This window comes from Haliotis cracherodii, unplaced genomic scaffold (genome assembly GCF_022045235.1).
Source record: "Haliotis cracherodii isolate W230 unplaced genomic scaffold, xgHalCrac1.p SCAF_1, whole genome shotgun sequence".
Classification (NCBI taxonomy): domain Eukaryota; kingdom Metazoa; phylum Mollusca; class Gastropoda; order Lepetellida; family Haliotidae; genus Haliotis; species Haliotis cracherodii.
The window spans coordinates 75,518,962-75,627,105 of NW_027266264.1; the positions used below are offsets into that span (position 1 = coordinate 75,518,962).

At 39.1% G+C, this 108,144-nt stretch overlaps 3 protein-coding genes across 9 annotated transcripts; 1 reads left to right on the forward strand and 2 right to left on the reverse strand.

The window, feature by feature from the left end:
- Nucleotides 1-1,280: 1,280 nt before the first annotated feature.
- Nucleotides 1,281-22,140, reverse strand: LOC139474281 (signal transducing adapter molecule 2-like). The gene is made up of 16 exons (XM_071257269.1): nucleotides 22,055-22,140; nucleotides 19,811-19,895; nucleotides 19,039-19,114; nucleotides 18,345-18,443; nucleotides 16,979-17,064; nucleotides 16,718-16,784; nucleotides 15,990-16,050; nucleotides 14,722-14,852; nucleotides 13,954-14,039; nucleotides 13,040-13,134; nucleotides 12,066-12,154; nucleotides 11,446-11,536; nucleotides 10,395-10,449; nucleotides 9,723-9,894; nucleotides 8,713-8,894; nucleotides 1,281-6,313 (listed from the first exon to the last, which is right to left on the reverse strand). Exons 1-16 carry the CDS (start codon nucleotides 22,095-22,097, stop codon nucleotides 6,103-6,105), a joined length of 1,629 nt encoding a protein of 542 aa, XP_071113370.1. The 5' UTR covers nucleotides 22,098-22,140; the 3' UTR covers nucleotides 1,281-6,102.
- A 2,642-nt stretch (nucleotides 22,141-24,782) lies between these two features.
- LOC139474364 (TPR and ankyrin repeat-containing protein 1-like) lies at nucleotides 24,783-83,630 on the forward strand. Of its 4 annotated transcripts, none has more exons than XM_071257628.1 (26): nucleotides 24,783-24,798; nucleotides 28,908-29,014; nucleotides 32,884-33,140; nucleotides 36,337-36,490; nucleotides 37,043-37,390; nucleotides 38,839-39,108; nucleotides 41,012-41,262; nucleotides 45,784-45,943; nucleotides 46,670-47,059; nucleotides 49,493-49,759; nucleotides 51,364-51,647; nucleotides 55,767-55,929; nucleotides 57,188-57,508; nucleotides 58,653-58,919; nucleotides 60,426-60,755; nucleotides 62,112-62,519; nucleotides 64,340-66,004; nucleotides 66,625-67,964; nucleotides 68,894-69,076; nucleotides 69,535-69,631; nucleotides 70,033-70,254; nucleotides 71,230-71,558; nucleotides 72,698-72,862; nucleotides 73,432-73,663; nucleotides 74,041-76,973; nucleotides 78,337-83,630. In XM_071257628.1, exons 2-26 carry the CDS (start codon nucleotides 28,933-28,935, stop codon nucleotides 78,733-78,735), a joined length of 11,517 nt encoding a protein of 3,838 aa, XP_071113729.1. In that variant the 5' UTR covers nucleotides 24,783-24,798; nucleotides 28,908-28,932; the 3' UTR covers nucleotides 78,736-83,630. The 4 variants fall into 4 exon arrangements, with proteins under 4 accessions (XP_071113729.1, XP_071113489.1, XP_071113651.1 ...); XM_071257388.1 differs by having other exon boundaries at nucleotides 24,790-24,877; XM_071257550.1 differs by having other exon boundaries at nucleotides 24,790-24,877; nucleotides 71,230-71,555; nucleotides 72,695-72,862.
- LOC139474625 (TPR and ankyrin repeat-containing protein 1-like) lies at nucleotides 83,356-103,899 on the reverse strand. Of its 4 annotated transcripts, none has more exons than XM_071257821.1 (18): nucleotides 103,759-103,899; nucleotides 101,318-101,419; nucleotides 100,842-100,958; nucleotides 99,790-99,937; nucleotides 98,782-99,102; nucleotides 97,165-97,431; nucleotides 96,566-96,781; nucleotides 95,677-96,087; nucleotides 94,048-94,416; nucleotides 93,442-93,639; nucleotides 91,442-91,849; nucleotides 89,931-91,247; nucleotides 88,594-89,759; nucleotides 88,167-88,355; nucleotides 87,965-88,037; nucleotides 87,023-87,262; nucleotides 86,528-86,865; nucleotides 83,356-85,977 (listed from the first exon to the last, which is right to left on the reverse strand). In XM_071257821.1, the coding sequence occupies exons 3-18, from the start codon at nucleotides 100,851-100,853 to the stop codon at nucleotides 85,879-85,881; spliced, it is 5,772 nt and encodes a 1,923-aa protein (XP_071113922.1). In that variant the 5' UTR covers nucleotides 100,854-100,958; nucleotides 101,318-101,419; nucleotides 103,759-103,899; the 3' UTR covers nucleotides 83,356-85,878. The 4 variants fall into 4 exon arrangements, with proteins under 4 accessions (XP_071113922.1, XP_071113851.1, XP_071114000.1 ...); XM_071257750.1 differs by having other exon boundaries at nucleotides 100,669-100,958; XM_071257899.1 differs by lacking the exon at nucleotides 100,842-100,958.
- Between the last annotated feature and the right edge of the window lie 4,245 nt (nucleotides 103,900-108,144).

Genomic DNA, 108,144 nt, shown 5'->3' on the forward strand with positions numbered 1-108,144 from the left:
GGGAAACGTGCATCATCGTCCACTCAAAGTTGTCACACAGTCATTAAACTCTTTAACATTTTGTCCTTGTGGTCCCTCGTTCATGACATCTAACTAGTCATCTTGAACCAGCTCTCGAAGTAGGAGAGGCAGTGCACCAGGTCTTCAAAAGTGGCTTTGTACTTGAGGATTGTCCTTGTATTGTAGGGAAAGTCCTCTCTCTCACATGTTGACCCAAACCCAGGGTGTAGTAAAAAACACCAACGTATCTAAGCATCAGGGAAAACTTCTTCAATAACACGAGTGGCAGCAAGTTCAAAGTCTGCATGTACAGTATCAGGTTCTAGTGGGACACCTACTGCTGTCAGGGTCGCATCTCTAAGCATGTTGTCTCTTTGGTTTTGTTAGGCAACCATCTACCATGCAGTGAATAGTGTGCACCTGCAGCCACGTCTGTGGCAATGCTGGTTTAATGTGTTTGACCTATGCTGATAGAGGCTGCACTTGACACTTGAAAAGGAAGGTGCTGTTGCAACATACATTTCATCAAGACTTCAGACCACTTCTTCATAAATCACTTGGACTGGAGCTATTTCCTCTTGTACTTGATGTTGTAGTCAGCTACTTAGACGGATCTGTTTCTCGGGCCCTATAGGCTGATGGAAGTGGTCTGAAACTGATGTGATGTGTTAATGCTACATTTAACGTTTCTACTCCACCCCCCACCCCCTCAAATATATAAGAATGTAGGCACTTTGGGGTATAGTATAGTATACTGTGCAGTCAGTATCGTGTGCCCCTCCCCCCATGTGAGTGAAGGAGTGCCTGGTTCTTTATGAATGTGAATGTACAAGTATCTCTTATGGTGCTGGAATACTGCGTCAGATTTCTGCATGATTCCTGTTTCACCATGTGTAAACTTCTGACATGAATTATTCATTCATTTGAAGTTATTTGGTTTTTAAATGGTATATCCTGTATGCTAATGAGTTTGGTTATGGTGCAAACTTACATAAACTGTCACAAGAAAACTTTAATTATTGTACCAGTGGTTTGAAACGTTCCAGAGTTTCATGATAAATAATCGTAAAATGATACTTTATCACATTTCCGAATTTTTATGTACGAATGTCATGTATTACAGCTGACAGTGGAAAGAAATTGTCGTCAACTTTGCAGAAAATATCCCAATGTTTACAAACAAATAAACTCTTAAATGAACCCTGCAATGTTATAAAACTTCAGTGAATAGTTTCCTTTTGAATCACTAAGCCTGTTTATAGTAATCACCAACATAGCACTGAGTAGACCTAGGTTTTATTCCAAATATGACAATAGTATTTACACAATAGACAACAATATGCAACAGATAAATATAATGTTCATGTACATCTATGTTCAGCAATTAGATTGTGCAGGTATAAAGCATACTGAATCTCACTGGAATAACAAGATGATGTATCACATTTAATGCAACATCCAAATAGCCCATCCATCCCAGGAACACAAAAAACACTCATTGGGTGACACTAAACGCATATCTAAGCTACGTCTTTACATACACACACATATCACCCACAACTTAAATATGTCCATAGCATTGCCAGCACCATACTGCAACAAGAACCTTTCCAACAATTCTTTACTTGAAAAAAATCTTTTAGATATGTGTTTAGGCTGGATACATGGCAAAATTTGTGGGATGACACAGGGCAGTGACACATGTCAAGGCAATGGGTCTTCATGTAACACAATCTGCAAGGAATATCTCTGTCTGTGGAGATAAACGTCTTATTTTTCCAGTGAGCATAATACTAAATCCAAAGGGATACATCTTGCCGGAAATCTCTGGCTCCTTAGCCAATCCGAAAGTCCATTATTTGCACCTCAGTGAATACACTTTACAAATGGTCATTATCATGGTATATCTGTACACAAGAAAGACATAAGAAATGTACAATAAAATCAATGGCAAATATATTAATATTCCTCATCATTTGCTAATGAAAGCATCAAGCTATGTACATTTCCTGCAACATACACACACGTATCACATACATTTCATGTAACAGTGCAACACCAGTTCGGAATATTCAAGATGTTCAACTTTTACATGCACAGGGTTTAATTCCAAATGCAGAAATTTCCATCTGTGCTGTCAATATGGCAGATGCCAACAAAAACAAGGATACAGACATCTCTCTGAGAATTTAAAATAATGTAGCTTTCACAGCAATAGTAAAACCTCAAGAATGGAAAATATACTAAATTTGGTACTGATTCTCCATTTCATCTATCAAGAAATTTGTTCAGTTTTGCAACGAAAAGCCCCCTAGTCAGCACATTCTTATAATAACAATTTGCCTCAACAAATTCAAAAGACATTGCCTGAGAACAATTTTTTTTGTATAGAAACCCTAAAAAAATGAAAAATAATATTAACATATGCAAACTCTTTTCATTCATCTGAAAGCTGGTGTATTCACCACGAAATGATTTGTGAATAGGTTAAACTGCAATAAAATATGTTAAGTGACAAGACAAGCTTTAGCTTACCATTTCTCACATGGCAACATTTAGATACCATTTCTGAAGAGGACAAAATCGGAAATTCTTTTTTTCCCAACCTATCAATCTTGATGTAAAAATAAACATATCTTTAAACTGAGAAATTTAGAAAGTCTGGACTAAGGGGATCTAGCATACTGTTAAATGTCATGAGGTGTCATACTGTCAAATGAAAATCAACTTTCCTGTTATTACTATTCATCCAAGTGTGTACTTTCAGTCTATAAACTCTAGTGGCCTAGTGTACTAATAAATATACAGTGCTACAGTCTGTATGTGAACAAAAACTAATTTTCAGGCATGGGTAACCATAATTGCACATATGAAGAGATGTTTTGCTGTAATGAAACTGCCCCTGCACTTTATTTACTAACAACTGGCAGTAACACTACTCAAATACCAACATGTGTTCTCCACTGTACTATGCATGCATCACATCATTGGGATCACTGAAAGGGATTTCCTCTACATTCAGTGTTAGTGAGTTTGTTTTTACACCACTTGGAACACTATTTCAGTATATATATCACGGCTTATGTTGAAGGAAAACCTGAAGTAATGCAGGTTTGACGTGTTTAAAACCAAATGGGTATGGTGCTAATAAACCTAGCTACATAATCAGGGCAAACTGGTATTTGAACTAACGATCATTTGGTATTTGAACTAACGATCATAGGTTTCAGGCAGGCTTAAGGGACATAACTCTGCACAGCCAATTGCAGGCTTTAGACGACTGGACCACCAGTGCCCCCATTCAGTATTATCTGAGCCATTGGTTTTGCTGACTTCACCTCAGTGAGTGAGTTGGATTTAATGACGCTCTTAACAGTATTCCAGTTATATCACGGCATGTCAGCTTAATGTGGGAGGAAACCCAAAGTGATGCAGGTCTCAGACATTTACCACTTCGGTGAAACCCACGAGCATGGGTATGGTGCGGACAAACCTAAAAACATAATCGGGTCAGACCGGGATTCAAACCCACAATCATAGGTTTCTGGCATGCCCAAGGGATGCAACTCTGCACAGTGAATCGCAGTGCCTTAAACTTCACCTCAGAGTTTCACAGTAACTATTAGGCTCATCATTAGCCTCGATACTGGGTCATGGACACTACTTGCTCATGAAACTAACTTGTTTCAATTGGAGTGTTGACATCTCAGATTATTTCTTAAACCATTAATTTTTAGACAGTAAATATTCAAAGAACACATCATCTTGTTGAGATCATTGGCATGTTCTTTCTTGCCATGATGACTAATCAAACACAAAGTATATTAATCTAAAAAGCTTCCACTGTAATTTCCAAATATAACATAGCTGCAATAGAGGCATGTTTTTGCATTGATTTTGTACATTTATTTGAAATCAAAGTAGCAATAGGAGAAAAACTAACTGGCTCATATCTTATGATGTCTGACCTCAAGTGAAGATCAATATTCACTTTACCTTATACATATACATGTCATAAGTAATATTTTTTACATACAGAAAATTCAAATGAAGACTTTGACAAATTCAGATTTTGACTAGCTGGCCTGTCTGTAATCTGGCTGGGTAAAGGTGGGTTATGTTGTGTTTCCTCCAAAATCTTTCCCATGTTACACATTTTAAACACAATCAAACATGGGCCAATCTGATTAAGACATGGTATTGCTTTATGATTTTATCAATTTACGATCAGCGGGCAGCACTGAAAATGGCAGTTGTTGATGTTAAGACATATATATTTAATTAAGACATATATTTAATTAAGACTTCTATATCTAATTTAAATCAATTAGGATCAAACAAAGACCAACTTGTTCCACAAGGACTTCAACAAATGTGGTGACTCCTTGTATATCAAAATTAGGACTTGATGCTCTTGCTGGTAGATATATTGTAGTTCAACATTTATTTTATAAAACAAAATCCATTTGAACTAGGATAAACTTCACAAACTAAAATTTGAAATAATACTCCTTATCATAATTACGTGAATTTAATGTTCTTAGTCAACCTCAAAATCTAGATCAGGATTGAAAAGAAAAACTGGCCATTTAACTGTCAAAACGTAAAGTCACCAAAGTTGAACCTACAAAGATAACTTTGAAAATTCCCACAGTGGAATCTCACTCTCAGCATTACCCTCCTTTCAAGAACTGATCAGTTGGTCCGATGGCCCCCTTAGATACACACTGGACATGATGTACTACTCCAAAAAGTTATGGACCCCCCAATTCTCTCATGTCTCAGGGACATGAAAGAACCGCGTGGTCCTCAACCTTTTTTTTTGAGTATCATAGAAAAGAAATTTCATGTTCATTCTGTAAATAATCCGACATTTATACGTCTGTCAAAACAGTATGCACACAGTATGTCAACCCGTATAGAAATGAATTCTTAATGAACTCATACTTTCCCTTCTTATGCTATGCTTTGCTGGGAAATCTGCCAAACTACTGATGGGATTAAAAAAACATTCATTCAATCTTTTTGCAGTTCGACATGAATATTATAACTAAAATGTTTTGGACAAATCAAGAGTTATATGGAATCTTTTGGGTGGATGATATCATTAACAGTATTAAGTATTGAAAACAAAATGAACAAGCTGCACATGCATCAGTGAAAATATTGTCAGATAATGCCACACATACAATGGAACAATGTGCATTTCGATATAAATTATTTGACATATTAAGAATAATGGACTGAGGAGCATGCTAACAGTGTGCATTACAAAATGGAGGATCAAACTGACATACTATGTATACTTCATAGTTAAATTAGAACCAAAACAAGACTATTTGTTCACAAAAAGATTCACAGATACATTTTCCAATCACTTCGAAATGTATCACAACAAGTCATTATAAACCGTGTATTGTCTCATTCATGCGGCCACTTGTAATCAGTCTACAGTACCATAAGCACAATAAGAAGAAAGATATTTTCTTGCATATTGGGATTAATTTAATTACAGTTAAAGGGGCAACCCCCCCTGTCCACACATCAGAGCTATGGAATCGGTAAGGGGCTATCTGACACACTTAATGCATAAGGAGGGCTTTTTTTTTGTACATGAGATTACTTCTGAAGCCATTCTGCAACCGTGCACTTTTCACAACACTACAGCAACAAAATTTGCTTCGGTTCTGTTCCAAATCGAAAACTATGTATGGTATGAGAAATAGCATCTTCATTAAATATCATTGGTACCTGAAAAGAAGGTAGTTTTGTTATGCTTCTCTTGTTGGCCATTCAACAATAGGAACATCAACATTATGAAAATTATTCAGCAAGGAGAAGAATATAAAATTAGACTTTCATAAATATCTTTTGAATCCTTACAGGAAGGATGTTACTTGCCAAAGCCCATGTTACGTATGTTACACATGCAAGTTTACATTCATGCTTTCCTTGTGACAAATTGTGTAGTGACAAGGCGGCACACACTGTCACACAATCAAATCTCTGTCACTTCTTCACCGATTGCGTCCGATTGGATTGATGAAATGACGAGCACAAAGTCATCCTCATTCAGCACATACAAGCTTGTCCCCTCTTGCCTCACAGTAATGGCTGCTGCTGGAGAGGGGGCTGGTACACTGTCTGTGGGGGCATGCTCTGATAGCTTCCTGTCTGCCCTGCTAACTGTGTGGGCACAGCACCGCCATTTTGCACAGGCTGTTGGGGCAAATTCGTGGGACCAGAGGCCATAGGCATATTGTTAGCTGTGGGCAGGCTGGTATATGTCGTCTGTGGCATTTGATTGGGGAGGCTGTAAAGAAAGTGCACGTTCTTATCAAAGATTTGTGTTCATATTTTTTTTTAAAAAGCATTGAGCTGGGACAACATTGGTAAAGTGATTGTTTACAGTAGTTTCAATTGCATTTGATAAAGACGACAGTAAACAACAAGTACACACGTCAGCTCCTTCCCATTATGTGAGCAATACATTCTGATTAGGTCTGGCACATTTATCATCAGAATACTCACACTGTTCAGATTTAAAATCAGGAAACGCTGTAAAATAATTGAGCTAGAACTCCTAAACAGTTCTTGTCATGAGTGAGTGAGAGTGTTGGGTTGATCACAACTGAACAGTATTTCAGTTATACAGTCGTGCCCCCGCTTATACGGACTTCAGATATCCGGAAACCTCGGTTCCCGGACGATTTTCATTCAAAACGAAATAATGACTATATAAATTTACCCCTATATACGGAAATTCAGTTTCCGGAACCGGACGGGTATTTTTATACACAAAACATTGAAATGCACACAAAATTGTCTCACTTATCCAGACAATACACTTCCGCTGGTGGTAATCCTTCCGCTGGTGGTAATCCTTTGACTCGTGAGAAGTCAATTAACCAAGTGACACTGAGTTACGTTTGAGAGGAGCTTGTTTATTGTACATGTAATCCCCAAGCACAAGTTCGTGGCTTGTATAGAGACCTTGATTACCTATTACGAGAACACAGGCGATCTGGACAATTTGGATTTATTGTTTAAAATTCAAACCTCAAAATGTGGTAAAGTTCAAACTTCCATGACAGACTTCCAGTAAGAAGCTGGTTTCAGTTATACGGAAATTTGTTTATACGGACGAATTGTGAAGTGACGCAAGTGTCCGTATAAACGAGGCACGACTGTATACCAGTGTGTGAAGATATGTGCCTATAGACCTATATCACTGAAGACCCAAGGATCATAACAAGCATCAATCTGGATTTGGAACTCAAGATCAGTGGATTGTGTAACAAATGTGACACAAACACTGACATCACTGGGATACGATGACATGCATCAACCAAGATAGCGAGCCTGACCACCCGATCCTGTTAGTCGCCTCTTACGATAAGCAGTTGCCTCTTACCGCAAGCATCTTACATCTTAAGAGAATATCTGTCCATTGGCTACCGGGAACGTTGTTGACTAGAGAGGGAGAATGTAACTGGCTAAAGTGTTCAATGTTACCTGGAATATTGTTGTTGTTGACTAGAGAGGCAGAATGTAACCGGCTAAAGTGTTCAATGTTACCTGGAATATTGTTGTTGTTGACTAGAGAGGGAGAATGTAACCGGCTAAAGTGTTCAATGTTACCTGGAATATTGTTGTTGTTGACTAGAGGGGGAGAATGTAACCGGCTAAAGTGTTCAATGTTACCTGGAATATTGTTGTTGTTGACTAGAGAGGGAGAATGTAACCGGCTAAAGTGTTCAATGTTACCTGGAATATTGTTGTTGTTGACTAGAGGGGGAGAATGTAACCGGCTAAAGTGTTCAATGTTACCTGGAATATTGTTGTTGTTGACTGGAGAGGGAGAATGTAACCGGCTAAAGTGTTCAATGTTACCTGGAATATTGTTGTTGTTGACTAGAGAGGGAGAATGTAACCAGCTAAAGTGTTCAATGTTACCTGGAATATTGTTGTTGTTGACTAGAGGGGGAGAATGTAACCGGCTAAAGTGTTCAATGTTACCTGGAATATTGTTGTTGTTGACTAGAGGGGGAGAATGTAACCGGCTAAAGTGTTCAATGTTACCTGGAATATTGTTGTTGTTGACTAGAGGGGGAGAATGTAACCGGCTAAAGTGTTCAATGTTACCTGGAATATTGTTGTTGTTGACTAGAGGGGGAGAATGTAACTGGCTAAAGTGTTCAATGTTACCTGGAATATTGTTGTTGTTGACTAGAGGGGGAGAATGTAACCGGCTAAAGTGTTCAATGTTACCAGGAATATTGTTGTTGTTGACTAGAGGGGGAGAATGTAACCGGCTAAAGTGTTCAATGTTACCTGGAATATTGTTGTTGTTGACTAGAGGGGGAGAATGTAACCAGCTAAAGTGTTCAATGTTACCTGGAATATTGTTGTTGTTGACTAGAGGGGGAGAATGTAACCGGCTAAAGTGTTCAATGTTACCTGGAATATTGTTGTTGTTGACTAGAGAGGGAGAATGTAACCGGCTAAAGTGTTCAATGTTACCTGGAATATTGTTGTTGTTGACTAGAGAGGGAGAATATAACTGGCTAAAGTGTTCAATGTTACCTGGAATATTGTTGTTGTTGACTGGAGAGGGAGAATGTAAACGGCTAAAGTGTTCAATGTTACCTGGAATATTGTTGTTGTTGACTGGAGAGGGAGAATGTAACTGGCTAAAGTGTTCAATGTTACCTGGAATATTGTTGTTGTTGACTAGAGAGTGGTGGAGAGAAACTCTGAGGTGGTGGCATCACTGACCCTGGAGGCATTTGTCCTTGACCCTGTGGCATCTGACCTTGGGCTGGTGGCACCTGACCTGGACCAGCTGGCATTTGCCCTTGAGGAGCATATTGAGGTTGTCCATTGTACATTGGCTGAAATATTTCAACAAAACATACAAACATAATGAATAGTGTTGCTTAAGTAAGTTTGTTTTTTTAATCCATGGACAGGAAAATGTTGAAACAAGTCCACAATGGTAAGATGTGCAAGAAATGGTTCCTAATGAAATCTCTCCCATCAAATGAAATCATTTATCACAATTTCCTGAAAACAAAGAATTGGAATATGTTTCCAGAAACCATGGCAGAAATGTTTTACCTGACTGCTTCCTTAAACAACATACATACAAAAATTATGATAACACATGTATATGGACATTAATCTGTTAGCCAAATTTTCAATATAACGGACGGTTAACAGATTAAAGCAAATTTGAATGGAGGGGGGTACCATCATTTCTGTATGTTTGTTGTTTCAGGAAGCTGCAATATTATGGTGTGGTGTGGTGTGGTGTGGTGTGTGTGTGTGTGTGTGTGTATGTGGTTTAATGCTGCACTCAACAAACACTAGCTATATGACAGCAATCTGCAAAAATGGAGCCTGGACAAGAAACTCCAGCGATTGATATCATGGGCACCAATCTATGTATCTTGGATATGATGACATGCATCAATCTTGTCAGCGAGCCTGCCCACCTGATCCCTAAGTCTCCTCTTACAACAAGCATGGGTTGCTGAAGACCAATTCTAACATGGATCTGACTGATGTTATGAGTGACGGCCAGTGACATCAGGGAATGACGACACATAGTTAATCACATCACTAAGTCTGAATACCTGATCCACTTAGTCACCTCTTACAACAAGGAGGTTAATAGCAACCCATTTTAACCCAGAATCCATGAATGTTGAATGCTCTACCTGTGTCATCTGAGCTGCAGCTGGGGCCGGGGGTGGGGGCATCATCCCCGGGGTGAAGCCCTGTGGCGCCTTCATGGTGTAGTTGAAGGCCGGGTTTTCCCTCATCAGGGAGTGGTACATCTGCAGTGCGTCCATCACCTTCTTATTCAGGTCTACCAGCTGAGCATGTTTCCTGAACACACATGAGAAACATGTCAGACGCACACTTCATCTTTAAATCACTTCTAAATAACCTACGAGTGTGTATGGTATCCTGAATCATACGAGTGAGTGAGTGAGTTGGATTTAACAGTATACCAGTTACATCACGGCATGTCAGCTTAATGTGGGAGGAAAGCCTGAAGTCATGCAGGTCTCAGACTTTTACCACTTCGGTGAAACCCACGAGCATGGGTATGGTGCTGACAAACCTAGAAACATAATCGGGGCGAACTGGGATTTGAACCCACAATCATAGGTTTCTGGCGTGCCCAAGAGACGCAACTCTGCACAGCGAATCACGGCGCCACCCGTGCCCCCCTGAATAATACGAACACTGTATTGTTGTTCTCAATGTCTTTGAAACAAAAAGTTAACACTGTGATCTATTGATGACATTGCCAGCTACTAATGCATGCATACAGTCAGTATGTCTAACATAGTGTTACAAACACTACCAGATTACATACTTACTTATCTATCTTCTCTAGTTCTGTATCTATCAATGGACCCATCACTTTACATTGCTCTGGAATAAAATTGAAAACATTGATTCATATCAAGAGTGAGTGAGTTGGTTCCAATGCCACTTTGAACAGTATTTCTGATATACAGTAAACTATGGTTATGACAAATTCAGGGGACACTAATTTTAGTTCGCAATAACCGTAGTTTGTTGTAAACATATATACAGCAAAGATACAACAAATGGCCGGAACTAAAACATAAGTTTGTTATATCGGTCAGTTCGTTATGAGCGTCTTCATCATAAATGTAGTTTACTGTATACAAAACATCATGTGAGATTAATGTGAAAGGGGAAATCCACAAGCATTCGTACAGTTCTGACACACCAAAGTTCAGAAAATGAGAAAATCAAAGATTCAACTGACCATCCGATGGCATGACTAAGGGTTCTTAGGCCACTGGGTTACTCATGCTAACCCTGAATCATGGTTAAAAAATAACATTTAATTTGAAAAATTGAAGTGGGTAACCACTGGTAACACAATGAAAGTTTAAGTTGTGTGCAATTTTGAACATCTGAGGTGAAACTGTCTAAGCATCGTAGCCAAAAGTATCGAATGGCATTAAATACTCATTCATCATAATACTCAATAGATCAGAACAAATATTCTTTTAAAATTGTAAATACAATGGTTACAAGGAACATATACTTCATGTATATATACGAAAAAGTGATGTCACTTTTGAATGCTGTAACAAAAAGCATGGATGAAGACATACACTTCCATGACTACAGATCCACCTTGTGAGTTCAATTACCAAGTTTGGAAATGTATGACAATGATTTTAACATACCAAAACCTTTCAATCAACTAGCCACAAGCTATCTCTCAGCATTCGTTTCAGAAGATTTTAGTCTAAACTATGAAGTTATTAACTAAGCCTACTTGACCCAAATAATTAATGCAAGATCCAGGCTTTATAATTATGGCTAAATTCACATAAGAAATTCAAAACTGCATCAACTGAATAATGTCTGGGGTTAAATGTGGAATACCTTCAAGGTTCAGCAGTTCCTGGGAATCTGGCTGTGTCTCCCCTGTGGGATCTGCATTCTGTATCAGCTGTAATGTCTCATCTATCTTATTCTGAAACAAAACATTCATGAGATTGCCATCTTTGACAGATCAAAATGACATAACTTTCCCTCACTACGGAGCCTGTGATTATTACCATGTTTACATCAAATATCAAGACGGACTATATGACTACTTCTGTGATTAAAAAAGGCATCTAAAACATATTGGGATTTGAACAAATGGACAGAATAAATATTACCATGACTACCATAATGTTTTGCTGGTATCACGCCACACACAGCAATATTCCAGCTATAGGACGACGGTCTGTAAATAATCAAGTCTGGACCAGACATGGCAGTGATGATACCATGACCATCGATCTGCACAATTGGGATACAATGACATGCATCAACCAAGTCAGTGAGCCTGACCATCCGATCCTGTTAGTCGCCTCTTTCGACAAGCCTAGTCACCATGTACAGGGAGCATGGGTTGCTGAAGACCTATTCTACCCCGGATCTTCACGGGTAGGTTGCTTTATGAATATCTGCCTTGTAAGTAAGCAGGCCATCAAACTGCTGCTGAATCTACTCACTTCATCTATCTCCACCTCATCTGGCAGAGGTTCAACTGTTTTCACTTCTACTTGTTCATTAAACTGTACAGTTTTCTTTTCAGGCTTGCCTAGACAAAAAAAAAAACATGGTTAGAGAGAACTTGTCTCAACAATTCGACTCAGACAGCAAATTATACTAATTTGTTTCAAAGCTCTTCACCCCAAACAAACATCACAGGCTGGTATTACAAATATGTAATTTAACCAAAGTTATCAACCTGAAGAAAATATTAGAATTCTATTTTGATCCATAACAATCCACCATATCTATATTTTCATCTATATTTCAGAGAGCACAACAGGCAGTGTTGCCATGAGACATATAAGCATAGTTAGCATCTGTTGAGGAGGGTCCAATCAAAACAGGAGAATTTGTATTTGTATGTTAACATCCATAAGGGTTGTCACTCGTCAATAGAAGTTCAAAACACCTCGGCAAGCTTGAGGGTTTGATATTTAGTGAAACAATAATGAGATACTATTTATCATCCAAAATCATTCTTCCAACTGGTTCAGTTTGTAAACAACAATAAGGGACGTATCTAGGATGCTTAACTAAGTGCTGTTGGCAGGCAAATTGGGAAAAATCATTACTTTGCTCAAAACTGGGATATTTTTAAAGTTTCAATTTTCCTAAATTCTTATGTATTTTAACATTGCATTCAGTGAAATAATGTAAACTAAGCATTATACTATATTAACTATATTACTATGAATTGGAAAACGGTTAATTCCAATATGCAAATATTGATTGGGGCCAAGTAACAGTCTCTGATCATGGTCATCTTAGATAAACACCTGACATAATACCCCAGGTTCTAACCACCAAATCTATGCTAGTACGTGGCACTTAGGAAATGTCTGGGGTACTGGGCACCTAGTCTGTCTCCGACTACACACAACCAGGTTGTTCACATCAATGGTGTACCGGCTTCATGGAACTAACTACTTACTTTCTTCTGGTTCTACTGACAAGTCTGCAGTGACAAAGTTGGCTGGAAACAGTCCCTCACCACGATGGTTGAAACCTTTCCACCAGTTAGGATCACTGTGGAAGCAAAGGGGAGACATAGTAACCTTTGACCTACAATACCCCTCTACAGAAAAGTAGGTAATACTGTATTTTATCTCTAATATATCATGTATATAGTGACATACAATCTGATAGTATGATACCCAGGTGCTGATGTATCAATTAAACAAGGGCTGTATCACACTACAAATAAAACAACATCTGTCCACATTGTGCAATCAATGTTAACGTCAAGCTGTGTTTCTCAGCCTAAATCAGCATGATAAGTGATCTCTGGTGTGCATTCACATGGTATAAGGCCATGATCCTTTATCACATACACATGGTAAAGGCCACGATCCTTTATCACATACACATGGTAAAGGCCATGATCCTTGTATCACATACATATGGTACAAGGCCATGATCCTTGTATCACATACACATGGTATAAGGCCATGATCCTTGTATCACATACACATGGTATAAGGCCATGATCCTTGTATCACATACACATGGCATAAGGCCATGATCCTTATATCACATACACATGGCATAAGGCCATGATCCTTGTGTCACATACACATGGTATAAGGCCATGATCCTTGTATCACATACACAAGGTATAAGGCCATGATCCTTGTATCACATACACATGGTATAAGGCAATGATCCTTGTATCACATACACATGGTATAAGGCCATGATCCTTGTATTAAATACACATGGTATAAGGCCATGATCCTTGTATCCCTGGACTTCTCAGTCTGAATAGTTCAACTTCAGATTCTTTTTCAGAAAATATAAAAGGGACAGTGATACCCTCTCTTTACGGAGGTGGAAACAAAGACTTACCTGTCATCTAATACACTAATTAATTCTCCACCCTTAAATGTCAGCTCATTATCTTCTGCTGCTTCAAAGTCATACAATGCCCGGACCTGTCAAAACAAGGATTTTGTAAATACACATATCATCATGATTATCTGACTTCATTTGTATGAATCTTATCCAACTTAGTGTGACCTCTGAATATTGACATACCTTAGTGTGTGAGAGAGAGAGAGAGAGAGAGAGAGAGAGAGAGAGAGAGAGAGAGAGAGAGAGAGAGAGAGAGAGAGAGAGAGAGAGAGAGAGAGAGAGAGAGAGAGAGAGAGAGAGAGAGAGAGACACAATGCACAGCAATCTTTGTCTTGGTAAACACATCACATCTTTATAAACAGTACATTTTCATAAATAAAGACTGCACTGTCATATGGTAAGAAGACACAGCTATGTAAAATAATACCAATTTACTACTAGTGCTAACATCGGGTGTAAATTTACAGCTGATAGCTTTATTCATTTATCAGTGAATGTCCTGACCTCTTTCTGAGTTATTACATAAGGCCATATGCAATAAATGCTCCCACAACGGCCAACTCAATCACTAATCTCTCAGAACAAACACACATATTAATCTGGTCATGTAATCTAACATGACAATGACAGTGGGGAGAAACAAAACCCTGTAACATGTCCAATGGTCTTTGAGGAACAAATTGACCTCTATCCTAGTTCAAAGCAAGCATTTGAACCTGGCCACTTAATTTAGAAAGGAAACTCATCATGCTGATAACAAACCTTCCGGGGTTCTCTGGGTCTAGGTGATGCGTAAATGGCTGAAGCTCCTCCTGCAGATGTGTTAAAGCTAGTTGGGTACAGACTGGTGGTCTTGGCCGATTTATCTGCCTCTTGCAGGGACAGTGCAATAGCTGAAAAGTGTTTAAAGGTAACAAATTGCAAGGGCTTCCATGGCATTTCATTAGCTTACCAAGGAATCTGTTTTGCATTTATGTTTCCATAATCCTAAAACAACATAGGACACGTCCACCAACGGATTACTGTTTCCTGATTGGCTACTAATAGAATGTGCAGGGCTTTTGTTGCATGATTGTGCTCAACGATGTCATTGATTTTATATTGTCTACAAATATGTTTGAGTTAATGACTAAACAAGCAGTCTTTGAAGTTATTTCATTATCTAACACAATATAGTGCCAAACACCCACACAAGGTGCTAACTGAGCATAACCTGAAAAGTGTACTTATTGACCTAAGATTAGTGCTGTTATGAAACAATAAGCATCCAAATTAGCAACTTCACCGTTAAACATGGCGCTTTCCAGGTGAACCAGCTGTCAAAGATTTTTATGACAAGCATGAAACTTGGTGGGTATATTCCTTGAGTAATCTCCATGACTTTGTGTAGCTTAATGTATCCCTTAACATGCCTAACCAAGAAGTTTGATATTTCAACATAAAAATATATTTTCAATTTGATATTCTTCTAAGATGACACAATGGTGTTAATTTATTGGACAGGATGTCATCATGATGATCAAATCACATGGCAAGTGAATCAGGTTATATCTAATAATCAGCAATCTCACAGCCTTTTAATTGTGACCTGCACAGTTATTATGGCGATCAAGGATGAACAAGAAAATATGTGATCAGTAGTATTTATCCATGATTATGATGATGTGGGATGCAAACAATCAACCTCAGTTGAGTTTTCAATGGTGGTCTATATCCTCCAAGATGTATAAATTGTAAAACTACAGTGAACATTGTTTATAACGAACAACACTTATAACAAAGTGACTGATATAACAAACTTATGTTTGGGTCCCGGCCATTTGGTGTATATATGCTGTACATATGCTTATAACAAACTACAGGTATAACAAACTGATACTAGCTGTGACTTTGAGTTCATCATAACCTTAGTTTCTGAGTTGCTGTTGTAGTTGTGACTTTAGAGAAGCATGGAAATCTGGGGACCTACTCTGCAATAGAATACCACCATGTCATTTCTACTCCAATCGGCAGCTATTCACAAGCCTCACCTTTGGCAATATCATCCTCTTCCTGTTGCCCTTCCCGGGCTGTAGTCTCAACTTTCTTCGGCTGAAAGATCAAGGGTATGTTTGTTTGTTTGTTGTTTAACACTGCACTCAACAACATACCAGCTATATGATGGCAGTCAGTAAATAATAGAGTCTGGACCAGACAATCCTATGATTGACATCATGAGCATCATTCCACGCAATTAGGACACGATTACATGCATCAACCCAATCACCGAGTCTGACCGCCCAATCCTGTTATTCACCTTTAACCGCAAGCATAGGTTGCTGAAGACTTATTCTAAACCGGATCTTCATCATGTTCATGGGTCGAAAGATCAAGGAATGATACACTGATACAGCAATTCATGTCTGTCAATTCCCCTTCCATCTTCAAGATCATAATTTAGTAACTATATCAAAATGTACCATGTTTATTCATAGCAATTTACGCACTTAAAAATCTTAAAACAGTTAACTGGATAGCCTTTAGATATGTTCATTCTACAAAGTTACACTGTGAAAAAAATCTCAAAAGAAATTAAAAAAACAACAACCATACTAAACATCAAAAGTAACCAAATGAAAATTAGAAGTAAAGATACCCCTTTCAAATTTGATTCACAAGTTGCCGCTTAGGCTCTTTCTGTGTACAAAAATTCATTTATATCGATCATGTACCAAAAAACAGCAAACTCTCAAGATCAAATGACAATAATAATACAAACCCCAGCATCAGGATCAGAAAAATCAGTTCCTTCCTTCTTCAGACTGTCGAAGAATGATGGAACTAAACTGAAACAGTCATTAAACACTTCCATCACATATCGGCATACTTCCTCAAAAATATACATCATCAATATCATACACTCTACAATCATCAGTGAGTGTTCTTGGGACATTTGTAAGGGACGAGAGCTACAGGGCACTCTGCCTAGTCTACACAAACACAACATGTTAAGCTGATGCTGAAAACAAATCTGGCTTACTTGAGTGCAGGGTCATCCTTGAACTCAGACATATCTGCCCATTTCTTAATCATAAATCGTAACCTTTGTGCCACTTTAGGATGAGCCTGGAAATAAACATCATATCCATTAGAACAGGAAACAAAGTGAGTGAGTGAGTGCGTATGGTTTTACGCCGCTTTTAGCAATATTCCAGCAATATCACGGCAGGGGACACCAGAAATGGGCTTCAGACATTGTACCCATGTCGGGAATCGAACCCGGGTCTTTGGTTGACGAGCTAACGCTTTCACCACTACCTGACCGCCCGGAAACAAAGTGAACAGCAAAGTAGTGAGTTAGTGAGTTGGGTTTAACGCTGCATACAACAGTATTCCAGTTATATCACGGCGTGTCACCTTGATGTGGAAGGAAATCCCAAAGAGATGCAGGTCTTAGACATTTGAACTTTGGTGAAACCCACAGGCACGTGTATGGTGTGACAAACCTAGAAACATAATCAGGGCGAACCGGGATTAAAACCCACAATCATAGGTTGCTGGGATTCCCAAGGAATGCCACTCTGCATAGCAAATTGCGGCGGAACAGCAAAGTAACACATTCAACATGTTACCCTTCATGATTTGAGATTCTTGTTGTTCAATATTTCAATATTTACAAATAATACACAAATTGAAAAAAGCATAAGCAAGGACCTTTTGAAAACAAACTAATTCAGCATTCTGTTAGTTAGGTGGAGAAATGTAGACATTTTTTGGGATGATCCTGCTGACAGTTCTAACCACAAGATTTAAACCTTTGTACTTTCCCCTAATTCCAATGTTGTTACCATGGTTACTGTTCTGGGTGTACTAGTTACTAAAAGTTAGATACACAATATCTTTCAAATGTGCACTAGATCTATGTCATGGACAATGATTGTGATCAACATAACGAGTCTGCAACTTTAGCACAAACTAATCCAAAGTCCAGTGCAAAGGTCTGACACTTAACACCAAACACTATTAAAATGTTCCAAATAAACACTTTCAGGCAAGTGGATTTAAGGGTGTTTGACATAGTTTGCTTGTTTATATGTTGTCTAAAGCCGAACTCAGCAATATTCCAGCTATATGACGGCGGTCTGTAAATAATCGAGTCTGGTCCAGACAATCCACTGATTGACTTCATGAGCATCGATAAACACATTTGGGATACAATGATGTGCGTCAACCAAGTCAGTAAGCCCGACCACCCGATCCTGTTAGTCGCCTCTTACGACAAGCATGGTCGCCTTTTACGACAAGCATGGGTTGCTGAAGACCTATTCTACCCCGGATCTTCACGGGTACATAGAGTGAACCTGAGACTGTCATACCCAGACATAAATAAACTCCCGTTTGATTACCTTCTGGTTGATGAGAGTTCGACATTCGGACACAAAGTCTCTGGAGCAGATTTCCAGGTGGAAAGGACGTCCACAGTTGTTTATACATGCATCTAACAGCTGAAAGTGACCATAATACAGACAGTGTTACACAAAGTGGAAACAACTCATAGGTATACGACATACTGTTTCAATCTATATACATGTACCTGCAACCAGGTCAAACCTACAATGTCTCCCTTTCTAACAATTTGGTCAGACATCATAATTATTTCAAATGGATCTATTCTATACAGTCCATGGGCTTCACACATTGTAACCATGTCGGGAATCAAACCCGGGTCTTCGGCGTGACGAGCGAACGCTTTAACCAGTTAACCACTAGACTAGCCGACCGCCCCCCAAAAGCTTAGTTCATGAGCTGCATAATCCTGATAAGTAAACAATAACATGTTGTTTTTATCATTGGAACAAATTTTCTACACATAAGGCTGAAGTGTTCATAAACAGACACCAAAAATTCCTGAATTATCATATGACTGAAAAACAATCGCATGAATTACCACAAAACTCAGACGAGGAAATTATTACACTTCAGTGATTACGGCTTGTGCCCACGTATATTGAGTATCATAATGAAGACCAGGCATCATAGTATGGGTGTATCATTTCACCTGTATTCAATACTCAGTTTGTCCTCAAGACATGTACTCACAGTCAATGCTTGCATGGATACAAAAGGAACTCTATGATTTAATCTCTTCACAATAGACTTAAGGCAATCTCTAGATCTGAAACAAACAAAATATTTTTCAATAAGATTGTTTTGTTTATTTGAAAAGTTGTGACATTTTGGTGTATATTCCGACAAGCCAGTGATATCCCATATCACAAATTAAAATGATGTTAGAAACTACACCGAAACGTCTCTATCATTGGAAATTATCATTATTATGTGATAAAGATGTTGATCATCCATTATTCTGTCACCAGCTACACACCCAACTTCTAAATGCCACTAAAATATATTATTTGCGGTTGGCAAATCCATATACATGATATTCTAACAAAATCACCCCACATGGTGCTAGGATTGACTAAAACTTATTGATTAATGTGAATTTGTAGCAAGATACAAACAGCAATTCAGGTGCAAACAGTGCCCATGCTGCTGAGACAGTGTTAACAAATGGCTGCTTTGTCATATTTATATCTATCAACATGTTCACATTTAACAACATTGCTTATATTCACAATAAGAGCAGCCATCATTAACATGATTTAGCAGTATTTTAATATAAGTCTGAAAGTTAACATGGTAGAGGGGTCCTTCCCATAACCATTGATATCTGTAATTTTAAAAGTCAAGGTTTATGGGTACCCTACATCTCAACAACCCTCAATTATGAACACTGAATAAGATCATTTCTGTAACTTTTTTGCAACAGAAAATTTTATTAGTGCATGAAAATTACATAATTACATACCCATTCTGTGTCCTTGACACCTTTTCACAAATGTCAAGAATGAGGCTCCAGTCCTCAGTGGTATTCATTTCACTGGTTGCCTTTTCTGTGAAGTAAACAAGACACAATATTTGCATCAGTGGTAAATAATAACTGTATACACCACACCTAAGAACAGTGAACATGATATTCATGATGAAACAGTCAAGGGGTTGTGTGACATCTTCACAACTGAAAATTGGATCATACACTACATGGGGTTCAGATTTGTTCATTTTCTAGGACATTGACTGATTGTCATTCCAAATGTCCTGAAGATATTGTTTCGAATTTAGTAGTTATATAAGAATATCCTATCAAAGAGTGATACAATTATGAAAATGTCCTGATGCCATTTGTTTTTTGTTTGTTGTTTATGCCACACTCAGCAATATTCCATGCTATATGATGGCGGTCTGTAAATAATCAAGCCTGGACCAGACAATCCAGTGATTGACATCATTAGCATCGACCCATGCAATTGGGATATGAAGACATACATCAACCAAGTCAGCAAGCCTGACCACCGGATCACGTCAGTCGCTTTTTACGCCACGCATGGGTTGTTGAAGACCTATAAGTCACCGACAATAGCATTTGTATTGTAGAAATATCATAAGAAAAAGGCTGACCGTAATTATTATTATCGTTTATCACATATTTTATTGTTCATCCTGGAAAATAACATGCATCCTCCACCAGTCCACAGGACGTTAGGAGGTGAATTGTGTTATTTAGGTCTACTGATTTAAAAAGTTTAAGAAATACTTTTGTTGGGTCAGGCATAAAAGAAACATGTTGCCACTGATATTTGTTTGACATTGTACTGACTTCGTGCTGGAGGAAACTTCAAAGGACACAAGTGACAAACATAACATTTTGTGGCAAAGACCACATGACTATTTTGATAGTGCCAAATAGGACATTGTGTGTGTGAGTGTGCGGGTTTCCAAAAATAAAATGATGCTAGAATCAACTGATTTCTGCATTAAAAAATTATACCCTATTCAACAAACAACAAAGCGGTTTGATTAGTGTTGATAGTAATATTACCAATATATTCATAAATTCCAAGAATAAAAACCTAATGTGTTAATGTTGGATATGTTTAATCTGAAATTTGTAGAACATTTGAACGTGTTGAATCTACTTGGCCGAGAGATTGTCAACACACTTGCAGTACTTGGAAGAAAGTTTTCACCATTTTGTTCACTGATGTAACAAGATTTGGTCTATTTCAGAAATGGGGGTTGAGGATATACTTCCTCGTCAGTCAACACATGCACTTTTTTTTCATATTGGTTGTAAAACATCATAAAATGCAAGACATATGTGGTTACAACTTACATAACTTCAATACTTTCCGCCAATGCTTCAACTTCATATGTGATCATTTGAAATCATAAAAACATTTAAAATCCATTACCATGAAAATAGATATCCAGTGGAAACAGTGGAGTCTGAATAGCCAGTACTTAACATAAGTCATAACAATTGATGTGGTTAAACTGTTTATATGTGTCATACACCTGTAAATCATAACCTCAGACAGTGATATACACATTTCATTTCAGACATGTTGTTTGTCATGTTCATGTGACAAATTAAGTTTGACAGAAAATTACTAGCCCTTTCAATTTTTCACTAGTTATATACTGGTGGATAAGTGACTATGTTGAACTCTGGTCAATGTCAAATGAGAATCAGCTGATGTGATCACAAAGGCTTTTGTTACATAACGGACACAATAACCCTGCTCACACTGGCAACAATTGGCTATGTTGATACCTGTCTGGTACATCGCATTCACCATACCATCTATGTAGTTGTGTTATTTGGATGTCAAGTGTATGGATACAGATACACCACGACTAACATGATGTCTCTCAGTAAAGTTTAGTCACTTTAGCTTTTTCGGACTTCTGACTTCTGTTTCCCATTCAATGAGTGAGGTGTAGAGTTACCTTAGTTTGGATTATAGAGATTTCATTTCATATTTTACAATGAACAGAATAACGTAGTCGATGTAAAGACAGGTAATTGTCACAGCAGATCGCATCTTTAGGACACATATAACATCTATTAAGATCATATATCTGACAGGAATTGTCCACATATTATGATATGACTACCCGGAACAGACTGAATTTACATCGAAACTAGCGTCAATCACAAAGTAATAGACCATCACATACTCGAAAATGATTTGTTCAATCAAAATCTTACCGACATCTTGGTCGAAAGGTGTATTCTGCGAGAAAAGAGGCATTTTAATGACAGATTTTTAATCAAAATACTGCATCACTTTTCATTCAGACCCTCTATGATACGCATGCGCAAGTAATGACGTCATATCCATCATTGTTTACTTCCGGCAAGGTGCCCTTCTCGATTAACCAGCATTAGAAACTCTCATACAGTATACACATGGCTGTTCAAACGAGGTTATTTAACCTGTGATGAAAATCCCTGTGACAATGACTGTGACCAGTCCTACCTTTATATATACTCATGAGTCAAATTACATTACTCAAATAAGAGCTCTCGTGAAGTGAAATATGTTAATTTAAAATAAAGTATGGCCTAGTGATAGGATGTATTTGAAAAGAATTAAACTGAAAGAAAATGAATACACGTGGAATTTTACGAATGCTTCTTTCCGTTTGTGCCCTTCCTTGAAATGTTCAGATCCCACCAGCTCATCCAAGACATATTTCGTCTTCAAGACATTTTATTTGTATCTTCTGTTCTCCCTATTTAATAAGGTTGATTATCAAAAATATAAGTCGTTTGTTGAATATTGGATAATCTGTTTTTTCTATGAATACACAATGTCATTTAGAAAGTGGTCAAATGTAACAAATGTTATATTTGGGATAACACTTTTTTAGTAAAGTACAGATTCTCGTACTTTTTGGGGTTGAGTCCCGTCCGGGATTCGAACCCACGCTGCCAGAGTGAGGCATCTAATCGCCAGCACACACTTGTCAGAGGGGAACACAAAACAAACACTGAATATTCTTCGCTTCACATTATCAAGCAATGAGTGATGCAATGGGACGATACTCATCATTCGTATAATGTTGGGTGGTCGTTTATAACAACATATTCGTTTTACCGTGTACAGATCTACTCTAATTTATTTCAATGTCGCAAACGATAACATTTACTAGCACAAGTGCTTATACTTTGATTTTTCTTACAAATGTGCAATAAAATTACAAAAATATATATATAATTTATTTATAATTATTAATAGGTTGATCGGCTACCAGTGTGAAAATTGTCGTTGATGTATATGTGTTGGTTCGATATAGTTTGTTGTAGATTTTGGGGATATCCTGGTTGGTTCACAATGATCAAACTTTAGTTCAGTGTGTTATATCCAGATCGTGGTAGGGCTACATTTGTGATATGTCTGCTTCATATACATTGTACGTGCCTGCTTACATTTGTTCTATGTTTGATACGGTATATATATACCGTATCAAACATAGAACAAATGTTAGCAGGCACGTACAATGTATATGAAGCATCCTCTTACAATAAGCAGGTTAATAACACACACACACACACACACACACACACACACACACACACATGTATATGTGTGTGTGTGTGGTATTGTTTCCATATCCAAATTAATCTAAAAATATCTTCAAGAAATACACCTTTTAGGACTTTGCAAGTACCATCCAAATCGAAGTTATTTTAATTGTGAGCTTAGAAGCTGAAACTGATCTTCTATCTCCCGACACGTTCACGATGATGGTATCCCATTATGAATCACTATGTTGTCTCGGGCTTTACCAAAAGTAATGTCAAATATCAAATGTAATTAAAAGTAATGTTATAAAAATTAAATTTGGATTCGATTCTCACCTTCGTGATTTGGAGTCTGCAGCTTCTGGGGCGGTCGGGTTAAAGCGTTCTCTCGTCACACCGAAGACCCGGGTTCGATTCCCGGCATGGGTACAATGTGTGAAGCCCATTTCTGGTGTCCCCCGCCGTGGCAATGATGGAATATTCCTAAAAGCGGCGTAAAACCACAATCATTCACTCACTCTGCCGCACGTCTTAAAAACCGTACCATTAAATGAGGATAGGATGGTGTATCATAACACCCTGAGAGCGAATTGTTGCTGACGCTGTCAACCATGCACTCTGGATGGCCGGGCCCAGGTTTGATCATTTACAGTCGTGTTATAGTAACATTATTTCTGACAGCGGTAATATATGTAACATGTAATTGTAACATTCACACACGTGTGTGTGTGTGTCGTTTTGGTTTTGGTTTGGTTTGGTTTGTTGTTTAACGCCGCACTCAGCAATATTCCAGCTATATGACGGCGGTCTGTAAATAATCGAGTCTGGACCAGACAATCCAGTGATTAATATCGTGAGCATCAATCCACGCAATTGGGATCGATGACATGCATCAACCAAGTCAGCGAGCCTGACCACCCGATCCCGTTAGTCGCCTTTTACGACAAGCATAGTCACCTTTTACGGCAAGCATGGGTTGCTGAAGACCTATTCTGCGTCGTAAGAGGCGACTAACGGGATCGGGTGGTCAGGCTCGCTGACTTGGTTGATGCATATCATCGTATCCCAATTGTGTGGATCGATGTTGATGATGTCAATTACTGGATTGTCTAGTCTAGACTCGATTATTTATTGTATCACTCTTTTATGGGATATTCTTATATAACTATTAAATTTGAAAAACATCGTCAGGACTATTTTTTAAAATAAAGAAAACACACAACAAGAGTTGTGAGGGACATGTTAGATATTCAAATCAGTTTAACATATAGCTAGAATATTGCTGAGTGTCGCGTTAAACAACAAACAAAACAAACAAACAAAACAGCGAATTGCTGAAGTGACACACTCCGGAGTTATCCGATTGTACCCGATCGCCAGATCACCTTGACCTTACAATTTAAGATGGCGGGAAGACTCGTCACGTATGAGCTTCATGTCATATGTTTATTGCCGTTGGAATTTCACTTTACAGATGTTGTCACGGCATGACACTTTCACCAAGTATACATTTTATGTTATTTTACAATATTTGCTAATAATTCATTAACAGTTGAAAGGCAATAGTGTGTTATTGTTTGTTTGCTTGGTGTCATGTCCTGTTGGCTAGCTTGCTTCCTCTCGCGGTCTCGGTTCTTCAAAAACTGTTATGGCTGTGACCAGCATGCATTGCATATTGTTGACGATGTATGTCTTTTGAAACAAAACGGAAGAATTTCTATCATTACAGTAACCATTCTGGTTTACAACCTTTACAATGCTATTTCGGAAGACATGTTCAATCCTAATTTGGTTTATGGTCTGTTTTGATTTTGAACTTATAGGCCCTAGTCCAGCAATGTCGGCACGACATTACGCAATATTAATTAATATTGTGGATTTGATAAGTGTGTCTTTACATATGTTTTCAATGCCACCTTGTTTTATGGGTAATTTATTTTAGGGATTGATGCCATTGTTTGGAAAGTTAGAATAGAATAAGTGTTTGTTTACTGTGTAGGAGTAGCCTAGAGCAGTTGCTTGAAAATATATTTGATATCACTATTTTAACAGAAAAATCTCCTCATCGTCATACTTCCACTCAACCAACCATCCTCAAAACACACACACACACACACACACACACACAAAAGCTACTTGAACTCAACTTTCAATATGCAAACATCAGTGATTGTGTCTAGGCCATGTACATGTGCTGCTTTAGGCTAGGAAATGTGTAGCACAATGTGCAGATGTTTGAATAAATTTGACATTTTTTACCCTTATGAAAAGACATGTGACAAATCGTTTGAAAGAATTAAAGATATTTGAATTTCTCATTCATTATTGCTTTCATTTTGAGTAAGGATAATATTTATGGATGAACAACTTCTTTATTACAATTAGGAGCGACGTTTCGGTGTAGGTTCTAACACCGTGATCAATTCATAAATCTTGTCCTTACTCTTAGTACTCCAACTACTAAATACTTCTCAAAGAAGTTATCCTTCTGAGCACTTTTAAAGTGGTTGGGAAGGATATTTGCTCTGAAAGACCAACGGTTTGTTGAAAATTATATTTGGGGCCATTTTTTAAAGGTATGGGCCATTTGGACAAACATCTTCCCGAGGCAAGGGATTTAACTGACTATAAAAGTCTAGTTTCCACCCTTGCCGAACTAGGCAGGAATTCCAGAGTTACATTTTGACTGGACTAATGAGCCTATGCATAGTCCAATCAAAATTGTGTAACGAACTAGAGTCCGGTTTGTAAACGACATATATTTCAACATGCAGATTTTGGTCGACTGCAGGATTTGCAATGCATGTGTACTGTCAACTGGGCATTGACAGATATTTTGCAAATCTTTTCATGTTTTTGATCAAGGTGCTCAAGTGATTTCATGCACTTCTTGTAGTAAGACCTGGTTTATTACCATATAGATCTTGATTATTTGATCAGATCGTCTTGACTGGGTGCCGCCATTTTGTTTGAATCAAATGCAAGTGATATGAGAATTGAAAACTGATAGGTAAATAGGGACATAGAAGGGACGTAACTTGTAATAGCCTCTAGTGGCACTACGATCAAGCCTGGAAATTCCAGCCCAGTTTGGCAAGGGTGGAAACTGAATTTTTATAGTCAGATAACACCCTTGCCTTGGGAAGATGTTGGTCAAAAGAAGTGAGCTTAAATTACTTTCTTCAGTTTGTGTAAAAATATTCTGAATCATAGATAAAAAGAGATACCAAACATAAGTTTTGAAATTTGTGTATCCTTTGAAAATGCATTATTCCTTGCAGTTTTCACACAAAGTTTACAAAAATATTTTTTCGTTTCCATGAAACGATGAGTCCTCCATTTTCCTCCAGTATGTGATATTTTCGTTCGTCGGGTATAATACTCGCACTGCTGTCACCCGATTGTTACTGTCATTTTGTGATATTGCTTTCAGAAACAGATGAATAGATTGTTTTGTGTTAGAATTGTTGGTCAACTGATTGATGTATTCACCACTGCAGTCGCGATATATTCAAATAAAATATCCTGCCATGGAGGACAATTATTTTATTCCATGCTCCTAATAATGGGTTAACATGCTTGAGATCAAATCAGTTTCACTAAATATCTACTGATGATGGTGTGTATTTTTTCAGACCATTATGAAAACTTGGGACTTACTATCTGAGATGGCAAGCTTACTATTTTCTGGTCCAGAAACATTGTTTCCATTTGATGGGCTTAAAGCTGTTTTCCCAAACTTTTTACTGTCCTGTAATTATCTATTGACTGTTGAAATATTTTGAAATATACCGATACAACAAAATGCAAAAATATATTGAATAAACACGTTAACCAGAAGGATGGATAGTCAGAATAAGCAAAAAAATGAAAATGTATACACATGTTTTTGTTAATTGGTTTCTGAAAAGAATTGGTGGAATGAAATTAAGGAAAAGTACTGGTCTAAAAGCATTTCTTTGCTTCCTATTTTGACCTATTTTGTATTTTTTGAAATTACTTGGCAGGGGAAAGCATTGGTCTCAAAATTGTGATTTGTTCACCATTTGTGAAATTTTGGTTAGTGATCCAAATACTACTACTAATATAAACGTTTTTAAATGGCATTTAGCTTTTTTTTTTATGTTTTGTTACACATATTGCCTTGTTCAGGTAGGGCATTAAAGGTGTGTGGGTTATTAATTGGATCTCTCCTTGCATGTCAATGACCCTTATATATGAAAGTGAACACACTGAAAGCAAGAATAGTATGAGCAGTCACACTCAAGTGGTACACAGAATCTAGTAAATTAAATTCTTTGATTATTATTTTGACTCTAACAAGAAATGGTTGGATCAGTTGAAAGATAGTAAATGATTTGTTGTGGTTGAAATAATTTTAGAATGAGTACATTGTCAGCTTGAAGTCATGAATTGTTTGTGGTAAGCAGATATCAGATCAGCTTGAGTTATTTCCCTTTGATATGATATGGGGATTTCCCTTTCAAACATGGCTTACTTCTCTCTTTGAAGCTGATATCAGCACGTTTTGAGAGTCTATATTTACACATGATCATTGTTGGTAATAGATAAATAACATCCTTCTGTGTGGTTTCTTTATTTTTCTTCCTAATATTGGAAACCTATAATTGTAAGTATTATTGTTTAGCTATGTTTACCTCTGAGTTTGCCACAGGACATACGGTTACAATGGTATGTTTGAGATCCAGAAAAATGGCTAAAAAATAGCATCAACTTGTTAAAAAGTGTGATTTTCTATTGGGCACTTAAACTGAATATGAGTCAAGATATGAAAATGAAATTATTAATTTTGATGGTTGATAAAAAAGTTACTAACAAAAATTAGTGATCAACATTTATATATAATGTGAAGTATAAATGGGCATTTTGCTAATCAACAATTTTTGTTAGTTCTCAGGATAGGGATAATATTAATCAACATGACTTCCAGCCTAGATAAGTGCTATCAAATCAACTGAAACTAGAGGGGTGGTTGGGTCGCCCTGTTAAGTAATTGACCTGTCACACTGGCAATGTGTTTGGAAACACTTTTGATCCACCGTTGAGCTAGTTTCGCAGTTGTAATCTAGAAAGTTTGCCCCTATCCATGTCATTGAGATTGATTTTCATCAATTTTCATGTTTTACAATTAGTTGTTCAAAAGTACATTATCTCATGTTTCAGATATAGTAAGCAATGCCTTCAAGTATCCTTGTTGGAAACAACATGATTTTGTCCATGCCTTGACATTCTGATTCAAGGTATTTTTTACCCTGCAGCTAGGTAGAGACATTGTTCTGCTGCACTGTAATTGTAATTGTTTAACATTTTCATTCTGAGACTGTCATCATATCTCAATTGCGTGGGTCGATGCTCATGTTATTAATCACTGGATTGTCTGGTCCAGACTTGATTATTTACAGACTGCTGTCATATAGCTGGAATATTGCTGAGTGCGGCATTAAACAACAAACCAACCAATCATTCTGAGACATCAACTGCATCATGCTAAAGTATTTCTCATTACTTTCAGAATGTAGCTGTAACCTTCTAGAACAATGTCACGACGAGGGGCCCCAAAATATGGGGGCCGGAAGAAACGGGCAAATTACTTTGCCCTCCAAGCATACGAGGTTGAAAGTGAGTAAACTTTTTATGCTGGCAATTAGTATTTATTATTAATTTTGAAAAATGTTAATGTTATGGCTGACAAGATATATGAATAACAAATTAGAGATGTGAATACAACAGTTTGATGTATAAGTTGGGATCATCATGGTTAGACATGGCCACAACACAGATAGTGAGAGACTAGTGAAATTCAGGAGGGACAGTTGTTTTATCCCCATTTTTAGTTATTTTACACAAGTCACAAGTCCAAATGATTTAGTTCAATATGACCAATTGTGTTGCCCCCAAGTTAAATGTTCCAGTCTTGATTTGTCTGCTACTTAGTACTTACATAAGGAAAGATAGTATTCTATTATGCACTGATGTTACAAGGAATGACTGATGTTAATAATATAAGGGTAACACTATTTTTCAGGGCGTTATCATTTGCAGAAGCCCGAGGTCTTCCATTAACTGCCCAACGAAGGAGGGCAGTTGAAAAGACCAAGGGCTTCTGCAAATGATAATGCCCTGAAAAATAGTGTCACCATTTTTATAGCTAAAGTGGATGGAAGTTGTTATCAAATAAAAAGAAACAACAATATCGGTTTTGAAATATTCACTGCAATCAACATGAATGTCACTGACCCACTTTTACAAAAACACCATAGAATAAACCAGATGACGTCACTATTGAACGTGACGTCACCTATCCCTATCCTTTGACGTCACCTATCCCTATCCTTTGATGTCACCTAACAACGGGCGTGATAATGGCAATATGAGCAATATAAGGGCATTATCAAGTTACAGTGGGCCGCTCATTTCTGATAACATGCAGGCGGTTTTATGATAATTCTATCCACTTTAGCTGTAATACTTCTTGGAGACGTCTTCAAGATGTTTTGTCTACCAGTGGTTTGAATTCCGAAGCTTAGTATATTTTATGATTTCTTGAATAAACACCTGCCTTGAGTAAACACAAAATCAATTGACACCGCAAATAAATAAATGCTTTATAGATGAACTATTATTAAGTAAGTTTTTCCAGAGAAGGGGCCTTTTGTGCAAATTAAGTTCACATTTAGTCATTTTTATACCCCGGCATGTAATGCGGGGGGAAATACCTATGGGCATGTCCGTCTGTCTGTTCGTCTGTCAGAATCGTCTCCGGAGCAGAACTCGAAAACCGTTAGATATTTCTTCATCAAACTTTGCATTTATATCACTTAAGTGGTGAAGTTGTGCCTTTTGTGATTTTGGAATTTTTCCAATTTTGTTTATTTTCCAATTTTCATGAAAGCATGCTGGACAAAGGCTAACTTTGTGAGTGATGTTTGTTTCCGGAACAGAACTCCGAAACTGTAAAATGTTTCTTCATCAAACTTTGCATTTATATCACTCAAGTGGTGAAGTTGTGACTTTTGCTATTTTGCAATTTTAGAAATTTTTCTTTTTTCTGTTTCCATGGCAACAAGTTGGACTTATAAGGGTGGTGTTAAGGGTGGTGTTAAGGGTGGTGTTAATTTCCAGGGCTGTTAAATACTTTCTTACAAAACTTTGCATGTCTACCAGGCACATACTGAACTGGTGCCTTTTGCTATTTAGGAATTTTATAAATTTTTATTTTTCATGTTTCCATGGCAACAAGTTGGACTAAGGTTCGATAGGGTAGAGTTCGTTTCCGGAGCATAACTCAAAACCCATTCAGTACTTTCAAACAAAACTTTGCATATCTATCAGACTCATGCTGAACTGGTGCCATTTGATGTAAAGAATTGCACATTTACTTGTGTTTACTTTAAAGACAGCTGCCGGGGGGATATGTCATCTTTCTGATGACTCTTGTTTCTGATGACATAAAGCAGCCATAATCACTATATCCTCCTAAGGCTTTATAGGACATTGTTTTATAGTTTATATTCACTACTATATGAACCAACAGAATTTTAATGTGAGCCATGGTGGGGGATAGTGATAGCACTATTTTTTGGTTATCATTATTATTATCCCCCGTCACGAAGTGGAAGGGGGATATAGGAATGGGTGCCGTCCGGCCGTCACATTTCGTTTCTGGAGCAGATCTTGAAAACCATGCCATATTTCTTCACCAAACTGGGCACATAGATAGATCTAGTGGTGAACTGGTGCCTTTTGATAGTTTGGGATTTTAAAAAGAGTTATTTTTCGAGTTTCAATGCAACGACTTTGATTTAGACTGAAAATGGCAGTAGTCCTAGTTTCCGGAGCAGATCTTGAAAACCGTACCATATTTCTACACCACATTTTGCACATTGATAGGTCTAGTGGTGAACTGGTGCCTATTGATAGTTTGGGATTTTTAAAAAAAAATCTTTTTCGAGTTTCCATGGCAATGACTTTGATTTAGACTGAAAATTGTGGTAGTCCTCGTTTCCGGAGCAGATCTTGAAAACCGTACAGTATTTCTTCACCAAACTTGACACATAGATAGATCTAGTGGTGAACTGGTGCCTATTGATAGTTTGGGATTTTTAAAAAAAAATCTTTTTCGAGTTTCCATGGCAATGACTTTGATTTAGACTGAAAATTGTGGTAGTCCTCGTTTCCGGAGCAGATCTTGAAAACCGTACAGTATTTCCTCACCAAACTTGACACATAGATAGATCTAGTGGTGAACTGGTGCCTATTGATAGTTTGGGATTTTTAAAAAAAAATCTTTTTCGAGTTTCCATGGCCATGATGGCAACGGCTTTGATTTAGACTGAAAATTGTGGTAGTCCTCGTTTCCGGAGCAGATCTTGAAAACCGTACCATTTTTCTTCACCACATTTTGCACATTGATAGGTCTAGTGGTGAACTGGTGCCTATTGATAGTTAAGGATTTAAAAAAAAAAAAAATCTTTTTCGAGTTTCCATGGCAGCGACTTTGATTTAGACTGAAAATAGTGGTAGTCCTCGTTTCCGGAGCAGATCTTGAAAACCGTACAGTATTTCCTCACCAAACTTGACACATAGATAGATCTAGTGGTGAACTGGTGCCTATTGATAGTTTGGGATTTTTAAAAAAAAATCTTTTTCGAGTTTCCATGGCCATGATGGCAACGGCTTTGATTTAGACTGAAAATTGTGGTAGTCCTCGTTTCCGGAGCAGATCTTGAAAACCGTACCATTTTTCTTCACCACATTTTGCACATTGATAGGTCTAGTGGTGAACTGGTGCCTATTGATAGTTAAGGATTTAAAAAAAAAAAAATCTTTTTCGAGTTTCCATGGCAGCGACTTTGATTTAGACTGAAAATAGTGGTAGTCCTCATTTCCGGAGCAGATCTTGAAAAACGTACTATATTTCTTTACAAAAAGGCCCAGTGAACTTAGTTCACATATGGCTATAGCATTGCACACACCCGACATGTCATATTGGCGGGGGATGTGAGTATTTCATGCTTGTTATTATTGTTGTTGTTATGAAAAAAAATACATGACGATATGAACTTCACATGATCAGTGTTTGACACGGAGCCATTTGAACAAATGTAGCCGAACAATATGAATATGTCTTTTTTTCATATTTTTTTTATAACATGTTTTGTATCGTTTTCAATCGTGTAGTTGTCTGACTTTTTATCATGCACGTTGATACTACTTAATTTCGTATATCCGACATTGTTGTTAATCCGACATAATCATATGCAACCAACCATGTCGGATTAACGGTACTTGACTCTATTTGCATAAAATACACAATAATCACCATTACCAAATTCATATTGTGGCCAGTTATGTTGACTTTCTGGTAGCAAAATGGCGAGCAGTAGATAAATGATTTAAGTTGCATTTGGCCACCAAAATGGCCGTTAAATCAGAGGGCTGCCCAATATTGATCAATAATTAACACTTTGTTTTAACACTTTTTTCAGTGTCAGGCAAAAAGAACCGTGTCAGAGAGATGATTGACTTTGCCAGGGCATATTTTGAGAAAGGACAATATGGCCATGCCTTCAATCTTTGTAACGAAGCTGAACATAAGGCATATGAGTATTTTGAGTACCCAGAAAGCGACCTCTTAATGGATATCTACGACCTTCGTACCCAGCTGTACATCAAACAAAATGATCCAGATGGAGCACTTGAGGAAGCCTCACAAATGATGGAAATGATGAATTCAAATCCACTAGTAAGTTACCATTTTCTGGCTTGCATTGTCCAGTCAGTAACTTTTTGACCCGTGAACATCCGGGGTAGAATAGGTCTTCAGCAACCAATGCTTGCTGTAAAAGGGGATTATGCTTGTCATGAGAGGCGACTAATGGGATCGGGTGGTCAGGCTCGCTGACTTGGTTGATGCATGTCATCGATCACAATTGCGAGGATCGATGGTCATGATGTCAATCACTGGATTGTCTGGTCCAGACTCGATTACTTACAGACCACCGTCATATAGCTGGAATATTGCTGAGTGCGGCGTTAAACAACAAACCAACCAACAAACGACAGTGACTTTCTACTTGCGTAAACCTGGGGTCATGGTGGGCCTATTTGTCTAAGGCCCAGCTGTTTGCTGTGCAGAATTGCTTCCCTTGGGCATACCAGAAACCTATGATCATGGGTTCCAGTCCCAGTTCGCACTGATTCTAGGTTTGTCAGCACCATACCACTTATGATACCAGTGCTCGTAGGTTTCACTTTGGACTTTCATCCCACATTAAGCTGACTCACTGTGATAGTTGAATACTGTTCAAAGCAGCGCTAAACCCCACTCTCTCACTTGCCCGCCCAACCGCCCACTCTAAACCATTGTTTTCAGCATGTTCAGTGGATTTTCTTTGAATGTACTGCATAATAGATTGAGAACAATTTCATATCACCATAGGCAGCAAATGTATGAACACTCATTTTCGATCAGTCGTAACTCAAGTGTCATGTGATACAAGCATCTCTTTGCTGCACAACCAGGCTTGCCACTTGTTTATACTTGTTGGTGTTGCGTGAAATAATTGGACATATACTAAACAAGAAGTGTTGTGAAGACTAATGTCAGATATTATATTTATTATCGTATGATTCCTGTAAATGTATGTCAAGATGAAGTGACATAGAAACTTATGAAAATATGAATTACTTGGATTTTTTAAAAGTATTCTTCAATGTATATCTTCATGTGCTCAACAATCTGAACAAGTCGTTTCACTTCGACTACAAGAAAACCACACATTCCTGTCTGACCTTGTGGTTTTGCGTTGACTGCCTTGGACCTATGCTAAATAGATATTGTTATGCCCAGTTCATGAAATAAAAGATCTTTCATATTTTCTCTTTATAAATGCAAGCGACGTCTCAATTATATAATTTTGATCAAAACAAAATAATGTATTATTCAATGTGTAAACTAAAGCATTAGCAAATTCTCCGTGGTCTAGTGGTAGAGCGTCCGCCCGGAGAGCGGAAGGTCTGGGGTTCGATCACCAGCCGCGTCATACCAAAAGACGTTAAAAGATGGTACTTGATGTTACCCTCTCTGGCGCTCAGCATTAAGGGGCTAAAACAAGGACTGGTTGGCTCGGAGTCAGTATACTGTGTCTGAGTGGGATATTCATGTAAAATTGCGGCATGGTATCTCAGTGAGCACTATTAATCGGCATCAGTCCAGACTAGTACAAGCAGCCACACAAACACACACACGTACATGCACGTCGCTATATAAGTGCAATAATCTTGGACGCGACGTTAAACCCCATTTCACCACCTCACCAATATATTTTGGTGTTAGTCAAGTGATCAACAGTTTCATTTCCCTTTCCTGATGTACTACATCCTGGTTCATTTAGATATTATTGTTTCAGAAACTAAAACCATGTGTATCCATGACAACCACAAAATAGATCAGCAGTTTGATATGACACAGGGATTTATCTAGGATTCGGAACTAGTTGCCCTCGGAGGGCAAATTGGGAAAAATCATTATTTTTTTTAAGTTGGGGTCTGTTTTAAACTTAATTTTCCTAAATTCAGAGGTAATTTAAGTTTGAATGACAGAAGGCTGTCATATAGCTGGAATATTGCTGAGTGCAGCATTAAACAACAAACAAAACAAGCAAGATAAAACCACACGCATTTGTCCAAACAACTTAAGTCACAGTGGCAAGAAATCACCAACTGTCTGTTAGCGTCCGCAAATAGAATTGCATACATTTTAATGTCATTGAATGAAAAAACAAGTTGGAAAACAAAAGTATATTAGTATTTTCCTAAATTTATAAGTATTTTAACATTTCACTAAATACAATAACGTAAAGCTAAACATGAAGACCTTTTACTTTGTAGTGGACCTGTTATCATTATGTCTCTTCCCCTCAATGCTTTACTGGTGTCATTTGCTATTTTATTATTTTTCCAATTTTGTTTGTTTGTTTCCATGGAAACAATTTAGAATTAGTCTCAAACGAGGGTAGGGTTTGTTTCCAGGCTAAACTTGAAAATCGTTCAACATATTTCAATGAAACTTGACATATCCATTGCTCATCAGCTTAACTGATGTGTTTTGCTAGTTTGAAATTTTTCTAAATTACATTTTCGAATGTTTCCAAGGAAACAAGTTTGATTTAGTCTTATACAAGGGTAGAGTTTGTTTCTGGGCCATAACTTCAAAACGTTTCAACATTTTTCTGTGAAACTTGGCTTGTGAAGTTACTCATCAGCTGAAGTGCCGCCTTTTGCTGTTTTGAAATCTGTTTCCATGGAAACAATTTGGACTTAGTCTCAAACAACTTGATGTTTCATTTCAAAGCCGTAACTTTCAAACTAATGAATATTTATGCATGAAACTATACATGTGTAATGACCACATGCTCAACTATTGCCTTTTCATATTTTTTAATTTCTACTTTTTTTACAATTTCTTGTGTTTCCATGCTAACCAAGCCATAAATGGTGGGTGGCATCAGCTGTTATGCTGCTTCAGTGATGCATTAATCAGAATCTGTACAAGTATTGTTTTGATAGTATTGTTTTTCAGATTTGCAAACACATTTATGGTAACAACTTGAACTAATGTATCAACAAAAAGATGGGGAAGACATCATTTATGATTGAAAACACTCTCTAGTTGTAATACAAGTCAGCTTTGAAGAACGGTAACATAAGGTTTTAATAGCATGGACTGGGACATTTTGTATTCCAATTTGGAAATGTTGACTACATTTTCTGTAGAATGGAAGTTTTGGATCAGAATATCAGTCTCTAAGCAGGTCTACATAAATCCCTGTCTATCAGTATCAACGTATATTATAGTGATATATATAGGCTAATAGTGTTTTTAGTGGTTAGCTGGCCTGACATCTCCTTGCATGATACAAGGATTCTCCTGTTTGCAGAGTAACCTGCGCTATGCCCAGGCCATGAGGGCAGGTGGCAAGCTAGCAGACTGTTTTGGCTTCCTGGTGGAGGGCTTGAAGCACCTCTGTGCAACCGAGGAAGACAGAATCACTTACTTTGCTGAACTGGCTTCGGTTATCCCAGATATCACTGGTAATGTTTCTGATGGAGCTTTGAACACTTTCCTATCATGCATATCCTCAACAAATCGTAACGTTACCAGGGTTTTACATGACGTACAAATGTGTATCCATTACGCCCAAATGATGAGAGTGGACGCAGAAAAGAATATGCTGTGGCTCAGGGGATGCACAATTTTTTATATTCATTTTTTTATATTCATTGTACCTACAGCGTATGAAGAGCAGTTATGGTGTCTGTTATTTCATCCATTAATTATTACCACTGTTCACATGATCATTGATTCATTCCAGGCTCTAAAGAAATGATCTAAATGTACAGACACTCCACCATTTCATTACTTTACAGGACCCCCATTTCGCCTGCATGGATCCTCAAAATTAATCATTGGGGTCCCCTGGATTCTCACTTTTGTAGGTCAAGGTAAAACCCTGTGTTACAAATGAAGCCTTTTTCATATATTTTTCATAGAATTATCTGAGGTTTAACGTTACCTCATCCATTGCAAGTGTATTATTAAAAGAAACAGACGCTTTATCGGTTGATTCTGGTGAACTTTTCCAGTGGAGGATGACAGTGTTTATAATGAGATAGACCTCCCCAGCTCATCCCAGTTCTGGTCTAGTGTCCTGAAGAACCTAGCCAAGAGTGACAGATGGCAGGCTGTATCGCTGCTCATCCTCGGCCTCACCAACGGGCAGGACTGTCCACTGGATTGTGTTGCCTCAGATGCTTCAACAGCAGGCATCAGTGTCTCGGGGCTGCTCAAGCACCTGCCTGATGTTGAGCTGAAGAAATGGGGCATTAAGCTTGCTATCTGTCTCCTGAAGAAGGGAGCAGCCATGGAGAGTATTTCAGCTGATGTGGTAGAGCCTGTGCCTATTACTGCTGTGGTATCGGCCATTAGAACAGGTACTGGTATTAATATTGTTCCTGGAAATAAGAAAATTCCATTTTGTAACTATGTAATTTGGTAGATTCTTTGTAGGGCTGGGACGAGTCAAAATGTACGACCCGGGTACTTGACCCCCTATACCTGACCCTACCTGGGTACGTTCAGTTATCTTGGTTTGTACTTTAGCAATAGATTACTGTGGTCGAAATCTTTAAGTAATATTACAATTCAGGCAAGAAAGGTGTTCATAGTCCTTTTAAGTAGAATACATTCCTTGAAACCATACTCGCCCCACTTTTACTTCAAATTATTTGATGCAAAGTTAACACCAATACTTTTATACGGGGCCAACATTTGGGGGTTCGGTGACATAGAACCACTAGAAAAAGTTCAGTTGTATGTCTGTAAGCATCTTTTAAATGTAAAGTTATCAACTTCAAATAATGGGGTGTTAGGCAAGTGTGGTAGAAACTCTATCCAGTTGCTTGCTGTTTTGAAATGTGTCAAATATTGGCTGTCTCTTTAAATATGCAGGAATCCCGCTTACCCAAAAAATGTCACAATATGTTGCGCTTGTACAATGAACAAGGCCACGTAAATTGGGTAACGAAACTTAAAACTGTTATTTTTAGATTAGGATTTGGTGATGTCTGGTTCTTTCAAACATGTAATAAAACCATATTTTTAAATATGTTGCGTCAACGGTTAAAAGACTAGTTAAAACTTTTTTCAGGTTTGGCATACTGATTTATTTGAAAGCCCCAAAATGGCTCATCATGCACAGTTTAAAACATACATTTTGTGTGAGAACTATTTGAGTGGTATTACAGTAAATAAAATCAGAACCACATTGACACGTTTTCGGCTTAGTTCTCACAATTTAGAATTTGAACATTGACGACATTATAATATTCCTCGTGAATTTAGAAAATGTAAAGTTTGTAACTTAAACCATTTCAAAAATGAATATCACTTTTTGTTAATTTGTCCACCTTATAGCCATTTTAGGCAAAGTAACATAAAATCTAAATTTTACATCATTCCAAATATTCTGAAGTTTAATACACTACTGTCATCGCAAGACCCTATTTTCAGTATGAATACAGAAAAGTACTTGTTTTATGCCAATGCTGTATGAACACAAATACTCCAACATGTATAATGTGCAATTATGTTAAGACTGATTTTGTTAAAAAGCAAAGAAATGTATTTCATCTTCTACTGTTTGCACCTTAATTGTATTTCGTCTGTACAAAAAGACCCGTGGCCTACAAGTACTGAAATAAAGTGAAGTAAGGATTATACATTAATAATAGTCCACTAGTCTTAGACTAGTCAAATTCAGAGAGGACTGTTGACATTTCCGTGTGTGCCACTACCACTTGGATAGATGGCAACTTTATAGCAGATCCGGTAATAATTTCTGACCCACGGAAACACTAATGATTGAATGTGACACTATCAGGCAACAACGAGCTGTTCCGATATGTGATGGAGACCAGCTCCAAGTTCCGGCTGCAGATTGACAACAAGGACAAGAATGGGGACACACCGCTCCACATCCTGGTGAAATCTGGGAAGACGAACTCATTCAGCGGAGAAGCTCTTCTCAAATTGTTGCTCAATTACGGAGCAACTGTCAGTGTTCAAGACTCAAGTGGAAAAGAGCCTATTGACTATCTGGACGCAAAAACACAAGTGTATGCTCACCTGAGTCAGGCAGCTAGCAATTCAGGTAACTTATATGTCATACTGAGCATCTCTACCAATATTATCCTTTGAGGGGACCTTTTCACCTGTTGGTCGTACAGACCGTAAGAAACAAAAAATACTGATACACAGATTGCACAACAGTCGTAGTTGCAAGTGACTCACTCCACAATTGAGAATGGTGAAAATATTTGTAAAAATACTTTGTATGTTTTGAATATTTTCAGTGATTTTATTATTTCACTTGACTGCCAACAGGTAAAAAGAAACTTTGATCCCGGCAGCCAACTGGCGACAGTGTATATTGGCAGTGACATTACTGATAGTTTGTTCTTAATACTAGGGCTGCAACGAATACTCTATGAGGCGAATATGATACATATCACGAATACTGGGTAACGAATATGAATATTTATTCACGAATACAAAAAATCAGCAGTGAAACAATAAAATATTTTTTTTGACATGGTTTAATATTATTATATTATACATTGATATACTGCAGTTATCCAGGTACTAGCATCTGCTCAAATGTGACAATGACCAGGGACCACATCACTGTACAATTTAATATGTAAGAGAGCTGTCTTTGAAGAAATCTACGTATGCATAGAATAAGTTCTTATGGAGGTGGAGTTGTAGATAACCAACACAACACACAACTGCATGGCTTGTATAGGTTCCATTGTGCATATCTTGCTTTGATAAACAACAGAGAGCTTCAAGTGAAAAACACTCTTATTTTTTATGTGTAAATATTCGATTCTTGTGACCACGAATAACGAATTCAATTCGAGAAGGGAAACGGTTGTATTCACCGAATATGCGAGTGAATCATAACAGCCCTCGTTCTTACACCCAGGATGGTGGCTTGGATTAGTGTTGACAGTGTTTGAAATCAAGCATTGTGCACAATATCAATCACTGGATTGTGTGGTCTTGAGATAACATCTTGTGGGGGAACGTGTGGCTCAGTCGTCTAAGGCACCGTAATTCGATGTTCAGAGTTGCGCCCATTGGGAACGCCTATGATAGTGGGTTTGAATCCCTGTTCTATAAAATTTTATGTTTCTAGGTTTGTCAGCTCAGTTCCCGTGCTGGTGGGTTTCACCAAAGATGTAAACCTCTGAAACCTGCATCACTTCAGGCTTTCCTCCCTGCTGACACGCTCTGATATAACTGGAATACTGTTCAAATCGGCTTTTTCCAACTCACTCTCTCACTGCTACAGTTTGATGTGAAATAAATTAACACCCCTGATTGAGAACTGCAGCCCATGACAGAGACAGGTTGTATCTTTGAGTTGCACTGAAGAGCTGTAGAGTCCAGACCCTTGAAGATCCAGGGTAGAAAAGGTCTTCAGCAACCCATGCTTGCCGTAAAAGGCAACTATGCTTGTCGTAAAAGGCGACTAACAGGATCGGGTGGTCAGGCTCGCTGACTTGGTTGATGCATGTCTTCGATCCCAATTGCGTGGAACGATGCTCATGATATCAATCACTGGATTGTCTGGTCCAGACTCGATTATTTACAGACCGCCATCATATAGCTGGAATATTGCTGAGTGCGACGTTAAACAACAAACCAACTAACCAACCAACCAACCATGAAGACTCGGGGACTTGATTAGGTACGACCATCTGTAACAAAATGATGCACTGAAAGAAGAAAGTAGTTCAAATCCATGAAAGCTCTGTCTTCAAGGAACAGGTTGTGGAAACAATACTAGCAAGTACTGGTGTTCTATAATGGACATAACTGATCAAGCCACCTGTTCTGTGATGATTGGAGTACTGTTTAAAGCAGTGTTAAACTCACTCTCTCGCTAGCCCATCCAACTCACTCACTCACTCACTCGCCCATCCAACTCACCCATACACCCACTTACCATCCAACTCACTCACTCACCCACTCACTCCATATTGCAGATGGTGCTCTAAGGAAGAGGATAGCTGGTATGAAAGAACAAGGAAACAAGGCCCGGCAAGACAAGGACCCGTTCAGTGCTATCAGGTGGTACAAGGACGCAATTGCTTTAGCCTTAACAGTCCCCAACATGAAGCAAGACTTGGCGGTCCTTCACAGTAACTGTTCTGCTGTCTACTCCAGCTTAGAAATGTATAATGATGCTCTGAGATCTGCGGATGCAACTCTTGCCAGTGATCCTAAATTTCACAAGGTAGGTACAAACAGTTTTGGCAGTGAAAATCCTTTTAAAAAAGTAAAGCAGGCACTATTATGTTGAATAATAATGAGTAGGAATTACTTTAACTGGTTCTATTTGGACAAGTAAAACACTAGTTCGTTTGTATGAGTAGTGTAAAAGTCTATACGTCCAATTGGAGTGGGGGAGTTAGTGTGACTCGTAGTCTGTATGTGTGTCTGTAGGGTCCCACATTTGTTGTTACCCAGATAGGGTCATTTATGGGAGTCTACAGACACCTCTTTAATTATGTGAAAATGTATAATTATGCTCCTATTATTTTGTTGGTCAATGGACCAAGCCAACACAGTAGTTATACCCCCGACAAAATGTATATAGTTATACCAAGGTTCCGTCCGTCCGTCCGTCCGAAAACTTTGTCCGCACAATTTCTCTTAAACTATTCAGGGGATTCATCTCAAACTTAGTACATATAATCTGTGTCATATGGAGGGGTGCAGTCAAAAGAAAAAATTGTTTTAATTAATTTTCCATTTTTTTAATGAATTTTTCAAACCCTAACGTCCGTCCGAAAACTTTGTCTGCACGATTTCTCTTAAACTATTCAGGGGATTCATCTCAAACTTAGTACATATAATCTGTGTCATATGGAGGGGTGCAGTCAAAAGAAACAATTGTTTTTATTAATTTTCCATTTTTTTATGAATTTTTCAAACCCTAACCCTATCCTAGCTATTTAATTTGTAACTACTGACACACTAGGCGGGTCGGGGGTATTAGTGAGCCACGCTCACTTTTGCACTTGTTATGACTGTATTAATGTGAAGTGGGCATTTCTGCTTTCATGTGCTGAAGACTTGGGGCCAAATATATATGTCGGTCTCGGAGCAGGGTTAGACAAAGCCAGGGTAGGGTATAATTACTCCATAGGTATTCATTGCAAATCAGTGTAGATCAAACTATGGTCTCACCAAAACGGCTAGTGGAATGCATCCATCCTCACAACTATTCTGTCCTGTTTGCAGTGGGGTCTTAGCCACCTTAGTGGGCAGGGCCCTGTTCCACAAAGCGATCATAGCTGTCGTAAGCCTATGATAAAGTATGGGAGTTACGATCATCTTAGCACTACGATCACTCTTTGGAACAAGGCCCTGTACTTGTTTCATGTTATAGTTAAGTTAAAATCAGATCACAGATTTACCTTTAAAACTAGCTTGAGAGCAGTGCACTGAACCATAAGACTGCAATGCACGTAAAATTTGGGCCATAGATCACCCGAAATCCGCCATACATGGACCAAGATATTCTCACTGCAGTAAAACTGTGACATGCTTACTTTGAATGTTGTGGACTTATAATCCCTGTTGCTTGATTGGAAAACATATTGTTGCATCAGAGTTGCCGAAATGCCATGCCATACTCACCAAACTCTGTATGTGAGACGGTTGAACATCTTGGCATCTTTGTTGTTGGACAGTCCAGGAAATAATTGTGTTATCAGGGATTAATTTAGACCTGCTTGGAGGCTGATATTCAGTCACAAGCCTGCAGCAAGTGGGGTCACATGTGGTCCAGTCATCTAAGGCGCCGTGATTCGCTGTGCAGAGTTGCGTCCCTTTGGCATGCCAGAATCCTATGATTGTGGGTTCGAATCCCAGTTCTCCCCGATTATGTTTCTAGGTTGTGTTGTGGGTTTCACCGAAGTGGTAAATGTCTGAGACCTGCATCACCTCAGGCTTTCCTCTCACATTATGCTGACACGCCGTGATATAACTAGAATAATGTAAACAGCGGCGTTAAACACAATTCACTCACTCACTCACTCACTGCAACAAATGTTTGTAATAATTCCCAATTTAAAAAAAATAAATTATTTATTAACTTTTTAACACCGCACTCAGCTATATGACGGCAGTCTGTAAGTTATTGAGTCTGAACCAGACAATCCAGTGATTGACATTATGAGCATCGATCCATGCAATTGGAATACAATGACATGCATCAACTCAGCTGGTGAACCTGACAACCCATCCTGTTAGTCGCAATCTCATTAAATTCAGATCTTAGTTCTCGCTACCACTAAACAAAGATCTGAGGACATCCCATTACAGGTCACGTCAGACCAACCTCGCGCGAACTTTGACCGACCAATGGAATGACTGACAAGAAGTCGACATTAGCCAATCAGAAGGCAGCTTTCTTGTGCTTTACTGCATTAATTTCAAATTGGCGACTACGCTTCGAAAAACATATTTTGACAAGTTCTCGATAAAAAAATTTAAACCTGAACAAATGAACATTCTGGAATTAATAATTGATGGTCTAGATTGTATTGATTCATCGTTAAGCCCGTAACTATCGTTCGGAATACCCTGTGTTAAAGTTTCAAGGTTGCATGATTAGAAATCACATTCTGACTGTCACTTTCATGATCTGATAAGTGACGCTCTTATTGGTTGGATGAAAGGTCGTTCTGACAACCCCTAATGGAATGTCCTCAGATCTTTGTTTAGTGGAAGTGAGAACTAAGATCTTATTTTAATGAGATTGTGTTAGACGCCTCTTACGACAAGCATTGTCACCTTTTACATCTAGAATAGGTTACTGAAGACCTATTCTACCTCGAAATTATATATTACCAAAGTAATATTCATGTAGTTTTGACTTTGTAGATGTTATTTGTACTTCTCTGATAAAAAAGATCAATAAGAAGGCTTAGCCCTTGGCTTTGCATAAATGCATTGAATGCAATGTTAAAATACCTTTAAATTTAAGAAAATAAGGCTGAAAAAGAAAATTGATTCTGAGGCAATAGCTTTTGAAAATATCGTGTTGGCGGGCGGCTTTTTTTTGGTGGGGGAGGTTGTGTACAAACTAGTAAGAATCCAAATCCGTATATCGCTGTGTATAAGTAAGGCAAGTTTTCATAACTAGAATTAGGAGGCTTTCAAGGGGTGGAGGGAGGTGGGTGGGTCGTCTTATACACAGGGTTGAAGAGGTTTTTTTATGTTTTTTTCCCCAACACAAACACATTACTGTGAGCACATAGCACCAGAAATACCATGTCAGCAATCCCTGTATTGATTAATAATGTAATGACACTGTCTGGTTGTAAACAGAGTTCATAATATTTCTTTGTTTGTAATCTATTTTATTAATTTTATTCAACATTTCATTCAATAGTGTTTCAATTATATTCGTCGAAATTGTGTGTGAAGTGATCCGAAGATTGCACAACTCACCGTTACTTAGAGCAACCACGGTCATATTGACACCTTGAAACAAACTTTAGTGGATAGAGAATGGATATATTTATCATAAATGCCATACACTGAATGTAATCGTGGCCGAGGGAGCATCGTTGGTGATTGGTCAGATATATTTCCGAGAAATGTGTGTACTGCTGATTGCTACTTCCAACTTAGTTTACGAGACAATACAGACAGTAATCTTATTCTCTGCATATAAAACAATGCCAATCAGAACAGGAAATACAATTTAATCAGTAAATCATCATTTCTAGTGATGTTTTATCTCAAATTTCAAATTTGTATTGGCCAAAGTGTAATTGTTATAATCTGTTCGTTTCCCTGAATTCGCTGAAAGGATAGGATGTAATTTTTTTCTTCGGAAGACAAACCGGTTTTTATTGCATATGTAGGGATTGGGTATGTGTTGGTGATGTGCTTCATTCAGATTCGCTCTGAAGACGGGGTATCGGCATCATTTTCACGCTTATTTAATGAGACAAATAAATATGTAAATCTTAACCTCGGCATATGAAACATTGTCCCGCATACAGTACATACCATAGAAATTTGTAAATCATCATGTCTAGTGATGTTTTATCGCAAAATTCATGTTTTCATTGATCAAATTTGCAAACGGCAAAACAAGCACACTCCTATATCCACACCACCATAACCAAAACACACGAGATGCGCAGTAAAGCACTGCACATGAGAAGGGAAGTAACTGCACACTATATTGGATTGCATTGTTTTTAAGTCTTGCAGCATTTCACTGTTGGGGTCATGTGTTCGAGATGCGGAATATTTAAGGATTTTTTATTTTTTAAATGGAAATAAAAACGAAACATGCTGCAGACTTTGTAATGATGCGGCGGTGCCTGAGAACCAAGAATTTTATTTTTTTTAGCCTACGAATTACAATTTTGGACAAAGTAACCTTTTTCCTTTGCCCACCTGAAGATCCGGGGTAGAATAGGTCTTCAGCAACCCATGCTTGCCAAAAAGGTGACTATGCTTGTCGTAAAAGGCGACTAACGGATCGGGTGGTCAGGCTCACTGACTTGGTTGATGCATGTCATCGATCCCAATTGCGTGGATCGATGCTCATGATATTAATCACTGGATTGTCTGGTCCAGACTCGATTATTTACAGACCGCCATCATATAGCTGGAATATTGCTGAGTGCGGCGTTAAACAACACACCAACTAACCAACCAACCTTTGCCCACCTGAATTACTTAGCATTAACATTGTAGATACATTCCTGGTGATGTTGTGTTCCAGGGTTACTGGAGGAAAGGCCAAGCCCTGAAGCAGCTGGGCCGGATACAGGAAGCACTGGCAGCATTCATCCATGCTATGCAGAGAACAGCTACCACAGATGAAGAGAAAGTCCTATTTCTCACTGAAGTTGTCGATCTGCTTCCCTTAATGGTCCAAAAAAGTAATTAATTAATTGATTAACAAAACAATGATGACATTTTGTCACCGACTGTATCAATGAGATGTTTCTTCCATTCAGTTTGACTGAACGGTCGTGCGGTGGATAAGGCGTTTCCTAGAGGGCAGAATGTCGGTTTGGTCGAACTGGCGTTTGCCCGTGTTATACCAAAAGACCTTAAGAGATTGGTTGTTACTCTGCTTGGTTGGTTTGTTTGTTTAACGCCACGCTCAGCAATATTCCATCTATATGATGGCGTCTGTAAAAAATGGAGACCAGACAATCCAGTGATTGACTTCATGAGCATCAACCCACGTATTTGGGATGAGATGACATGCATCAACCAAGTCAGCAAGCCTGACCACTCGATCCCGTTAGTCACCTCTTACGGCAAGCAAGGGTTGCTGAAGACCTATTCTACCCTGGAACCCTGCTTGGTGCTTGGCATAAATTGGATAAAAGAAGGATCAGCTGGATTGAAGTCTCTATGTGTCTGAATCGGGTATCCCATCGGGTAATTCTGGCATTGTATCTCAGTGGTCAGCACTTAAAACTGGCAGATGTCTGGTCTTGAACAAGCAGCTAAACATGCACGTGCGCATCAATATATAAGAGAAATAATCTTGAATGTTTAAGCCAATTTTTCCTCTCCAACCTTTGGTGTGAGGGAGTATGATGTTAATTGAATTAATATGTGAAGTTTATCACTGACAACTATTCCTGTTACAGACTTTGTTTTCAAGCCACAAATGGGGGCCACTTTGGACTGGCTGGGGCCACTGATGCCCAAAGTTCTGGAAAATCTAGTCAAGTCATCATCTTTTGAAGCAATCAGAATCCTTATCTTGGGTCAAGACTATGTCCCTCTCAAAAACCGATTACAACGGCCTGCAATTTTGACTCTGAATCACCTTCCTAATCCAGTAGCTCAAGGTGTAGCCACCAGATTCAATGCCAGAGATGTGGTACTCAGCCAGTTTGTGCTGATGGCTCCTGAAACTGACTGGATCGATGAGCTGGTGATTGTCCTCTTGCTGCAGGGTGCTCTGTATAACTCCCTGAAGACATATGATGGTGACACACCCCTTCATGCTGCCGTCAGACTCTGCATCAAGTCAGGTAGGAGCTATTACCACTCAGCAGATTTGTTTCTTTCTTTGTTGTTTAACACTGCTCAAACTCTAATTCCCTAATTCTTTCTACGATACTCTTCCCATGCTTATTCTAAAAGAATTGAGCCATTCTATGCAACGACTAGATGAATGGATCTATCAAAATAGGAGAAAATGCTCCACAGTGTAAAGTCTGAATTTTGCTTTGCTTACATTTCAAACAAGTGCTGGTTTTTTTAGCACAGTATTCATTTTCACACCCTATTTACTTTGCTTGAGTTCTTTTAGACAGTTTATAGGCCTGTTGGTGACCATGACCATTTATCATTTGATTCTAAGATGTATGAGATTTGATAAAAAACAGGCACCCGTGATCAGGATACTGACAACTGATATGCTATATTTGAAATGCAATTCTCTGAGTAAATTTCCGATATTTTGATTTCCAAACATAACTCTGTAATGGTGATTTAGTAATGTGTCAAAAATGGCAAGATTTATGAAATTCCAAATTTTCAGAGGTTATTTTCAGTAATTCTGCTTTGCCTAAAATGACAGTTGATGATATCACAGAACAGGGAATTTCCCACAGAATTGAAAACTTGCAGTGTATTTGTTTGCGTGATGTATTTTGAATTTTATTTGACTTCAATGTGAGGGTTGAAGAGGAGGGTCATATATGTCCCTCTGGCATCCATTAGTTTATGTGAATATGTAAGTAGGTGTTTTAATGAAACATTGCGTAAAAAAAAGAATGTTAATATACATGTATTATCCAATTTCCCCAAGATCGCGGTAAGCAGGGGATCGAGACCACAGAAACATGTTCATCTTGGGGATTCCCAGTGAAAAGCAGTTCCGGTTTAAAATTGTGTAAATGTCAAAAGGTGAAGTTTGATTAATATTATGAGCATCTATCCACACACCTGGGATACGATGACATGTACCTGTAACAAGCGTGGAAACATAATTACCCCTTCTTGGTGCACATGACACACACTGGTAACACGCATCCTTTTCCATAACCGTGCAAGCTACATATGCAGGTCTTTGGGCAGTGTCATGACTGAAATTTCTGCAAAATAAAATAACATTCACAATTGAAACATTCTGGGGTAAAGAAGCAAAATCTAACACTTAACTGACCACTGTTTCCTCACCCGCTAGGTCTGACCAGAAAGAGATGGGCACTAGCTGTAATACACATGGTTTATGCTGTCACCTGTTCAAGAATAAAAAAAAAGAAGTGATATATATATCTTGAATGCTTGGAGTCTATGAAGTATATTGTTGACATTTATTAAATATTAATATTTTTTTTTGACATCGTGTAACAAGAAGACATTTTGCTTCTTTCATGTGGATCATTCAAGTCATGGCTCCAGGTTTACAGGATATCTTCAGAAATATTTGATGTTGGCTAATGGGACATTCAGGCATGTATATGGAAGAGAATTTATGGATGTCAAGTTCTTTGTTATGAGGAACACAATGTTTCAGAGTGTATGCTTACTACCTGATGAAGGACTAAGCATGTACTCCGAAACGTTGTGTTCATCATAATAAAGAAGTTGACATCCATAAATTATCTTCCTTATGGGTCTGTGAAGACGCCGGGATAGAATAGGTCTGCAGCAACCCATGCTTGCCGTAAAAGGTGACTATGCTTGTCGTAAAAGGTGACTATGCTTGTCGTAAGAGGCGACTAACGGGATCGGGTGGTCAGGCTCGGTGACTTGGTTGATGCATGTCATCGATCCCAAATGCGTGGATCTATGCTCATGATATCAATCACTGGATTGTCTGGTCCAGACTTGATTATTTACAGACAGCCGTCATATAGCTCGAATATTGCTGAGTGCGGCGAACCAACCAAACCAACTCCTCTTTATGTGTATCACTTCTAAATGCCTTTCAAAGACTTCAGGCATATAGTCGGGTGTTTTCTTTCTCATATTGCAATTATATTTTTTAAGCTGTAAGTGCATTTAGATTTCTTATATCGCTAGCTAGATGCAGAGTACTCAATTGTGGTATGTGGTTGTATCATGGCCTGCTAATCTGAATTTTGTCATCAGACTGGAAACAAAAGGTATATATAATGTATTAATATTTAGAGCATTCTTGAATCGTTGAAAGGGTGGCTTCTGTTTTTGCAAGTATTTGCAGACCCTTTTGTTGTAATCCCCACTGTTGACTTATGACCTAAAGATTCTAGGATAGGACTTGCCCACAGTTGTAAGAGGTGGCTAAAATGGAACGGGTGTCAGGGTTTTTGATTGTGGAGATTGTCAACTGGTTTCATTAGAAGTTGCGTGTACCAACCTCTGGGTTTGCGTGGCTCAGACTTCATTATTTATGTAAGCAGTGCTATATATGGAATATTGCTGTCAGTTGCATTAACCAATATTCACTCTGAAATCTGACTCTTCTGTTGCAGGAGGTACCTTGATGTTTGAGCATGTCATGCAGCTCAACCCTGCCTTCATAGACAAGAGGTACATCCAGGATAGTGAAGGCCGTAGTCTGTTCCACACCGTCTGTGAGTGCTGCCCATCAGGGGATTCACCTGTCAGTCTCCAGATGACAGAGGTCCTCCTGTTCTTCAGGTTTGATGTCACTCTGCGGGATCGACTTCAACGAAAGGCGACAGATCTTGTGCCACCACACAGTAAACTTCACAAGGAACTCCAAAAGAAGACTTACGGTATTTGCCACTATTTGGACTCCTTTTTAGCTCTCCTGACTGAATGTATCCAGAAAATACTTGAATATCATGATCAACTTTTAATAAGCAGCTGCCTTTGTTGACATTTCAAGCTGTTGGGGTGGTGAACGACAGTGCCTGTGTGCTATTTATATTCCAATAAAGAAATTATGTTTGTGTTGTGATCATGCTAATGGTAGTTTTGTCTGTTTCAATTTTGAATCCTTCTGACATGTTTGAATTAACTCTTAACAAAACATATGAACCCGAGAGAGCAGAGATGTGTCACTCGCTTACATCATGTGGTATTTTCATTTATTATCCACCCATGAAAGATCCCAGTGTTTGATACTTGATCCCTTGCTGCGCCATATTGAAAGATGTTAAAAATGGTACTTGGTGTTACCCTCTCTGGCACTTGGATAAAGCAAGAACAGGTAGGCTCGGCATCAGTATACTGTGTCTGAGTGGGGTATTCATGTTGAGCTGCTGCATGGTTTCTCAGTGGGCTGGTGCTATAAAACCAGCAGTAGTCCGAGCAAGTACAAGTAGCTGCCCAGGGTTAGAAAATGGTTGGTTGGTTGGTTGGTTGGTTGGTTGGTTGGTTTGTTATTTAACGCCGCACTTAGCAATATTCGAGCTATATGACGGCGGTCTGTAAATGATCGAGTCTGGACCAGACAATCCAGTAATTGATGTCATGAGCATCCACGCAATTGGGATCGATGATATGCATCAACCAAGTCAGCGAGCCTTACCACCCGATCCCGTTAGTCGCCTTTTACGAGAAGCATGGGTTGGTGAAGACCTATTCTACCCCGGAAGATGCACTAGTCCTATAGTCCAATGGTCCAATGGTAAAGGTATCATAAGGACTAGTAGAAAATTGCCATTTTTAAGGGGTTTGCTATATGTTATCATTATAAGGACTAGTGGACGAAAACTGTAAGTTTCTAACGCTGCTGAGTACCATGCTCACCTACACTCATCTCAAGTCAATTCAGTTTCTTCATTGTTATACTTGGAATACTTGGGTGGGTGTTCTTAAGCAACTAATTCTCTTGTTCCATGTTGAGAGAAAACCATGTCAGCCGTCATTTTACAAACCACAAATTTGTGTTTACATGCTTTTGATCCTTATAACAGTAATGTCTTCTTCAAAGTTGAATTTATGAATGTGAAAAAAATTGTGAGTTGCAGATAAATTCTGTTAGTATTTTAACCGATGACTTGCTTTTGGTCATTACATTCTTTCTGAAATTCACTTAAATATAACAACCCGTAAAGATACAGGGTAGAATAGGTCTTCAGCAACTCATGTTTGCAGTAAAAGGCGACTATGCTTGTCTTAAGGGGTGACTAAGGGGATCGGGTGGTCAGGCTCGCTGACCTGGTTGATGCTTGTCATTGTATCCCAATTGCGTGGATCTATGATCATGATATCAATCCCTGGACCTGGACTCGATTATTTACAGACCACTGTCATATAGCTGAAATATTGCTGAGTGCGTGTAAAACAACAAACCAGCCAACCAACTTAAATATCACACGCACAATGGGTCTTCTCATATTACTTAAGAGCTATCAAATGCCTGTGTTTTCAGCTCCCATACTGGAAGATGCAAAGACCCTAAAAGAAAAAGGTAATCGTGAGTTCCAGTCTCAGAAATACCAAGATGCCATAGCTATCTATTCTAAGGCTATAGATGTAATGATGAACAAGGCCCAGAAGTCGACCAGCTTGGCGGATATGTTCAGCAAAGAGGATGACCATGACCTAGCGGTGCTGTATGGGAACAGGGCTGAGTGCTATCTGAAGAAGAACATGGCACAAGAGGCACTGGATGACAGCATGGAGAGTGTAGCTCATGATGGCCATTGGCATAAGGTAAGATGGGGTTCACAGAAGTAAGGTGTGTTAACACAGGTATGACAAGGGTCACAGCGGTATGACAAGCTTCATAGAAGTAGTGTGTTAACACAGGTATGACAAGGGTCACAGCGGTATGACAAGCTTCACAGAAGTAGGGTGTGTTAACACAGGTATGACAAGGGTCACAGCGGTATGACAACCTTCACAGAAGTAGTGTGTGTTAACACAGGTATGACAAGGGTCACAGCGGTATGACAAGGGTCACCGAGTTATGACAAGGGTCACAGAAGTAAGGTGTGTTAACACAGGTATGACAAGGGTCACAGAAGTAAGGTGTGTTAACACAGGTATGACAAGGGTCACAGCGGTATGACAAGGGTCACCGAGTTATGACAAGGGTCACAGAAGTAAGGTGTGTTAACACAGGTATGACAAGGGTCACAGCAGTATGACAAGCTTCACAGAAGTAAGGTGTGTTAACACAGGTGTGACAAGGGTCACAGCGGTATGACGAGGGTCACTGAGTTATGACAAGGGTCACAGAAGTAAGGTGTGTTAACATGTATGACAAGGGTCACAGAAGTAAGGTGTGTTAACACAGGTATGACAAGGTTCACAGAGGTATGACAAGGTTCACACAGGTATGACAAGGTTGGCAGAGGTATGACAAGGGTCACAGAGGTATGACAAGAGTCACGGGTATGACAAGATTCTAAGAGGTATGACAAGGTTCACAGAGGTATGACAAGAGTCACAGAGGTATGACGAGGGTCACTGAGTTATGACAAGGGTCACAGAAGTAAGGTGTGTTAACATGTATGACAAGGGTCACAGAAGTAAGGTGTGTTAACACAGGTATGACAAGGTTCACAGAGGTATGACAAGGTTCACACAGGTATGACAAGGTTGGCAGAGGTATGACAAGGGTCACAGAGGTATGACAAGAGTCACGGGTATGACAAGATTCTAAGAGGTATGACAAGGTTCACAGAGGTATGACAAGAGTCACAGAGGTATGACAAGGGTCACAGAGGTATGACAAAGTTGGCAGAGGTATGACAAGGTTGGCAGAGGTATGACAAGATTCTAAGAGGTATGACAAGGGTCACAGACTGACAGAGGTAGGACAAAGGTCACAGAGGTATGACAAGGGTCACAGAGGTATGACAAGGTTGACAGAGGTATGACAAGGTTGACAGAGGTATGAAAAGGTTGACAAAGATATGTCAAGGGTCACCGAGGTATGACAAGGGTCACAGAAGTATGACAAGGGTCACAGAGGTATGACAAGGATCACAGAGGTATGACAAGGGTCACAGAAGTATGACAAGAGTCACAGAGGTATGACAAGGATCACAGAGATATGACAAGGTTGACAGAGGTATGAAAAGGTTGACAGAGGTATGACAAGGGTCACAGAGGTATGACAAGATTCTAAGAGGTATGGCAAGGTTGGCAGAGGTATGACAAGGGTCACAGAGGTATGACAAGGGTCACAGGTATGACAAGATTCACAGAGGTATGACAAGGGTCACAGGTATGACAAGGTTCACAGAGGTATGACAAGGATCACAGGTATGACAAGGGTCACAGGTATGACAAGATTCTAGGAGGTATGACAAGGTTGGCAGAGGTATGACAAGGATCACAGAGGTATGACAATGGTCACAGGTTTGACAAGATTCACAGAGGTATGACAAGGGTCACAGGTATGACAAGGGTCACAGAGGTATGACAAGGGTCACAGAGGTATGTCAAGGGTCACAGAGGTATGAAAAGGTTGACAGAAGTATGACAAGATTCACAGAGGTATGAAGGGCATTTGCAAATTTTTTATTCAAGGGGCACTGATCTAACGCAATTCCCCGGACTGGTTGTTGCCTTTGTTATTGTTTTTTTTCCCCGTGAGTATCCGGATGATACGCAACGCAACTGAGCGTGATCAGAGACTGGGCTACCGTCTGCAAGGACAGCTAAATAAACTTGGAGGCTGGAGGCAATATTTGTTTTACGCATTTGTGCATAAACACTGATTGGTTAACTGTGATCTATAAAGATTTTGACAAAGGGCGCATGTTAATCAATTTCAACAGACAAAAAGAACGGCGGAGCTCATCGGATGTCGTCATTTGGAAATACCCCAGATGGTTATAGTTTAATACTAAGAAAATATTCATGCAGTGAAAGCATTTTTGGATTTCGGATTGCGTCGATAATACGATTTCTACTCCCTTGTTGTCAATCCACGTTTTCTCGTATAACCCTACACTTGTGTATTTGTCGTCATTCACTTGATGCTCAGTTAATGAATTTATTACAGGTACAATTAATGGTAGCACCACATAGATTACCTGACAAAGGTTCCCATTTGGCATTTATTGTGTCTGGGGTAATTATGCAATCTAAATCCAGGTTTGAAGTGAGGTGAAATGTGTGTTATGTAATATGCACATGGCAGCCCAGCAAGAGATGAATGATCAGTTGATTTACTTTTTCTGTAAATCAACGGATCGTTCCTAGTCATCAAAGGATTAACAGAAAATACGTTGATTGATTAATCACTGTTATCTTGCACAGTGGATATGTCAAAAGTGAGTGTTTACATGTCTAGGTTTACTAAAACAAAGGGAATACACTCATATCATGGCGTGAAGTGCCGATGTAAAAACAACATACTTTGTTCAAAGGGTTAACTGATAATACGTTGATTGATTGATCATTGTTATCTATCACTCAATGGATTTTTTAGGTACCGTTGACGTTATGAAAATAGTTGTCACGTGGGCTTTCTCAGCCGACCCTTGAGGCTTGACACCCACGTTAAACACCTGAAACAATCTAAGTGATCATTTGAGAAACGAACACGGGTTATAATATCCCGAAACGATATATATCTTTTAGAATATTTGATTGTTACAGAGACATGTGACATCGAATACGTTTCTTTGTATAGCTTCAGATGAGTTGGATATTGTTCCTTTATGTGGATATTCACGGATACATTCCTCGAACAAGGAAGCTGCCTAAAATTTATACACTTAAATTTGGTAGGTTGTAATTATGGTATTTGCATTTTGTTTTCCTTCATTTGAACCGATTCATTCTTGTTTCTCTACGTCTTGGTTGGAAATTCTTCAATGCGCGATAGACGTTGTTTTCACAGGTCTTTTCCTTTGTAAGCGTGTATATATTACTGTCAATTTGTAAAATGTGATTCTTTCAGGCAAGTTATAAAATGTGTAAATATTTCAGTCATTTTGACTAAAAAATCTGTCCAGATTGATTTAGACGATCAAAAAGGCCTACAAACATCACAACAGATTATTATGTAGGATTAGAAGCCAAACAACATAGAAATGTACTTTTCAACGCAATATTTTCAGTCTCTTGGTGATGACATTAAACATCAAAATGTTTGGAATTCGTTATCATAATAATACAGATGGAAATGTTTTTCAGTCACTTTGTAAAATAACTGAATATTTATACGTTTAATAAATATGTTACACATTTTGACAGTAAAAAAAATATACACACTGTAAAAAAAAGCAATGCTCAGGTGAAATATTTACTTTGTGTTGCAAGTCAAAATAGTGTAAACGAAAATCGCAAAATTACCAAGCAAGTGACTTATCAAAAGTTCGTCACAATTACCGATGCTGCCCACAAAGATACCTACATTTCCTTATTATCTCGAAAACTGTATTTCATTTTGTTGATCAATGTGACCATACGCCCTTATTACTACCGGTATCCATAAAAGTGACTAATGCGCTTACGAATGGCGCAGCAGAGGTCGCGAACTAGTCTTGATTTCTGCTATACATCCGGGTACTCACTGGGAAAAAAACAATAACAAAGGCAACAACCAATCCCGGGGAATTGCGTTAGATCAGTGCCCCTTTAAGGGCATTGATGTAACAAAATGAGCATTTCTATATGGTATGATGCAAATGACTCAAGGTCACCATACTGAGAAAATGGATGGCGAGCACAAGATAGATTGATTGTGACACTAAAATATTTCACTTCATTCATATGATCAGAACCTCCCAGCTAGTGACATGTTAGTCATAGTCACTTTTGTGTATTTATGCTGGAGGAACAACTAACATTCTTGCTGCTTTTCTGTAGGCTCACATGCGAGTTGGACGATCCCTGCAGGCACTGAAGAGAACAGACCATGCTATCAGTGCCTTTGTGAATGCCTACAACAGCCTGAGTCAAGATGGTGCTGAGAAGATTCAGAAAGAGATCCTTGGCGAGCTGCTGATGACTGTTACCCAAAGTTCCAAGAGTAAGTGATCAGGTTTATTACTGCAGGAAATCTTTAGGCTAGTAGAACAAACAATGGTGCTACATCTATTGTCTGTTTGCCAAAACTCCATGCAACTTAGTGAATCGGGTGGTCAGCATGGTGACATTGTGATAGCTCATCATCGTGCGCCAACAGCATGGATGGGTACTCATTATGTCAATCACTGGAATGTCTGGTCTGTATTGTACTTACAGACTGCCTTCACATTGCTGAAATATTGAATAAAATATGTTTGAAAAATAGTGGTACTGTATAGCATTTTTCAAAATAATGTATATTTTCATCATGTTACATACATACTTGATATATAAATAGTCTAGTGGTGAACTAGTACCTTTTGATAGTTGGTATATTTGGGGATAAACATTTTGAGTTTCCATGGCAACAACTTTGATTTTGGCTGGAAATGGCGCTAATGCTAGTTACCAGAGCAGATCTTGAAAACTGTATTTCTTAATGAAACTTGGCAGATAGATAGCTCTAGTGGTGACCTGGTACCTTTTGATTGTTTGGTATTTTTTTTTGACAAAAATATTTTTTGAGTTTCCATGGCAACAAAAAATAGATATATAGATAAGATATATAAAGGATATATATATTTTAACTAGTTGACATTTTCACGACAATTATTTACTTTTGTGGGGGATATCGATGACTTTGTCTTCTTGTTTGATTTGGGGCACGGGTGGCCCAGTCATCTAAGGCGCTGCGATTCGCTGTGCAGAGTTGCGTCCCTTGGGCATGCCAGAAACCTATGATTGTAGGTTCGAATTCCGGTTCTCCCCAATTATGTTTCTAGGTTTGTCAGCACCATACCCGTGCTCGTGGGTTTCACCGAAGTGTTAAACGTCCAAGATCTGCATCACTTCGGGCTTTCCTCCCACATTAAGCTGACACACCGTGATATAACTGGACTACTGTTAAAAGCAGCGTTAAACCCAACTCACTCACTTACTCACTCTTGTTTGATTTTGATCGAAGTCAAATTCAATTCAATGCAATTCAAGTTTGTATTTCTGTACTTGAGGCTAGTGGCCCATATGTATAAGGGTAATATAGCCTAACAGTAATGAGAAATCAGGTTGGTACATGTATAGGATGTTAATAATCTTTATATATTGCTTTCACTGAGGAAAGCATGTTGTATTTTATGACATTATTTATTCAAATCAATCAAGTTGTGTTCATCCAGCATAATGTCAAGAACATATTCTTAATCCCATACTTTCAATTCCAGTTTTGCCAGGTCAACCAATCCCCAATCTGAACACAGTGCGCCGTGAGTTATGGGCCAAGGTGGCGTACGACATCATCCTGAGGACAGCTCAGTGGGGTGCTGCTCACTATGCGTACAAATTGTTTGCCGTTGCCAAGACCAACAGTGTGAAGATAAACATCGACCTGAAACCTTTGTGTGACCCCAACAATCTGCAGAGACATCGATGGGGATCTCAGCTTGTCCTCTACTTCCTCAAGTGTGAGGCCAATCACCATACGCTCCGCTTCGAAAAAGGGGACACATATCTGCATGCTACTGTCTTCATTGTCTTTCTTACAGGTGAGCCGCATGGGAACTATAGGAATGTATTATCTCCCCTTGTTTTCTGTGTTTCTTTGTTTGTTTGTTGTTTAACGCCGCACTCTGCAATATTTCAGCTATGTGACGGTGGTTTGTAAACAATCGAGTCTGGACAAGACAATCCATTGACTGACATCATGAGCATCGATCCACGCAATTGGGATACGATGACATGCACTAAGCAAATCACCGAGCCTGACCACCCGATCCCGTTAGTCACCTCTTACGACAAATGTAGTCACCTTTTATGGCAAGCATGGGTTACTGAAGACCTATCCTGACCCGGATCTTCCCGGGTGACCTTATGGTGGAGAAAAGAACTGGTTTTGATTGTGAACTGTGGATTCTGGGTTGGAATAGCTCCCCAGCAACCTATGGCCGAATCTTGGATTGGGTGGTCATGATCCTTGGCTTGGTGGATATCATGTCATCGTATCTCCAAAAGCGTGAATCATTCCTCATATGGTTTGTCTGGTTGACTATTTCAGGCTGCCGTCATATAGCTGGAACAATGCTGAGTACGTTGCCCAAAACCAAACTAAAAATAATCAAACCATAAATCACCCGAAGAACTGGCTGAGATGGTTATTGGATAGTTGCAGTGGCTGCTTATAATGATTATGCTTGCAGATATATCTGATTGAATGAATGACTGGTACAACTGGGTTGTGACATAGGGATTCTCTGTAGATATTTGCTTATCCCTTCTTCAGGTGAATGAACATTGGCAGGTTAGATAGATGTAACAGACAGCTTTCCAGAAAAGGAGGTGTGCATTTTGTGTTTACAAATGCGAGATGAATACAAATAATCTGGAAAACAATTTGCTTTATGTGTTCTTTGTTGACACTTGGTGTCTTGGTTCGTTGACGGTGTGGATCGCTGCTCATTATATCAATCACTGGATTGTCATCTCGCTGGAATATTGAACAACAAACATAAATGCACACACATACACACACACAGATTTTGTTGATAAAATTTCACCAAGTTATGGTTACATTTGTTTAACCCAAACACCTATGACTCTTCCAAATGTGTGAATGTTTGGTACACATCAATAAGGTTGGAGATGTGCAGTATACCTTTGTAAAAGTAAAATATCACAATATATCATTCGCAGCTGACATGGAGTTGCTGAAATGGCTGTTCGAAAATATTGTGCTGAAGAAAGACGAGATGAACATCGAGGATGAGACGGGAAACACAGCTCTACATATGGTCTGCTCTGCCAAACTTCACCCTGATATCAAAGTTCAATTGTTAATTTTCCTTGTTGATCAAAACGTGAGTCCACTTATACAGAACAGAAACAGTCAGACAGCCCTCGATTGTGTTCCGTCCGGGGAACATGAAGCGAGGCACATCATGATGCGGGCCATGGAAAGAGGTAAGATATCACTTGACAGTTAAGTTGTTCCCCACAAAAATTATCTAGGTCAGAAGGTGCACTACTGTTATTTTTCTAACTAAGACAGTGTTACCGCTGGCTTTAGGAACTTCCAGTCCTAGTGGACTGGCAACTCTAAAAATTACCAGTCCCTTCCAATGTCAGTCCCAACTTTCAACAAATCACTGCAATGCAATGATGTCATCTCCAAAGTAACTTAGTTCAATCTCTAGTCATTTCTCTTTTAATTTTGAATATTTCGCGACAAAGTCGCTACAAATATATAATTAATCTCGAAGTTATGCGAAATGTTATTTCCTTGCACTAAAAATAGACAAGGCAAAACCCTGATGGTAACAGACCGCCTCTGTGGCCTAGTGGTAGAGCGTCCGCCCAGAGAGTGGAAGGTCAGGGGTTCGATCCCCGACCGCGTCATACTAAAAGACGTTTAAAGATGATACATGTTGTTACCCTGTCTGGCGCTCGTCATTTAGGGGCTAAAACTAGGACTGGTTGGCTTGGAGTCAGTATGCTGTGTCTGAGTGGGGTATTCATGTTAAACAGCGGCATGATATCTCAGTGAGCTAGCACTATAAATCGGTATCAGTCCGGACTAGTACAAGCAGCCACACAAACACACGTGCATGGACATCGCTATATAAGTGCAAAAATCTTGGACGCGACGTTAAACCCCATTTCACCTCACCTCACCCGACCTCACCTGATGGTAACAGACAAGCTGGCTTCGTTAAAAAAATGTATGTATATGAATATTGCCAATGTTTTGTTCCAACAACAAAGATTATGAGATAATTTATTTGCCGGTCCTCAGGGACTGGCAATCACATGAATTACTGGTCCATGCCTTATTTTAAAGGTAAAAAACTGGTAATTACCGGTAAACATGAACCCAGTTAAAGCATGGGTGCCCAGTCCTGAAATGAGCAAATTTGGGCAGCTTTAAAAATCGGCCGTAGTCCTATAGTCCTTGCCAAACTGCCCAATAGATAAGGTATGATAAGGACTGGTAACAATTTGCCCTTTTAAAGGGTTTTGGTATATGTTACTGGGCTAAGGAGTGGTGGGGTAGCTCGTCACACTGAAGATCTAGTTTCAATTCCCCACATGAGCACAATGTGTGCAGGCCATTTCTTGTGTTCCCTGCTGTGATATTGCTGGAATATTGCTAAAAGCAGCTGAACCATACTCACTCACTAGTGGGCTAAAACTGTTAATTTCTATTGCTGTTTAGGTGTTCCAGGATAAAATTAATATTGGTTTCAATCCCATATTTGACATTCTCATTTGGTGAACATCTAATATGTCATTAGTTCGGGCTCTCTTCCAGCATCACGCTGACGTTTGGTTATGATCAAAATATTGTACAAATGTGGCATTACTTCAAAATTACTTGGAAGGCTCATTTGTGCTATGCATGACCACTATATTTATGGAATGTTGCTTATAGAAGTGTAAGAGCATTCTCATTCGATAACTTTTTTTCAGATGTGAATGGAAAGTCTGTATTTAGGAAACAAAAAGCGGTTATAAGGGAACCATCACCTCCTGTCCAGAAATCTCGCATTCAGGAACCAAAACAGACTTTCCCTAAAAGCAACAAGAAACAGCCTCAGAGGAAACAATACTCCTCACAGTGTGACCGTTGTGACGAAACGTTCGAAACTGGCATGAGGCTGTTGGACGAAGACCCAGAGAGGGCTGTTGACAAGTTTGTGGGAATCTTGCTGTGGGAACACAAAGGAGGGAGACATCAGGAAATTGTAGACAAGTGCTTGAACAAGATAGTGGCCGAACTTGGGCGGACTCTCACTCCAGGTCTGTGACATGCTTTATTACTGTTCCCCACCACTGAGTGGGAAGGGGATGTAGGAGTGGGTGCCTGTCCTTCCGTCCATCACGTTTTGTTTCTGGAGCACAACTGAAAGATTCTGCAATATGTCTTGATCACACTCTGCATAGAAATCTGTCTAGCCGTGAACCGGTGCCTTTTTACCCCCATTTTGAAAAATGGGATGTTGAGATCAAAATGTCTGTCTGTCTGTGTGACCGTTTTCCATTTTCGGGGCAGAACTCCTTAATGTTGAATATTTTTTGTTGAAACTTGCTATACAGATCAGTCTAGTGGTGAACTGGTGCCTTTTGATGGTAGGCTGTATTTATTATTTTGTTTATGTTTGTTTGATAACAAGTTGGACTTGTACTGAAAATATTAAAGGCTATTGCTCGTTCCTGGAGTAGAACTCCAAAATTGTTGAAATATTTCTTGATGAAACTTGCTATACATATCAGTCTTGTGGGAAACTGGTGTCTTTTAATGATTTGGGGTGTTGAATAATACTGAACCGCATTATTAAAGCCCATTTCTGGTGTCCCCTGCCGTGATATTGCTGGAATATTGCTAAAAGCAGCGTAAAACCATACTCACTCACTCATTATATCAATACTAACTATCAATACTCCATTCCTTCTATTTCTAGATCAACATTACAAGACTCTTCATTCCTCATACAACACCTTAAATTCATTGGTCAATCAGTGTCTCTTTACACTTAATGGTGGCTTTTCCAAGCTGCATGTATTTGCACATTTAGGAGTCTGTCCTTTCTAGTAGTGGGACGATACACCGAGACATCGGTGGATCGCGATTTTTTACTTCTTGATACAAGTATCTATCACAATCGCACACTAAGTAAAAAGTATTGATTCTCACCTTAAATGTACTCTTTAATAAATGTTACACCAAACACTAATTATTAGTGTAAAGGTAATCATTTCTTCCGTTGTGCCATACTTGACACTACCAACTGTAAATCGTTAATATGCCAGGTATTTGACCATCCTGTCTATGAAAGAGATGGCTTACACACCACAGATCAGAGCACATGCAACTTTAATAAACTTTTATGGATATTTTTAGGTACAGGATATGTAAATGCACATGATTGCATATTCATAAATATTTGATACTTGTGGCTACGAATAAAAAATTCAGTTCATGAATGAATACGGTTCGATTCACCGAATACACGAGTGAATCGTAACGGCCCTACTAGTCAGTTCATTCACTGTTCAAGGATTAGGACATTATTTTTTATGTCAGAACTCGATACAGTGTGCTCGGAGGTACCGATGACTGTGACTTCTTGTTTATCAAAAGTTGTTACATTTCAGATCTCCCCGATTCCCTGAAGAAAATCTCACCACACATAATGAAAATCATCATGGAACGGTTTGCTGAAAAGGATCGTTGGAGGCATATTGAGGCAGCAATCAAACTCTATGGTGCTGACCGACTGCCAAAGTCTTTTGCAAAAGGCATCTCTACCAAGGGTCTCATTGTAGGAAAAACTGTGGGCTCTGAAGCCCTGAAACTGAAGATCCTGTCTCTCCTGCAGAGCCATGGCGCGTGTCTGGTACGGGAGAAGGAAGCAGAAGCTATGAAGGGTGCTATTGCCAACAATGAAGTACGTGTTGTCCTGCGTCTTCTTGATGATGGCATAAGCCCTTTGACTATCACTGTGACATTTGGTGACACCCCAGTGCATGCTGCTCTCAACATAGCCTTGGACAAGGACAAAGGTTTGTAGGGATGCACATTATCACTATTCTGCTAGCCTGAGTCAATTTGTCTCGTGTCCCAAAGACTCGTAGCATTTTAGGCAATTTTTTTGGTTTGGCTTATATGTAGTATTTATTCCGTCAAGGTGCGGTGAGGTAGCCTAGAGGTATAAGAATGTAAGCTCGTTAAGCCAAAGACCTGGGCCCACTTGCGCAAAGCGATCTTAGCGCTAAGATGATTGTAACTCCCACACTTTAACAGAGGCTTACAATAGTCGTAGCACTAAGATCGCCATGTGTAAGTGCCCTGGGTCTGGTGCCCTTCATGGTAATAATGAAGTGCTTATTTCTGGTGTCGTCTGCCATCATATTGATATTGATTCTTGTTAATTTGTAATGCATATGTTAAACTTAGCCAGCAGTGTGTTCCAGAAACGTTTCTGTCCATGCCGCGTTATCTAAGTTTAATATTCTTATGACAAACTGAGAAAAGTCTGTTATTAGAAATACAGCCATGTTTGTACATTACGCAATGAATCGCCGTTTGGTCATACTGTCTTCTGTCGACATTCAGTTACACCATGGGCCGTAGTGCTACACAAGAACTGAATATAAAATTAGATATTGATAGAATATTGCTGAAAGCAGTGTAAAAACGTACTCACTCACTCAAGTTATCATTTAAGGAGAAAAAGCGGTGTTAAACCCAACTCACTCACTCACTCACTAACATTTAAGGGTCAGTTGCATCCTGGGTATTTCATTTTGTGAAGCATTATATGAGTGGAGATATGTATGCAAAGAAGTTAATGAAAATGTGTTTAATCTAATGTTTGCAATAAATTGATTTAAGGTGGATTTTAAATGATCTTGTGTACAGAAACTGAGTGAACCAATAACACATTCACATTGAGTTTGCAGAGTACTAAAACTGATCCTTCTATGATTAGTTTGTCCCATGTAGTCCACACCACCCTTACTGAATTTGTGTGTGTGGATGTTAGGCCAACCTAATATTTGCTGTTGACATATAAAACATACCCATGGAAGACAGTTGGTTTAAGAGGTGTGTGATATACTGTGGTATACTATGGTATACTATGGTATGAGATACTAATAAATGTGTATCAAAATATGATTGGAAAATATGGTATATTCCTTTTTTCAAAATCATGCATATTTTCATCTTGTTGGCAAAGTTGACAAACATGACTGACAAGTCGAATTGAAATTAGGAAATTCAGAAATTAACAACTGGTTTCTGTGACTTCTGAAAACTATTTCCAACCAGCTTCCTGAATATAATGTGCAGGGTTTTACCTTGACCTTCAGAACTAGGGGTCCCGGGGGCCCCCAATTCCTAATTTCAAGGGTCCTTAATGAAATGGTGTATTGTACTGTACTGTGCCGTAAGATTTATTAATTACTTAATTTACAGGAACTTTGTTTCTTGTCAAAATTTGGTATAATGAATATTATTGTGCATCCCTTAAGACTATATGTATTTGGTTCTGCATCCATTCTGTACATTTGTGCGTACTGGACACACATTTCTGCATCGTGTAAAACCCTGAATGTGTCTAATACACATGCATTTGGACCATAGCAGCATCCCACAAAGCTGTCAGAAATGTGTCCGGACTTTATAACACATGAAAGATAGTATGCAATATATTGTGTTACGTATCACAATACATGAATCATTTTTTCAAAAAATTTCAAAATACAAAATAGCCATTACTTGTTTATTACACTTTGTTCATGGTTAATCAAGACCGAAAGAAAAGTCCACAGAAATTAGTTTTTGTTCATCACATGAGTGTACTGTGTTCTGTTTTCAGGTAACTTCACACTCCTTGAGAGGCTTCTCGAGCTGCACAAATCTGATCCAGCAAAGTACAGCTACCTGAACTCACGAGTTGTGAACAGAGAGGGAGACACGCTGCTTCACATGGCTTGCAAGTGCAAGTACAACAAGCATTCTCAGAAAGCTGTGGAGTTTCTGTGTAACCAGCAGGTCCCAGCAGATGTCTGCAACAAGGAAGGCAAGATGGCAATACAGTACCTTACAACCAAAAATGACAGACGAGCCCAGTTTCTTCGAGTTGTTGGAGGGACTGTGCCAGCCACAAAGTCAAAAACTAATGATACCTCTCAGAAAAAGGCCAATGCCGTTGGTAAAGAAAAAACACAGAAAAAGACAGAGAAAACTGATTCTCAAGAATCCTCCCCTGAAAGGACAGAAGAAGAAGCTGACATTGGAGTGACAGCTGAGGAGGATATCAGAGTAAAGGCTGTGAATCTGGTAGGGGTTGCTCAGAGTAGGGAGAGGATCAAGGAGATCGTCAGTGAAAGACAAGATCCGGAGATTTCCATTTTCAAGGAGAGTAAATCCGAAAGAGACAAGACTGATGTTTCTGCAGCAATGGCAGCTTCAAATGATGCAGGGACTGGTGGAGCATCAGCAGACAGAAGAACAGGATCACCAAGAAAAGAAACAAGGACAGTAGCTGAGAGGATTTTGGAGGAAGATGCTGCTGATGTCCAGGCACAGGTTGATGAAGAGGACTTGGATGAGGATGAAGAAGTAGAAGAGGAGTCTGAGGTGAATCTCAGCACATTTGACAACTTGGCCTGGGAGGTGGAATGTACTGCTGATGTATGGAAGTGTCTTCGGGACAAGCATGTTCTCCCGGAATTAAAACAGCGAGCCATACGAAGAATCCTTTTGCTAGCCAATGGGGAGTGGAGACCATACCTTCGCAAAAGGGTGAACAATGCACCTGCAACACTGGAGCTGTATGAAGCCAAGCTATCGAAGGCTGCAAGAATAATTTGGGAGGTTGCAGTTGCTTTCTCTGCTCGGTGCAGTGAAGCAGCAGACAAGAGACTTCAAGATGAGGAGGTGCAAAAATTTGCTGTCAGAGGAGGGAGGATCTATTCGGAGATCATCCGAGTCTGGGATATTGTCTTCGACCATGACAACCTGTACCGGTCAATCCAAAATGTCATCAAGTCACACAGTAGAGGGGAGACATGCATCCTCAAAAAGAAGCTGAAAGGAGTGAAAGATGCCCAGTTCGAAGGAGGAATCACAAAGCGATATCCAATGCTGTTTGCTGAACAGGATGATGATCTGGGCCTTGAGGCTGTGAGAGACAAGCAGCAGATGCTGCTGTACCCACCAGCCAGTGCTAATGAAACAGAATACCACATTCTCAAGTTCTACTCCTTTTCCTCAGCACTTGTCAACATTATTCTCCAGAACATCGAGCGCAAGGTTGACTTCCCGTTCCGTGTGACTGACAAGGAGCATGCCATCATTCATCTGAGATCGAAGTCTCCCATTCTACTGCTAGGTAGAAGTGGAACTGGCAAGACCACCTGCTGTCTGTACAGGCTGTGGACAAGTTTCATATCCTACTGGGTCATGGCTAAAGACTCAGGCGAACCCTTCCTGCCCCGACCCGAGCGCTTCATGGAGGATGAGAAATCAGATGAAGCAGGTAACTTGTTTTACACATCGAAAGAATTGTTAAGTTTTAGGTTTGATGTTGTAAGTGCCAACAGAATAACTTTGTGGAAAGGTTTTGCACATCTTTTCATGCTCTTATTGTGTTCCTGATTAATGCCAAAAAGAACAAACAAGGGCGTTAGTTTCTGGTGATGGTCTTTTTTCCTGTACAGATTTCCAAACACTTGAAACTTGTATGGGCCTCCATGCGTGAAGAGATATGTTGAATGCATAGGCATTGAATGTACTCGAAGTTTAATATTTAGCATATATCCAACATTCAATAACATTACTCTTCCTGTTAGCATGACTACGTCGATGTACACCTATGAAGATGCTGTAAAAGGCAACTATGCTTGTCGTAATAGATCGGGTGGTCAGGCTCGTCAACTTGGCTGATGCACTGATGCCTGGATCAATGCTCATGATATCAATCACTAGATTGCCATTTAACAACAAACAAACAAAAAGTATTACATGTACTGTTTACGTACCGTTGTTTTTCAAAGCAAACCATATCATGATCTCAATGCATTGTTTATTTCTCGAAACAATGCCTTTCAATTGATCAATTTTGAACCTTTTTGAGTTTTCATGATCTAATAATTGCAGGGGACGACAATGAGGATGAAGATGATGAAGACCTTGATGACGGAGGGAGAGATGCCGGCGGAGCTGCCTCCAAAGACGTTGATACTCCTGTATTCGAATGCTTGAATGATGAGGATGAGGAGGATGACCTGGGTGGTCCGGAGTATGACCATTTGCATCAGATCTTCGTCACCAAGAACCCTGTCCTGAGCACAGAGGTTCACAAGAACTTCTACGAGCTCTGTCATGCATGCGAAGCGACTAAAGATCATGCAGGAAAGGAGGCAGACGATCTTCCTCACAGGCTGCAAGATGTGCAGGATTTGTGTTACCCTCTGTTCCTCACATCCAAGCAGCTGTTGATGATGCTGGATGCCTCCCTGGAGCCGCCATACTTCTTTGAGAGGAACGAAGATGGAAGTCTTGGAGCCAGAGTACAAGGATGGGGCACTCAAGATGACCTGTTTGGATTTTCCCCCCTGGAACCAGACTCTGATGATGAGGATGAAGGAGTTGACTTGGATGAAGATGTGGATGAAGACGCAGAGAATGCTCCAGAACAGATACGACCAGCCCCGCATCAACAGAAGGTAGATCCCAGAAAAGAAGTCACTTATGAAATGTTTGCTGAGGAAATCTGGCCCAAGATTCTCAAAAAGATGTCTGTGAATTACCACCCGTCCCTTGTGTGGACAGAAATCATGTCATTCATCAAGGGTTCTTTTGAAGCTTTGTTAAAGCCAAATGGACATTTGAGCAAGGATGAGTACATCGAGTTGGGAAAGAAAAGAGCCCCCAATTTCACTGGCGAGAGAGACAAAGTTTATGAACTGTATCTCAGATATGACCATTTCAAGAAGCAGAAGTTCCTGTTTGATGAAGCAGATCTTGTCCAGAACATTTACAAACGTCTACGATCTATAAAGGAACAGACATGGGTGATTCATCAGTTGTATGTGGATGAGACACAGGACTTCACACAGTCTGAGCTGTGTGTCCTCCTTAGAATCACCCAGAATCCGAACGATATGTTCCTCACTGGCGACACAGCTCAAGGGATCATGAGGGGAATTTCTTTCAGATTCAGTGACCTGAAGTCTCTGTTTTTCTATGCAAGAAAGTCTCTTCATGCTAGAGGCCAGTTCGGAAGTGTCAATGTACCCAAACAAATCTACCAGCTGACTCACAATTACAGATCACATGCTGGGATTCTCTCCCTTGCATCCTCAGTTTTGGACCTGATGGTCGAGTTCTTCCCAGAATCGTTTGACAGATTGCAGAAAGATCAAGGCCTTTTCAATGGACCACCACCTATCCTGCTGGAGTCCTGCAGTGTTGGAGACTTAGCAATTCTACTGCAGGTATGATGTTCCTTTCTTATGCTATGTCAGTAGCAGGGTTTGAATTGAATCAGTTAGTGTGTGGTCAAACTCTCTGTGGCTTGTGTGTAATAGCAGATCGTGGGTTTGAATCCTGATTTGCCCAGATTATGTTAAGGTTTGTCACAACCATACCTGCGCTCATTGGTTTCACCCTATATTGTAAACATCTGACACCTGCATCACTTCGGGTTTTCTCCCCATGTCAAACTGACACGCTGTGATATGATGGGAATACTGTTCAAAGCTGTGTTAAACCAGATTCACTCACTCACTCACTCGCTTGACTGCGGTAAGGCTCCGTGACATTCAGACTTTAAAGTAAAATGTCCTGAGAGCATGGATCTCAATTATGACTGTTGTTTTATATAGTGTCATTTGTGTGCAATACCCTGTAACTGGAAGTGATGTAATTATACAAGCTATATCTGATAGCTAGAGGCATGTGACCTTCTGTTTGTATGCTGTCCCACTTTAGATGACATGAGGAATCATAGATGAGTGTTCTTGAAATTAACAATAAACACTTTCACTATTTGGATTTACTTTTAGTTCTAATTTTTTCACCCAAGTTTTAAGTGTCATTTGTTCTTATCCCTTTAAAAATGTATTGAGTGTGTGATTATGTTGTTTTTCCACCCCTGCATATAATGTGGGGCGATAGCCATCATCTGGTCCGTCAGGCCGATCCGTCCGTATTTCGTTTCGGGAGCATAACTTGAAAACTATGAACAAAATTTCATCTGAACTTGCTACATGTATTAACCAGGGGATGAAGTGGTGCCTTTTGCTATTGGGAACCCGGGGACTTGTCATCTGTTTCAAATGTTAACTGTTTGTGGTGCTTAAAATAGTTAAAGGCATTAACTTTACCTGATTAAGTTGATAAAATTATTGCATCTAAATTAAAGGGCAACAAGAGAAAGACATCACACATTGAGTTTGGAGCCCACCAGGCTATCCTGGTAGTGAATGACTCTGTGAAGAACAACATGCCCGAGGAGCTGAGCCACGGCATCGTACTCACCATCTACGAGGCAAAGGGGCTGGAGTTTGATGACGTCCTGCTGTACAACTTCTTCAAGGACTCTCAGGTAGGTGATGTGGACTAATGCTGTCGCCCAGGGCAATAGTTTCATACTACTGGATTATGTACATGATTGAAATATGCTTTGATAAATATCATAACGGTTAAAATTGGTTGGTTGTTGTGGACTGCCATTTCTCAGTTATAATAGCATTAAACATATAACAAACAGTTTTGTTATTGATAGATCACAAGTATGATTCTTCTGTGTATATGTATCGTCGGGTTATAAGTTTTCAGACGGCCATGTTTATCGCAATAATATATTAACGCTATAGCAGGGGATGTAGCATCAAACAGACATTGTAAATACTGATATGATGGCTTCTTTTGTAGAGAAAATTGTCTTTTATAAGTGAATGAGATATTTAACACAAGTTCATTTGATCAGAGAGAAAACTACGAATGTTTCTTAAGCGTCCGAAAACCCATTACATGGGAATATAGATTATTATTTGAATGCAGGCAGTGAAAGAATGGAGAGTTGTTACATCATTCTTGGAACAAATTGCAAAAGGCCAGGAAGATGAAAGAACAGAAAATCTAGTCATCATTGACGAAGGTTTGTATTTTTGTATGTCGCTGGTTAGCACTGCATTAAAGACTGCCTTGAAATGTAATTGTACGTCCACACCATATAGATGTATAAAACAGCCATAAGATACAGTACATAGAGTACAGTAATTACTGATATATATGTATGTCTTGGTTGCCAAATCCTGGGCAGATCTCAGGGCAGAAAATGTCCCTATCATATGATACAAAGTACCGGAGAAGTGGTCAGACTCGATGCCGTGGCTGTGTGTGTCTCATCATGCCCAAACAGCTCACCCATTTTTCAGTCACTGATATTTCGGGTCCATACTAGATTATTTATAGGCTGCAGTGATATGACTTAGTTAGACAAAAGTTTGCTTGATCACTTTGGTTTTCAAATGTCCGGGTAATTACTTATTTTTGCAGAAGTCTTAAAGAAGCCAAAGAGGCCTCGCCCTTTGAACTTTGACCCCAACCAGCACAAGGTCCTGAACTCTGAACTGAAGCATCTGTACACAGCCTTGACTAGAGCACGGGTCAATGTGTGGATCTTTGATGAGGATGAAGAGAAGCGGGCCCCCATGTTTGAATACTTCAAGGCAAGGAAGCTGGTCAGATGTATCACGGATGCAGAGATGAATGCTGCTGGTGAGATTATTATAATCTAATAAATATTCATTGATTTGCCAAAGTTTACCATCAATCTTGTTCTGTGCCAGTGCAGATTATATATGAGTACATAACCCATAATAAGTCAAGCAAGATATCCCCCATGTAGATCTGGGTTAGAATTGGTCTTCAATAATCCTGTGCTTGTTGGAAGACTAACGGGATCGGGTGGTGAGACTTGCTGACTTGGTTGATGCTTTCATGGTATCCTGATTGAGTAGATCAATGCTCATGATGTCACTTACTGGATTGTCTTGTGTGGACTTGATTATTTACAGACAGTCGTCATTAACGAGATCGGGTGGTGAGACTCGCTGACTTGGTTGATGCTTTCATGGTATCCTGATTGAGTAGATCAATGCTCATGATGTCACTTACTGGACTGTCTTGTTTGGACTTGATTATTTACAGACCGTCTTCATTAAGCTGGAATTTCTCCGAGTGCATGGTTAAACAACAAACTAATAAACAAGCAAGCTATTTCATGGTTTTTATTTGACTGGGTCTGCAGTGTTCGAAATAAGCGCCTGCCCGTAGGCCCGTGGCATGTAGAACTAGTGTTGGGCCCGTAGTTTCAGATTTGCATGGGTCCTTATGGCCTGCCATAAATTTATAATTTTTTTTTTTTGTCACAATAAGCTGCAGTTTTTTAAGTAAGGGCCTGAAGAACACTCATGGCCTGCAGCTTTTAAAGTTTGAGTTGACCATAAAAACCTCCTTGTGAAAGTTGTGATAATGAAATTTGAACAATTGATTTTAGATATTAGTCAACTGAAATATAAATTTATATCTAATTTTGATGTCTTTCTGAGATGACACATAGCATTTAGGTTCTTGTTACTCTTATGGTTGTGTTAATTGTTGCAGCTGGTTTGGAAGAGGTTGTTGGTCCCCTGTACTCCATGGTTGCAGGGCACCATTACTCCTTAATTATTATTGTGTTAATTGTTGCAGCTGGTATGGAGGAGACAATGTTTGCTGAGAAGTCCACCCCCGAGGACTGGGTGAAACGTGGTGACGAGATGATGGGCCGGTGTCTCTACGAGGTGGCCGCCAAGTGCTACAGGATGGGAGACAATGAGACGAAGGAGAAGATAGCCCAGGCTCACAACCAAGCTTTGAAAGCTTCCAGGATGAAGGACAACCCGAAGAAAATGAAGGAGGAGTTTGTCTTCGCTGCTGAGAAGTTCCTGGAAAGTGGCCATGACAACAAGGCTGCCCTCTGCCTGCAGAATGCTAGGGAATATGAGCTCGCAGCTACTGTGTTTGAGAAATGTGGACTGGTATGTTCACTCCTTGCTCAATATATTATTAACTCTTTCATCACTGCAGGCTGGTACGTAGGCCAAGACGTAGCCATGTCAAAATAGTCTGTAATTTTATTAACCTTACCTGTCATATCATTCATTTATAAAATCTCTCACTTTTCACAATGTCTGAAATAAGTGTTTCATTTCTATTAATCACATTTTAGCGATAGATAAAATTGTTTTCACTATTTCCTGAAAAAAATATCTCCCTGACACATGCTGCGACGAGTCCATATTGACGTGTCAAAGAGAAGACGTTTTAAACAAATCTCTAAATAAATTTAATAAATTAAATAAATAATAATAAAATAAATAAAATCAACAATAATATATCCAAAAGTTGTCAAACTTACATCTAGGTTATTATTTCCATCTTTTCATGCGATCTGGTGTAATGCAAGTCAAATGACATCTCAGGTTTTGAGGCCTTAACTTTTATGTTTAATGCCAAAATATATGCCTGAGAAATCTTTGTCACAGCTTGTAACCTTGCACGATGCACAAAGTTCCATATTTTTAATATAGGTTGCTATTTCCTGCTTTGTATAATATAACTTTCAGAATAAAATGATTCAACATAAACCTTTTGTTCTAATCTGAAATTTATCATTCACGAGGACTATCAATTGCTGTAATTTGATTGGTTGCCGTAGGTCATGTGCTTGAATTCGACCAATCACAATCCTTTTGGCAGATTTCTGCAACATAGTGTCATTAGAAACTAATTTCTATCCAATAAATTTGCATGTTACAGCTTATAATATACACAAGGGGAGGTTACTCTCGTATTATTGACGTCATAAGCTTTCTAATGATCCAGAGAGCGAACGATTCGTCACGTGTTGCTCATAGAAAGCTTTGAAAATGGGTGTTACTGAGCAGAAAGCCACTGTTATTGGGAGATGGGTGATAATAGATAATATTTAAGATTCTTTTTAGAATAATCTTCCGAAGAAATAGGTAAGTGAATATTACGAAATCTTACGATTGCTGAAATTCTTCAAATTTCCACTCCCTTTGTGCTAAATCTAGCAGGTGTGACTGTGTTAGCTTACATTTTTTATTTATGTATGTGTCATTGTACAAATCTAAACTGTTTTCTTTCCCACCAGTTGGTTGATGCTGCAAAGATGTTCCGAAGATGCAAGAAGCATGTTGATGCAAGTCGATGCTACGAACAGCTGGGTAACTACCACAAAGCTGTAGAGGTTCTTGACAACGAGGAGCTGTATGATCAAGCCATTGACTGCTTTGAGAGACACAAACTGGTTGTCAGTGTAAGTCACTTATGTTGAATGATGACTCCAGATCAGACACAACTACATTGTTTATAGAAAAATTTCACTCATACCTTATAGCACAAACAACTGGGTTTCGCAAAAGTGATCAAACATCTTAACCATCATCCTGTCAGGCTTTCCTAACACATTATTTGTTAGGTTTTGTTTTGTTTGTTGTTTAAAACTGCACTCAGCAATATGATGGCGGTCTGTTTATAGTTAACTGAAATGCCATGCTATGACTGGAATTCTGTTCAAAGTGGTGTTAAGCCTGATTCATTCACACCTCCCTATGTCAGATGTACACACAGAAATTCAAGTGACAACCAATATATGTTATTCGTGGGGGGTGGTCGGGTAGCCTAGTGGTTAAAGCATTCGCTCGTCACGCCGAAGACCTGGGTTCAATTCTCGACATGGGTACAATGTGTGAAGCCCATTTGTGGTGTCCCCCGCCGTGATATTGCTGGAATATTGCTAAAGGCGGCGTAAAACCATACTCACTCACTCACTCACTATTATTCGTGGAAATATGAACAAAGTCGATGTAATCTTGTTTACCACAGGAGCTGGAGAGGAAAGGGAAGGAGGTCCCACGTGTGCTCCTCCTCAACAAGCCTGGCACCAGCTTCACTGTGGCCAGACTCAGCTACAAGGCGGCCAACTTCTACCACAGGTACAAGAATGAAGCCAAGATGGTGGAGGCGCTGGAGCGCTTGCCTCGGGTTGAAGACCGACTTGTTTTCCTCAAGAAGCGATCCTATGTGGAGCAAGCTGCTACAATCCTCGTGCAGGAACGTAGGTTATTTCTCTGCTTCATTCCGTTTAACCTTGTTACATTAAAAATTATCCTCTTTCTAAGTTATTCTAAGTCATTCTGACTCCTCTTTCTAGGCTTCTTTCTTCCCATGCAAGCAAAATGAATGCATAGGTATGTATGTATACACTGCAGATGGGAATATAGATAAAAAAATTTAGAAAAACAAAAACTGAAGTGTGTGTTTATTTTTTAAATTTATCTAATTTTTTTCCCATCTGCTGACCAGAACTGAGAAAAAATCCTCAAACCAAGAAATTTAAAAATCTGGCACTTATTCCCAAAATGTGTTATTCCTAGATTTCTCTAGTTTGCACATTAATCACTTGTGTGACTAATGGTTCTGAATCTTTTGTAGGCAAGACAACTGAAGCAGCCCGCATGATGCTTCAACATGGGAAAGTTGAGAAAGCGTTGGACTTTGCTCTGCAAGGAGATGACCAGGATATGCTTGGTGACTGCCACTATGCCCAGGCCCTGGCTCTCATGTCCTCAAAGGAAGGATATGACCAACCAAAAATCTTGGAACACCTCACCAGCGCCCGTGATGCTTACATGTCGGTGGAGAAAGTAGACAGTGTTGGGGTTACCTGTTTGGCCCTGGCTAGCATCAAACTTGACCTTGAAACTGCAAAGAAAGCTTTTCATAACTTCAAAATCGTCAAACCCTTTGCTAATGAAGCCGGAATGCTGGAGTCCTTGGATCTTGTTGTGCAGCTGTCCCCCATGGATGAAGCGTTTGCTGACATGATGGCAGTTGTCCGAGGCGTGGACGCCTTGTTCAATGTAATGAAAGCTCTGTTGAAACCAACAACGACCGAGGAGAAGGCGAGGTGTCAGTTGTATTTGCAGTTCTATGGGCTCCATGAGAAGGATGTCAACACTCTGATCGTCTACCCGAAGCAGAAACCCAGATGTGTCAGGGTTATTCCAGACTTCTATGCCAACAAGCAGGAGAAGAAACAGCCATGTGTTGAAAAGGAAAAGAAGAGAATATGTGTGATGCTCAGCTTCCACCTTGTAGACATGTTGAAAAACTGGATCAACTCAAGTAGAGATTCTCTCAGAAACCATGTCTCTCACCGACTCCAGTGTAAGTCCCACATGGAGGGAGAAGTGTGTCCTGACGAGGAATACTGCCCTTACCTACACACAGACTACAACAGGAGCTTGGCATTCAATGCTCTGGAGGCCCTGCTCTGGGAGGTTCATCTGGACAGTATTCTTCAATCTGGAGCTCTTCACATGAAAGGAATCAAGATTCCAGGCTTGGAGTCTGAGATGAAGAACCTGTACAGAGGAATCAACTCCTTGAGTGATGAATCAACTAGGTTTGATTCTTGTGAGAGGCTGTTAGACTTCTTGATACCAGAACATCATCACCTGAGGAATCTCACTGAAAATAGTTTTGTGACAAAGAAGTTGTTGAGTCGATTGTCGTTTGGAAAAGTTGAAGCTCAAGTTCGCAGATTCCTTGAGTACTCCTGGAAATTTTCAGAAAAAAACTTTATTGACACCCTAGAAAAAAGATCTAAAAGCACAGACTGGTTTGTAAGAGCTACACTCTTTTCATCACTTTTTAGGTTGAAAATGGATATTTCCAAATTCTGTCAGCAGCTTGAAAGTGATCTGATGAAACATACCCCAAGATGGTTGGATAAACGCAGAAAGTATGCCCTCAAGGCTGATTTCCATCACCACACTTTTACAGTAGTCTGTATAGGAAGAAGATTCTTTGATGTTCATCAGTGGCTGCAAGAAAGCCCAGTCAAGGCTGTAATGGAATATGCAAAGTTTGTCAAACTTATGGGTGATAGAGTCAGGCTTTCTGTATTCCCTAAGATGCCACTGTTCCTGTTTTGGCAAGAGGTCTTTGTGTGTATTTCCTTCTTCTGCATTGCAAAACTCTCCCCAGCCACCATGAGGTTTGTTCTCCCTGCAACATACCTTGCTACCATCCCATTAGTAAATGCTACTTTTACAAAGGGTGAGAACACAATACAGGAGTTGGTTCACACAATATCTGACAGGAGGGACAACCTTCAAATTGTTAAGGATCGCTTTCTACAGATAGTAGGCGTGATTTTTGGGTCAAGAATGAATCTTCTAAGATTGATATTCAAACCAAGGAAGGAAGGAGCAGAGATACGATATCTTCAAGCTGAGAGACTGCTTGTCCTGGCACTTGTTCTTCTGACCAACATCGGGTCGTTTGTCCCTGTTGAGCTGGAAAGTCAACTCATGTCCACAATCTTGAAACTGAGTCTTCCAGAAGATGCTCCTAACAGATTGACTCGGAGTCTCCAGGCAGTGAAACAGTCGAGGGGTATTGTTGACATCGTGGCTGTTCTCCGGGACCTGCTGATGCAGAGAGAAGAAGAGTTCCTTTTGTCCTGCTACTGGAAGTGGGACAGCCAGAGACGACAGGGAGCTCAGTTCCAACAAGTGCACAGACTGGATAGCTTCTCTCCAGGATTTCATCGATTCGACCCAGAGAATCTGGAATCAGGAAATGAGATGCTTCTGGACTATGAAGAGGAAGAGGAAGAACTGGGTCTCACGCCGGAGGAGGCTCAAAGAAAACTCGAGGAGAATTTACAGTATAAGGAGAATCTCATAAGGGACAAAGCAGCCAAGAAACTACAGCGATTCTTCAGATGGCTTACCTTCAAAGAGAGATTTGAATCTGGCAACTTTATTAGGATGTGCTTGCATCAAGATACAAAGGACACATTTGCTCCTTTTGAAGTGACTGAGAAGATGTGTGGAGTCTGTGGAATGCCTTTCCAGACAGAAGAACTTGCCATGAAGGACCTGGAGGAGGAGATTACAGATGGGGAAGAGGCCACAGGAAGACGCAGTCCAGACTCGTTTTTGTCACCTGAAAAGTCAATGAGCCTCGGAGGAAGGGGAATGTGGAGCCCAGGAAAATTATCTACTCCATTGGAGTCCCACAGGACAACAACTGAACATATCCAAAAGAAGTTCCAGTTTGAGGGATTCAGACGTCTGTATGAAGACTTCTTATCCATGAAGGTCCCAGAGATGAGGAAATTTATAACCAGGACAAAGTTGAGAGACCAGGACTTCACTGCAGAGCACTACCCTGACCAGGCTCTTGATGTGTCCCGGCTGACTTCTCAAATGGATGAAGTGCTCAACATGCTTGACATCATCCTTCGTGGTCGCAAATGGGATCTGTCGCTGAAGCTTAGAGAAAAGGTTGTGATGTTGTTTAGTGATTACAAACGAGTTGGTCCAGAAATCAAGGAGAAGTACAAAGAATATGTGGCAAGTAGATTTTCCTTCAGATATACAGTAATGAAGTGATATGGTCATGGATGTAACTTAACGACCCTCTTGAATTATCTTGGATGTAAATCAACAATGTTCTTGGTTTTAAGGCATAGCCATAAGTTTTTTATCCCCCTGGCATATAATGCGGGGGGACATAGCCAAGGGCATGTCCATCCGTCCGTCTGTCTGAATCGTTTCCGGAGCAGAACTCGAAAACCATTAAATATTTCTTCATCAAAATTTGCATTTATATCACTTAAGTGGTAAAGTTGTGCCTTTTGCTATTTAGAAATTTTAGAAACGTTTATTTTTTACATTTCCATGGCAATAAGATGGACTTAGGTTCTGTAAGTGAAGGGTTCGTTTCCGGAGCATAACTCATAAACCGTTCAATATTGTTTCATGAAACTTTCCAGGTCTGTCAGATACATGCTGAGCTGGTGACCTTTGCTATTTAGAAACGTTTATTTTTTACGTTTCCATGGCAACAAGATGGACTTAGGTTCTGTGAGGGTAGGGTTCGTTTCCAGAGAAGAACTCTTAAACCGTTCAATATTTTTTCATGATACTTTCCAGGTCTGTCAGGGACATGCTGAACTGTTGCCTTTTGCTATTTAGAAATTTTAGAAACTTTTGTTTTTTACGTTTCCATGGCAACAAGATGGACTTAGGTTCTGTAAGTGAAGGGTTCGTTTCCGGAGCATAACTCATAAACCGTTCAATATTGTTTCATGAAACTTTCCAGGTCTGTCAGATACATGCTGAGCTGGTGACCTTTGCTATTTAGAAACGTTTATTTTTTACGTTTCCATGGCAACAAGATGGACTTAGGTTCTGTGAGGGTAGGGTTCGTTTCCAGAGAAGAACTCTTAAACCGTTCAATATTTTTTCATGATACTTTCCAGGTCTGTCAGGGACATGCTGAACTGTTGCCTTTAGCTATTTAGAAATTTTAGAAACTTTAGAAAATTTAACAGAACTGAGAAACTGTGTGATAGTTCTCCACAAAACTTTGCACAAGCATTAAAGGGTGCATAAAAAAACCCCACAGAAACACACTTGTTTTACTTTCCATTTCATATGGATGCGACCATGGTGGATCTTTTGTATGCTTCTTCTAGAACATTCAACTCTTGACTCATTGCATACAGAATTGCAAATTTACTTGAGGTTACTTTACAGACAGCTGCTGTGGGGATATGTAATCTTTCTGATGACACTTGTTTGTGCTTGTGGTAACGCAGAAAAGTTTCTGCAACAAAATCTCAAGCTAAAAAAAAAGTTTGTATAGTTTAGCCCATGATTTTGAATTTAAAAAAAATTCATTTGAATAAGAAACTTTTTTCCAATTATTTAGAAACAGCAACAAGAAGTCAGAACTGAAACAAGAATGGTGAATCCCCCCGGAGACGAGGAACAGAAGGAAGATTGGGACAAGGAGACTGATGTAGTTGATGTTGTAGAACAACCTGCCCCCAGGAAGGAGTTCAGGCCACGAGGTGGAGGTGGACGAGGGCGACACAGAGCCAGGGGGCAAAGATGGGAGGGAGGCAGGGACAAAGGAGATCATAGAGACTGGGAAGGAGGAGCTGGTAGAGGCAGAGATAGAAATGAGAGGGAAGGTCAGAAGCGAGACGGACGTCATCGTCACTTCAGCCAGGAAGATTTGCCTCCTAGATTTCAGCGTCAGCAGCAGCAAAGGAGGCAGAAACTGAATGATCAGTATCAGCAGAGGAGGCATCAGGTGCCTCTCTGAGACCTTGCAAGGCAGACCACAGATGCTAACAATTGTGTCATTGTTACATGTTCAGTGTGACAGGAAGTCAGCATTTTGTGAATAGATATTTTTTTTTTTTCTTGGTCCGAAGATGCCATTGGCTTCTTATTGGAATTGGAATATTCTTTATCACTTTTCACATGGTCATATTTTGAGCTGTTTCCATTTCAAGTAAACAATTACGCTTTTCTTCCATGAATCATAGCACAGTGACACAGAGTCACTGATTAGAAGAATATAGATGAGTAAGGCATTCTCAAGCTGACATGCATGTTACATTCTTGAGAGAAATTCTGACAATGTGGAAGAATGTTCTGCCAGAAGATGTTGCCATAGATCAAAGAACTTTTTGTCAAAGGTGCCATTACACAAGTTATCAAGGAAAGATGTGATGGCTGAAATATACATTCTGTACAAGCAAGAAATCATTTTGTCTGAAACAACAGATAAATGAACATTTGTGCTTCATAAGCTGTTGTTTTTACTGATGGAAAACTTTTAAACACTGTTTATAGCAGCTGATTCAGTACCTGTAATGGATAATTAGCCAAAAGTTGACTAATTATTTGTACACTTGTATATATGTGTTCAACAAAATCAAGGAATAAGTGACATGAGCAGTACTATGAGAGGCATCCAATGTTTCACTCATTGACTTTTCCCTTAATAATCACAGTGGTAAAAGGCTGAAACCTGAATGACTCTGGGCTTGTATGTTACAGCAGAAACCTATGACCTTAAAAAATTTGGTTTGAATCTTGATTTGCCCAGATTGTGTTAAGGTTTTTCAGAACCATACCTGCACTCATGTTTTCACCGAAGTGGTAAACGTCTGACACCTGCATCACTTCGGGCTTTCTTCCCACGTCAAATGACATGCCGTGATATAATTTGAATACTGTTAAACTGGTGTTAAACACACTCACTCACTAACTCACTTAATAATCACACGGCTAGTCATTGGGAAATAAGTAGAACATTCAGCCAAGATATGAATGGATTTGAAAACTGATTTGCTTACCAACATGTGAGACATAGTTCTCTTTAATGTATATTTTGTATATATTGTTTATGTGCCTTCTCAGATCATTTCAAATTTGCATTGCTGTTTACGGTAAGACCGGGAAAGTATTATGCTGTGGTGCTTTTGTCAGAACTAGATATTTTGTGATAAAACCTGCCTTCACTCTTTCATGTCCCTTTGGGATTTTGAGTTAGAATAGGTGCCCAGTAAATCTATGCAGGTTGTAACAGGCGACGAAATGGATTGGGTGGTAAGGCGTGATGACTTGGTTGATTATTGTTCACAGTATCAATCACTGGATTGTCTTGTGTAGACTTGGTTATTTACTGGTCATCCATCATATAGCTGGAATATTGCTGAGTTTAGCGCTGAACAACAAAACACACCCTCAATCTTTCACACAAACAAGCTTGATTAAACATCAGTCACAATGTCTATGCAGTGCTGTAGCATATGGTGTTTCCTGTTGGTCTTCTGGTAAATACACCGTCTGCCTGGAGAATGGAAGGTTGGTGGTTCAATAACCGGCCATGTCATACCAAAAGACATTAGAAGATGATACTTGTTACACTGCCTGGCTCGGGGCATAAAGGACTGGATGGCTCAGAGTCAGTATACTGTGTCTGTGTCGATGTTACGTATCCAGCTACGGCATGGTATCTCAGTTGGCTAGCACCATGAAACAGGTATTCGTTAGGGCTAATACAAGCGGCCACACACGTACATGCATATCACTTTATCAATGCAATAATCTTGAAGGCGACCATACCCACAAGCACGATCTCACCTCCTAGTGGTGTGTGCGAAGTCTATGCAGAAAAAAACCATTTATTAATGTGCCTCCATTGCTGGTAGTATGACTAGACTTGTTTTTTATGTAAGCAACTATTTCTAGTCAACATCATTTACAAAATGTCAACTATCATATATATTACTGTATCTTCAACTTGTAATCTTATGTGGATCAATGTATTTCATTTTCTCTGCGATGTCTTTTTGAGAGTGTTCTGTGGACTACACAATTTGTCACTCTGGACAGGGCCATTCCCTGTGAGATTGTATGGATTAACAAATTCTTCATTTATGAATTGTTGATTAGAGTAATGTTACGTTAGATTATTGTTGATGTTCCTCACTAGATTATCAGGAAAATAGTGTTCAGAACTGATGGGGTTCAAACTAACAAGTTTTCGCTCTGTTTATATATTGTAAAAGAATAAGACATCATTTCCAATTTCCTGTCGCTGGGAAAATATCTTAATTAAAAGTTTTCAGCTGTCATATTTGAATTCAGAAACCGAAAGGAAACCAAATGTGGAAAGGTTTTGTAGATTTCTGTAAATGTGTTTTATAATGTCCAAATCATGTTTATGACAGATTGTAAGCAATTGCCTTTCCTTCTTTTTCTCAGATTTTTGTTTCACGAAAAATCTGTTTTCCATGATGTCAACAAATCAAAAGAAATGTTTTGCTTGAAGTCTTTGGCTTTATTGTCACATGAAACTGTACACTCACCCCCAGAGTTCAACAAATGCTATTATTCAGGGATGAAACAGGACTTTTATGGCAAAAGATTCCTTGATCACATTGATTTTCTAGACAACCGCAGTTTTGAACAACTTCTCACACCTTATTGTTTCAATATGCTGACATTTTCTGTTCTTATCATTCTGCAAAAGATCAACACGTTGGAATACTGACATATGGTATTTACCTTACTGTCAGCCTTCCTCTGTTATAAAATTACTGTCGCCCTGTTTGTCTAGTGAACTAGAGTATTTGTTGAACCCTTCCCACAGTGAGTTTGAATACTTTGTATAAAGTTTGGTACACTTCACTGATGCATCAGTCCAAATCAGTGATCAGTGTCAGTGCTGCGATTGTCTAGTGGCTTTGCTATAAATATGTAATAGTAATACCTGTCAGCTGATTTTCACAAGAACACAGTATACCGATTACAACAGAATATTATATTGTATGGCAATGATACACACAATGTTCCTCACCAGCAATAGTTGTAGGGCGAGTGCTTAGAATGGGCACGTGCCTGAGACCCTCGGGTAAAGATGAATCTTGAAATTAAAAGTCAGAATTTTGGAGCAAGATCAATGTGTTTTTTTTTCATGAAACAGATATTTTCATGAGTGTGTCAATGCAATTCCATCATGTCTGAGCAAAGCTTACTAAAATAGTTTCAAAGTTCTATACCTGTCAGTGGGCTCAGTATGAGGCATGTCTAAGTTCAAGTGTTTTTATATGGTTTTGAACCAATCAACTTGTAATTAAGGAATATTGCCAGCAGATAGAAACGTCCCATTATGTTTCCAAGTTTGTGAGTACCATATCCATGTGGGTTTCACCAAAGTGGTGAACATGTGAGACCTGCATCATTTCAGGCATCCTTCATTCATGAAGCTGACATGCCGTGATATATTTGGAATACTGTCCAAATCGGTGTTTTTCCAACTCACTCACTCACTGCTACAGTTTGATAGGAAATAAATTATCACCGCTGATTGAGAACTGCAGCCCATGACAGACACAGGTTGTATCTTTGAGTTGCACTGAAGAGCTGTAGAGTCCATGAAGGCTCGGGCACTTGATAAGGTACGACCACAATGTTGCACTGAAAGAAGAAATTAGTTCAAATCCATGACTACAAGTACTTGATAGTTGTAGCGCTAAGATGGCTTTGGGCAAGTGGGCCCAGGTGTTCATCATACAAGGGGACATTACTGATCAACCCACCCTACCTCTGATTTAGGTTTCCAACAAAGTTGTGTTCTTTTTTCACCTTATGTTTGTAATGGTGCATATGTATATGTGTGTATATATATATATTCTATTGGGTGGGATATTGCTTTTGATTGAACATTTCTGAAATAGATTTTGCTGAAGTTTCCCACTCAAGGGTTTGAATCTGATTCAGGTCGAACTTAATAAATGAGACTTGCAGTTCTCGTGTCATATTCAACATAACTTTCTGTTTAATTGGTTGCACGGGTGGCCGAGTTATCCGAGGCACTGTGATTTGCTGTTTAGAATTGCAGCCCTTGGGCATGCCAGAAACCTATGATTGTTGTTTCGAATCTTGGTTCGCGCCGATAATGTTTCTAGGTTTGTCAGCACCATACCCGTGCTACTGGGTTTCACTGGACTAGTAAACGTCTCATCACTTCAGGCCTTCCTCCCACATTCAACTGACACAGCACGATAAAACTGGAATACTGTTAAAAGCAGCGTTAAACCCAACTCACTCACTCACTTCTGTTTAATTTTGACTGAAGTGTTTTGACTGAAAATGTTAGTCCGCCTACCTTGAAATCATCAGAGTGAGCTTATGTCATACATCATCTGTCCATCTATCAGTCAGTTGGCACTGAACTTAAAAACTCTTCAAATCTACTGAACATAACAGTATCACAAACAGATATGTCCATGGTAGACATAATGCTTTTCTTGGATTTATTCAATATGTGTAAATGTTTTGAATTGTTGAATAAATATTGCAAGACTTTGTTTGACTCATGAACATAAAAAACAATGATCAATGATTTATTCAGTTGGATCTCGCAACCATTCTAATCTTAATATTCAAAGTTGTTGAGACAAAAAGAAGGAGAAAATTAAAAATCAAATGTCATATCCAAGTAGTATGTTTTGGAGCTGATCTTGTTTCATCTGTCCATCTATCAGTCAGTTGGCACTGAACTTAAAAACTCTTCAGATCTACTGAACATAACAGTATCACAAACAACAGATATGTCCATAGTAGACATAATGCTTTTCTTGGATTTATTCAATATGTGTAAATGTTTTGAATTGTTGAATAAATATTGCAAGACTTTGTTTGACTCATGAACATAAAAAACAATGATCAATGATTTATTCAGTTGGATGTTGCAACCATTCTAATCTTAATATTCAAAGGTGTTGAGACAAATAGAGGGAGAAAATTAAAAATCAAATGTCATATCCAAGTAGTATGTTTTGAATCAGATCTTGTTTTGCACGTCCCCACCACTGCATTATTATATCACCATGTAGAAAGATACACCAACTACTGCTGAATGTGCTCTACAGTATCCAGATCCCTCTCATTCTGCTTGAGAAAAGGAAGCAAATACTTGAGTGATTGATTTAAGATTTAACGTCGCATTGGCAATATTTCGGCCATATATAGCAACTAGACCAAGTTGATATATACACACTTTATTCATGAATACAGAGTTATATCTAAATACAATTTATCAAATATATTTGGGCTTAACAATATCATATAATATACAGTTTTAAGACACGGGCTATAGGCCACTTCGCTGGGGATCATGGGGACTTACGATGCGCAAATACTGAATCAATTTGTCAGTGACTTTGTTGATTAAGTGTCATTAGACAATGGCATTGACTGTTGCTCATAATATCAATCACTGTCTTTTGACTAAATGGTCTAATTTTATTATTATAGGCTATATAGTTTGTATAGTGCAGGGTGAAGTTAACATGGAACCCTCATGGCATCTTTATAATTATTTCAATTAAGTTTTACATTATTATGAAAAGATTATTTGCCATGGCTTTACAAATTAGTGCTCCATGTATTCAGGGATCCAGCAATATCAGGGCTTAGAAGGAGATCCAGAAGCTTGGTTAGCCTTTCATTAAATTATTTGATTTATTGATGTTATTTAGACAAGTAATTTCATGTAAGTTTCTTCTTCAAATATTATAAATTCCAAAGGGAGGAAGTAATTGTTTTGCTTTTTATTCAAAGAAACTCGCATGAATCTCAATCCAAATAAATAAATAACTAACGATATGTGGAGTGATAAACACTCTTCTTTTTAAACATCAGATTCTAGCAAAGAGTATTGAAAATTCATTCCCTACTCCACTGTCTGACTACTTTGTGGTGGACAAATAGGAGATAACCTCAAATCACAATTGCTGATTTTGTGCCATCCTACAGCTACTACATGGATTTTTGCTCATGCTTTGAACAACACATTAGCCTGGCCAATTTGGTTATAGCTAAAGCTGGAATAGGCTGACTGATGCATCATTAAATCGATAAACAAATGGTATATGATACATTTTGCAACCAAACAAATTCCATTTACAAAAGAATACTTCAGTTCTGCATAGAAAAATATTCATATTTCACACATAGACATTTACCCCCCAAACACCCAATAAAGACGTCAAATTTAATTATTCATGAATAGATTATATCAAGACTGTGCTGCCTGTCTTGTGAAATGACCTGGGATGGCGTCGGAATTCACTGTGAATAGTTGCTATTTTGAGCAGACAGGATCTGCTAGTGTTGATTTCGAATCCCGGCTTTGCCATGATAATGATCGGTGGTCATCAAACCAGCTCTTGTTTCACAAAAGTCGTTAACTCCTATTACCATCTTCATTATTGTCTCAAGTCCTACATTTAGTGGGTGGCCTAGTCGTCTAAGGCGCCGCGATTCGCTGTGCAGAGCTGCGTCCCTTGGGCACGCCAGAAACCTATGATTGTGGGTTCAAATCCCGGTTAGCCCAAATTGTGTTTCTAGGTATGTCAGCACCGTACCCGTGCTCGTTGGTTTCACCGAAGTGGTAAAAGTCCGAGACCTGCATCTTTTCGGACTTTCCTCCCACATCAAGCTGACACACCGTGATATAACTGGAATACTGTTACAAACAGCGTTAAACCCAACTCACTCACTCACTCACAACATTTAGTGGATACATGTGAACAATGTTAACACGGCATTCAGCATCAACTCTCTTGTACTTGTGAAGCATACATTCAGTTGCATTAATATTCATCAGGGACATCTATGCAATTCCTTTAATTAGGAACTCAACGCTATATACCGCGTCTAAAGCTCTGCATCTGTACACTGTCACACAAGGGATCCCACACAAATACAATGGAAGCCACAAATATCCAAAAGAAACATTCATGAAACATTAATTAAACATTGGTAATCCCAGAGCTTCTCGAAACAGGTCACCATGACCAGCGCTTCCAGTAGCACCCAAGCCTAAACGCTCCGCAGAAGCACCTGGAAACATCACAAGGCAGTTGTACGGTTTTGCTGTCTTTTAGGTCTCATTCCGAGCTGCGAGCCCAGCCTTCTCCAGGCAGCGATGTTCCGCGTCAAACTCTTCTGCTCGATGGTACATAGTACTCGCATGCTTGAACTGAAAGATGGATAGAACTGTTTTAAGGTCAGGCTTTGTTGGGTAAAATGTACTCATCAGCTAAAGAAACAGTCAGTGTGTCTGCAACAGTGAGTTGAGTTTAATTCCGTTTTGAACAATATTTAGTTATGATAACATTTCAGCTTCATGTGTGGGAGGATAGATATAAGTGACACAGATCTTAGACATTTAACATTTCGATGAAACCCAGGGGCACAGGTATGGTGTTGACAAACCAGGATTGATAATCAGTGCGGATATGGGGTTCGAACCCACGATCATAGGATTCTGGCATGCCTGAAGAACACCCCCCGCCCCCACCCCTGTTACCGTTACCATGTCCTAGACAAATGGACCACCTGGGCCCTGTTCTAAAATACTCGATGTGACAATTGTATAAAAAGTTGACAAGATTCACGATGTCTAAACCATTCACTAATATTTTGCACACTGAAATAATTTCACATTTCGTTTATAAACTACATTACTGCTGTAGTGATTGAATAATTATAAACTTTAGATTCACAGAACTGCAATGTGGACACCGTACCTCTTCACATTTCTCGTATGCCATCCCAGCGAGCTCATACTCTTTCGCATACTGAAGACAAAGTGCAGCCTTTTTGTCAATATCGGGCCCAAGATCACAGTCAATGAACTCTTCCGCTGCTGTGATGTATTCATTTTTCATGGCCCTTGGGTTATTCTTGAGACCAACAGCTTTCACGGCTCTACTGTGTGCCATGGACGATTTTTCTTTTTGTATGTCACCAGCTACTCTGTAACATTTTGCAGCGTCGTCATACAAACGGCGCACCATGAAAGTATCACCCTGGCTAACCCAGTCCTCTGGTGTGGATTCTTCAGCAAATCCCACATCCGCCTCACCTGGAGATGAAATTAAATTGTGACATATACAGGCCATTGTGACGACACTACATCTGGAACATAAATGTAGAAACCTGGACAGAATTATTTTTGAATAGAATCTAAAGTTACACAATGTATACATTATTTTCAAACTTTATATACAAATTCATCTCACTGTCTTTCGAAACGTCTGTACAGTCATCAGGAACTTGATATTGGCCAGATTTGCATCGAACCAGGTTTTTAGCCTTGAAGAATTGAAACATTGGTGCCCGCTTCTCTTCATCCTCATCAAAGATCCACACATTGACACGTGCCCGAGTCAGAGCTGTATACAGGTATTTTAGTTCAAAATTGAGAATCTTGTGTTTGTTGGGTTCAAAGGCCAGTGGATGGACACCACTGCTTTGGAATCCTAAGAATCAAAGAGGATTGTCAATATAACCATGTTAAAGTAATATCATGTTGGGTAAAGATAAATGGAGGGTTGGCATGATATTATCTTATATGAATCTAGCAACCGCTTTCTCTCCTGAGCCATGGAAAATGTTTCTTTACATTTTGAACATATAAATCTGAATTCCAAGGTGACATTTATGTCTCATATTTGAATACTTAATGCATAAATTCACAATTCCACCATAAACTTAGAAATCACTCGATTGTGATTGGTCAGAGGAATCAAATCACAATGGAAACCCATGAATCAGCCAATTTGTCATGTTAGATTGGAGATAAACATACTGTGTGTTCTGTACCAAATACAATTTAGTGTGCTTGTATCTATCCTACCCTAATTCTACACTGAAAACATCATGTTTATCTCCTGAATGTCTCTCAACTCGCCGATTGAAACGATAATTACACGATCTCTGTTTGTATTCGTTTACGTATTCCCACTAAAGGTAAACGTCATTTACTGACATTATTATACAAAAAATGAATTTGTTGGCAGTATAATACAGCTGAATCAGCATATAAATAATCATGAAATCATTCTTGCTGGATATGACTGAAACCGATCCATATTCAATGCAATGTCAGGACTTTTGCAAGGACCATAATCCTTGCCTATGTGAGAGATGAGTTTTGGGAAAACTTGTTGAAAAGATCGAACCTTCATGATCTTCTGTAAACGTTTTGTCATGTCTTTCCAAGCACGAAGCTACCACTCTCCATTCTTTCGATGCCTGGAAGATATAAATACATGACTTAATCTGCACTAGTATGCAGAGCTCAAAGTTTGATGCAGGTATGTTTATTGATCTATAAATTATGAACAGAATCGTTCTAAAATACAAATGATTTGTTTATTCTACCTGTGAGTCTTTGAAAAAATTGAAAAGAAGAATGTCATTGAATTCCAGTCCTTTGGATTCAATGATAGTGAGGACATTGCAACGTCTGGACATTTCTTCAGGCACACACGCTTTAGCTTCTTCGTTCACTACTAAGATGGCCTGGTGAGCTCCAAAGTCTATTGGCGATGATGAACTTCTATTTCTTCCCTGTGAAATGATTTATTGACAACTGCACTAAAAATACCATTCAAATATAGACATTCATAGACATACAGAAACTAATATCGCTTGAATTACATTTGTAGTATTGTTTTAACATTCTAAATTTATCTTAGAGTATTCACACTGATCTAAAATGTAAAGCAAGGGACATAATCACAGTAGTAATATATGAACCATTGTTATCTCTAATACTTGATAAAACCTCTCAATATCATCTCATCACCTGAAGAAGTGTATGCAAATCTTCTCTTCTGCACGATTGTATGAGAACTGGAGCTGGCCCTTGAAACAAACCCACGTCTCTTTCCATATGTACTTTGTCAAACGATTCAGGAAAGAACTCCTCCATGACATCCAGGATTGCAGATGTAAGTGATAGCACTCCATTGTGTGACCTATAATTGTGAGTCAGTTTCTGAACACAAGGCACAGTGATTGTGTACTGTGTCTCAAAAAGACCAGATACTTTAGCGTGATGAAACAAAGATTTCAGATCACAAAAACGAAACGAAACCCCTTTTGTGATGCCTTGGGCCGTGTCACCTGTCAAAAACATACCGTTTGGATTGTGCATAATGCTGAGAAGCAAAAACAGTTCAGCCTCTGTAAAATCCTGTGTTTCATCTACGTATATCTGATGCACGATAAACGGACGGCTTGGCCATTGGTCTAGGAGACGTTTGTAAATATTCTGAATGACATCGACAATGTCAAACAGGCCCCTCTGTTTAATGAAGCGGCTGTACTTCTCAAAGAGTTCATAGATAATTTCTCTCTTACCCACAAAGAATGGTGCTTTTTTCCTGCCAACATCAATGTATTCATCTCTTGTGAGATGCCCTGATTCATTTGATAATGCTTGAAACGAACCTTTGATGAAGGACATGATCTCTGCCCATACAAGAGATGGGTGATATTTCATTGCCACTTTTGTGACAATATCTGGCCATATTTCACGAGCAAATACTTCATATGTGACCTCCTTCCTTGGGTCCATCGGTTTTGTTTGAGTATTTCTGGGAACACCTTTCTCTATATTTGGGTCATCGTCCTTGGGGTCAATGTCAAGTGGAGAAAATCCAAATAACGTAGTTCCATCATCCCATCCGTCTATCCACACACTGAGTGTACCATCAGGTTCCCTTTGGAAAAAGTAAGAAGGGCCCAGAGAAGCATCTAGCATCAACAGATATTGCTTCGAGGTGAGAAACAGGGGATAACTAAGATCATCAATATCCTGCAGCCTTGGAGGAAGGTCTTCTGATGCCTTGTGAGCATGTCTTCTTGTTGCCATCTGTCCACGACATAATTCCATGAAATGTTTGTGTACCTCTGTACACAAGACATTGTTTTTGGTCAAAAACAACTGATGGATATGGGTATCAGGATCTGCAATATGAATTAAACAAATGAAGTATCATCTAATTTAGCAATAATCGTCTCCGATATCAGTTCGTTGATAGGGATTTTATCATACAATTGTTATAATTTTGCTTGCATACTATCACCTACTATCCATTTCAGTCTTCAGATAAATAAACTTAGAATTTATTGACATACCAGTTATATTTTTAGAGTTGCTCTCAAAGTCTTCATCTTGCATTGGCAGATTTTGTTGTCCAATTCCTCTGATTTTTTCCCAGTATGTGGCGAAATGTGTCCACAACCGATAGACGCAGCAGGTAGTCTTGCCAGTACCACTTCGGCCAAGTAGCAAAACGGGTCCTTTACTTTTCATGTCTATTATACTACGCTCTTTGTCAGTAACTTTGAACAGGAAGTCAACATTTACATGTACATTCTGTAGAATGACATCAACCATTGCGGAGGAAAATGTTTGAAACTTGTGTATGTGTGGCATTTTCGTATCCTCACTGACAAAAGGACAGAAATCAAGATCATCTTCATGGTTGGTTCTGGCTGCAACATATGACACGGGCATTCGTTGTTTCATACATCCTTCAAACTGTGAATGCTTACACCCTTTAAGCATTTTCTCTATCTTTTCACGACTTTCACTTCTTTTATGGCATTCCACAACATGTGCTATTGTTCTCTGCAATTTGCCATGATCTAACACTACTGCCCAAACTCGAATAACTTCATGATACATTGTGTTGCTTTGTTGGTTCGAGATATCCCTGGATATGCCAACTTCCCAGATGATTCTGGCTGCTTTGGACGTTTTAGCTTCATATAATGGAATTTGCAAACCGTTGTGTGTTACTGGTTTGTGTACGTTTCTTGTCCATTCCCCCTTGCCAATCTGATTTAATGCCTTTATTACTTGTGATTTTTCAACACAAGTCATTTTTCGAAGTTCTTTCCAAAATGATGGCAGGCATTCAATCTCCCAAATTAGATTGTCAAAATCTAAAACATCACTATCAATCCTTTGATAACTGCTCTTTTCACTTGCACCCTCTCCACTCTTATCATCAAGTTTAATTATATCTGACAATTTCTGTTTTTCCATTCTGCACAATTTTTCACGTATCCTTGCCTTACAACTCTCAATGTGTTCTTCAAAAATTTTCTCACCCGCCGGCCGCTTTTTGGGGGCTTTAGTTTGTATCCTTGTTTCAGCTTTCATGCCTTTATGCGGTGTAAGTCTGTAGCCATTTAATAACTGAAACCGCTTGTCATCCCTGACATATTGAACAGGTGTCTTCCCCTCTGAGTTTATAGCACTGGAACAAACCTTCCAGTGACAGAGCAGTTTAACTGCGTTGTATGCATTCTCACTAAATGGATACTTGCAGGCTACATGCAGTGGTGTATCCTGATCTTGATTGCCCTTGTTAGGATTGAGGTCTGTATGTCTCTTTGAATCGTCTTTGTACAGCTGCATCAATTTCTCAAGGAGGCCAAAGTTACCTGTTAAGTATATCATGACATGACAATTGGACTATTGCAATCCGAAAGAATAAATTTAAATGATATTTTAGGGGCTTTTTACAGATCTTATTATTAACCATTTCAAACACATATCCGGTGGTCTGATTTAAAGCTTATTAATAATTAAAACTAAACTAATTTTAAAAAGCCAAGTCATACAAAAACATCATTACCTTTTTCCAACGCAAGTATTAGTGCTGTATGTATTGGCGTATTGCCCCCTAAGTCGGTTGTGACAGCAGAGGTGTTGACCCCATCCTCCACTAACCGAAGGGCCAGTTGTACCTCTTTGTATTTTACAGCAAAATGCATGGACTCTGCTCCTTTCTTTGGAGACAGGTTTGCACCATGATCGCAGAAGATTGTGTATAGTTCCAGTTTCTGGTCTTCTTGTCCTTGGAAAGAATCACTAGCGATGAAATTCCTTATGGAAATTGACTGAAACAACGTTGGAGAGAGGTTTTCTACTCCTAATATCTCTATTGTTCTCTGCACATGATGCCATTTCCCCTTCGATGCCAAATTTTGTATGAGGTTCTTCAAATATTTTAGCGGTATAGTCATTAGGCTTCGAGGGAGATCTAGAAAGGGATAACAAAAAATAATTGGTTATGCACAGATCATACCTTTTCATTCCTTTCTCATCATAACTTCATAAAAAAGTGACAAAACAATTAAAAGATACGGCAATTTCTCTGAATTGTGTCCATTATGTGCCGAAATTTGTCTTCAAACGATAGAGACAGCTGGTTATTTATCTTTTTCACTTCTTCCATTTGCTGTTTTACCACAGGTACGATAACGCGTTAGTTACGATATTATTACATGACAGTATTGTTTAAATAATAAATGACCAAAAGCTCCTGAACTATGAACACTGTGTCAAAATGTTTGGTAACAACGTGGGGGCACTGGAGGTCCAGTCGTCCAGGCACGGCAAATCACTATCCAGAGGAGTGGCGGAATCATCCAAGTTATATACGTCTAATAATTACTAACACAAGGGTTAATCTAACATACCCTTATGTAACTGAAAATAACGGTATTATTCCATCTCATTCACTGATGATGAGACCCGTGAAGATCCGGGTTAGAATAGGTCTTCCGCAACCCATTCTTGCCGTAAAAGGCAACTATGCTTGTCGTAAGAGGAGACAAACGGGATCGGGAGGTCAGGCTCGCTGACTTTGATCCGAATTGCGTAGATAGATGCTCATGATGTCAATCACTGAATTGTCTGGTCCAGACTCGATTATTTACAGACCGCCGTCACATAGCTGGAATAATGCGGCGTTAAGCAACAAACAAGCATACACTGATGATGATGCCAATAGGCAATCTGATGAAGGGATGTGTCTACGTAATGAAGATGAAGAGTTGATCAAGTCTGAGACAACACCTTCGAAAAGAGTATTATTTATCCAGCATGCAGGACAATTGACTGTAAAAGACGCCAGAAATCCAGACTAATGTACTGACATGTATGAGTACATGCACTTGAAGACTTCAGTCCAATATTATTACCTTCATAAGAAAGTGGAATTAAAGAACACCCGTTTTTCGACTATTCTCAAACATGGTCTGATGGCTGATGGCTTATTCAATAATTAGCACTGGGTTATCATATATTTCTGAAATTGTTTTTGCCTTATCATTGCGGTTCAGTTTGTTTGTTGTTTAACGCCGCACTCAACAATATTCCAGCTATATGACGGCGGTTGTGGTTCAGTAATATATACATATATAAAATGTAACTTATTTCAACGCTACCTTTTTTATTTCAAAGATAACTAACTACCTTACAGTGTGATCTGTGACCATCGTGCCAAGTGTATTCAGTAACGTTATTTCTCAAATGTCAACAATCAGCTGTTCTGTGTCTTTAATGAACTAATTTAACAATTCACCTTACAGTAAACTACGGTAATAACAAACTCAAATGGACCTCTAGTTTTAGTTCGTTATAACCGTAGTTTGTTATAAGCATATATGCAATATCGATACGGCAAATGGCCGGGACCAAAAATTAAGTTGGTAATATCCATCAGTTCGTTATAAGCGTGTTCGTTATAAACGTATTTTACTGTATATGTATGTCCACGTGAACTAAATCCAAAAATAATATGTTGATATAAGTGAGGGTGTATGAGCATAACCGAAAAGTGCATCTTACCTTCTACATTCGCGGTGTCAACAATTTGTTTGATTGTTCGCTGATGCTGAGATCCCTCATTGTTAGCACACAGTCGTTCAACTAACATACGAAAGTTCTGAATCTGTGAAGTGTCTTTTCCTGGTGAACTGTGTTGTTGCTGGTTTGAATCCTTTTCTGTGGATTCCTGACTTGATCTCTTCTCTGCAAGCTCCTCTGCTGAAATGTGGAAAACGCAAATAAGTACAATAATGCACTGCGGCATGGTATCGCAGTGAGCTAGCACTATAAATCGGCATCAGCCCGGACTAGTACAAGCAGCCACACAAACACACACACGTTCATGCACGTCGCTATATAAGTGCAATGATTTTGGACGCGACGTTAAACCCCATTGCACCTCACCTCAGCACATGACAACACCATAATCTACATACAGGATCCAATATTCAAACAAAACTATTTCTTGACCTACATGTGACATATTGTCGTTTTGTGATATCATTTTTCTAAAAACATCAGTATTATGGATAATACTTATTCATGTGCAGACTAGATTTGCGAATTATTCGAAATTTGATGCAATAGCTGTATACACCAAAAATCCATTAAACTCAAAGAAAGTACTTGTAAAAGATGACTTGTTCTGGTGTTCGGATAATTTCTCTTTTGATTCTTCCTTTTCCTTTTGACTATTAATTGACCCAGTCTTTGGTGTTGTGTATCCAGCTTGTATCAGCAAAACAACCCTCCGATCATTGTGCTTGACAATGCAATCGACTGGCGTGCGCCCCGCCTTGTTCTTTGTGTCGACTTGGACCCCTTCTTGAATCAACAGTTGAACCAATTCCAGTGCTGCATTACTATACTTGCGCTTGCAGGCCAGGTGCAGAAGTGTATCACCCCGTGCGTCTGTTCTTCCGGGATGAAGATAATGGTATTTGGTTGGATTTGACCTGTGCAGAGCAATCAGCTTCTTTAGAAAGGCAAGGCCACCTGAAACATTAGATACAAAGCATCTGATACTAAAGACTCTGGGATATAATCATCGTTGTGATTTGAAGTAAGGATCTCAATCTCAATCATGACAATAATTTGACTTGTGTATATATTACTAAATGCAATGTCCTAACTCAGACAGTAAAAACTAAAATACATAAAGCTAATTTGAAAGTGTGTTTTGGCAAGAGATATCACTTGAGTTATTTAGAATTAATGACTATTTTTAGCTATTCATAACTTCAGAAAGGAAGACATATTGTCACTCACATCGAATCGTGCAAGGATGAGCAAATATATTTTGGTGATGAGCATGTTGTGTTCACAATGTAGAGCTATGTTCCTTGACGATTTGACAGGGCTAAATTGAATTTGGAACAGAATGTGCGGCGTGAGGCTTCAAATGTGTTAAGTTGAGCCCCATCACATCTGCAGGTAACATTTGAAAGCACAGTATGCTGATCGCAATTCCACCTTGACATAATTAAACATGAATGTTTTGGAGGTCTTTGAACATAAGAATAGTGAGTAACACGGCACGAGCATAATCCAGTGTTTTGAGTGGGGTTACTGATTTGTATAAAGCATGAGTGAGCTCGCGACTATGCTTTATCGCCGCTTTTAGCCTATTCCAGCAATATCACGGCGGGAAACCCATAAATGGACTTCACACATTTCGGGAATCGAACCCGGGTCTTCGGCGTGGCGAGCGAACGCGTTAAGATACCCAAAAGTTCCTTGAATAAAGAAAACTCAGATGTATGTGGGTTTGTATGCTCATAAGTTATTTATTAATAGGTGCTTTAATACATCGTTATACTTTCCTCGTGTATATGAAAGAGACTGGAAGTGTGAAACAGTTACTTCGTAAGAAAAAACATTAGGTGGTTATGCTTTATGAAAATGAATCAAACCTTGCAAGGTAAAGTTCCAAACTGCACACATGTATGACGTCACAACGTTCAATGTGGTGCAATAGATATGACGTCACAGTCGGAGATGTTAACCTCTACCTTGTCCTTAGAATGTGCAATAAACTCAATTTCTATTGTGTTTTCAGCCCAGAGTGTACCTATGTGTGTACTTTGAATACTGAAGTGACTGCATCTTGTCGCAGACAATCATCTTTATCAGTATTTCAAAATGCCACTGACAATTATTGAAAAAGAAGCAAATTCCTGTTTATTAGGTTAATTAGATGAGGCTAAATTTGAAATTATTATCACTGAAGAATATTTGGTAAACATGTTTACTGACGCAGTAAGGCTTTGGTGGAAGTAGCATTGAAGACAGCATGCAGTTGTGGCTCATCCGAGTTTGTAGACAAGTAGAAAGGGCTGCCGCTAATGTCAAATAGACATTCCATGAGGCCCACGGATTTGTTCAATGCTGCTTTCAACATGACTTGTGAAAAGTACTTTGTTGGACACTTTGCACCATATCTGTTGGCTATCCTAAAAAAACTTTCCTTTTCGAAATCGCTGATTGTATCACAGTCTAGAAGATTTGGAATAGATATCGAATTTGGAAGTCCCGAATCCAGTCCTTCGTCACCATAGACATCGACAACAGTCTTCATATGTTTCCACATTCCCCTTGAAGCAAAACGTTCTATCAGTGCCTTCACGATGGAAATATGTACCTTTTTTATGGAGTTGTTATCGAGATCTGTAATCGAGGTCAAAATCGTGAATAATATTTTTGTTGTATAGTTTTCAACGTCAAATAGCACAACGCATAGAACAATTACATTTCTCAACAACCCTGGTGCCCAATTCTCCAAATTCTTGAATCATGTTGTTCTGAGTATACCAGTTAGCAGATTTGTTTTCACAACTTTCCCTCTGCTCTTTCGCCTGTTTGACCTTCCATTCTTTCCTCAAACCCCAAAAGCCAGCTCCCCGAGGCAAGGGAGTTAACTAACCACAAATGTCGACTGGACTTTTATAGTCAGTTAACTCGACTGGACTTTTATAGTCAGTTAACTCAAAACGTGTACATACTTTATCTCAAATATTTGAATGTCAGGCTTTGAGAGCATTTGTACACTGTAAAGGTTTATAAAGCTGACAACCAACAACTTTAAAATCACAAAAATTACTTTATAGCATGGTATTGTTACTGATGTTCATAGAAACAGACTCACCCGATGGACTTGCAGTATTAACAATGGACGACAAACATTTCTCAACAACTGTGTGATGACAAGCTGTAGTATGATATTGGAGCAATATTCCAACAAATCTATCCACACCTTTGGCGGTGTCTTGTCTGCTGATGGAAGCCCAACCCTCTTCATACATGCTCTCACATATGCGGTCTGCACCCATCTCTTCTTTGTTGCTTGTAATTGTGAAGTGAGCTAGAATTGGAAGTAGGTAGAAAAATGGCAAACACGCTAAGCATAACATTACCATATTTATCAAGTGTATGGTTGATGCATCTGTAACAACCAAGGCAACATCGATCAGCAGATGTTGTTCAAACATTTCATTTCACCCGTACACGTAATCTCGATTTTGCGTCCCTTAGATATATCAGTATACACTGATCTGGATCTTGGTCTGTCATGTGGTAACCGCATACGACCAGAATCACTTATTAAGTGGCAAATTCAATGACTGGCTCCCACGTAAATACACTCAAATACATTAGCAGTGCAATGTTCATTCCTTTCTCATTTATTTGTATTAAATTCAGTTAAACATTTACTATTCAATTTATATTATATAGAAATATTGATACCATAATGTATTGCCAAGAAGAAATACACTGTGATGAATTCATCTGATGGCTGTATGCATTGAATGGCTTTCCGTCCCATATGGTTTGTTGCGTGAGGATCGACACAGTTCTGAGTGAGATATGTCAGCACTCTGATCTTCATGAGTTGTGGGGCAAAACACATGCATGCAGTGTGAAGTATGGAATTTCCGTCACCATCCTTCATATGAGTCTCATGTCGCGGCAGAGCTTTGTTTTCAAACAACCACTCAAATACGCCCATATTCTCTGAAACGATGAAAAAATCAAATAATCAGAATCCCAATGGTATGCATGAATAGTATTAATAAAAAAAAAAGTATATTTAGAGAAATTTGAAATGTATATTGAAGTTCAATCGTTAATTTGTTTTGTTACAATATGGCACTTGGGATGAATTAACAAAAAACAACAACAATCAATCTGAACGGTTCCATAGCATCTCGTTAATGGCACCAATATCTTGTGTGACCCCCTCATCAGGACAGGCCTGGACATTCCGACTCATCGATGACATAAGCCTCCTGAAAACGTCATTGTGTATGCGGTCCCACTCCTCCTGTAACTCACGTGCCAGCTGCTGCCCGTTATGCGGCAGATTTGAGGGTAGTCTTATCATTCACCCAAGATGATCCTTGAGATGTTCTGTCGATTAGAGGTCGGATTAGCGTGACGGCTAGTTGCAGAAGGGCATCACTGCAACGTTGCGCGTTCAAATTACCACGGATGATGAATAAGACGTGTGTTCTTTTTTTTATCACAAATTCAACCTCACAACATGACGCCACTGCTTCAAAAAGGATGAACTCTTGATTCATCCAAGAGCCAATCATTCACCTCTCCATATATATACCCAAATCCGATCATCAGAATGGAACAAGTTAAAGCTCTCGTCGCTGAACAGTACCCTTGACCATCACCGATGACGTCACCATTAGCAAGCGTTTGTGCAGATGGCGATTCTTCCGTGGGACGGTCACACGTGGTCTACCAATTCGAGGCCTGTTCCAAGAGTGCCCAGTATGGTGTAATGCCTAAAGTAGTCTGGCAATGATCTGTCGGCTGCACTCGAGCGTTCTTGCAATATGGTCCTCAGCGGACGCCATCAGCGCCACCTTGACATTTTCATCTCGTGTGATCATCAAAAACAAAACATCTTTTAGCCAAGGTATTTAAACTTATTCGGAATCTAACAGTGTATACTTCCTTTTGATCAGCAGTTTAGTAAGTTGTCGAAATCGCATTTGTAATCACAGGTTTCTACAAAATTTTGTTATTATTTAGGTGAAGGCCACTCAAAATCCTAGGGCCTGGGTTTTCGTTTGAGGCAGAATATATTTCAGTTCTCGGAAGGGAGAAGCCATCATGTTTAAAAACTATCAAACCCTTATTTTACAGAGCATCCAGCTTGTCAAGTGAACAAATGTTTTTCAAGTCTAAGGACATACTACATTTTCCTGCATTTTCCACGACATATGACATTTTCAAACAAAATCCCAGGGGACGCCAGAATATCAATGCAAATAGACTATGATTCCCTTCCAAATAGACTATGTCAGTGTGTTTTTTTACATGTAATGAAACAAAAACAACTCTCACGTGAGGCAAACGCTACTTTGAGGCCTGCATGGAGATATGTATCATCAGCTCTTGTGGTCATAGTATGGTGTTTGCTTCCCATTTTCAATAGGAATAAGATGAAATCCCCTGCCCAGTGGTTTTCACACAAAAATCGAGTATTGCAGAGTGGTTTCAGATCCAGGTCCACCTGAGACACCATGATAGGTGTATTAAGCATCAATAGGTAGTCCTTGTAGGCCGAATTCCAATCCGAGGCAGAAACATGAAAGAGCACCATCTCCGCCCACATCTCACCCCCAACAGTATACAGCTGGGGGACAGCGATCTGGTGGTGCATACCTGAAGGACACACCACGTATGATGTTAGAGAGATTAATGTCATAATATCAATATATTATTAATAATTAATAAGAAGATTGCTGCATATATGCATCTGTCTGATATACATTTGTCATTCGACCCGTGAAGGTCCGGGGTAGAATAGGTCTTCAGCAACCCACACTTGCCACACTATGCTTGTCTTGGAGGCGACTAATGGGTTCGGGTGGTCAGGCTCGCTGACTTTGTTGATGCATGTCATCGATCTCAATTGCGTGGATCGATGCCCATGATATTAATCACTAGATTGTCTGGTCCAGACTCGATTATTTACAGACCGCCGTCATATAGCTGGAATACTGCTGAGTGCGGCGTGAAACAACAAACAACAACAACAATATTTGCCATGCATCTTTTTTACATACATTTATCGTGCAGAGTTGTCTTTGGTCCTGATCAGGACTATTGGTTTGTCAGGAACTTACCAGCGCTTTCAGCTCTCAAAGGATACACCTGCATCATTTGCAGGCTATCCTCCAAAATTCTGATGACATGTGATGGAAATACTGTTAACAGCCCTGTTAAACCCTACATTACTCTCATACTTTTCAGGTTAATTTGGGAATTGTATGTACTACGTTGATACTCTCAAGTCTCCAATATACCAATGACACATCACTGAATTAATATTGAAGCTCGTTCACTTACATTTACATTTCACTATTTCTGAAAGTATCTCCTGCTTTGTGGCTTGAGTGCAGTTTGAGGATAGGACGTTGAAGGCTGTAACGAACGATTCAATAGCTTGGACTGTCTCTCCGAGTTCTTTACGAGATTTTCCGACTCGAATATGGGCCTACAATGAAAAAAGAATCACTTTATCTGTACGGCGTTCATCATAATGAAGAAATATGTTTTACATGTTTAACTAGATTCACAGTACATACAAACATTAATAATTTATGCGTTCTGTAGTTTCGGTCTATGGTGTCTCGATACACTGTGAAGTTAATATACTAAGATTCGATGTTGCGCGTTTGAAAGTGGCGTAAAATCCAAATGTGCATGTATACCACCAATACTTCAAAATCATGCCTCCGTGATAATTCGTGTTAGAATTGGTCTTCAGCAACCCATGCTTGTCGCACGAGGTCACTAAAGGGATCAGGTGATCCGGCTCTTTGACCAGGTGGATGTTTGTCATCGTATCCCAGCAGCTTAGATCGATGATCATGCTGTCAATCACTGGAATGTCTGGTCGAGACTCGGCTATATGCAGACTACCAAATATTCTTGGAATAGTGCTGAGTGTGGCATTAAACAACAAGCAAACAAAATCATACACATCCAAAAGTGTTGAAAATATTTCTTCTATTGGCGTTAGAGAGAGTGAGTGAATATGGTTGTACGCCGCTTTTAGCAATATTCGACCAATATCACGGCGCGGGACACCACAAATGGGCTTCACACATTGTACCCATATCGGGAATCGAACCCGGGTCTTCGGCGTGACGAGCGAACGCTCTAACCACTAGGCTACCCGACCGCCACTATTGGCGTTGAACATCAGCAAATATAAAGACGCACTTTGAAGTTTCTACTGTCTTGTTTGGCGCTCTCCAAGCTATCTGTCAGAGCTTGTGTTGGCATGTTGCTTCTCAGGTAACATTCGGCTCTGTTCCCATGGAGGCGAGAGAGCAAACTGAAAGTTTTACTTATCCTCCAAAAGAAAATATAGGACCACCACGGTGTGTCGTTACTTGTATTCTCATTGCAGCAATCGATGGCCTTTGTGTAATAGTCAATCGCCTTCATAAATCTCCCTAACCGGAATTCTGCGTTCCCCTTTTCCCTCAGAGTTTCGGCATTGTCATTCCCTGCATGACATCAAAATAAATGCTCGATACAATAATTAAATAATCCCATTTATTAAAATAGAAACAATCAACTTGAAAAAAGTATCTAAATATGGTCTTATTAAATGGGTTCAATCAAAAGTTCTTTTTTGCGCAGGCTAATTTTCATTTTCGTCCTATTTCTCCCAATATATGTTCCAAAATGACACAACTGTACAATTGCTGAGTATTGTATATGTTTTCCCACCTTACTCGAACTATATTTTATAAGTAACTACAGTATGTACTATCAACATATACTAGCATACCGGCCAGTCAAATCATAAAGGAACTTTGCACCCTAGTTATATCTATGTTACCTGAGCCAACACACATCTTACCTGACCCGCTAGTCGACGTAACAGGCTCCATCATAGAAGGAGTGTTCATCCAAGATCCAGAAGACGCTTTATCGTTCCTATGATATTCTGCACTGAAATAATCTGTAAACATATGGTAATTTATATGTATTTCTCTGCTTCGATGTCCTCGTGCTGCAGATGAAGCGTGAAAAAGCTGAACACTTTACCGACGATATATTTTCTGTACCCGACTAGACACGAGTATCTCCCAATCACCTGACTGCGCTAAGCGGCCTTGATAAGAGATAACACGTTTTATCATTCACATGCATACGTGGTGTAGACTTGGCAGTTGTGGCAGGATCACGAGGGGCACATGGGATGTCTCAGAAATTAAGGTGCAGCCTTTATTGCTCGTGGCAGCGTAAAAGATATTTATTCCCCTGCTGAGAAATATATTACCCTCGAAGGCGGGTTACACAGTATTTTATCAAGATCACGTGGACCAATCAGATATCATCATTCTGACATGGAGGTATGATAAGGTGAGTTACGCGACTCTTGTGGGGTTTCTTCAAAATGACAAAAAAACCACTTCGTCATTTCTAGATTAGTGTGATATATGATTGAACGTTACTGAAATGTGACATTTTATACTGTGAGCACTTAACTTAATTTGAACGAACTTTATTTTCTTATTTCATTTTATTTCATGTGTGTTTATTTCTTGTTGGTTTTGTTTATTTCATTATTGTTTTTAGTTTATTATTTTTAATAATGTCTACTTGTTAATATTAAGTTTATTAGATTATCTCGTACTTTTCATGCATGATAAGTGTTTTTCGTGTTGCTTGTTTGTTTAAATCTCATCACACTTTGGTATGAATCAGGACAAAAACTATTCACAGAAAATAATCAGATTAGTTACACTTCAGTTACTACTTTGTACCTGTTGTTGCATTTGTTATGACTAAAGCATTCCCAATTCTCCACCTTTTGTTAAAACACTGCGTGTTCGATTGGAGTTGATATCAGTCAATTTTGAAGAAAAATTGGGTTATTGTTAATTATGTAATGACTTGATGAGTAAAATTGATGGGTGAAAAGTATTTATTACTCCCAGACAACATATCCAAACCATTACTTTATTTTAGAACATGCAATCACACATTACCAATTGAAAAGGGTCGCTGGCTGAACATTACCAGGAAGAGAGATTTTGTACATTGTGTAATTCACAACAAATTGGCGACGAGTTCCATTATTTATTCAGATGTAAAGCTTTGGCGAATTAACGTTCTTCTTTTATCAGTGATTATTATTATGAATGGCCTAACATGTCAAAATATAAGAAACTTGTTGGGAATAATAAGATAAGTGTCCTGAAAAAAATTGTCAAGTTTTCTAAAACATTGATACGCCATCTAACTCTTGCAAAAAGGTCCTAACGCCCCAAACTCACTTCAGTGCTTAAGGAGATGACATATATGCCAGTAACTATTTAGACAACCTACCTGCCTTACCCTCCCCTATTAGCCCAACCTTAACTAGGACACCCCTTTTAAAGTTTTACCCCTTTCTTTGTTTTACATTACGCTGTTTATTTTAAAATCAATTGAACTGATTTCATTATTAATCTACTCCTTTATGCCACACTAAGTACTATATTCCACATTTGTTATCACATTTTTTACTTTTGTTAACGATGGGGTGGTTAGGGTTGAAGTGATTGCACTAGCAATAAAGTGTAGATTTCCTGTAGATAACACGTGGTTTAAGGGTAACTGTTAGCGTTAATAAATATGCACACAAACCCAATACAGCTGAGGCAGTTAAGACTTACCAAATCATTCCCGACTTGAGTTAGACTCCCTTTTCAATTTATTCATTTGGATCTCGTGGACAGTCAATAGGGCTTTGTGCATATATCGATAACAATGACGCATAGCCTCGCAATGGATCAATAGATAACGCTGTCAGCGAAACAAGTGCAATGTAGGTTAATTTTAATCTTAAAGACACATTTATGTGAAACAGCGATTTAGTCTTTGAACTATGTTTGAGAAAGGACAAGCTGAGTTGCAAAACTTGTTATCCTTGAAGGAGATCAGATGGACTTTGATATAATCGACCATGATTACATACGCATATAGGGCGTTGTTCAAAAATGCTTGTTGAATGTAGTGCATGTTGAATAGTTTCATGATTACGTTGCGACTCACCTCCAGGTGAAAGCCACTGCTTATAAAGTTTCCTGATATCCCATGCTGATGTGTTAAGATAAAAAAGTGACAAAACCCTTTCCATATTCATAGGAAGTCTCTGCAAAAAGCATGTAGTCACAATTTAGTTTTTGTCATAATCGTTTGAGATAACCAGTCTGTGACAGAAGTCATCCTCGATCGTCCCCAATGTGTATCTCTTAAAGTCGCGACTTCCTGTCTTAACATTCGTTAGAGAAGAAGTAACAAGAATCTTACCAGAATAGAAATAAACTCGGGCGTCGTCTCTTTCAAACGTTAGCTGCGAATTTAGACTTTAACTCCAGGCTGTTTCCACTCGATCACTATAACTGATGTTTGTGGTGACAGCTGTTAGTTGCTAGTCACTCACGGCCGATCTATGCTTTGAAAAGCATTTAAGTAACATCGCCGCATATATCGCTCAAAACAAATTATACATTACGCGTTCAATGGCAGTTAGCTCCCTTTGATATTCAAGGAAGTGTAGTACTTTCGTTTCAGATTCTCGAAATAGCACACGAGTTCTTTTTTTAGAGATGACTGCAAATATATGTAGGCGATGTGGTTTTAGACTCATGCTTTGTGTACGTGTATATGGAACGGACAGACCAAACAGAGGTCAGTACCGAATAGATGTAATCAGCACAAAAATGTCAAACATGTTATAAGTATAATTGAACTGCACTGAAATGTAAATAGAGAGCGTCCACGGAACTTGTTTATCTGTCAAAGTGTATGGAAGTGTTCAGTGTTAATGTTTGCTTGTAACTGCACTAATATTAATCACGACCTTCAAAAACATTACGCCACGTCTACACATACTACAATACATATTGAACACAAACCAAGTTCTTTTTTTCTGACGATCAGCGTTTCATTCGACACCTGCCAACAAGCACGAACAATAATTCGCAGGAAGAAAATCGATAATGTGCATCACGTGACATACATGTATACACAGCTGCTGGGCTGCAAGACTCACCTCCAGGTGAAAGCCACTGCTTATAAAGTTTCCTGATATCCCATGCTGATGTGTTAAGATAAAAAAGTGACAAAACCCTTTCCATATTCATAGGAAGTCTCTGCAAAAAGCATGTAGTCACAATTTAGTTTTTGTCATAATCGTTTGAGATAACCAGTCTGTGACAGAAGTCATCCTCGATCGTCCCCAATGTGTATCTCTTAAAGTCGCGACTTCCTGTCTTAACATTCGTTAGAGAAGAAGTAACAAGAATCTTACCAGAATAGAAATAAACTCGGGCGTCGTCTCTTTCAAACGTTAGCTGCGAATTTAGACTTTAACTCCAGGCTGTTTCCACTCGATCACTATAACTGATGTTTGTGGTGACAGCTGTTAGTTGCTAGTCACTCACGGCCGATCTATGCTTTGAAAAGCATTTAAGTAACATCGCCGCATATATCGCTCAAAACAAATTATACATTACGCGTTCAATGGCAGTTAGCTCCCTTTGATATTCAAGGAAGTGTAGTACTTTCGTTTCAGATTCTCGAAATAGCACACGAGTTCTTTTTTTAGAGATGACTGCAAATATATGTAGGCGATGTGGTTTTAGACTCATGCTTTGTGTACGTGTATATGGAACGGACAGACCAAACAGAGGTCAGTACCGAATAGATGTAATCAGCACAAAAATGTCAAACATGTTATAAGTATAATTGAACTGCACTGAAATGTAAATAGAGAGCGTCCACGGAACTTGTTTATCTGTCAAAGTGTATGGAAGTGTTCAGTGTTAATGTTTGCTTGTAACTGCACTAATATTAATCACGACCTTCAAAAACATTACGCCACGTCTACACATACTACAATACATATTGAACACAAACCAAGTTCTTTTTTTCTGACGATCAGCGTTTCATTCGACACCTGCCAACAAGCACGAACAATAATTCGCAGGAAGAAAATCGATAATGTGCATCACGTGACATACATGTATACACAGCTGCTGGGCTGCAAGACTCACCTCCAGGTGAAAGCCACTGCTTATAAAGTTTCCTGATATCCCATGCTGATGTGTTAAGATAAAAAAGTGACAAAACCCTTTCCATATTCATAGGAAGTCTCTGCAAAAAGCATGTAGTCACAATTTAGTTTTTGTCATAATCGTTTGAGATAACCAGTCTGTGACAGAAGTCATCCTCGATCGTCCCCAATGTGTATCTCTTAAAGTCGCGACTTCCTGTCTTAACATTCGTTAGAGAAGAAGTAACAAGAATCTTACCAGAATAGAAATAAACTCGGGCGTCGTCTCTTTCAAACGTTAGCTGCGAATTTAGACTTTAACTCCAGGCTGTTTCCACTCGATCACTATAACTGATGTTTGTGGTGACAGCTGTTAGTTGCTAGTCACTCACGGCCGATCTATGCTTTGAAAAGCATTTAAGTAACATCGCCGCATATATCGCTCAAAACAAATTATACATTACGCGTTCAATGGCAGTTAGCTCCCTTTGATATTCAAGGAAGTGTAGTACTTTCGTTTCAGATTCTCGAAATAGCACACGAGTTCTTTTTTTAGAGATGACTGCAAATATATGTAGGCGATGTGGTTTTAGACTCATGCTTTGTGTACGTGTATATGGAACGGACAGACCAAACAGAGGTCAGTACCGAATAGATGTAATCAGCACAAAAATGTCAAACATGTTATAAGTATAATTGAACTGCACTGAAATGTAAATACAGAGCGTCCACGGAACTTGTTTATCTGTCAAAGTGTATGGAAGTGTTCAGTGTTAATGTTTGCTTGTAACTGCACTAATATTAATCACGACCTTCAAAAACATTACGCCACGTCTACACATACTACAATACATATTGAACACAAACCAAGTTCTTTTTTTCTGACGATCAGCGTTTCATTCGACACCTGCCAACAAGCACGAACAATAATTCGCAGGAAGAAAATCGATAATGTGCATCACGTGACATACATGTATACACAGCTGCTGGGCTGCAAGACAAAGGCCGCTCATGAGTTGGTCACGTTTTCAAACTGTGCCAAACTCTCGACCTGTCGCTTGATTTGTAAGCACTGAAATAGCACATGTATATCAGCTAATCAGTTGTTAATCTGTGTAAGGGAATACACTTGGCATTTGAGTCGGAGCAAAGAAGCAATAATCGCCTTGATACATTCAATTTCTTAAAGTCGGGAAGAAAAAACAATAATTACGTCTGTTTTATGTGACATTCTCAATTGTTCTAATGTACATCTACTTTCTACAAAGAATACATTATTCAAACAATAATTTTTGAAGCTTTAATCAATATATTGATGAAAAATTGAACATTGAAACATAGTGATCTCCCCTTATAGAGTACTCGAGTCCTTGATAACGGACTCGAGTCCCAGTAAAACCGACCCGGCCCCGAGTACTTGTTGAAGCCCTACATTACACTCTTGATTAACTTTAAATAAAGTAATTCGCCTTTTATGTCTCGATTATTGTTTCTAGTATTCATCATAATGCATTTAGCTGTGCTGTGTACAATAATGCACTCAATAGAGTGTCACCTCACCCTCAGGTGTACAAGTACACCATCTTACATCATGTCGATTTATGTGATCAATATTGTACTGAATGCACACTGACAATGTACCTCTAAAACCCGAATAGGTGTACACTCTGAAGCATATTCTTATATAGGCCTTATGAAAACAAGATAGACTTTGGACAGGGTTTGCCTATCAAGTAAATATTTAACGGTTCTTAACGAACAAATCATTTTGGAAGCTGAGCGGCAAATGTTATCAACGTGAGTTGTCCACTTCATATCATGGGAGAGAGTAACGCCCAGATGTTTGTGCGAGATAGATGCGCTTAGTGCGGAATTGTTATAAATAATATCTGCAGTGCGGTTTTTACAATGAGTGAAAAGAATAAATGTTGTTTTGTCCGGGTTAAACTTAACTAGCCATCTATTGGCCCAGGTATTGAGAAGCTCTAGATCACTGTTTAATCTGTGTTCCATCATTTGTAAGTGAAGAGATGATGTACTAATGGAAGTATCGTCTGCAAAAAGGCGAGTGGAAATCACTAGATTATCAGCGAAATCGTTAATGTAGACCAGAAACAAAAAGGGACCTAATACCGAGCCCTGGGGGACACCGGCTCTGGTGAATTTCAAAGATGAAAAGCTGCCATTTACAAAAACCTTTTGTCTCCTCTGACTAATATAGTCTTCTAACCATAGTAATAGCTTGCCCGTTACACCGTATTTTTGTAATTTATGAAGTAATCCTTTATGCCAAACTCTGTCAAATGCTTTCGATATATCACAGAATACCATACAATACTATTCGCGCTTGTCAACAGATGAGACAATATCATTATAAATTTCTATTAATTGTGAGGTAGTAGAATGTCCTGGTACAAAGCCGGATTAATATTTGTACAGGAGACTATTCATATTGAAATAGTTGTATAAGCGTTTAAAAACTAATCTCTCCTGTAGTTTTCCAAGAATAGATAACAAGCTAATTGGTCTGTAGTTCGAGGGTAATGCTTTGTCACCTTTCTTGTATAATGGCATGACGTGAGCAAGTTTCCAGTTTTCTGGAAAGTTTGCTTCTTTTAAAGATCGATTGAAAATTATAC

Coding starts and splice junctions, on each gene's coding strand:
- LOC139474281 (XM_071257269.1), bottom strand. CDS start 22,097: ATGCCTCTTTTCTCGCAGAATACACCTTTCGACCAAGATGTCG. Junction 19,896..22,054: donor ACCTTTCGACCAAGATGTCG/GTAAGATTTTGA, acceptor TTTACTTCACAG/AAAAGGCAACCAGTGAAATG. Junction 10,450..11,445: donor GGAACTGCTGAACCTTGAAG/GTATTCCACATT, acceptor ATTTTATTCCAG/AGCAATGTAAAGTGATGGGT.
- LOC139474625 (XM_071257750.1), bottom strand. CDS start 101,366: ATGAACACTCCTTCTATGATGGAGCCTGTTACGTCGACTAGCGGGTCA. Junction 94,417..95,676: donor TTCCACCAAAGCCTTACTGC/GTCAGTAAACAT, acceptor CTAATGTTTCAG/GTGGCCTTGCCTTTCTAAAG. Junction 87,263..87,964: donor GTTTACAGAAGATCATGAAG/GTTCGATCTTTT, acceptor TTTGATTCTTAG/GATTCCAAAGCAGTGGTGTC.
- LOC139474364 (XM_071257628.1), top strand. CDS start 28,933: ATGTCACGACGAGGGGCCCCAAAATATGGGGGCCGGAAGAAACGGGCA. Junction 69,077..69,534: donor ACTTCTTCAAGGACTCTCAG/GTAGGTGATGTG, acceptor ATTTGAATGCAG/GCAGTGAAAGAATGGAGAGT. Junction 69,632..70,032: donor TCTAGTCATCATTGACGAAG/GTTTGTATTTTT, acceptor TTATTTTTGCAG/AAGTCTTAAAGAAGCCAAAG.